Here is a 131976-nt window from a genome sequence, read left to right on the forward strand (position 1 = left end):
TTTAGACAAATTCCTGGAGGAAAAGTCCATAGTCTGTTATTGAGACAGACATGAGGGAAGCCACTGCTTGCCCTGGATCGGTAGCATGGAATGTTGCTATTTGAAATTTCAGCTCGAAATGTTGAGTTGTGAATGTTGTGGTCTATACTATGGGGTCCTTTTATCAAGCTGCGCTAGCGGGGTTAGCGCGTCGGACATTTCATCACGCGCTAACCCCCATGGCCGGCTAAACAATTAATGTCTGCTCAATGCAGGTGTTAGTGGCTAGCGCAGCAGGTGGTTTAACGCGTGGTTTAACGGTCTATACTATGGGGTCCTTTTATCAAGCTTGATAAAAGGACCCCTATATGGACCAGATTCTGTATAGGGTGCCTGCATTAGGTGCTGCTAGATGCCCAGCAATGCCTCACTTCAGAATCCATGTGCAACTTAAAAAAAAAAAAATTGCCACAGTAATTGACCATGACAGTTTTCAGCCAATCAAAAGTAAATGAATTACCAATTAAGAGTTCCATGTGGAACTCATAGGATGTATGTTGATGCCTAAGTTGAGGCTCCTAGTAGAGAATGACACGGGGACAAATTTTTCCTCGTCCCCACTGGAACTCATTTTCCTGTCCCCGTGAGTTATTTTCCTTTCCCTGCCCCATTCCTGCAAGCTCTGTCCTCATCTGCACAAGCCTCAAACCCTTTAAAATCATAAGTAGCAACATTCTAGAGCTCAGATTGTGATGTCATAATGCCTCATTCCACCAATGCCTAAGCTCCGTCCTCATCTGGCCAAGCCTCAGACACTTTAAAATCATAAGTAGCAACATTCTAGAGCTCAGATTGTGATGTCATAATGCCTCATTCCACCAATGCCTAAGCTCCGTCCTCATCTGGCCAAGCCTCAAACACTTTAAAATCATAAGTAGCAACATTCTAGACTCAGATTGTGATGTCATAATGCCTCATTCCACCAATGCCTAAGCTCCGTCCTCATCTGCACAAGCCTCAAACACTTTGAAATCATAAGTGTTCGAGGCTTGTGTGGTTAAGGCAGAACTTACAGGAATGGGACAGGGACAGGGACAAAACTCACGGGGACGGAGTGGGGAAATTGAGGTCCTGTGGGGATGGGGGACAAATTTGTCCCCGTGTCATTTTCTAGTTTCTAGCAATGCTTAACACACGTACCTGAAAAGTAGGGGTGGTTAGGGGTGGAGAATAGGCATGGTAAGTTTAGACGTCGTTAGCTGTGTGAGACAGGCGCCGGTATATTAGACCAGATAAAACCTGGCCTACTGTAACAGCACCTAGTGATGGTGCCGCTAGGTATGGTTCTATAAGTGGCACCTAGCAGTTGATTGAGAACCGCTCAGAGGCCGTAACTCTTCAAAATATTTGTGAACCAACCTTAATTTTCTTAATAAGCTAAAAGACTTTTTGCTAACTATCCTCCCCTTTTACGAAGCTGTTGTTTTTTTTTTTTATTGCCGGCCACAGTGGTATTAGCTCCAAGAGGCGTATATTAACCTGATATTCCATTGGTAGTAAGTTAAGAACATGAGAACAGCTTTACTGGGTCAGCCCAGTATCCCGCCTTCGCGGAGGCAATCCAAGTCACAAGTACCTGGCAAAAACTCCAATAGTAGCAGCATTCCATGCTACCATCCCATGTCTGTCTCAGCAGCAGACTATGGACTTTTCCTCCAGGAACTTGTCCAAATCTTTTTTAAAACTAGCTACATTAACTGTTCTTACCAAATCCTCTGGCAACGTGTTTCAGAGCTTAACATTGCCCCAGGTACACTAGATAGAGTTTGAGCCCACCGGGACAGATAGAGAAATATGATAAAGGACCTGAATGTAAACCACTTAGGATATAAGTGGTATATAAATAAATAAATAAAAATCACTATTCTCTGAGTGAAAAAAAATATTTCCTTCTATTGGTTTTAAAAGTATTACTCTGTAACTTCACCAACTGTCCCCTAGTCTTTGTAAATCCTGATGCAGTAAAAAAAAAAAAATCGATTCATTGTACCCGTTCTACACGGTTCACATTCACAGTCATTCGCGTGCGGGACAAAGCCGCGCTGACATTTGAGCCCAGACAATTGGGCGCAAGACTCCAGCACACAGCCGGAAAAGTTAATTTTAAAGAGCTCCGATGGGGGAGGTGAGGGGGGAACCCCCCAGTTTACTTAATAGTGTTCGCACTGCCATTGGGGACTTCGGGGGGTTGGAACCCCCCATTATAAAGGAAACTTAACTTTTTCCTGATTTTTTGGGAAAAAGTTAAGTTTTTTGTATAATGTGGGGGATTGCACCCCCTACGCCCCCCCAACGGCAGCATGAACAGTATTAAATAAAGTGTGGGGGGGGGTTTCCTCCCCACTCCCCCCATTGGAGCTCTTTAAAATTAACTTTTACAGCTGCGCTCTGGAGTCTTGTGCGCTATTGTCTGTGTCGCAATGCCAGCGCTGCTTTGTCCGGTGCGCTTTTGTCCCGTCACTGTTCTGCACTACTCAGGTGTTTGCAAATCAAAGCTCTAATTGCTGTTTCCTACTGACAATAACAGATCCTTCCTCATCTTGTTTTGTGAACCTATCCATAAAATTTTGGTTTTACCTTTATGAATTTTCAAATATTTTTTTTAGAAATTACCCACGAACTTAATTCGTTCCAGGAGCAAGTTTGTTATGCGAAAAGTTCGTTATGTGAAATGCGTTTTCCCATAACAATACATGTTAAAAAAAATAATTCGTTCTGCAGCATAAAATATGCTAAGATGACATAAAAAAAGATAAATTTGTCAAAATGGTGGTCTTGCTGAGGCCAAACTCTTTGACGAGGTCACACTGTTTTATCCCACATTCACTCCTTCTAATTATTTCCCGTTTCATTTCAACAGAAATCACCTTCCTGCTTTTTTTAGAAGCCATGATCTATAAAAAATATTGAGTTGATCTTAAAAGGACGACTGTATACAGTGAGAGAGGGCAGAGTCTCAGCGGCAAAAACTGGGACTTAACTTTTCTTTTCTTTTTTTTTTTTTTCTAGCATCGGGGAAGCGGCGAGAGTAGCTCCGCCCCCCCCCCCAACGCATCAGCAGTAGGCGCCGGGCCCTTCCATAAAAGGAGGCGAGCCGACGGTCTGCCACTGCACAGGGAGCCAGGCGAAGGGCTGTGAGAGAGGGCAGTTAAGCGCAGTGACTAACGACTGCCTGCAGTGCCTGCGCGGAAGGATGCAATACATCGGCAGCTCGGGCGACTTCGTTGTGTGAAACGAAGTTCGTTGTGTGAAACGAAGTTCGTTGTGTGAATCAAGACATGAAGTTCGTTGTGTGCAGCGTTCGTTGTGCGAGGCGTTCATTATGCGAGGCACCACTGTATTCTACTATATCAAGAACTAACTTCAAATCATTATCATTGTCAGAAAGTGGAAGAAGAATGCTGATATCGTCTGCATTAAATATAGCTATATATGCTTTACATGTCTTCAGTTCTCTACCCAAAGATTGCATTATAATATTAAATAATTCAGGAAAAAGAGGCAATCCAATTAAAGGACAGTGAACCATTCATCTTGACCCTATATGAACATTGTAATAAAAACTCTGGTGACAAGTCAAAACTGCGCGAGACAATCGCACGCGGACAATGGCGGGCAGACAATCACACGCAGGATGTCAGCGCGCTGGATTGAAACACTATTTTAAAGCGCTTTGAAGGGGGTCTGTGGGGGGGGAACCCCCCACTTTACTTAGAACTGTTGGCACTCTCGTTGGGGGTGGGGTGGGGAGGGTGGAACCGGGGAAACCCCCCCCCCCCAATGCGCTGATGTCCTGCGTGTTATTGTCTGCCCGGCATTGTCCGCATGCGATTGTCTAGCGCGGTTTAGTCTATGTACCAAGAACCCATCTATCCACATCAGCACCTCACATGATATGCCCCAGTCTTATAAAATTTGTTTAAGTAAACCAGTAAAAATTTTGTCATCTTTGGATTCCATTTCTGACTCTTTTTCTCTCCTCACCGTCTCAAGTGCTTTTTGCCCCTCCTACACGCGCATTCTCTTTCTCACCCCTCACCTTCACCACCTTATCTCTCATTCTCATCTCTTCTTCACTTCCTGTTGCTCACCATTTCCTCCTGCGATCGCTCTGATTTCCCCTCCCTCCTCCTGCATTACTATAAACCATGAATTGTGGGCAAGTGTGCATTATGAAACTTTGCTATGTGCACACTTTCAGGTGAGAGTGTGGTGCAGTGGTTAAAGCTACAGCCTCACCACCCTGAGGCTGTGGGTTCAAAGCCATGCTGTTCCTTGTGACCCTGGGCAAGTCACTTAATCTCTCCATTGCCCCAGCCCATTGGGACAGACAGGGAAAAGCATTTGAGTATCCCTTAAAAGGGAGGAAAAGGCTGAGCCTGGGAAGCTTCGTTTCTTCATTTTTCTTTTCTGTAGCTAGCTGGTGCGGGTGGTTGTAGGCACCGGGAGGCGAGCGGAGAGGAGAGAGGAGCAACGTGGGCGAGGGCAGGCAAGTCGGAAGGCAGGCGGACAGCGTGGGGTAGCAGCGAGAGGAAGCTCCGCCCACCCCCCAACGTCATAGCAGCGTCGGCAAGCCCAGACTCCCCCTTAAAAGGGAGGAAAAGGCTGAGCCTGGGAAGCTTCGTTTCTTCATTTTTCTTTTCTGTAGCTAGCTGGTGCGGGTGGTTGTAGGCACCGGGAGGTGAGCGGAGAGGAGAGAGGAGCAGCGTGGGCGAGGGCAGGCAAGTCGGAAGGCAGGCGGACAGCGTGGGGTAGCGGCGAGAGGAAGCTCCGCCCACCCCCCAGCGTCACAGCAGCGTCGGCAAGCCCAGACTCCCCCTTAAAAGGGAGGAAAAGGCTGAGCCTGGGAAGCTTTGTTTCTTCATTTTTCTTTTCTGTAGCTAGCTGGTGCGGGTGGTTGTAGGCACCGGGAGGCGAGCGGAGAGGAGAGAGGAGCAGCGTGGGCGAGGGCAGGCAAGTCGGAAGGCAGGCGGACAGCGTGGGGTAGCGGCGAGAGGAAGCTCCGCCCACCCCCCAGCGTCACAGCAGCGTCGGCAAGCCCAGACTCCCCCTTAAAAGGGAGGAAAAGGCTGAGCCTGGGAAGCTTCGTTTCATTTTTCTTTTCTGTAGCTAGCTGGTGCGGGTGGTTGTAGGCACCGGGAGGCGAGCGGAGAGGAGAGAGGAGCAGCGTGGGTGAGGGCAGGCAAGTCGGAAGGCAGGCGGACAGCGTGGGGTAGCAGCGAGAAGAAGCTCCGCCCACCTCTCAGCGTCACAGCAGCGTCGGCAAGCCCAGACTCCCCCTTAAAAGGGGGCGAGCCAACGGCGCGTGGCCGTTCGGCACGCGGCGAAGGCGAGCGGCAAAGGTGCTCGCCTTAGCGAGGGCACCTTTGCGAAGGAGCCGAGAGAAGGAGCCAGGAGTCCAGGCTGCTCAGCAGCAAATTCAATTCAATCTTCAATCTTCTTCAACCTTCTTCAATAAAAAAAAAAACAAAAAACAAATTTATATATATATATATACACCCTTTCTCTATACTCTATACTCATTTTTGTTTCTCTCTTTACTTCTCCACCTAAAGACACATCGGGCACACTCCTGCGCACCAACTTCAAGTCACAGGGAAGGAAAAATGGAGGCAGCAGAAGGCCAGCGAAGCTTTCCAGTATACTGTATTGATTGTCACATGTATGACTACCTCCCTTCCGGGAGTCGATGTCAGGAACTGGCTAGCCTAAAAAAGGAGGTCGGAAGACTGCAGATCAAAGTACAGGAGCTAGAGGGACTCCGCTCCATAGAGGAACCAAGGGATTTTGAACCAGCTGAGGACACCACCAGAGAAAACCACATCCATGAACAGGTCAGAGAGCTCGAAAGATTCATCGAGGAGGCCTGCAAGATGGTAGAAACACAGGATCACCCGCTCTTCAGAAGGGAACAAACGGAAGGAGGACAGGACCCGCCAGGAGCCACCAGGACCCACCAGGACCCACCAGGAGCCAAGGGAGAGGAACCTTGCGGAGGAACCAACCAGGAGAAGGAAGGATTGGAGGATCCAATCATCGACACAGACCTGAGGCCCAGGAGGAAGCTGAGGAGAGGAAAATCTGCTATCGTGGTGGGAGATTCAATCCTGAGAGAGGTGGACAGTCACATAGCAGGAGGCAGAGCGGATCGCCTAGTGACATGTCTCCCAGGGGCGAGGACAAAGGACATCTCCGACAGAATCGAGAGTATCATGGAGGGAGCTGAGACAGAGGATACAGCAGTGATAATCCACGTCGGAACAAATGACGTCAGCAGAAGGAATTTCAACATGACTACACTGACCGAGCAGTTTAAGATCCTGGGGAGGAAGCTGAAGCTGAGAACAAGGAGGATAGCCTTTTCAGAGATCCTGCCAGTACCAAGAGCAGATGCGAAGAGGCAGACCGAGCTACAAGCAACAAATGGATGGCTGAGGCGATGGTGTGACAAGGAAGGTTTCCTCTTTGTACGGAACTGGTCAACCTTCCTGGGGAAAAACAAGCTCTACAGGAGAGTCGGACTGCATTTGAGCACGGCTGGGACGAGGATGCTGGCACGTAACATCCAGACCTGCATAGACATGACTTTAAACTGATAACAAGGGGAAAGCCGATAGTCGATCTGACCTCGACACATCGGACCACAGTATCAAGCAAGGATACTGAAACAGGAAATGGCGATAGTGGACTAGAGACAAAATGGACACTTTATGGACATAAACCCAAAGATGCAGCACAGGGACCCGAGAGGCAACTAGAAATAAAGAGCAAGACAAGGAGGAAACAGCAGGACCCAGAGGGCTATCAAAGAACAAAAAAGCGGGCAGAGGACGGGATAGACACACCACAGGAGGCAACACGTGAGGAGACCAGCAGGAGCAACAAATCAAGAGTAGATCCAAAAGAAAAGATAACAAACTGGGACTTAAATTGCCTATATACAAATGCTAGGAGCCTAAGGACTAAAATGGGGGAGCCAGAAGTTATAGCCGGAAATAAGGACATAGACATAATAGGAATCACAGAGACATGGTGGACAGAGGACAACAAATGGGATGTGGCCCTTCCAGGGTATAAACTCTACAGGAAGGACAGAGCACACAAAAAGGGGGGAGGAATAGCACTGTATATAAAGGACTCCATTCCTTCATCCAGAACAGAAACAACAATAAGGGCAGACAGTCTGGAGTCACTATGGGTTAAGTTAACAGGAGGGGAAGGAGCTGACATCAAATTGGGATTGTACTATCGCCCACCAGGACAGTCAGAAGCAAACGACCTGGAACTGGAGGCCGAACTGAGGCAGGTATGCAAAAGTGGAAGGGTGGTAGTTATGGGGGATTTCAACTATCCGGGAATAGACTGGGACATTGGGCACTCAAACTGCACGAGAGAAACTAAATTCCTAGAGGCGATAAGGGACTGTTTCATGGAGCAGCTGGTCACAGAACCAACGCGAGGGGATGCCACTCTAGACCTAATCCTCAACGGGCTAGAAGGACCCGCAAAGGAAGTGGTGGTAATAGCACCATTAGGGAACAGTGATCACAACATGATCCAGTACAAATTAAACATGGGAACATCAAAGGTGAAAAGAACCAAAACGACAGCACTCAACTTCAGAAAGGGAAACTACAAGGACATGAGGAAAATGGTAGGAAAAAAGCTCAGCAGCAACTCAGGGAAGGTGAAGACCGTAAAGGAAGCCTGGATACTGCTTAAAGGCATAGTGCTCGAGGCACAAGACCTGTGCGTCCCAAGGTTTAGGAAAGGGTGCAAAAAAAATCGAACTAGAAACCCAGCATGGATAACATCTGCGGTTAAAAAGGCGATAAGCGACAAGAAATCATCCTTCAAGAAATGGAAAAAGGATCCAACAAAGGAAAACCAGGAAGAGCACAAAAGACACCAGAAAGAATGTCATCGAGAGGTCAGGAAGGCAAAGAGAGAATATGAGGAAAGACTGGCAGGAGAAGCAAGAAACTTCAAACCCTTCTTCAGGTATGTGAAAGGGAAACAACCAGCCAGAGAGGAAGTGGGACCACTGGACGACGGAGACAGGAAAGGAGCGATAAAGGAGGAAAAAGAGATAGCTGAAAGGTTAAACAAATTCTTCTCGTCGGTCTTCACCAGAGAGGACACATCCAATATCCCAGAACCCGAGGTGATTATAAACGGAGAACACGACGAAAGGCTGGTATAACTAGAGGTAAGCAAAGAGGATGTCCTCAGACAGATAGACAGACTAAAGAGCGACAAATCACCAGGCCCGGACGGCATCCACCCAAGGGTACTAAAAGAACTGAGAAATGAAATAGCAGAGACACTTTGCCAAATATGTAACCTCTCCCTAAAAACTGGGGAGATCCCAGAGGACTGGAAAATAGCAAATGTCACGCCCATCTTTAAGAAGGGATCAAGGGGTGACCCGGGAAACTACAGGCCTGTGAGCTTGACCTCGGTTCCTGGAAAGATGATGGAAGCAATGGTAAAGGACACAATCTGCGAACACATAGAAAACAATGGACAACTGAAGGCGAGCCAGCATGGCTTCTGCAAGGGAAGGTCGTGCCTCACGAACTTGCTGTACTTCTTTGAGGGAATAAACAGTCAGATGGATAAGGGTGAATCCATAGACATCATTTATCTTGACTTCCAAAAAGCCTTCGACAAGGTACCTCACGAACGGCTACTTAAAAAACTGTGGAACCATGGGGTGCAAGGGGATATCTACCGATGGATCAAACACTGGCTAGCGGGCAGGAAACAGAGGGTTGGAGTCAAGGGCCAATACTCAGATTGGCAATGGGTCACGAGCGGAGTTCCGCAGGGGTCGGTGCTGGGACCTCTACTATTCAATATATTTATTAACGATCTGGAGACGGGGACAAAATGTGAGGTTATCAAATTTGCTGGGATGACACCAAACTCTGCAGCAGGGTTAGAAACACGGAAGACTGCGAAGACCTACAAAGGGACCTAACGAGACTGGAAGACTAGGCAAAAAAGTGGCAAATGAGTTTTAACGTAGAGAAATGCAAGGTCATGCATGTAGGGAAAAAGAACCCGATGTTCAACTACAAAATGGGGGGAACACTGCTAGGGGTGAGTAACCTGGAAAGGGACCTGGGGGTGATGGTCGACTCATCACTGAAACCATCGGCGCAATGTGCGACAGCCTCAAAGAAAGCAAACAGAATGCTGGGCATCATCAAAAAGGGTATCACAACCCGGACGAAGGAAGTCATCATGCCGCTGTATCGCGCAATGGTGCGCCCGCACCTGGAGTACTGTGTTCAATACTGGTCGCCGTACCTCAAGAAGGACATGGCGGTACTCGAGGGAGTGCAGAGGAGGGCGACTAAGCTGATAAAAGGTATGGAAAATTTTCCATACGCTGACAGGTTAAAAATGCTGGGGCTGTTCTCCCAGGAGAAGAGGAGACTTAGAGGGGACATGATAGAAACCTTCAAAATCCTTAAGGGCATAGAGAGAGTAAATAAGGACAGATTCTTCAAACTGAGAGGAGCCACAAGCATTAGGGGTCACTCGGAGAAATTGAAAGGGGACAGGTTTAGAACAAATGCTAGAAAATTCTTTTTTACGCAGAGGGTGGTAGACACATGGAACGCGCTTCCGGAGGAAGTGATAGGCCAGAACTCTGTACAGGGATTCAAGAAGGGTTTGGATAGGTTCCTGGAAGATAAAGGGATAGAGGGGTATAGATAGAACTTGAGGTAGGCGTTTCGCTTAACTTTATCAAGGCTGGGGAGTCATAGTTTTAACTTTCATACTAACACGCCGGTAATAACCGGTAGAAAGTATGTTTTGGTTATTACCGGTAGAAAGTATGTTTTGGTTATTACCGGCGTGTTAGTATGAAAGTTAAAACTATGACTCCCCAGCCTTGATAAAGTTAAGCGAAACGCGTTGGCATGGGGGAACATTTAATCTAATGCTGGGACAGCACTGGTGAACCAGTAGATCACAGAATGCATATCCGCAAAAGAAGCTAAGTGATCTAAACATTATTCTATTGATAATACTATTTTATTGACAACACAAGTGATAGAATATAAAACAAAAAGATTATAAAAAGTATATAAAATATGAGAATATCAGCAGGGATTAATGACAAATGACAGACCAGACTTTAAACTCTGAGGTCAAAATCTGAATTCCCGTTGCTAAAATTCTCTTGGTGTATTGGTAATAATAAGGACAAACATTCTAATTGGCATATACAATAGGATGCCGGTTATCTGAACTAACCTTGGCAGAGAGACTATTTGCGATGTTATAACACTTTTTACTGTGAGGCATGGACGGGCATTTTCAATAGGATGTCTAAGTATGACTTTGGACATTTCCTGCAAAATGGCCACAATTGGACTTCCAAAAGTGTCCATTTTCAAAAATGCTGGACATCCAAAATTTTTTCTGAAAATTGTCTAGTTGGACATCTTGGTCACAGCGGAGGATGCACCAGGGAGGGGCCTAAGGCCATGATTGGCTCAGGCATCTAAGGCCCCTCCCATAGGAGGGACTTTAGGCACCTGGGCCAACCAGAGTCTTAGGTCTGTAGTAATTTGGTTTGTTCAGTTTTCACAATAGTGGAGGAGATATTTGTGAAAGGGAGGGAAGACAGGGGTTTTGTTGATCCTTGCTCTCTATTATTTGTGTTTATAAAATGACAATTGTACAGAATAGTCTCTTTTTTTATACTTTAATAAAATAAGTTCAGTATAAAATCATAACTATTTGAGGCTTGTGTGGGTGGGATCTGACAGTTTGCAGGGTGGAGATGGGGACTGAGCTCGCGGGATGGGGACGGAGACTAAGCTCGTGGGGATGGGGCAGGGATGGGAACTGAGCTTATGGGGTTGGGGCGGGAACAGTGATAAATTTTTTCCCTGTGTCATTCTCTAAGTTAGAAGTCTTATTTTTGTTTTTGTGTGTTTTGCCATTGGGAATGATACCTGGGCGTGGCACAGAGGACTATGAATTGAACTGTTGAAGTGGTGTATTTTTGTGTGCTAAGTTTTGCCTTGAAGCATTGTTCAGAGGCAGTAAAAGACGGGTAAACTGTTCCATTCAAGTCTGGAGGATTATAACGGGGCAGCGTTATTGTTTTGCCCAATCGTAGCGATGCAGTTGGGAGGGAGGTGACCATCTGTGGGAATAGCTCTCCCTATCCCAGGCTGATTAAGGCTTGCTATCAGGAGAGCACAAGCTAAAGCCGAACAAGCAATGCCAAAAGGAAAGAAAAGTTTGTTTGGGAGGTTTTTTTTTTCCTTGTGCTAATTGAGCCGTTTCTGGTTGGGGGCTGGGACTGATCAGACAGTTCTAACCAGGACTGTATGGACGACAAAATGAAAAACTTTTTTGTAGTGGATTGGGTTTTTTTTTCCCCGTTTTGCTTTGGTCAGCTGACTTACTTGAAGACTGAACTATGAGAAAGTATGCTGACATTTGGAGATATTATGTCTGATGTTTTGCACTGACTGTGAATCTGCTAAAAATAAACGCCTCAGGGTTTCTATACCAGTGTGCATGGGAGATACTAGTGTGCATGGGAGACCTCACGGCAGGGCACCTTGGCTGGGTATCCCATGACCTGCTGAGCGTCCCTGCCACAATATGTATATCTACTGTATATACACACATACACATGCTGTGTATAAAGATAGAAAATATAAGAAAATTAAAATTTTTCCTGAGGCGTGGTGTTATGAGATGTCTTCTAATGTCTGTGGATTATGTGGATCCTTCAGTGGGAGGAGCTGCCATATTGCTTTCTTGGCTCATCTGATTCTCTTCTGTTAACTTCTCTTTGTACTGCCGTTTGAAGAATCCAACCTGTCAAAAGACAACATAGCACAGGATCAGACCCCCAGCATCGTATCTGAGCACAGTGGTTAGAGCAGCAGTTTTGAGAACAAGAAAAGGAAGGGGGGGGCTTAGATCCCATCAGTGCTCCTTGCCATCTTGAGCCTGTCACATCACCCCAGTGGCATAGCGAGAGTGAGAGGTGCCCGGGGGGGCGGGGGCGCCCCTCCCCCCGCCCTCATCTCAGCCCCCTGTTCCCCCGCCACACGCGCACTCCTCTTCCCTTCCCCCGTACCGAGAAACAAGAACTTCAATGTGCTTCTCCCGCTGATGCCCTTTCTAGGTGTGGCATCTGGAAGTGATGTTGGCGGGAGAGACCGCGCGGTCGCGAGGAGCGCATTAAAATTGCAGCGGTGAACAGCTAGAGGTACGGGGGAAGGAAAAGCACATGCATGGCAAGGGGAGGAGCGGGAAGAGGCAGAGAGGGGGAGGGGTGATGGCCCCTCCCGCCTTACTCTGCCACTACTTCACACTTTATTGTCTTGAAGTACAAGCTTAGATTGTAAGTCCTCTGGAGACAGGCAAATGCCTACTGTGCCTGAATATAACTGAGCGACCACAGAGAAGGTGTGAGCTAAATCAATCAATCAATCAATCAATAGCGTAGGATCATCGCACAAAGCAGCCAGCACAGGATTAGAGTCCAGCACAGGCATACAACACATTGCCCACAGTCAAAGTACAACAGTGTCTCGGTATAGTACAATATCAAAATACGACACTGCACGGGCATTAGGCAGAGACTGCAGTGCGGAGTTTGAACCGTACAGCAGGGCACAATACGGAAGATATCGACTGAGGGAAGGAGGAGGAAACCATAGTGAGGAGGGCAGGTACAGGGTGTATCAGGCGAGCTCTGGAAGGAAACAATATTGAAAAGATAGTACAGGGTGTTTTAGGGGAACAATGTGAGAAAAAGGGAAGGATATTAAGGACAGTGAGAGGAACAGGGTACAGGGTGTATTTTAAAAACCAAAACAAAACTATCTACCAGTAAGTCAGCTCCTTTGGCAATACAGGTAAAATTGCTTTGTCAATAAAGTTATTTGAATCTGTATTAGAGGAATCTGGCAGGGGATGATACTGGGAAATATAGAGTTTATGGCTTTGTATAAACATAAAGCAATGGTACACACTCACTATAAATGAAAAATGTGCACAGTAATAGTGACCCACTATAATATCCAAAGACAATCTTAAGGCTGGCTGAATATGATCTAGAAATGGACTCCAGACAGCCCTGTTCATACGATGGTATCCCACAAATTTTTAATGTTTTTTTTTTTTCTCTTATAAAGCAAACTGTGCAAATATGACCAAGGTCAGCATTGCCGAGGACTTTTATCTGAAAGTAGGGTTAACAGATATCCGAGAAAACCCGGACATGTCCTCTTTTCAGAGGACTGTCTGGGCGCCCGGAAGGATTTCCAAAACCCGGTAGTTTGGCCGGGAACTTGGAAGTCCTGAGCTCTGACGCTGCATCTGGAAGCCTTTGCGCATGCGCGGCCTTCACCGTAATGGTGCCATATGCACGCACGCATGCGCGTGATTTCATTGCTTCAACATCCACGCATGCGCGAAGGCTTCCAAATGCGGCCTCCGAGCTCGGGGAGGTTCATGTGGGGGGGGCGGGGCTGGGGGGGCGGAGCCTGGCGTCCTCTTTCTTCAAAGAGGAAATCTGACAACCCTATTTGAAAGCAGTCACCTGGATCACCGCCGCTATCTCACCTTATATAGCACTGCAGTGATGACCGCCAGCAACACCAGACCACCCACGCTGCTTCCAATCACAATGGGCAGGTAATTATATTCCTCATACACCTCAACAGACGTTACCACCTGTGAAGCAGAAAGAAAGAGCACCATATACTGTAACTTCCTTCATTTTAAGCCCCAAGTCTCAGTTAGGGGTGGACAAACATTTTGGCCCAAGGGTCACAGTGGTGGTCCTAAATGGTGGGAAAGGGGACTGACATCATGACTGGGCTTACAGTGGTCCAATCCAATCCTTAGTTTTATATACCGGGACACTCCCAAAAGGGACTCGATCCGGTTCACAAAGTTAACCCAAAGGGTAGGAGAAAACAGTAATTAAACAGAAAGCACAACTATTTCGAACCCTTTTTCATCCGTTAAAAATTTCACAGGCCAGATGAAGTTATGTCACCAGTGATGGGAAAAGGTGACTAAAGTTGCACGTCCAAAATGTTGAGAATGGCTGATTTTCATGTCATGGGTCCATAAGCAATCAGTAAAAGTTAACATGTTTGAACTTCTATAACTTTTTAATTTTTTATTTACAAAAAAAGATGGGTTTTGAACTGTTGTATTTCAAACTGCTTTTCTAATAGAATTCAGTAAAACCTCATTTATAGCCTGAATATCAGACAAACTTGAGGACTGATGCAGAAAGCTTCCTGCATGGCAGTTGGGTAGCCAGACAGCCAGTATTGGGCAGGCATCTCTCTCTCTTTTCCTCCCTCTCTCCCTCCCCTCCCCAGCCTGTGCATCCTCTCTCTTACTCTCCCTTCCCACCCCAGGCCCATGCAGCCTCTCTCACTCCCTCATTTCCCACCCCCAGCCCATATAACATGTTTTTCTTCAGGTTACCGGTAGCGGTTCCTACATGTTGCCAGCAGCTGACCCAGAAGCCTTCCCTCTTGACACAAAACACAAATGTTTCAGAGGGATGGCTTCTGGCTCAGCCCCCAGCAGCGTGTAGGAAATGCTGCCAGCGAGCTGTGGCTGCTGGGTGGGTAGGCCTGGCTCACCCTGCGACTGGCACCCCATCTATCTCTCCAATCTGACCACCCTGACCAGAATACCTGCCTCCCTGGTAGACTAGCAGCACCCCTTCCTCCCTGAGCCTTACGTGGTAGACAGGTCCCGCACAGTGCATCCCCAGGATGCACCACGCAGGGCAAGGCACTGCCATTCTTCAAGATGGTGGTGCTTGAGGCTGGAGTGAGTGGGTATCACTCCTGCCTCTCCTGTTTAGGTACAGCACACAAGATCCCTGTACAGCTTAATGCTGGTACTAGTCCAGGCAATAGTTGACTCTAGCGTTAATGATAGGTTCAGAGCATCAGCTCATTAGTGCTCTCTGTCCTGGCAATGAGCCCCTGTCCTGGTCACCTTGTCCTTCTCCCCTGAACAATCCCTTCTTCCCTAGACTCACATCCCCTATTTCATCTCTCATCTTCCCCTTCCTTGTGTCAATCCCCCTCTGCTGTGATTCCCCCCACCCATCTCCCTAACCCATGAGATCTATTAGCATATTTATTTATTTATTTATTTATTTAGATTTTTATCCCGTCCTCCCAATAGCTCAGAACGGTTTACAAATGAACATACACAGTGCGGAGTAACTAGACATATAAGTAGTACAACAGGTTTAGTGGTTGGATTTATAGTTTTTAGAGAGAATTGAATACAGGGAGATTAAGCAGAGAGAGAGAAGGGGGAAATACCGTAGTTTAATTTACGGAAAGTTATAAGCATATAGATGCAAATTTTTAGTGGATAGAGTAAGAGAGGGTCATACTGGAATTTCGGGAAGGAGATAGGAGAGTGGAGGGTGGGGCTTAAGGGGAGGAGAGACAGAGAAGATCTTTAATTGAAGAGGAGGGTCTTTACCGATTTACGGAATGCTAATAATGAGTTCTGTTGTTTAAGTTGGGGGGGAAGTTGGTTCCAGAGGTGTGGAATGAAGTGGCTGTAGGACCGTTTGTGGGCAGTTTCTGTGAGCAGGGATCTTCCGGGAGAGAGATGAAAGCAGCGCATGCAAACAGATCTCATGCATATTCATTGGGGAAATCCTGAAAACCCAACTGGATTGCGGCCCTCGAGGAGGGACTTTGACACCCCTGCCCTAACCAGTCCTTTCCTTCTCAGCCAATGCCCCCCTCTCCTCTCCCTTCCACATAGAGTGCAAGCTGCTACTGTTCGCCCTTTACTCTTCAGCTCCTCTCTTATCTTTCTCCACACCCCTCCTTCTGGCCTCTGTTCACAGAGCGAGTTCTCTTATCTGTGCCTTTTTGCTCCATCACCAACAGCTGACCTGTCTGCCTTCCTGTGCTGTAGGTCTGGAATTACCTTCCTGAGTTGGTGCATCTTTCTTGGGCCATATTCACATCCTGCTTAAAATGCATCCTTAAATCTTAAACCCTGGCTCTTTCTCATCTCTGTTTTTTTTTTATTATCACAAATACATTTCTTGAAACCTTTTATTTGTTTTCTCTATCGAGCCTAGCCTCTAAGCTCCATGAAGCAGGCACTGTCTTAAGAGTAATCTCTATTGTGCTGGGCAGTGTTCCCACTAAACCAGTGTATCACAAACTCTGTGCTATGGGGAGAGGCATGTCCTATAGTCAGCCGGCACCTGTGCCTCTGCTCCTTCTCCTCACCTCTCCTTCTGCAGACCCCCCCCCCAATTGGTATTAGGAGGTTCAGGGCCGTGGCTAGAGGACGTCTAAGCATGTGTAGACGCCCATTGTCATCACATCAACGTCCACACATTTCTGGGTGCCCTCCAGCCGGAGCCCTGAGATTAGTGTGCCACAGCTTAAAAGGTTTGCAACGCACCTCTCTAAACCACACACATATGCATGAGCATACAGGTCAGAGAGAAAGTGCACATGCCTAGCAAAAGTTTTGCTGGCTTTCTTTATCGTGAACATAGGCTGGACTGCACTCATTGAGTTGAGGCAGTAAACTTGCACACCAAATGTTTTTCATTTGCACTTGGGCATGTACAAATTAGAGTGAACACTGATACGGCGCATAGCTGGCACCTTCTTTTAGGTGCCCCAAGGATGCAGAGTACAGAATGACACGGTGACAAAATTCATCACCGTTCCCGTCCTCACGGATAACCACGGGAAATAATCCCATGTCATTTTCTAGTGTCTATTTCAACCTCAGTCCTTCTACACCAGCATTCCTCAAAGCAAAGCTTGCGGGTCAGTGGTTGTGGCCATTCATACTCTGATTCTTATGTGAGCCAAGGATAATGAAGCCATTGTGACATCACTGATGTGATTGGCTCTTAGGCACTGGTGGAATGAGGCATTATGACATCACAATATCTGCTCTGGATACCAGAGACTGTCATTCTTCAGTGTCTATCTCAACCTCAGTCCTTCTACACCAGCATTCTTCAAAGCAAAGCTTGTTGGTCAGTGGTTGTGCCCAATTATACTCTGATCCTTTCCTCTCTCCTTAAAGAATGACATGAAGATGATTTCCCACGATTATCCACAGGGACGGGAACTGTGATGAATTTTGTCATCGTGTCATTCTCTAATGCAAAGTTCTATTACAGCCTCTGATGCCCAGGTGGAATCCAGTGGAGGCTCGATTATCCAACTTGAACAGGAATGACACAATTGAAAATTCTGATACTACAGATACATTAAAATGTTGTATGTGACTTCCTCCACCATAAAACTCAGCATATCCCTCCCTTCCCCTGAGCAGCAGCAGCAGCCCTCTTCCCAGACATCCCTCCCCCACCAACCACTAGAGGTCATGGCAGCCATTTTGAAAGCATTGCCTCCATAGACAAGAGCCAACAGGGCTTATGAAAAAGGTTCAGGGGAGCCTATGTGTAGATGGAGAGGCTTACAGGGGAGGGGGCAGGAGGATGGTTGCTTCTGTTTTGGCCACATGTTTACAGCTAGCAATATGCACTGTGTGTGGCAAGGGAAGGGAATGGAATGGAAGGGAAGGGGCACAGCCTAATTATTGACCGTCAGTTATCCAGAATGTTGGATAACTGAAGGTTGGGTTATTGGGACTCTACTGTACTAACATAACTTGGCATCAGCATGCCTAACATTTACACACCAGGTGTAAGAGTGTGCAACTAAATATGGCAGGAATGGGCCTGTCTTTAAACCTGATGCGGGGAGCATGAGCTGGAATATTTGAGGGGGATTCCTTGATACAGCCCGGAAGGGTGAAACGTAGTCTACGTCGGAGTGCGTACCCCCACCCGCGTAGCTAAAGATAAGTAATATGCTTTCTAATATAAATCTAAAACAAAATTATCTTAAAAATGACTAAATTTACAAGGGACCAATGACGATCAGGGGTGCCAATGATTCTGCATGCTTTAAAGTATAATGGCATGTAGTTGGTACTACTGAGGTCCGTGAGATATAAGCTAATGTCTAGTTGAAAAAGCTTATCTTGAAAAGTTTTGAGACCTTCTGTATTTGTTGCTTGCTGTATGAGATATTAGAAGGTTCTAAGAATATTATAGCCACAGCAAATTTGTATTGACAAAGGAATGGGCATAACACATGTTACTGAAAGCCCCCCCCCATGATCTGCCCATGTCTCACCCAAGCTCCTCCCACACGTACATCCCCTTCCAAATACACCCTATGTAAGTTAAATGTTTATTTGCAGAAAAGCTCCCAGACATCCTGATGCCACTTTCACAGATAAGTGTACACGTAAGCACGAAAGGGCTAGTATTCTAGACACTTACATGTGCAAGGTGATTATAGAATTGCACTTTTAATAGTGCTGGCATGGTAATATATGTCAGCATGAGTAACAGATAAGCAGATTGTCATTATCCATATCATTCTGTAAAAATAAATCAGTGGAGTGTATTTATGTTTGACACATAAATCCAAGCAGAAAGGGATGTGTTTGGAAATGAAGTAGTGTTCTCTACACCAGTGTTTCTCAACACGCGGCACGTGTACCCCTAGGGGTACGCGACCCACTTGTGGGGGGTACACAACACGGATCTCCCACCCCCTTTCCTCCAGTGGCATGCCCCCTCCACCAAAGCTTCCCTATGCCCCGTGTAGAGCCGTCATCAGAATGTCTGCCGTGAGTTCCGTTGTAGAGAATACAACGGGAACTCACGGCAGCCATTCTGATGACAGCTGTGCACAGGGAAGAAGCATAGGAAGATTGCTCCCGCCCCGCTTCACCACTAGACCACCAGGTAATGTTCCGGGGAGGCTTGGACGGCTTAAAAATAGCCGAAGAATGAAAACAATTTCTTTGTTAAAAAATTGCGAATAACCAAATCCGCGGATACTGAAACTGCAGATTCGGAGGGAGAAGTGTAGTGCTATTATTATGGGGATGGGGTCGGGGGCGGAGTTTGGGTGGGTCAGGGGCGGAGCTTGGGCAGAAGTACTCGGTTGATATTTGTTAGACTTAGAGGGTACTTGGCTTGAAGAAGTTGAGAAACACTGCTCTACCCAACACACATCTGTCTGTGTACTTACACTGGTCTTTAGGAACCTCTCACTCTGTGGAAAAATGTGGCTATACATGGAGCTGCTGTAGCTGATCGTGGCAGAGCTGAGGAGAGAAAGCTTCTTCTGCTTTGTCTGTAACATAAACAGATGGTGACAGATTGTTCTAGAGGCATGAAACGGCAGACTTCTGCTGTAACTCTCCTCCAAAGTATTCAGGAATTCCCCACAACAAACAGTATTCCTCCCCAAAACAACCTATCTCATATAAATGCATTTTTATTAAACACTAGGAGGTCAAATTTATTTATTTTTAGCATTTATATACCACTAATAGCTTAAGTGGTTTCCATGCAGGCACTCAAGCATTTTTTCTCTATCTGTCTTCATACTCTATCTAATGAACCTGGGGCAATGGGGATTAAGTAATCTGCCCAGAGTCACAAAGAGCATTGTGGGATTTGAACCCACAAACTCAGGGTGCTGAAGCGGTAGCTTTAACCGCTGTGCCACACAATCCTTACAAGCAAACGTCTCATGAGTCATATGTTCTCTTAGGCTTCCGCGGCTGGCATCATAATTATTGCTGTTTTCTGGGTCTCGTCGCGTCCGGGTAGGGGGAACCGACGTTTCAGCCATCTTGCTGTGGTTTTCTTCAGGGCATGCTGTGAGGCCTGCAGTTTGTCTTTATATATAGTGGATCCACTGACCTGATTGAGAACAGGGAGGACCATTGGTCATGGATTTGGCGGTTCTACCTACCTAGCTGCGGCGAGACACGGAAAACAGCACTAATCATTTCTTGAGTCATTTGAATCCAATAAAATGATAAAGTGCTCTTCCTTCACCATCCCTTTAAATCCATTAGTCTCTATGATTCATGAGAGGTCTTTGCTTTTATAACCCCCCATTGCTCTCTTTCTTTTTTCTATCCCCACCCTGTCTCACTTATTTAAAAAATGCACAGCTGGAAACAGGGGTAAGGAGGTGGGGGGGGGGGCGGTCTGCCCTGGGCACAGTCTTCCTAAGGGTGAGGCACCCCCTCCTCCTTTCCACGTGCCCCTTGCCTTCCCCCGTAGCTTTTTTACTTCCTTGGCATGAGGTTGCTGCCCACGTTGGTATTGGTGCTCTCTCTATCCCGTTGTCCCCAAAGAGCTCAGAACCGGTTACAGGTTAAACATACATAATTTCAGTATAAGTTTGCAATACAAGTTTTTATCCTAACTTGACACAGACTAGGGGGGGGGTCTAATATTAATATACATAATACAGTCGAACCTCGGTTTGCAAGTAACGCAGTTTGCGAGTGTTTTTCAGGATGAGAAAAACATTCTCGCAAATCTTGTCTCGGAACTTTGGAGAGAGCGAGAACCAGAAGGCCTTGAGCATGCGCAAGAGGCAGGAACTTCTTTCACCGGCACCGGCACGTCCTGTGGGCTGCGTGCCGGTGCCAGATGGGGTAAGGCTGATTGCTGTTCGGGCGGGCGGTGCCGGTTCACGTGGGGGGGGGGGCGTTTGCAAGCGGGGGGGGGGGGGCGATGCCGGTTCTCGGGGGGGGCGGGTGGAGCAGCACCGCTGGCCTCGGGGGGGGGGGTGGGAGGTGGGTGGGAACGTATCAAGCGAGTTTCCCTTACTTCCTTTGAGGAAACTTGCTTTGATATACGAGCAATTTGGTTTACGAGCATGCTTCTGGAACGAATTATGCTCGTAAACCAAGGTTCCACTGTATACAGTTTACCGGTTACAATTTGCCACAGTTATCCTTATAGTGCAGGGTTTTCAGTACAAGTTTTATCCTAATTTGACCCACAGACAGATTACACGTTAGATTTGCCATAGTTACAGTGCAAGATTTTACAATACAAGTTTTCCTGACATGACACATACTGGTTCTGGTACCAATATATATTTCTTTGTAGTCCATCAGTCAGGGGCAGGGGGTTAGGTGAAGAGGTCTGTTTTTATTGCTTTTCCAAAGCTGAGGAGTCCTTCAAGGGATCTGATCTGTGGGAGCACTTGATTCCAGTGGCTCGGTATGAAGTGGGAGTAGGACCGTTGTGTGGCAGTTTGCAGTCGAAGGGCACATCTAGGGGACGTTTCGAGGTGCATTTCATCCTGGGAGCAGAGGGACTGGTTCAGCCATCACATAGCCCAACACCATTTCATCCAAGGCTCTTGAAGACACAACATTTGGCTACGGGCAGCCAGTAAGCCGACGCTAGAGTCTGGGAGAAAGGTTGCGGCCACAGAGGTTTTTTAGAAGCCTAATCACAGCGTTTTGGACACGCTGGAGACGTTGACCATTCTTCACTCTGAGACTGTAATCCATGGGGGAGAGGACTAAGGCATAGAGTAGTTGGGCGAAGTCAGACTCTGGAAAGTAGTTCCTTTTTTTTTTTTCGGAGTTGTCGCAGGTAGAAAAATGAGGAAGATACCACCTGAGAGATATGGTCAGGAAGCGACAGGTGGCAATCAGGGTTGCGCACTTGGGGCTCCTTTTACTAAGGTATGCTAGCATTTTGAGTGCACGCACTTGGAGTACTGTGTTCAGTTTTGGAGACCACACTACCGAAAGGACGTGCTGAGGATCGAGTCGGTTCAGCGGACGGCCACCAGGATGGTCTTGGGGCTCAAGGATCTCACGTATGAAGAAAAATTTAAAAAATTGCGGCTGTACTCACTTGAGGAAAGAAGAGAACGGGGAGATATGATTGAAACATATAAGTGCATCACGGGCGCATTGAGTCAGAAGATGATATCTTCTGGCTCATGGGACCCTCGACCACCAGAGGGCATCCGCTGAAAATCAGGGGAGGGAAGTTTCATGGCGACTCCAGGAAGTACTTCTTCACCGAAAGAGTAGTGGATCATTGGAACAGACTCCCACTCCAGGTGATAAAGGCCAGCAGCGTGACGGATTTTAAGAGAAAATGGGATACTCACGTGGGATCTTTAAGGGAGTAAATTCAGGGGAGGGGATACTTGGAATGGGCAGACTTGGTGGGCTATAGCCCTTTTCTGCTGCTTTTTTCTATATTTCTATGCTTCCAGAATAACGCCAGCTCAATGCTGGCGTTAAGGTCTAGCGCGGGGGGCAATATCGCGTGCGCTTTTCCGCGTGTTATGGCTCTAATGCGCCTTCGTAAAAGGAGCCCTTGGTCTTTTGCAGTTATAGTTGTCGAGTCCCAGCGCAGGAAGGGACGGGCTCAGCCGCAGCATTCTTTGCGGATCCAAAGTGTCACATATTCTTTCTCTGGGCGTCTAAATAGACACACTGTTATAAAAAAATACTCCTAACGGAACTAACGCCAGGACCAGTTTCACCTTCCTCTTCTCATAGGGCTAAACGGTTACTTTACATCTGATACTGTTCAGGGAGTCATCACATACTTGCTCTTTCTGATTTCATCTGGCTCTCATCATGGAGCTATTATTCACATGTCTCCATGTCATGCCATGGTCTCACATCCTATGAAAATGTTGTTTTTTTATTTTTATAACTAACTAATTATTTCCCTTATGTTTATTAGTTTATGAGGTAGGGAGGGGGTATTTTATTATTACATATATCATACAATAATGGAGTATATGGTTGGGGGGATGGGCGAGGGATAGGGAGGGATAGGGATAAGAATATATGTAATATACCAATGATTGTTTATAAGTGATGTATTTATTGTTACTGTGAATGAAAATATTAACACTTAATGTAATTTGTGAAAATTGAATAAAGAATTATAAAAAAAAACAAAAATTAACTAGTAAATTATCTTGTGATCAGAATAGAACCTTGTGATGGGCGGGTGGAGAGGGGGGTTGGGATGCAGGTTGACGAATTGGAAAACTGCTGGAGATCAGGAAATAGTCTAATGATCTTAAATACATTACTGTGGTATTGCAAAATATAGATTGGCATTCAGTTGTGTGGCACTGCTATGTATTTCATGGATATAATAAAAAGCTTTAAATTACAAAAAAAAGAAGGGAACATTTCACGGTTCTGTCTGATAAAGCTAAATCTCACCTCTGGAATCCAACCGTAGACAAGTTCTCCTTCCACTACAAACTGCAGCATGGTGTTATTTTGGAGAGGCTGAAAGTAACACTGAATCTTCTTACAGGTGGCTACGGTGCAGTCCTGGAGCAGAGAGAAGAGATACAAATCTTAAATGAGGACAATGAAAATAAAATGGTGTGGGTGAATATACCAGTCCATGATACCTTATTTCCCTATTTCATTCAAAAATCACGACTCCTATGTGCTGTGTTAGTTTCAAGTGTGCCTCAAGAGGTATGTTATACTAATGTATTTAAGATCACTCGGGGGTTGGAGGGGGTGGCCTCAGCTTGACACTCTCAGGGCTGAAATAAACAGCATGGTCACAAGGTGGCACCATTGAGCTGCAAATCACTAAATTGTGCTTCTGGCAAGACTTCTCCAGGAAAATTCAAAGTGCAGAGGGTTTTGTCAGTTCCTCTTCTAAACCTCCAGAATTTTGTTGGAATCTTTGGCTTTCTTTGCATTTCCATTTTATTATTTGATAAACTGCACTCCCGCCTTTGTATCAGAGCAGTTTACAGGCTGCAGATACAAATCATTCCTGGATAGAACCTTTAAGTTCCAAGCAAGCAGACAGCAAGTTTGGCTGAAAAACTACATAAACGAACCCAATCTGTCTTACAGTGCATTCCGTAAATTGATCAAAACCGCCATATTCGCAAAATTCGTTGACTAAAACTGTCCCCTTCCTCACTAGAACCCTCCCTCACTAGGACTCCCCTCCCCGTAAACGCCTTTTCTTCCTCTCAAGAAGCTCCTCATCTATTCAGATATCCTCTACTCATAGAACTCCTACTCATATGTAAGCTCTAAAGTATTCAGGTATTCATTACCCATAGAACTCCAATTAGCACGTTAGTTTCCCATTAGACTATTATATTGTATTAGACACATTGTATGGTATTGTATCTAGTCTTATTGTATTGTATTGTATTTAGACTCACTGTATTGTACTGTACTGTATTGTATTGTATTGTATGTAGACTTATTGTTTTGTATTAAGACCTTTTGTTATTCACTGAATGTCCAGCCTTCTTACAATGTAAACCGCCTAGAAGTCGCCTGACTATGGCGGTATAGAAAAATAAAGTTATTATTATTATTATTATTATTATTAGAATTAACATTACTGTATATTGTTACAAGAAATCCTAAACCTAAAACAAAAATTCTTCCTAAAATATTAATAAAAAGCTTACAAGCATCAACTAATCCAGTCTCATGCTGTTCCTTCTCCAGACCCTCTCGCAAAGACAAGTCCAACAGGAAAATACCCACGAGAAAGACAAAAGTCACAAAAAGAAGAAACCATAAGGATCAGCAGAGGGACAGAATGAAGTGGTCGCTTATAAGGAGAAAAGGACAAGAAACTTCTTTACCAGAGTTGGCTGTTGGTTCGTTGTCTCCGTGATACGGCCTGATCCTGTGGTCTCCTCAGTCTCTTTACACTGTACATTCTGAGGCTAAAGAAAAAAACACAGGATGATCTGACAGGAAGTCCAAAATGCCTCCCAAAATTCAGAGAGCTGCAAGTTTTACCTACAGGACACTGCTTGGGCAAAAGCCAACATGTCTGTTTTAATTAGATTATAAGCTCTGTTAAGCAGGAATAGTCTCTTATATATTTAATGTACAGCATTTTGTACGTCAGTAGAAGTAGGGTTATACCAGACATCTGGAAAAACCAGGGCATGTCCTCTTTTTAGAGGATGGACCAGGTTCCTGGATGGACTTTGCAAAAGCTAGCAGTTTGTCTAGGTTTTGGAAAGCCCTGAGCTCCAGCTGTGCCTGGAGGGCCTTCAACAAGCATGCGAGGATGATGTTGCATTATCCACGCATGCTGGAGGTCCTCCAGATGTGGCTTGGAAAGTCAGGAAAAAATAGGGTTATTATGTGGCTCCAGAAAAAGGAGGCCAGATTGAGACATTGAAAGCAATGGAAGTAAAACCGGGATGTCTCAATCCGTCCCCCTTTTTCTGGAGCCTAGGAAAAAAAAGAGACATACATTATTTGGGGTTTTTTTAGGGGGGCTGGAGGCAGAACAAGGTGGGGCTGGGGGTAGGGTGGAGTGGGCAATGTGTCTGGGTTTTTCTATTGGCAAATATGGTAACCCTAAGTCAGGGGTAGGCAATTCCGGTCCTCGAGAGCCGGAGCCAGGTCAGGTTTTCAGTATCTCCACAATTAATATGTATGAGATGGATTTGCATGCTTTGCCTCCTTGAGATGCAAATCTATCTCATGCCACGAAGAGACAGGGAGGAACTGGGAAGAAGGAAGAGGAAGAGGGAAAGGGGCCTGCTTTGGGGTAAGGGTGTGCTTGGAGGCACACAGCTTTGCTTGGGGGGGAGACAGAAGGGGGGCCACGGAGAGACAGGGAGGAACTGGAGCTGGAGAGGGAAAGGGGCCTGCTTTGGGGAAGGGCTGTGCTTGGAGGCAGACAGCTTTGCTTGGGGGGGGGGGAGACAGAAGGGGGGGCCATGGAGACACAGTCAGGGAGGAACTGGAGGGCCAGAGGGAAAGGGGTCTGCTTTGGGGGAGGGGTGTGCTGGGAGGTAGATCATTTTGCTTAGGGGGGGAAGACAGAAGGGGGGCTACGGAGAGACAGTTAGGGAGGAACTGGAGGGGGAGAGGGAAAGGGGGCTGCTTTCTAGCACCCGTTAATGTAACGGGCTTAAAGACTCGTTAACTATATTTTGCCATTTTTGTCAGACAATGTCCTGCCAAGCCATGTTTGGCATCATCGTGTATAAATACACTTTAATATGTGTGTAAGCAGAAATTGAAGGTACAGTATAATACCGTTATAACGGACTTCAAGGGACCTGGAAAAACAGTCTGTTATATCCAGAGTTGCATTTTAAAAAAACTTTATTTAGGGCAACTTGAAACAACATAAATCGATGAACAACAGTCACTGTACAAGCATATCGGCAACATCAATAACAAAACTCAGCAAAACATTGGTATGGCACGAAATGGTTGCAAACCAGAACACTGTCCTAGAAAGAAAAATACTCTCATTTTTTTTCTGGGCTGCATTTTGATACTATATCACCGGCATGCCATGTGCCTTGTAGGCGGAGCCTGCATGTCTTTTATAGCCGAATAAAACTACAGCTAAAAGCGGCTCTGGGGACCAAAATAGTTGGCCGGTATATCTGAAAGTCCGTTATATGCGAATCACCTATATCCGATGATTTTCTGTATGTTTATAATGGCGCTCGGCCGGGACCAGCGGACCTCGTCTGCTATATGCGAGGTTCCATTATAAGCGAGTCCGGTATAACGGGATTATACTGTAGTAAAGGGAGCCCTGTCTAATGACACACTGCAGGCACTGCTGACTGTTGCAGCCACTTTCATACTTGTGGCTGAATGTGACCTATATTTCCTGGGTCCATATCACAGCTTGTTCCAGAATGGAGTCAATAATTCACACTGCAGCACGTCTGAAACCACTGATGCTTCTTTCAGTCAAACTCACTACGCAGCTCTGCTCCTACCTTCTCTTGAGTCAGTTCAGTTACCCTCCACACAGGAGCTGTGCCAAGTCGAACTGGGATTAAAAATGTGGCTATAGCTTCCAGACTCCGCCGGCCAAGGTTTTCCACCTAGCAAAAAAAAAAAAAAAAAAAATTAATTTGTAGATTAATAAATAATCTAGGACAAGATTCATTCCAAGCACTCTGGTCACTGAACACTATTGTGCTTCGTAATGTGACATCTCCCTCTTGTGGCCACTCTTCATAATGTAGGTTTCATTTTTACGGAACATTTTCTTTTCGTTGAAACGTCTACTACAAGCAGCAGTAAGAGAAAAATTTCTCAGCACACCAAGCTGCCTGGATTTTGGTGGATTGGTACTTCCATTGCTCTTTTCCCAATATATTAGTTCTACTTTTTCATACTATTTGAGAAATAAACATCTCTACTTCAACAGGAGTTTATACAGGAGACTTTACAACAAATTGCTTATAGATGCAAGGGGCCGGACATGGCACCTACATCATCCGGCATCTTCAAAAATGGCGCCATCCACATGTCAATCATGCACAGGCATTATTACCAGAATCGTGGCTACTGTTACACATAGGTAGGGTTACCAGGTTTTAATTGGGTTTAAATGACACGGACAATGACAATGCCGGTTAAAGCCAATTATGTTCAAACATTTTATTGAAAGAATAAAGCAAAAATACATATATACTATATAGAAAGATTTTCTTTACAAATGATTTTACAAATTTTAAAATTCTAATCCATATATTCTATAAAATTCTATCATTCCTCCAAACATTTTATATTAAATCCTTTACGTTAGGTGGCCTAGCACCACCTAATTTGCAGCACCATTAGGAGTCCCTTTCCCAGAGAGCAACAATCGAAGGGCTAGATTCACTAAGCAAACCGATCATGTGCCGATCGGTTTGCGAGCCCTTTGCGACCTGATTTCCCTCTGACCCGATTCACTAACCTGTGTACCAATATGATCCCGATCCATGTATGCAAATGAGGGGAATCGGCATGAAAAACAGGACGGACGCGATTCACTAAACTTTCTTCTGGCACACCGACTGGCTGGCCGATCCAAAACCTAGCGATTGGGGAGGACCAGCTGCTTGTGCTAAAACCCTGCTCTCTGCCCCAATGCTCCAACCCTGCTCAGCCCCGACTCGCCTGCCCTTCCAGGCAGTACAAGCCCGTGGTTTTAACCCACGGGTTTAAATTGGGTTAAAACAATGGGCTCGCAAAGTCAAAAAGCAAAACAGTAAAGTGAAGGAAAAAAACTCTGACGGGCACGAAGGACCAGCACATGCACAGACCATCTACAGTCAAGGAAGATGGTCTGTGCATGCTCAAGGATCGCTGTCCAGCGATCCGTACGGTCGGTGAGGGTCTGGCCCCAAAACTGCCCCCATTTGCATTCAGGCCTGTTGTGAATTTGTCAGCCTGCCTGCAATCGGACACGGATCTCAAGTAAGTTAAACTAGCCCAAAGACAAGGAATGTGAGCTAGTGAGAAATAAAAGGGACATATTTTCTGGTCATCTGACAGAGTTAGATAGATTGCTGAGTAGCTAATTACACACATTCTCCAAATGAAATCGTGCAATGTGTCACCTGCCAATGCGCCTTCTCTGGAGTAGCCCTCACACTCACATAAAGACTTAACACTTTACTTCAGGAATCAGGAAAAACTTGACTCTTTTCCAATGCCTTTAATGAAAGAACCAACTAACTAGCTAGTCGCTTACACAAGGACTAACATCAGCTGCAAATAATGTAGCAGGACTTCTGCCCTAGCTATGATCATATGAGTGTTCAAAAAGTTCCAGGACAGTATGAATTGCGCGTCAATGGGAAGTTCTTTTGAGATGCACTAGGTGGCGTTGAATAGCTTGAACTTCACGAGTAACCTCCTTTTTTCCCATTTGTTGATATCTGTTTTTGTCTCCGAGCTCATGTATTTTCATGATCGGCTATTTTTCATCATGTGCAACCTCACTACAGCGTGAAGTTCTGTTTTAAATTGGGTAAGACTGCTACAGAAACTTATGAAATGTTGAAAGTGGCTTATGGTGAACATGTCATAAATCATGGAAGGTGTTTTGAATGGTATTCACACTTCAAAAGTGGTTGTGGATCAGTGAAAGATGAGTCGCAAACTGGAAGACCATCAACGTCAACTGATGATGATCATGTTGATCAAGTGAGGGTTCTTGTGCACGCTAATCGGTGATGAACTGTTAGAGAATTGACATAGGAATGCGACATCTCCATTGGTTCATGCCACAACATTCTAACAGAGAAGTTGGGGATGTCTCGTGTTGCAGCAAAGGTTGATGACCGACAACCAGAAGAACAACTGTGAATTTTGCGCAAAAAACATGATGACAGTTCTTCCCCAGCCATTTACTCTCCTGACTTCTTGGTTCCTAAACTTAAATCCATGCTGAAAGGAAAGCATCAGCGAGCAGCAGAGTGGCAAAGGCAGGCACAAGCTTTTTGCATGCCTGCCTGGTCCCGCGCCGCTGCCTGAATGGCTGCTGGCAATTCTCATGAGTCCCACGAGATCTGACGGCAGCCATTCAGGCAGCAGCGCGGGACCAGGCAGACATGCGAAAAGCTCGCACCTGCCTTTGCACCGCTCTGCTGCAAAGATCAGGACTCAGGCAGCTGTCCAGTGAGGGAAGGACAGGAGCGCCTGCTGATATAGCGCTGAATTGCCGGGATTACAAAAAGGTATGGGGGGAGAGGGGGGACCCTGCCAGAATTTTTAAAAAGGTACGGGAGGGGGGCCCTGCCTGCCAGCCTGCCACTAAGCCTACCTGCATACCTGCCACTAGGCCTGTCCTATACCCTGTCACGGCCTACCACTAGACCACCAGAGGGGGGACCGGGTATACCATTTGGTTCAGATTTTTTTTTTCTTGGTTTTTCCTCCTCTGTAAGTAGGTGCATCTTATGGTCAGGTGCATCTTATAGAGCGAAAAATACGGTATATTAATTTGATATTGTAGATAGCATGCTATGTCATAATGTGTACTGTTATTTGAATATGTTTACTGCTGTAACTGCCTATTGCCTACCTTCAGCTTGTTCTTGTTGTATATCACTTTGGGTGAATTTCTCAAAAAAAAAAAAAAAAGTGGTAGATAGATTGAAACAAACAAATAAGCAAATCACATACTTAAGAAAGATGATTTTATCTCATTACCTGATACACGTGCCTCACAAGCTTTTTTTGCTCCTGGGTCTTGTCTGAAAAATTCACATAACGAACAGACTCTTCCTCAATTCTTTTTGAAAACAAAGGAAATAGAAGTCAGAATATAAGTCCTGAGTGATCAGTCACACAGCTTCATTTACTCCAAAAGATTAAGGATGTGACTGCATTTCCCACTAACCCTCCTCTCCCTCACCGCAGGGTAGAAAGTCTGATCTCTGATGTTATGGCCTGCAGTTTGCGAAGCAGCCACCTGAAGGTGCCATCATACCAACAGTCATAAACATTCCCCCCTCCCCTAGTCCCACACATATGGTTTCTAAAAGAACTATTGCTGGCTTCTGGGTTGTTTGTTTTTTGTTTTTTCAAACCTCCAGCAACATATAAGAGTATGTGGCGCAGTGGTTAGAGCTACAGCCTCAGCACCCTGAGGTTATGGGTTCAAATCCCTTGCTGCTTCTTGTGACCCTGGGCAAGTCACTTAATCTCACCATTACTCCAGGTACACCAGGTAGAGTTTGAGGCCACGGGGACAGATAGGGAAATATGATAATGTACCTGAATGTAAAACCACTTAGGATATAAGTGGTATAGAAATAAATACTGTCGCTCTAAAACTTATGGCCAATTTGAATTCCAGCTAATGTAAACTAAAGTGATAATGCCTGAGTGGCCTAAGAGCTCTTTTTACTCCAAGATGTTTCCTGAAATTGCTGCAGAATCAGTATCTTCCTTGATCTCATCCATTTACCCTGTTTCCTGTCTTACCCCTTTTCTGTTCCAGGCAAGATCATAAATTGCATGTCCAAAGAATGTCAATCACGGCTTCAAGGGAACAAGTCAGCTTTCTTTGGCCTGGCACTTGGTGGTTTTCTTCAGACTCTGTGGAACTGTGAGCTATTTTCTTCCATACCACATTTCAAATGTGTCAGGTCGCTTCAATTTGTCCTTTCATAATATCTAGCTTTCATATCTCCACATCTGTATTGCTTATTCATCTCAAACTGTATTCCTCCTGAGATTCCAAGTATGCCATGGCACACTGAGGAGGAAGAGAGGCGTCTACCAGCTGACTTCCCTATGCGGTTCAGCACCAGTGCTGCCCCATTCGCCGAAGGCCTGCATGTTTCCTCCCTTCTCTCTAGCATCCTCCGGCTTCCCCCCTTGGCCTCACCTTTAAAGCTAATTACAGCAGCCTGCAGAGGATCGCCGGTAGGTAAAATGATTTTATTTTCAATATAGTGATTGAAATGTGCCAGTTTTGAAAATTTATATTTGCTGTGCATGTTGTGTGTATATGAAAAATGAATGGAAAAAAATTGCATTACAATTAGTAAAGGGGATGGGATCTGGGGCAGAGCTTGGGTGGGCCTAGGGAGGTCTGTGGTTGGGGGTAAGACTTAGGGGGTACTTAGCTTGAAGTAGTTGAGAAACGCTGCTGTAGGCAAACAGCTGGCGCCAGTGCCTCTCCTTCTCTCCAGCCCTCTTCCCTGCTGGCACCCCCTACTGGCATCTCAGGGCCCATCTGTAGGGCCTCTGCACATGCCCGGTTGTCGACATATGCGTGATGTCATCACGGCGACATCCACGCACTTCTGGATGCCTCAAGCCATGGCCACTACCTTTCGTGTGCCCCAGCTCGAGAAAGTTTGAGAGACACTGATCTAGACCAATGGTTCTTAAACCCGTCCAGTCGAGTTTTCAAGATATCCTTAATGAATATGTATGAGGCAGACTTTATAGTCTTGAATGCTTCATTTCCTGCCATTAACCCCTGTCTTATGGATTCAACTGAGTTTCAGCAAATCACGTTCAGCTTTTTCATTCTATTCTATTCATTTTACTGTCTAAAGTAGGGAGAAAATATTGCAAAAAGCTGTACAATTCATGAAAATAAGTTTGAAAACCCCAAAGCCGTTTCCTGTAGTTTTCAACGTGAATTGTTAATATCGTGACATTTGGCTCCACATCCCAGTAGGGCTTTGTTTGCTCTTGCATGTTTTAGATCTTTTTTATGGCTGTTTCACCACATAGTGGTCCAGAACCACTCTGTGCTGAAACTCATTGCTGACTGCGTCCTTTTCTTGGCCTTGCTCGTTGCTCATTTTGGGCTTGCAGTGTCCTGGCCTCCTCTCTTTCTGGCACATACCCTTTTATGAGGACATTCACTCCAAACTTGATGGGAAGCGCCGCACTGTAAACACTTTCTGGACTCTGCTGGTCTTGATTGTCACTGAAAAAGAACGAAGTCAAGTGAGAAAACCGATAAATGTGTTGAAAGCCAGATGTTCAAAGACTACAGAAAACAGAAGCAGCAGACAGAATTGTTAACAGCCTGTTTTTTATTTTTGTTTTTTTTTGGGGGGGGGGAGGTTTATAAGTCTTTATTGATTTTCCATTACTAAGAAAAAGTGCAACCCAATATTCATATCAGTAACAATAACAACTAAGCACTTAAATTTGATCAATAGCATCAATATCATCCCTCCCCCACCCCACAATTACATCAAGGAATCACACTAAAGATATATCCCTCCCCTCCCATCCCCCTGGATGTGTTTTAATTATACCAGCAAAAAGAAGGATAAAAGAACTATAACAATTGGACAAAAGACATCAATGGACCCCAAACTAAGTTAAAAATCTTAGAACAGTGGTTCCCAACACTGTCCTGAAGGACCACCAGGCCAATCGGGTTTTCAGGCTAGCCCTAATAAATATGCATGCGAGAGATTTGCATATAATGGAAGTGGCAGGCATGCAAATCTGCTCCATGCATATTCATTAGGGCTAGCCTGAAAACCCGATTGGCCTGATGGTCTTCCAGGACAGGGCTGGGAACCACTGTCTTAGAATGGCCCAGTATGTCGGCCTTCATTTTCTCATACCTATAGCTTAAGCATAAGCTCGCCCACCAAAAAGAAAAATTAAGTCGATCACAATTTTTCCAATTGCGAATTATCATCTGCATGGCTACCCCAGTCATAATCAGAGAAAGCCTGTTAACTTGTATGCCGCTCATAAGAAAAGACCAGGTTCATAAGGTTCCCAAGTATCTTTAGGCTACCTGTAAATTAAGGAAATCCTGACTGCATCCATCTTCCAACTCTCTCCAGTAGAGGAGAAAGTTGCAGACGCTTTCTCGGATACTTTGAATGCGGAGAGTCTGTGTTTCTGACACTCTGCAGATAGTGCAAAAAAACAAAACCTGCCATAGGAAACTTTTGTCCTGAAAGTTGAGGAAACAAATGCAGATGGGGGTCTTAATACTCACCTGGTAACGTTGGCGGACATGTTCAACTTCTGGCCCCAGGGTGCCTCAGCAGAGACATCAAAAGTGGCCAAGAACACAGCCTGAAATGAAATCCACCACAAGAGGAAAGAAGGTGACTTATGTACTGTTTAATATGCTCTTTTATTTCTTCTGTTTATGTTTTTTGGAAATTGATATAAAGCTCTATCTTGGAGAAGTTCAGGGCTCTTATTCCCTGTTTCTCCCTTTCACTTCCTTTCTCTCATCCCTTCTTATTACCTGTTTCTCATAAGAACATAAGAATAGGCAAACTGAGTCAGAACAATGGTCCATCAAGTCCAGTAGCCTGTCCTCATGGTGGCCAATCCAGTACCTGGCCAAAACCCAAGGAGTAGCAACATTCCAGCATCTCAAAGAATAGCCAGATTCTGGAACCCCAATGAGAGCAACATTCCAGAGCTGAGATTGTGATGTCATAGTGCCTCAGAGCCAACCTCATCAGTGATGTTACAGTGGCTTAATTGTCCTATACTTGGCTCATGTAAGAACATAAGAATAGCCTTACTGGGTCAGACCAATGGTCCATCAAGCCCAGTAGCCCATTCTCATGGTGGCCAATCTAGGTCACTAGAATCTGACAAAAACCTAAAGAGTAGCAATATTCCGTGCTACCGATCCAGGGCAAGCAGTGGCTTCCTCTATGTCTTTCTCAATAACAGACTATGGACTTTCTTAAAACCAGTTACACTATCCGCTCTTACCACAACCTCTGGTAATGCATTCCAGAGCTTTCACTTTCTTTCTCGCTCATTCCTGATTTTCTCTTCTCTTTCTCTTCTTCTTTTCCTCTCATCTTCTCTCATTCTGTTTCTCTGTTTCCCTCTTTCACTTCCTTTCTTGTGCCTCTGTTTTTCTCTTTGCTCTTCTTCTTTCTCTCTCACTACCTTTCATCCTTTGTTTGTTTTCTTCTTTTCTCTCTTTCCTTTATTTTTCTCATCGTTCTTTCTTTCTTTTCTCTCACTTCCTCTCATTCCCTATTTCTTCCTTTCTCTCTTTCCTCTGTTATTCTATGCTCTCTTTTCTTCATTCTCTCTCACCCCCTCTTTTCTGATTCCTTCTTTCACCCTTCCTCTCTCATTCCTTTGATTTTCTATTTCCTCTCTTCTCTTCCCTTTCTCATTCCCTGTTCTTTTCCTTTTTCCTATTTTACTTCCTTTTCCCTCTCATTCCTGTTTTCTCTCTTTCTTTCTCCCTCAGCCCCTCTTATTCCCTATTTCTCTGTCCTTATTTCACTTCCTTCCTCTCTAAATTATGCATGTTTTTTTTTTTACCTCCCTCAGCCTAGACCTGTCCCTAAGAATGTCTGTGTACAATTTGGGTAAGGAGACAAACGTTGTGTAACAAGGCATAAACTACACTGCACAACAATTTTTTGGTTAAGTCTTGATTCCTGAAAAGTTTTTGGTGATTATGACAGGTACCAACTTGGTATGCTCAAATATGGTTTTGGTTTTACTGCATCACGTAAGAACTATGAGAAATAGACATTTTTATGTTTACTGACAATAAAATATATAGTCAAGTTTACGTTTCGCACAAGCGACTAAATGAAACAGAATTAAAAGTGTTTTGCTCCCGAGTTTCTTTTATATTCAGTGTCTGGTGCATCACGTTGTAGCATCCAACAATAGTCGGCAAGCATTGACGGATTCCAATTGCCCTGGTATCGTTTCTCCATCGTAGCTATGTCTTGATGAAACCTTTCACCGTGCTCGTCACTCACAGCACCGAGATTTGCGGGGAAGAAGTCCAAGTGTGAATGGAGGAAATGAATCTTGAGTGACATATTGCACTTCATTCTCTTGTATGCTTTGAGAAGTTTGTCTACCAGCTGAATGTAGTTTGGGGCTCTGTAATTGCCCAGAAAATTGTCAACAACGTCTTTCAAGGCTTTCCAGCCAATTTTTTCCGGCCCAACTAACAGATCTTCAAATCGCTTGTCACTCATAACATGTCTGATCTGGGGGCCAACAAAAATACCCTCTTTGATCTTGGCATCAGTTATTCTTGGGAACATCTGTCTTAAATAACGAAAACCTTCCCCTTCCTTGTTCATTGCTTTCACAAAATTCTTCATGAGTCCCAGTTTAATGTGAAGAGGAGGCAAAAATATCTTTGTCGGGTCAACAAGCGATTCATGTGCTACATTTTTCTGTCCTGGAACTAACTTTTTACGGAGTGGCCAGTTCTTTCTAGAATAGTGCGACTCTCTGTCTCGGCTATCCCATTCGCAGATGAAACAGCAGTACTTTGTATAGCCAAGCTGCAGTCCTAGTAACAGAGCAACGACTTTGAGGTCTCCACAGATATTCCAGTTATACCTGGTATACTGGACATACTTTAGTAACATTTCCATATTCTCATATGTTTCTTTCATATGTGCTGCATAGCCAACAGGTACTGAAGGATAAACGTTGCCATTGTGCAACAGAACAGCTTTCAGGCTTAACATTGACGAATCAATGAAAAGACGCCACTCTTCCGGGTTGTGATCACAACCAAAGACCGAGAACAATCCTTCAATGTCACAACAGAAACAGAGACTGTCGACTTGTGCAAAAAATTTGGTTATATCATGATGCCGGTCTCGAAACACAGAAATTTTCGTACCTGGTGATAGCAAACACCATTCCTGCAGTCTCGAACCTAGCAGCTCAGCTTTTGCTTTTGACAGACCCAAATCTCTGACCAAATCGTTCAATTCGGACTGTGTTATCAGATGTGGATCGCCTGATGAGGATGGTTCAAAATCCGGGTCAATGTCACTGTTAGAACCCTGCACTGCAGTTTCTTCATCTGGTTCGTCTAAGGTCCAATCCTCTGGTGGTTTCGGAACTGGAAGACTGTCATCATGTGGCATGGGTCTCATTGCTGAAGGCAGATTAGGATATTCAATTGACTTCTTGTTTTTGGCAGAGAAACCAGACACATTAGTCAAACAGAAATAACAGTCCGTCACATGGTCTTTCTGTTCTCGCCATATCATCGGAACAGCAAATGGCATCGTCTTTCGAGTACCTCTGAGCCAGGCTCTCAGACTAACAGCACATGTCGCACAGCAAATGTGAGGCGCCCATTGCTTGTCTTGATCACCTATTTTGCAGCCAAAATACAGATGATAGGCTTTCTTTACAAGGGCAGTCATCGAACGTCTCTGAGGCGTAAGTGTATATTCCCCACAGATATAGCAGAATGTGTCGCGGCTGTTACGACACCGACGAGACATATTGCCCGACACCAAAACGTCTATAGCATCAAGCTTACTTACTGTTATATTGCTACAGCTACTATACTACTATACTTTACTATACTGATACTATATACACACACGGACTATCTATATTAACCAAATGAGCAGGATCGGTGTATGGAAGCCACCATTATAGCATGGTGAGACAGCGCAAGCTCGTTCAGACCTGCCCAGACATGCCCAGGATGTCATCTTCCATAAAACAGCTTCCAACCTGGCTAGATTTTATGCATGGACATACCCAGGCGGCACAAACCGTTGTTGATAAGACACTTATGGGAGAAAAAATTGTTTGCATCCAAATATAAGAAAAAATCACGACAAAATTGAAGATTTCTCTGAAATGGTACGTGATGGGTAATTTTTGATGTAATATTCATGATCAGCACCCAAAATTCTATAAGAAACACCCAGCAGTGTTCAGGAAGCAAAAACTTTGTTGTGCAGTGCTATCAGCCACGTAGAGGTTTGACAAGTTTCAAAGATCCCTCTTTACCTGAATAAATTGTTCCTCACCCAAGTTAATGACTATTTGAAAACTGCCTTCTATGTTGGTTTCTCAGGCACATAAGTGGGTGGTGTGGAGTGGGACAGAGAGGGCCAGGCTCTTCGGTGCTACGTCCTTGAGTGATACTGCACACAGATATCTTACCCTGGATCCTGCCTTGAAGATAGGGTGATTAATTCGGCAGGTGCTGTTCCTCATCACATCTTCCTCCGAGCCCACCGTGGCATCACAGTTGATAAACATTCGCTTCTCTGGCTAAACACCCAAAAAAATAGAAAGAGTTAATCGCATTTATCCTTTTTCTGAAACAAACCATTTTAGCTGAATCCATGCACAGATTTCCTCCTGCCGAGAGCAGGCAGCAGGGGGCGGGAATGGGGGTAGGACTGGGGTATAAAGGGGCGGGGATGGGTAGAACTAGGCAGGCTTGGGGGCGGGTCTAAGGCTCTGGATTTTACTATAGTAAATTCTGGCAATCCTAAATACACCTCTCACTGCCCCTCCTTCTTTTTCTCATAAGGACAGATATTAAACATGTAATGAAGGTGTACAAAGCAACCTCTCCCTCTCCTGTGAACAGATTGGGATATGTTTAATGTTGCTGGATGAGGAAGGAGGGGGTCAGCCTTGAGACAGAACATGGCGAGATGGAGACGGCAGTGCAGAGCTGTCATCATGCATGAAACTGCGATGTAAAACACATAAAAAATGTCCGGCAGATTTTCTTTAAAACCTACGGCAGGGGTGTCCAACCTTTTGGCTTCCCTGGGCCGCATTGGCCGAAAAAAAAATTTTCTGGGGCCGCACAAATGCGTAAACGCTGCAGCAAAATAGAGGAGGGAGCCGGCAAGACGATAAACACCCAGGGGCAACAGGGGGAAACACTGCATCGCCTTCGACCAGGGCCGCACAAAATATTTCATGGGGCCGCAGGTTGGACAACCCTGACCTACGGGGTCCATCAAAAATATACTACAACTATCTATTAGACTGGCTGAATGACTTGCTAGAAAAGGGAATGTTCCCCAAACACCTAGGAAAAACCATTCTGACACCCAACCTAACAGATCAAAATGGAGAAATGAACAATGCCAAAAATTACAGACCAGTAGCTTCAATCCTACTTCATGTCAGGAAACACGACCACATCACAGAGGCCTACCTCAACTCACACTGGCTTCCAATTCCGGCAAGAATACTATTCAAATTCTTTTTTTTTTCTTTAATTCTTTATTCATTTTATAACTTACATCAAGTACATCAATATTGATATTAAGATTGTAACATAGATAATTCACTTGAAATTTTGCAATTGATCTTTATCAAATTAAATTTATCCCTCTCCCTCCCTTCATTTTATATTTCATAAAATCATTTTCTTCAATAATAAAATCCCCCCTCCCTCCAGCCTATTTTTCATTTGTACTAAACAGGGAAGAAAAATATATATTTATTCTTTACAAAATTCTGATAAAGGCCTCCACACATCCTGAAATTTGTTAAAATTCCCTTTTTGAATGGCTAACGATCTTCCCATTTTATAAATATGGCATACTGAATTCTGAAGTCAACTGGCAACCAGTGTAATTGTTGGAGATAGACACCACATTCAACGAATTAATTAAATTAAAATAAACTGAATACTCCATGAATACTATTCAAATTCTATTGTCTACTATTTAAAACCATAAATGGCGACAGCCCAACCTACCTGAACAACCGCCTCATCCAAACTACATCAACTAGACATAGGAAAACCCACACTCCATTCACGCACCCCCCAATCAAAGAATTCAAATGGAAAAAAACTATATGATAGCCTCCTAGCCACACAAGCAGCAAAACTAGACAACCAAATCTCCAATCTACTAATTATGACCCCAGACGTCAAAACATTCAGAAAAGAAGTAAAATCGCTACTTTTCAAGAAATTCCTGAAAACGACTTACTACCGCTAGCTCCTTCCCACTTCCCAATAACTTCCCGATTCCCCAAAGCAACCTCAACTACTCTTTATCTCCTCTAGAAATTACCAGATATCTTCCTGTAAAACGTTTTTTGTAATTCTTTTGTAATCCGCCTTGAACCGCAAGGCAATGGCGGAACAGAAATCTCTAATGTCAAGCTATTTGAAAGCAGGGTAACAAATCAAGTCTGGTAACACCATAAACTATGAAAAAGGCAAAAACCCCAAATGAATGTTATAATATCAAAAAAGCTTCAAATACATTCAAATAATGGTGGCGAGAGGGACAATCTAGCACATGGCCTACGTGGAGAAAAATAAGCATAATAAGCTAATCCTAAGGACAAACCTCCTTCAAAAGACAATTTGAGAAGACACATCCTCGGTCCAAAAACTCCACGAACTGACAAAAGGCTTAAAATCGTGAAAAGCTTACACCAGTGCTAATCGGCTACAGTTACATTTTCAAAAGCAGCACTTATCTTAGGTAAGCTCCGTTGTGGAAGTCTCCTAGGCGCACGACTCCTTGTTGAAGAAAGAAATAGATGCTTTAAACTAACTGAAGTACTGTTGAGATAATCCAGTTCACTATTGTCATATCACATCAGCGATTTTCCGACAAGACCCCTGTTTCGCTAAGAGCGCTGCTTCAGGGGTAACCGCTTCTATTCGAGCCTAACGCTTCAAATCTTCAGAAAGATGTATTTGAAAGTATTTGAAGCTTTTTTGACACCATAAACTATTACATGCCACACAATTGGGTTTCAGAAAGCACTATTATAGCACTGAAACAGTGCCCTGACATCTGAGATTAGACTATGCATGAGCACTGGACAAGTTTATTGATTTATTCATTATTTCTAAAAATTCTAAATTGCCTATACCTAGACCAGTGTTGTAAACGAATATGTTAACTAGGCAAATTGAACCACATAATTAACGGTTCATAGACAACGGCGCGAAAGACAAAAGCGCGCGCCGACAATTGAGCGCAGCGCGCGCCACCGCACCGCTCTAAATTAGTTTTTAGGGGCTCCGACGGGGGTTTTTGTTGGGGAACCCCCCCAGTTTACTTAATAGACATCGCGCCAGTGTTATGGGGGGTTTGGGGGGTTGTAACCCTCCACATTTTACTGTAAACTGAACTTTTTCCCTATAAACAGGGAAAAAGTAAAGTTTTAAGTAAAATGTGGGGGGTTACAACCCTCCACACCCTCCACAACGCCCCCACAACGCGGCGCGATGTCTATAGTAAAGTGGGGGGGTTCCCCCCCACGCCCCCCTGTTGGAGCGCTAAAAACAGTAATTTAGAGCGGCGCGGAGGCGCGCGCTGCGCTCAATTGTCTGGGTGCGCCTTTATCCCGGCGCGCTTTTGACCTGACACCTAAATAACAGTCCTTCCTTTGTCTGATTTAATTTATCCAGTTAATGGCTGAGTATTGTCACGTATTCAATTAAGTGCTGGCCAGCTGCACATACCTGGCCATTTAATGCTACAACCCAGACATGACCTGGCATTATATATAACCAAAACACTGAATGCTACCAGTTGAATATTACCCCGTATAGATGCGACCCTCCCTGATAAATGCCTCTGCTGTAAAAGTAAGTGATGGTCACTGAACTTTGATTATGGCTAGAAGAGACTTGTGGAAGGAGTAGGAGGTCCCTTGTTCCCAGGAGGGAGGGAGGAGTGTATAAAAGGGGAGTGCAGTGCATAATCCTGGCTTTTTGGTTGTTCTTTTCTCACGCCAAAGCCTTGAGACCGAGGTGACTCACGGAGAGATTTAGGAGGGAACTGGAGAATAAACCAGAGTAGTCAAATCCAGGGAGAATTGGAAGTGACGGGGAAATCTGTTGATGGAACCAAAGTGTCTGCTGTTGTTTCATCAGAAAGGAAAGTGAGGAGTTCGAGTGGGGTGAGTGAAAGCCCTGGAATCGTCTATCCTCCAGTCTACTGGAGTTGTCCGGCCCTAGCCTGCGCTCAAACTCGAGTGTGATCAATGAGTCTGTAAGTGACTGTAACCATTTGTGTTTTTCATTCTTTCTGTGATCTCTGGTGTGGGGCGGGTGAAACCCCCCCCCCCCCTCCAATTCCGAAGAGCTGGTTGGAGACCACAGAGCAAGCTGTGAAACAGAAAGACAAGACTACATAGATTTATGCATAGAGCAGTGTTTAAAATTGAATAAGGAGCCCTGTGCCAAAATCTGCTACAGATTTGTGGATATAACTTCCCATCCAATGAATCAATACAGATTACCATAGATCCACTGAAATGTATGAATTAGATAGGATTTGCTCACTTACACTCAAGAGTGTCACTTTGCGATAGGACAAGCCTGATGGGTAGAAGAAATTCACCAGGCTCTCATATGAATCTTCCCCATCATTTTGGACAGAGATGGTCAAATTAATGATGGAATTGACGCCCACAGTGAGAAAAGAGAGCCTGCAGTAGATCAGAAAAAAGTGCTTAGTAATGATTTGAGGTTAACAATAAAATTCCTCAATATACTTTCTCTCCACAAGATGGCACCATTACACCACTAATTGCAAATTCAATGCTTCCTTGCCTACAGATCTTATCATGGCAGTAAATTATCATTGGCATATGAATAGCACCTACTAGGTGCACTTTACAGACACATTTACAGACAATTTGCAGTTTTCCCCTCCCTCTCATAACTTCCCTTCTCCCTTCTTTATTTTAATACATTGTAGTTCTTCATCCCTGGAGTTCCTTTCTCATTACAATCCCTGTAAACCGTGCCGAGCTCCACAACCATGGAGATGGCGCGGTATAAAAACCTAAGGTTTAGTTTAGTTTATTCCTTTTGTTTTCCTATGTTCTCCTTCCTTGTTGTTTGTTTCTGTATTAATTTGTATAAATTAATGCTTTGTTTTTAAGTTTTTTTCTATTATACCATGAATTATATTATACCCTTTCGTTGTTTTTTAATATATTTATTAAATGTACACCGCCTTGAAACCTGATTTGGCATTATAACAAACTTTTAAAAAACTTGATCCCCTGCTCCAGGGAACTGCACTTTCATTATATGCAAAATGAATGCATTAAAATGTCTGCATTATAATAAAGAGGCACTATTTGAAAGCAATTGACCCATGTAAATGTCTATTTATACAGTAAAAGGGCTATTTGAAACTTGCCCATCCTGTACATGGGTAGAAATATGTATGTTTCTCCACAGCACATATAACTTTACCCACGTTCTTGTGGAGCTGTTGCCAGAGCAGCTGAAATGGAGGAGGCAACACAGACAATTTTGCAGTTTCAGAACCACATGTTAAGTTTCTGGGGAAAAAGTACCTGCAGAAAATACAAATGTAAATCTTTGCAGATACGTTTTTCATCCTTTTATTTTCATGAGATTAGCTACACGAAGGTTGTCCTAAAACAGGGATCTCAAAGCCCCTCCTTGAGGGCCGCGATCCATTCGGGTTTTCAGGATTTCCCCAATGAATATGCATTGAAAGCAATGCATGCACATAGATCTCATGCATATTCATTGGGGAAATCCTGAAAACCCGACTGGATCGCGGCCCTCAAGGAGGGACTTTGAGATCCCTGACCTAAAATATATGAAAGATCAAATTTGGACCTGTAAGATTTAGAGCAGTGGTTCCCAACCCTGTCCTGGAGGAACACCAGGCCAATTGGGTTTTCAGGCTAGCCCTAATGAATATGCATGAAGCAAATTTGCATGCCTATCACTTCCATCATATGCAAATCTCTCTCATGCATATTCATTAGGGCTAGCCTGAAAACCCGATTGGCCTGGTGTTCCTCCAGGACAGGGTTGGGAATCACTGATTTAGAGGACGTTTTTTGCTGCTATAAATGTAGCCAACTAAGTTGATCTTCAGCTCTGGCCAGTTAAGTTTTTAGTGGCTAAAGACAGACCAGCTATTTAAGCTAAACATTGCCAGATAATGCATTAAATTTTGTAGATAGTCATAGTTGCTAAGTGCTAATATTCAGTGGCCATCTCAGGCAGAATATTAGCGCATAGCCAGCTTAGTGCTGTTTAACTGGGCAGGAGCTATGCCTCTCCTGTTAAATATTGCTGAATATCGAGCAAAGAGAGTTTATGTTCTGAGTTCTATTTATAAAATTAGTCACATAAGTATGGGCCGGATTCTGTATAGGATGCCTGGTCTCAGCAGCCACCTAAACGGCTCTTGAGAATTGCAAATGGGCAATCGATACAAAATTGCACCACCGGCGTCCATGTCACAGGCGCCATTTAGAGAATCGCGTTGCCACTGAACTGACTGTGGCAATGAAATCTCCCTGCTCCGGTCAGCTGAGTGGCCATGGCAGGGAATCCCCAAACCTCACCGTAAGTCGGCCGGCAGGAGGCCTGCCTGAAATAATCCTGGGCAGGAGGAATGCCCACTCTCTCCTGCCAGCACCCTCCTAAACACATGACCCCCCTCCCCCCAAATCCCACCTGGAACTGCCCCTCCCCCCATACCCTTATCAGCAAGGCCGGCTAGAGGGATGCCTACCTCTGGCCAACAGGCCCGCCTCTTCAAAATGGTGGGCCTTCCCCTTCCCAGTACATCCTGGAATGCACTAGGGAGGGGCCTAAGGCGCTGATTGGTCCAGGTGCTTAAGGCCCTTCACATAGGAGGAGCTTTAGGCACCTGGGCCAACTGAAGTCTTAGGCCTTCTTCTCAGTGCATTCTGCGATGTACTGGGAGTGGCCTAAGAATCCGATTGGTCAGATACCTAAAGCCATTGCCACAGACAGGGGGGAGGGGTGGGGGTTCAGCGGTGACAGCGGGAGGGAATGGGCATCCCTCCTGTTGGTCGACTTGCAGTGGAGTTTGGGTGGTTCCCTGCCACAGCACTCAGGGAGATTTCCTTGCCACGATCAGTTTAGCAGCTGTGTCTATTTGAAATGTAGACCTACATTTCAGGCACTTATCGCAGCCCTAGGGAGGCACCTAGGGCCACTTAGCTCGCCTAAGGCCACTTCCGAGCAAAACCACGTCCACACCTAGCCTTGGGCAAGTTTAAGCCTCCCTGCACCTACAGTGTAGGCAGCCTGCCTCAGGGTGGTTTTGTTTTGGGTTTTTTTAGAAAACGTGCATCCCGATTGGCTAATTAGACATTGGTAGGACGCCTTCCACTGCCACTGGAATGCCATTTATAGAATTTGCCCCATGTGTATAACGTGGCATCCACTATGCAGGCAAACTGGGAAAATCCCTTCTCTTCAAAATCACAGGTCTTTGGAACGACCTCACCACCCCGCTGCGGAACCTGGGCTCCCTTCAGTTATTCCGCAAACAACTGAAAACTTGGCTTTTCATCAAATTGTAACTCTATCCTCCCCCCCCCTTTTTCTCCTCCCTTCTACACATAAGTTCATGTAAGCCTTTTTCTTCTTCTCCACCTATTATTTTAAGTTCTTGTAAACCGTGTCGAGCTCCATATCTCATGGAGATGATGCGGTATATAAACTTAAGGTTTAGATTAGATTAGATTAGTTCTCCCTACTTCCCTTATGTTTTGGTACGTCATGTCCGTCTGTGTTGGTTTTAGTTAATAATTAAGACCCTGTTTTAATTGTAAATCGCTTTGAATTAATGATATTGCGATACATCAAAATTTTAATAAAACTTGAAACTTGAAAATGTTTGGCTGACGAGAACGATGCAAACTAAGTGCACTCTTACTCCGAGAAGTTGAAGGACACTTTTAGCTCATCTTTGCACACCTTATCTTCGCCACAGTTTCTCATAAATGGCAACTAGAAAAAAAAAGAGAGAAAAAGCAAGAGGTCAGTGGAAATGAACCTATCCCAGCAGACAGAAATCATAAATTGTTTGAGCTGCTCCTCAGCAGGAGTAGCAAAAGCTAAGAAGCCTTCCAGAATGTGGCAACATAACACTGTAGTTGAACTGAAAGAGACCGAGGGCCCTGTCCAATAAAAAATGAGGGAGAGAGTCCTTTTCAAAACAAGGCCCAATGAATTTCAGCCAACTACCTGCAGGTTCCGCAGTGGACACAAGATGGCAGCATTGTTCTGGAATGGCAAAATTTGATGGTGGTGGTGGTGGTGGGGGCATTGGCAAGGGTGAGAGATGCCCAGGGCTGTGGCTCCCCTCCCTCCGTCCTCTTCTCCACCTCCCTACCAGCCCCTCTCCTGCGGTGCACATGCCCCTTCCCTTCCCCCGCACTTCTTTAACTTCATCGACGCAAGCAGCATCTCCAATTTGTTACCCGCACTGGCACTCTCTCGCTCTGATGTCACTTCCTGGGCATGAAGTCAAGCATGAAGGAGACAGACCTTAAGGGACCCTAGTTGGAGGGGGTTGGAGAACACCACAGGTTGAATAAGATCTGTGGCCGATAAAAATGGGCAGACTGCTCAAACCAAGCTGTCTTTATCTGCCAGTCTATTTCTATCGGGGCTTAATTTGTGGGGGAACATAAGAACATAAGAAGTGCCACTGCTGGGTCAGACCAGTGGTCCATCATGCCCAGCAGTCCGCTCATGCGGCGGCCCTTTTGATCAAAGACCAGCGCCCTAACTGAGACTAGCCCTACCAGCATACGTCCTTGTTCAGTAGGAACATGTCTAACTTTGTCTTGAATCCCTGGAGGGTGTTTTCCCCTATGATAGCCTCCGGGAGAGGCCTGTAATGCAGTCCCACCACATATTTTCAGACAGGGTATTGTGCTGCATCCTCCCCCTTCCAAGCAGCCCGTAGAGATGAGGGAGATGGTAAGCCTGAAGCAGAACAGAGAACAATCACTGCTACCTTCTCCAACTGCTCCTGAACCACCCAAGCCTCTCCTGGCTCCAGTTCCACTTCCTTTTTATCTACAAATTAAGCACTGGGGCAGCCTCAGAATGCACATCTGCTCCAGATGCAGCAAGTCAGAGCCACACTGCAAAAAGGAAGCAGCAGACTACAGCCACAGAGAACCAGAAAACAACAGTCATGGCAACAAACTAGGCAGAGTGTTAATATTGGCACTTTCTCTGATGAAGCTCTTCTAAAATTAGTAAGAGCGAAACGGAGATCTTCCGTCGTCATCAAGTCATCAAGTTAAGTACTCTATGACTTATATAGTTGAATCTAGGAGTACTGGCTGCTAATCGAAAGTCAGAATATCTAACAAGTTTAAAATATCTAAAATAACAAAAAAAGAAAAAAAGAATGTTTTTGATAAATAATAAAGTAAATTGGAGAATTTAAAAGGACTGATGATAGCTCACCCTATGGTTATCAGCTTGTAAGATACATCGGGCTTTTAGATGTGAGCGCTTGAGATCCTTAAAGAATTTCTCCACTAGATCCAGTTTGGATTTTTGTCTTGTGCTTTAGCCTTCTTTTAAGGATTTAGTGTGTTTCACAAAAAATTAGAGGTTTCTTATAATGATAAAAATGACATTATATGTTCCTCACAAAGACCGATAAAAAGTTAAAGGCCAAAGGTGACATATATCAATCAGAAGTGATATATATAATTTTATATGACTAGAGACAGTATCAATCCAGATCCATGACTTCATATGCCATGCACTATACCCATAGGTTCATTCCAGGGAACACAGAAATCCAGTTTCAAGTCTCCCATTATTAGATCTTTGCTTAACCTGAGAGCCACACGCAGGTTGCAGCTTATCTAACGTTTGCAAACATCCAGTCCAATTCTTTCCTCTTCTCTGAATGCAAAGCTACTGAGTCTTGTCGCAAACACATGAAAACCAGTTCTGGATATACTTCATCACCAAGCTGCCTAAAGGAATGGAGTGGCCCCACCAATATTTTACCCAACACTGCATCAGCACATAGACAGCTTAGGAATGTGGCCAAAGATTGGTAGGTTTGGGCCCTCCAACTAGAAAGATTTTCTGTTGCACCAGCAGGCTGCACTCAAATGGGAGTGTGTGGTGCAGGGGTTAGAGCCACAGCCTTAGCATTGATGATGGAATCCAATTAAAGAGTTCAGCTTTAAAGGGAAAAGGAGCTGATTTCATAATAATCGGTGGACAATTGCCCAGTAAACAATGTTTGTCCAGACTTATCCATGATCCATGACTTCGAGGTGGAAGCACATAGCTTGCAAATGTTTTTAATATTATATAACACTATAGCTAATTTAATCATGGATCAGGATTCAAATTTAATTAATTTAGGCCAGGATTGATGACAGCAATGTCAGCGATAGTGGTAATAATGGCAATCGCTGATATGTTGCTGATAGGATAACGATGACAGTGAAGATGGTAATTACAATTCTAGAGATGATAATGTTGATAACAATAATAGTGATAAGGCTGGTGATGGTCATGAACATGTTGTTCGTGGGGGTAATGACGTTAACGGTGATTAAAATGACAGTGATGATAAAGGTGACAATGATGAGAAGGATAACAGTAAAGGTGATGATGCCAGTAGGGAATACAGTTCTGCCACTCACCTCTGCGGTGTAATGTGTTGGCACGTCGTTCCTCAGGACTGGGCTGAGGCCATTAGTTGAAGGCAGTGCCTCACTTATTAGGGAATACTCCAATTTCAATTCGATGGGAGCCAGTGTATCCTTAACGCAGTCCTGTGAAAGACAGCAGGGGTGAGAAAACACAGGTACTGTTAAAATGGAGGCAGTTCCAAAACTGCACCCATAATTGGAACTTCCATTTTTAGAGACTCGTATGGTCACTATGGGGTAAGTTTATAACAGATTGCCTAGGCTGAGAGGACAAGAAGGTGCCTATTTTATGCCTGCTTTATAAACACATATAGGGCAGTTATCAATGTGGGCTCCTCAGTCAATATGGCTTTTGAGACTTCTCGTAGCAGCCTTGCGAGATTGCTGCAGGATGGCTTGGCGGCCACTTCAGGATTGAAACCAGCATAAGCAGGAGTAGCTGGAGATCGCTCCTGTTTATGCTGGTTCCAATTCCAAAATGGCCACCTGGATGTCCTTCAGGAATTCCCGGCAGCCATTTTTGGCTGAAGAAGTAATGGGGGCAAAAACAGCTGGGGATCACTCTTATCTGGAAAAGGCCACCAGACTAACAGAAGATTTAATAGGTAAGCCCGGGCACTCAGGGGAAGGGAACAGTTACTAGACTACCAGAGCATTTAAAAGTATGCCTGGGTAGGGCCTTTAGGTGGCGGGAGGGCACAGAAACTATGGTGGTATGAGGAGGAGGTGATGGCAGTGGATGGCTTGAGAAGTGGTCTGGTGACCCAAAGAGCAATCACTGGGGGTGGGGGATGGGGTGGGAAGAGAGTTTTGTTTCCAGACACAGCTGAAAATGCACTGGCATTGTTGGCTGAAACCTAAACATGGATTTTGGATTGCCAAATCTAAAACTGGATGCCAAATCCCAAACTAATATTTGGTCAGCCTCTACATATTATATTATATTGCCTTATTCAGTTTTTCTATTCAACCCACAATAAAACTATTTCAGGGTGGATTACATGATAAACCAACCGAAATCTTAGGTTGGCCCTGGGCCAATCAGGCTTTAGGCCCCTCCCCGGTGCATCCCACAATGCACCGGGAAGGGGCAGGCCCACCTCATTTTGATGGAGGCAGGTCTGCTGGCTGGATGGTGAGAAGACCTGTCCAGCCAGCCATCATTAAAGGTTGGCAGGTGGGGGGTCCGAGGAGAGTGGAGGGAGGTTAGGAGGGATTGGGCACCCTCCTGCTGGTGATTTTCAGGGGTGGGGGTGTTCCAGCAAGAGGTATTGGGCACCTTCCTGCCAGCAATCTTTAGAAGGTGGGTGGGGGGTGTTCTTGCAGGAACGATTGGGCACTCTCCTGCCGGTGATCTTCAGGGGGCGGGTGGGGTGATCTGGGCAGGAGGGATTGGGCATCACTCCTGCCACGTTCATTTGGGGAGACTGGCAGTTGTAGCCGCTAAACTTATTGCAACAGGAGATCCCTTGCCGTGATAAGCTTAGCAGTCGTGTCTACAATAATTTGATTCTCTAACCGGCGTCTGTAACATGGACATCAATTAGAGAATCAGGTTTACTTTACACGGCCTTAGGCCTAATTCTAAAGGCTTCTGAGACCGGGCGTCCTATACAGAATCCGGGCCTAGATATCCATCCGATTCTCCACGTTTTATAGTGTTGTGAATCAAAACCTCATGTAGGGGGCGCTAAAGGTCTGAAAGTTGATTGAGGAGGTCACAAAGCTTCTACCATTACAGGATTATAACAAAGGCTCACCAGTAACTTGATGTCAAAGTTTTCGCATAAAGGATTTTGGACTTCCACCTTCATGGTTCTGGTCTTAGAATTCTTATTCGTGTCAAACACAGCTCTACGGTTCTGCCTCAGTGGATCCAGGAGGATGCTGTAGTTGAGTTTAACTGAAAAAGGGTCTGTAATACACCAGAGAAATTGAGCGGGATAAGACTGATGAAAAATAATATGCAGAGATCAAGCTGATGCAGGGGTTGGGGTGAAAGGAAGTTAAGAAAACGTGGGACAAGCACCACAGATCCCCAACCGTGACATATATAGATTGTATTTCTACCCCTACTCCTGCTGTATCATGTCAGTTTTTGTTATTTGTCCTTTTTTGTAATGCCATTTACTTAAGTTGTATCTTTTTAATTGTACTGTCACAGGCATTTTTTTAATTTTTTGATTTGTTTCCCCGTTTTTTAATCTGTAAATCGCTTAGAATGTGTATAAGTGATAGCATCAAATTTTAATAAAAACTTGAAACTTGTGATACTACCACTACTACTTCTAGGTATTATTTCTATAGCGTTACCAGACGCACCCAGCGCTGCATATTAAACACACAAGAGATGGTCCCTGCTCGAAAGTTCTTACAATCTAATTATGAAAGACACACTAGACAACAATCGTGACTCAATATATGCTGTTCACGTATTCTGGCTTCAGGAAAGGTAGGCGCCAGAAATATATGTGAGGGTTTTCAAGGTCTACATTTACAGTGCCTACCTTTTTCATGAATCGTACCTATGGAGCTACGGCATTAGACATCATAAAGCGTCTCCGTAGGCCAGTAGGTGCCTACATTTTCCCTTTAAAATGATTTTTTTTTTAAATTTGAAATAGCATTTTCCACTTAAGTTGGGTGAGTAACTTAAGGCGCCACTTAAGAGAATATGGGCCAATGTGTATAACAATACAAATGGGCTGGCACATTTTCCTGATGTGCAGTGATTGGTACAGATGCCAGCCCAATTCATATACACATTGGGCCAGATTCTAAAAAGTCCGCCTAAAGTTAGGCCCTTAATGTGCGTAGGTGCCTAACTTAAGTGGTACTGATAATTGACAATTCGAACCTCCTAATTGATGTTGATTGGACTTAATTGGATGTTAGGCGCCTAGACAAAGCACCTACCAGAAAGTGGGTGTGGTTAGGCATGTTTTACAGATAGGCACCTGTTTGTTTGTTTTTTTTTTTACTTAGGCACAGGTATTTAGACAAAGAAAACCCTGTGATAAATAGGGTACACTTATAGTTAGGATGCCTAGGGATGCCTAAGGCTGTTTAAGTGACACAATGCTGGTGCCTGTTAGTGCTGCAGTAGTCGGTGACTATGTTCAAGGCGTCATCGGATATTATGTTTTAACGAGCACATGCATTTTATTCTGAGCACATCATATCTATTTTTATGTGATGTAAACGTCTTGTAAAAAATTATGCAGGGCCTTTTTTGATTGATTAACGTGTATTAGGTTATTGATTAATGTTTGATCTCCCAGTTTTCGGGTTACATCTGATGGTCTTGCTCCAATGAAAAGTGACTGCACGGGTCCAAATTATTCCTGTGGTTATGAATTTCCACATCAACTCCCTTTCCAACTACTTGAAAACATTCCTTCCGGTGAACAACAGTTCTCAAAAGACCACCCTTCTAATACATACCTAGATTGTCTGCGGTGACTTTGGTCGCTTCGAAGCACACCGAGGCACTGAGTTTGAATTTGTTGTACGACTCCAGGACTGAGCAGTCAAAATCTATCAGCGGGATCTGAGGTGGGATAAATGTTATCCTTGTTGTCACACCGAGAATGGGCTGTGACCTATATTGAAGGAACAGAAGTTAGGCCTTTTGCAATTCTTGCACAGAACTTTTATCTTTATAGTGTACAATGTGGGGCTGGTGAAACTTCAGCCTTGAACCCTTCCCCCAAATTAACTTCCAGGTCTACAGATCACTTGAGACTTTGATCATTAAATTCAACCATGGTCCATGCCATAACAATATCACACCTAGACTACTGCAATGCGCTGTTTATTGGTCAAAGAGTTTGCACCAGGTCCAGTTTAATTCGGATTGCTGCAGAATGGGCTGATGGAGGATCGCAAACAGTGTCACCCTCTTGCACCCTTCCTGCAAAAACTACCCTGTCTCTATTGAATGCAAATCTAACTCATGGATATTCATGACAGATATTCTGAAAATCTGACTGGCTGGGGTTCTCCGAGGACAGGGTTTGGGAAACATTGCTCTAGGAAAAGGAGTGGTCTGGTGGCAGAGTTGAGAGTCATGGAAATCACTTCCCTCACCGACACTCCTTGTGACCTTAAGCGAGCAACTCATTTCCCTTTGTCTCAAATACCCACTTAGACTGTAAGCTATTGGGAGCCGAGACTTATTCTGGCTGTCTCCCATGGTCCATGGCAAAACTAGAAATTCAAATGCCAGCACCATATCTGGCAACCGGCATTGAATTTCCAGGTTTTTTTTGGCCAGCCGAGACATAGCCAGCAAAGTTGACATTCATTGACTGGCTGGCTAAGTCCCGGCAGCCAATCGATAGACCTGTTTTTAGGTGGGTCTGTGTGGCTGCTGAACTTAGCAAGTGAGCCACTGAATATTGGCAGTGACTGGCTATGGCAGGCAACATATGCCGGTCACTGGGCTACTACTTCTGCTAGACAAATGCAGTGCTGTACATTAAACATGTAAGAGACAATTCCTGTTCAATAGAGCTTACAATCTACGTGAAACAGAGAAACGTGACAAATAGGAATTGAGAAAGATTGACTTTGAGTTCATTTAGAAAACTTTTAAAAGCACGTTTTTTTTCAGGCATTTATATGAATTGAAATAGAAATTTTAGACATTGTTCATGTTTTTAATCCAAGTTTCCAAGTTTATTAGGTATTTTTGATTTATCGCCTATTCAAAATTCAAGGCGATGTACAAATAAAATAGTTGGTAACACACTTGCAATTATTAAATTAAACAAACAATTATCTAAAATACAAATAACACATATAACATTACATTTAAAGGTAATTTAAATAGGTTATAGTGAAACATAAGGAAAAATTATTTAATGGTTACATTCGATAATACAATCACTAATTCGAATTTAAAATATTTAATTAAATTCAGGGAAAAAACAATAGGAAGGGGGACAAAGACAATTGACCTTTTAAGTTATGGATGCGGAAAGAAAAAAGGAAGAATTAGTTATTAAAGGCGTCAATATATAGAAAACTTTTAAGTTCTGACTTAAATTTTGTTAAGTTTTTTTCCTGTCTTAGGTACAATGTATGGGGCTCATAAAAACGGGTGTTGGACGTATTTCTAAATGACCTAGGCCTCCATAGTGCCGCTGAACGACCATCGCTAAATGGGGCGGTTCAGGAGGAGTGTCGAGGGTGGGAGTTGGGCGGGATGTGGGCCGGCGTAGACTTAGTCGTACAGCATGTATAACCGAAAGTTATACAGGCCAGGATCGACAGAACTTGGACGTTGTGACTTAGACCATGTAAACATGGTCTAAGTCACAAAAACACACATAAAGTCACCAGATAAGCACTGCAAACACATAAAACAGACCCCCACACACTACCCCAGTGATCACCGACCCCCTCACCCCCCCCACACACACACCCATAAAAATATTTAATCACAACTTGACAATTCAGCCTCCAGACCATCATCACCTGGCAGCCTGGCATAGGAAAGCCTAGTCGTCCAGCACAGAGGCAGCTTAAGCCATCTTGGGGGTGGGTGAGGGACTCATGCAGAGGAGGACCCATGCCTATAAGCCCCTGTAATCACTGCATTGATACTTAAACATGTGCACTCCCCTATACACCCCCAAAACTCTTTTCTACTGGCATATAAGTGGCTCCTGCAGCCATAAGGGCTATTAGGGTGATAGATAAGTGGGTCTAGGGGATTCTGGAGGTGTTTTGGGGGGCTCACCATGACCTATAACGGAGCTGTAGTGAGGAGAAGACATGGCACCCTTTTTGTGAAGTTCACAGCAGTGCCCTGTAAGGTACCGCACTATTTAGGTGGCATGTCTGGATGTCCAGTCCATCACTTTGCAGACCCCCTCCCATGTCCAACAGGGCTCGTTCTAGGCGTTTTTGACTTAGACGAAAAGTTGGACGAAAATGTGGTATAAAGATGGACAATTTAGCGACTTGGACGATCAGATCGGCAGGACGTATAAGATGATTTTCGAAACAAAAAAAATTTTGGACGTATTTTTCAAAAATATGTCATAGGCTGTTTTTTACTTTGGACGACTTGCGACTTAGATGAAAAGGGACTTAGACGTCCCTTTCGATTATGCCCCTCCACGCCTTGAATAATATGTTTTAAAATTATATTTATTCTATGTATGTATGTTGTAAACTGCTTAGATTTGTAGATTTATGGTGTCTAAGAAATCTTTAATTAAATAAATAGGGGTTAGGGAATTTTTCAAAGAGGGAATGATAAAACAGACATAGGTACTTTAACAAGTGAGTGGGAGTTAAGAGTTATAAACAGCCTTGAAAAAGTGGACTTTTAGCCTGGGTTTGAATACTTCCAGAATATCACGAGCTAACTTTGTGCTATGTAGCCAGTCGGGAGCTTTTCCCTGCAAGCTAAATAGTGCTGAATATCAGAACCATTGCGCCTATATTCTAAAATATGTAAGTTGCCTTGAGTATGATTTGGAAAGCCACTGTGCACTCGGGACCTGATTTTCAAAACGCGTATCCCGGTATCTTACTGCCGTCTGAGCCGTGCCTTTTTTTTACTTTACTTACTAGCTCAGGGAGCCCATGGTTTTAACCTGCTTTAAATCTGTGGGTTAAAACCATGGGCTCGCAGTGCAGGAAAGGGCAGGAGAGATTCGGGGCAGAGCAGGGTGGTGATTTGGGGCGGCAGGCAGGAGAGATTCGGGAGAGAGCAGGGTGGCGATTTGGGGCGGCAGGCAGGAGAGATTCAGGGCAGAGAGATATTGTCGGGGCAGCAGAGAGCAGGGCGGCAATGGAGCTGGAGAGTCGGAAAGGATGTTTGCGGCTGGTCCCAAGCAGTTCGCTTCTTGGGTTGATCGACCAGCCCAGTCGGTTTGCAAGATTTCATTAGTGAATCGGTTCCCTGCCTACTTTGCATGCCGTTCCCCTCATTTGCATGCACAGATCGGAATCGGATCGGTAGAGAGGTAAGTGAATAGGGCTGGAGTAAAATCGAGTCGCAAAGGGGGTCGCAAACTGATCAGTGCACGATCGTTTTGCTTAGTGAATCTAGTCCGTTGACTGAATTCTCAGAATCTGATTTGACCTCCACTGTCTCACTGCAGGCACTGATGGAAACTTGTAACAGGAAAAGGCGCTGAAGACGGCACCTGCTTGAATGAAGAATACTTACCTCAAGATGAAGGCTTTTCCTTGTGCGCCTACAGCGATGTCTGGTAGGCCATCCTGACTGAGATCCATTCCCCCGCTGAGGGCACGTCCAAAGTACATCAAACCGGAAGACATCCGTTTCCCTTCTATCCACTGCCAAGGAAAAGTGAAGGAGAATGTCAGCCACCTCAAGAGACGAGGGCTTTCTCCAAGAGAAGAGATGTTCAAATTCCTTATACAGTAAACAGCAGGGGGCGCTGAAAGGAGGAAGTAGTGCAAAATACCACCATAAAGCTTATATCAAGATCACAAAGGTTTGACCAGGTCACACCTCTTCTCAAGGCTACCAATCCCGCAGTGCATCAATTACACAACCATTCTCTTAGGGTGAAATTCTGTAAACGGTGCTTAGAAAGATAGGCCTGTCGCTTGTCACCTATAAATTTATAAGGCAATAAAGATCTGTTTTTCTAAGGTTAATTTCAAAAATCAAATATAGACAACCTTAGATATAGATACAATTTATCCCGTTTAGGACCTCAGCGGTGCTAACTGTGAGAGAGTTTCATTCACAGATATATAAGCGCAGAAGTCATCATCGTTCACAATTTTTTATGTATTTTTTCATATAAGTTTAAATTGTAGTACTTCATTTGATAAATAGATTTTTGAAAAAAGTACTCATCTCTTTTAAAGAAGCATAGCAGGGGCTCTTCACCAACATAGGCTATGTTTTGCCTTGATAAAGCCCCCTGGGCGAAACATAGCCTATGTTGGTGAAGAGCCCCTGCTATGCTTCTTTAAAAGAGATGAGTACTTTTTTCAAAAATCTATTTATCAAATGAAGTACTACAATTTAAACTTATATGAAAAAAATACATAAAAAATTGTGACCGATGAAGACTTCTGTGCTTATATATCTGTGAATGAAACTCTCTCACAGTTAGCACCGCTGAGGTCCTAAACGGGATAAATTGTATCTATATCTAAGGTTGTCTATATTTGATGCTTGTCACTTGAAACTTAGGCGCCTGTAATGTAGGCCATGGTTTTAAAGGCCTATGTTATAGCCACCTATGTCCTTTAGACTTGAGAATCGCACTTAGCAGCACCTAAGTCCTTCTCCACCCCTATGCACGCTTACTTTGAAGTTAGGTGCTGCTAGGCACCATGCGATAGGCACTTATCTTTTGTGGAGTCACGCCTGTTGCCCAATTACTTTTTTTCCCCAATTAAAAGCTTGTTAAAGCTCATAATTGAAGCCAGTTTACTAATTACTAACCCTCCTCCCCTTTTACATAATTTAGCGCGGCCAATGCTCATAGAATTCCTTTGAGCGTCATCGCTGCTGCCACTATGGCCGGTGCTACAAAAAAACACACTACGGTTTTGTAAAAGGTGGACAAGATAGGTGCCTCTTAGTATACAAGACACACGCTTGAAGACACTCCTTACCTTTCTCAGATCTTGACACCTTATCTTACTCATAGATATCGAAGATCCACATCTCAAAGTTTATTTATCTGTTTCTTCTTTCCGAGAAATAGTTCATGAGCATACAAGGAAAGCAAACTTTTCGGTTCAAGGCCCAGAACTTTAGAACCGCTTACCACAATCAATCCAACAACAGCCATCCCTACAAAACTTCAACACCGAGTTAAAAAAACCTTTTATTCACAGGTGCCTATACCGAACTATTTTGTTTGTTGGGATATGCCTTGCCATCTTTGCCAGACAATGTTTGCCACCCCATGCCAAGAGGTTGGCACAGTGGTTACAGCTACAGCCTCAGCACCCTGGGTTATTTATTTATTAAAAAATGTCTATACTGCATACAACTATGTGGTTTCCATATCACATACATAAAACCTTATTTCTCTGCGATTTCCACATATAACGTAGACATGTCTGGACAACATCATAAACATCCCTCCAATATGAAATATCAGTAAATCAAGACAAAACAACATTCACCAATAACAAAAGACCGTTCTAGGATTTAAAAGCAAACTAGATGCACATCTCCTTACGAGAGGCATAGAGGGATATGGGTGACTAAAATTACGCCAGGTGTATACCTTGCTGGGCCTCCGCGTGTGCGGATCGCCAGACTTGATGGACCAAAGGTCTGATCCGGAGACGGCAGTTCTTATGTACATCAGATCAATTGATTGATTCTAAAGTAAATAGCCAAACCAATTCATATTTGCATACACAGCAAGTCTAATTCCAGCAGTTCATAAATACAAACATGCTCTAAATCAGGGATCTCAAAGTCCCTCCTTGAGGGTCGCAATCCAGTCGGGTTTTCAGGATTTCCCCAATGAATATGCATTGAAAGCAGTGCATGCACATAGATCTCAAGTATATTCATTGGGGAAATCCTGAAAACCCGACTGGATTGCGGCCCTCAAGGAGGGACTTTGAGACCTCTGCTTTAAATCATACGTTACTATCAAGGAAATCTAAAGAGGATATTATCAGATGAAATAAGCATTAGCATAGGAAGGCACTGGCAAATAATTGCGTTTTCAGCATTTTCTTAAAATTCATCCTCCCAATGCAGAATCGCAGGACACCAGGCAGGGTATTCCATAATTCTACACTAGCCATAGATATCATTGATGCTCCAATCCTAACATGCGTAATCAACATCCTTCCCTCCAAACTTAATTTCATCCCATTTACAGATCTAAGCTGTTTCTTGTGACTGGGCAGATCACTTGATTCCCCCCATTGCCTTGGGTATGTTAGATAGATTGAGAGCCCACTGGAACAGACAGGAAAAAATACTGAAGTATCTGAATAAATCATGTAAACTGTTTCAAGTTTCAAGTTTATTTAGCTCTTGATAAATCGCCTATTTCGAATTTTCTAGGCGATGTACATAATATAATAAAATAAAGCAACTTTAAACATAATAACATAAAATTCCAATAATAACTAACATGAAAAAAAGGAAAGGAGGTAAAGTTACAATAAGGGCACAGAAAAAAGGGAAAAACAAAAGGTAGGGTAAATAATTTCAAGGCACACTTTGTGGGTATTAATTAAAACAAAATAGATAATTTTAGAATTTTTAAAGGTCATAAGCATCCTTAAACAAATAAGTTTTTAAGAAATTTTTAAAAGCTGAAATATCTTGTTCTATTCTAATGTACTGGGGAAGGGAGTTCCACCATTGTGGACCTGCGACAGTGAACATATCTGCTCTTCTTGAGCTCCCCTGGGAGAAAGGTATAGAAAACCGAATAAATAAATGTGTCTAAAAGACATTTATTCTCCTCCTTATGTACTACCCCTTACTTTCCTATTCAAATTGTAGTTCTGACCCTCCCGTGCTTTATTTCATATCTTGGACTTACCTCCCCCTCCCCCCTGCTTTCTTGGCCTTCGAATATAAGCGGCCCAGATAGTTCTATAGCATGGACAGGATAGCAAATCCCCAATAAACATGAAACTTGAAAGGCTGCTTTGCATGGCTATATGTTTGTTGCTGATGCAGCTTCCACAGAAACTTTTACCAAATGGAGAGTATTTTACCCCTTGTAGCCCAGAGCAAACGGAGAGAATTTCCTTGAGGTTATAGTCTGAGCCCTTCACAATTTCAACCTACTTGGCTAGCAGCAGCAGACATAATGCATTTCATTCTTCTTAGAGGCATTTCTACGGCTTGGCTGGAATTCTCCCGGTTTTTCGGGAGAAGATATGTCCCCAAAATATCACCAACAAGCTAATGCTCACTGGATTCCCTCAATTCATAACTAGTTATGATCTTAAAATTATATCAGTATGTACCATTTGAACAATTAGATCCTACGTTATAAGCGGGAATATTGTATCAAACAAATTATCTTGCAAGTAAAAAACAAAATGTAAAGAAATGTTAAATAATACAGTATTCCCCCGAAATTCACAGGGGTTCTGTTCCAGGAACCCCCGCGAATTTTGGAAAAACCACAAATGCGGTTTTTCGCCTGTCAAAAGGCAGGGGAGGCAGGAGAGGGCAGCTGGAGCGCCGGCGGGTGAAGAAAATCACTTGCGGTCTGCTCCGACTGCCTCTTCCTGTAGTAAAGTTGGGCTACACCAATCAGGAGCTGTTTTGACATGCAGCTCCTGATTGGTATAGCCCGACTTTACTACAGGATGAGGCAGTTGGAGCACACTGCAAATGAGCGAGTCCGCGATTCATGAACCACGAATTTGCGGGGGGAACACTGTATTCATATCTAGCCAGTTTAATTTTTAGGTTTCCTACAATGAATATGCATCTCTGATGACAACATCAGAGACGCCGGCAGAGGAAATCAGAGCATGGGAAGGCCGCAAAGCAGCGTCTTTAGTGAGATGCGGCCACTGCTGGAGCCAAGAGGTTTGATGGTCGTCTCACAGTGGGAGGATCAGTGGGGTGGCTGCAAGGCGGAGATAGTGGCAGGGAGGGGGAGAGGGTTCTACTGCACAGGGAGATGGCAGGCAGGTAGGCTGGCTTCAGAGGGTGGGGGTGGGACAAAGTATGGAAGGCAGTGAGGGGGAGCAGAGAAGAGGTGCTGCTGGACCAGGGGAGCAGGGAAGAGGTGCTGCTGGACAGGGGGAGCAGGGAAGAGGTACTGCTGGATCGGTGGAGCATGGAAGAAGTGCTGCTGGACCGGGGAAGCAAGGAAGAGGGACAGGGGGAGCAGGAAAGAGATGCTGCTGGACCGGGGGAGCAGGGAAGAGGTGCTTCTGGACAGGGAGAGGTGCTGCTGCACAGGGAAGTGGGGTGGGGGAGGGAAATGCTGTTGCACAGGGAAATGGAGGTGGAGGGTATGCTTCTGCTGCTACTGCACAGGGAAGTGGAGTGGGGAGGGAAAAGCTGCTGGTGAGAAAAGGGGGCTGGGGCTGAAAGGCAAAAGATGGGAGAAGGGGGCTGGGGGGGTAAAAATGGGTTTGGAGCTGGGGCTGAAAATAGGGGACATGTGAGGGAAGGAGGCTTTACTAACACCCGTTAATGTAACAGGCTTAAACACTAGTATATATATATATATATATATATATACTGCCTTTGGTGTATGCAAATCTATCTCATGCATATTGATGGCGGATATCCTGAGAACCTGACTGGCTGGGGTGTACCCTGAGGACTAGTTTGAGAACCCCTAATCTAGGCAGTATACATTTTGCAACAATATCTGTTGTTCCCAACTCAAGCCCACATTTCTGTTACTTTTACTTAAGTATTATTTTTGGCGTAAGTCCCCTTGTGTGCATCATGGGAATTTTCCTGGGCTCAGCTATGGGCAGGGCTCTACTAACCTAATAATAAGCAAACTTAATGCAAGGTCATTTTTCTGCATGTATTACCAGTCTAAAAGGCTGACTTTCTGCTGAATGTATCGCTAAAGGTTACCTCATTATCTTTAGTCACTTAGGGGCAAGGTTTTGAATAGCTGTCCGGACCCCCGGACATGTCCTCAAAAGGAGGGCATTTCGGGGAAATCTGGACTTCTGGTAACCCTATGAATTCAGGACTTGTCCTCTTCTTTTCTGCTTAAACTCTATAACCTAGCCCTGCCCCAGGGCTCTGCACTAAGGCCTTTACCTCTGCACCCCAAGTTCATATCCCGTACTCACATCTAGTTTAAGAGCGGTGGAACTAACTAACCTGGCTGTATGTAGACTTGATCCCGGACCGCTCTCCGTGGAATATATAGACTCTACCCTGCTGGTTATCTTCCAGGGGGGCTCCAATTGCAACATCATGTATTTTGTCTCCATTGATGTCTCCAAGTTCTGCAATAGAGGAACCAAACTGGCCAAACATCTGCCCTGGCAAACCCTGAAGCTTCTTTAGCTCCCTTACTGACCCCTGCAAAAGAAGACATGATTAATTAAAGGGGGCAGGCAACAGTTACTGTCCAGTATTCAGGGAGAGAAATTGCTAATTCTTAGCAAAAGCATCATATTTTGCACATAGAATGCAGCACAAACTTTAAAATAATCTGTACGTTCCTGCTAGTCTGAAAGTATGAAGTCTAATAATTACACATTCAAGTCTGGCAACCGCAGCTCTGGAACAGTGCAAAAGCTCTAAGTGCTACATCTATTCTCCGTAAAGCAAGGCCTAACAGCATGAAACGGATAATGATTGTGGCACGGGATGAACCGAGCAGAGACTATTATTACTGGTTTGAATATCATCGCGTTTGATCTAAATGAAGAGATCTGCTGATCGATGAGCTAGGTTTAATAGTGGAAGAGATGAGTCTAATAACTGCACAGTTTTTGGTTTACAAAACCTTTAACAGATTTACAGCTGCAAGAAATTTTTAAAAAGAGAGAGTTCCAACCATTATAAATATACAGTCTTAAAATCACTCAGATAGAAATGTGGAAGGCAGAGATAAATTAATACAATGACAAAAAAGAATAAGTGGGGAAAGCATGCAGAGCAAGGCTCATGATATTCTCTCCAATCCCTATGCATGAGTGTCTATATGTGAGTATGTGAATAGAAACATAGAACCATGATGGCAGATAAAGGCCAAATGGCCCATCTAGTCGGCCCATCCACAGTAACCATTATCTCTTTCTCTCTCTGAGAGATCCCACGTGCCTATCCCAGGCCCTTTTGAATTCAGACACAGTCTCTGTCTCCACCACCTCTTCCGGGAGACTGTTCCATGCATCTACCACCCTTCTGTATGTAGGTATTTAAACATCTCTACCATATCTCCTCTCTCCCGCCTATCCTCCAAAGTATACAGATTGAGATCTTTAAGTCTGTCCCCATATGCCTTATGATGAAGACCACATACCATTTTAGTAGCTTTCCTCTGGACCGACTCCAGCCTTTTTATATCTTTTTGAAGGTGCGGCCTCCAGAATTGTACACAATATTCTAAATCAGTGTTTTTCAACCTTTTTACACCCGTGGACCGGCAGAAATAAAATAATTATTTTGTGGACCGGCAAACTACTTAGACTAAAATTTAAAAACCCCGTTTCCACAACCATCTCCGCGAGCTCGGTCACCTCAGTAACTATAGAAAAATAGACAAATATAGTGCAAAATATAAACAGCAGATATAAATTCTCAAAACTGACACGTTTTGATCACTAAATTGAAAATAAAATCATTTTTCCTACCTTTGCTGTCTGGTGATTTCATGAGTCTCTGGTTGCGTTTCCTTCTGTCTGTGTATCCTTTCTTTCATTTCTTTCTTTCTGTACTCATGCCCAAGAATTGTCCCTTTCTATTCCCTCCCTCTTTCCTTCCTATGTCCTTAGTGCCCCCGGTGCCTCCTTCCCATGTCCTTAGTGCCCCCAGTGCCTCATTCCCATGTCCTTAGTGCCCCCAGTGCCTTCTTCCCATGTCCTTAGTGCCCGTTCCTGTCTTTAGTGCCCCCAGTGCCTCCTTCCCATGTCCCTCTCATTGCCTTCCACACTTTGTCCCACCCCCGAAGCCAGCCTGCCTGCCTGTCTACCTTTCTCCCTCCCACCCTGGCCAAAGCCAGCCTGCTTGCCTGCCTACCACCTTCCCTCCCTGCCCCGCAAAAAAAAAAAAAAAAGCCTCCCTCCTTCCTTTCCTCTGCTCTTACCGCCCTGCCGCTGCTGCTAAAGCCGACAGGAAGTCTTCTTTCCAACGTCAATTCTGACGTCGGAGAGGACGTTCTGGGCCAGCCAGGCAGCGATTGGCTGGCCCAGAACGTTCTCTCCAACGTCAGAATTGACATCAGAAAGAAGACTTCCTGTCGGCTTTAGCAGCAGCGGCAGGGCGGTAAGAGAAGGGGACACGGGGGAAGGAAGGAGGGAGGGACAGGAAATGATCGCCTGCCCCGTTGTCCCTGAGCACAGCTTCGGGACGCTGTCCCAAAGCTGTGTGTGGGGACAATGGGATAGGAGGTCTGAAAATGGACCTATGGTCATTTTAATCTTGCCGACCCTGCGCGGACCGGCAGAAATTTCCTGCAGACCGGCGGTTGAAGAACAGTGTTCTAAATGAGGTCTCACCAAAGTTTTATACAGGGTCATCAATACCTCCTTTTTCCTACTAGCCATACCTCTCCCTATGCAACCTAGCATCCTTCTACTTTCGCCATCATCTTTTCAACCTGTTTGGCCACCTTAACATCATCATATACAATCACCCCCAAGTCCCGCTCTTCTGTTGTGCACATAAGCTCTTCACTCCCTAATCTGTACCATCTTGCATTTCTTAGCATTAAATTTTAGATACCGGCTATGTGTTCTGTGTGTATAGGGGCAGTAAACTGAACTTAAAGGAAATGACTTAGAGTTGCAAGAAATAAAAAGAGAAGAAAACCCCCAGTCACTATAAACCTATAGTCTTAAAGCGGCTGAAGTAGAAATATGGAAGGAATATTTACATATAACAACAAAAAGGAAAAAAGCATGATATCTGCATAGTCAGGCTGAAATTCATGTAGGCCCATATTCTCTAAATGGCGCCGATGTTGGCGGCCGCTGACCACGTACCAGTCATGTGACAGCGCTGATTAGAGAATCGCACCTCCAGCAAAAATAGGCACCAGAAATGTAGGCCAGGGTTTTTCAAGGCCTACATTTCTGGCACCTACCTTTGACGTGAATTGTGCTTCTGGAGGCATCTACCGGCATCTAATGCCACTTCTGGCATTAACCGTGCCTGCAGTGGCATTAAGCACTTGTAGTTGCCTCTGGAGGTGCAATTCCAGCGCCATTTTTTTAGGCACTGTTAAACACCTTGAAATTTTTTAAAGTAGCGTTTTAAATGGTGTTTATGCACTTAACTTAGGCACCTACCGATAAATAAGTTAAGGCACCATTTGTAGAATATGGGCCATAACGCCTCCCAAACATTCGCAGTAATAGAACCTCACTACTCCTTCATAAAGATTGTGCTCTATTTTAGTACCAACACAAAGAAAGGGAACTAGAAATACACAAAATGCCAATTACACCATAAAAATGTATACAAGCTTGCAGAACTGGGACTTAATATTCTTTATTCATCAATGACCCAACATTATCAGTGTTTCGGCCAATGGCCTGCATCAGGGAGGTCTTTTAAATTCTGCAGACTAAGTTGTCCCAAAAAATGCCACCGCTCTCAAAATACGATTCTGTTAAAAGGCTTTCTTTTAGAAAAAGAAAAGCCTTTTAACAGAAAAAGGAAGCCTTTTGATAGAATCGGATTTTGATAGCGGTGGCATTTTTTGGGACAACTTAGTCTGTAGAAGAATTGTGTGACAGATAATTTAAAAGACCATTAGGTTAGACGTGCATACGGCTATCTAAAGACATTTACTCAATGTGTCCATCTATGAAACAATATTTGAAGATGATGCTCTGTTGTGTGTTTTTACAGGATTCTTCTGTGAAGGGCTCGGTAGCAACGATCATCGCTGTTATGTTTAATTCAGAATCTCAGTGGGAAGCCTAGGACACGAAAAGTTGTGGGGGGAGGGGAGAGGGAAGGAAGTAATAATCTATGAGTCTCTTCTTTACATCCAGTATCTAGAATTAAAATTTAACCAACAATAGAGGTGACCATTTCTGCCCCAGGAAGTATTCATTGCAGAATTCAATAATGTATCAAATAGTATCTATCAGTGAGTCAGAAAGTCATATACTATAGCATAAGCGCCAACACTAGCAATGCCTGTTTACTTACAAGAAATAGGTGCACTTGGACCATACCCCCAGTTGTGGGACCCTGGTACATTGGGGCACCAATGAGCAGGAGGTCAGTGTTCTTATCACCATTCAGATCCACAGAGCATACCTCTGCCCCAAAATAAGAACCAATCTGAAAGGAAAACAAGCAGTTAAGGCAGTCTTATTCTGTGTTACAGTAGCAGCCATGATGCCATCATATGCAACCTTTAAGCTAACAAGCAATGGAATTATGACATCATAATATAGACTGCAACCAAAGCTGAAGTGAAATTCTGACCTCATTCTTAGCAGTCTTTACCCTAACAAGAATTGAAACTGTAATCTCATTCTAGAGCAGGGGTGTTAAAGTCCCTCCTTGAGGGCCGCAATCCAGTCGGGTTTTCAGGATTTCCCTAATGAATATGCACGAGATCTATTAGCATGCAATGACAGCAGTGCATGCAAATAGATCTCATGCATATTCATTGGGGAAATCCTGAAAACCCGACTGGATTGCGGCCCTCGAGGAGGGACTTTGGCACCCCTGTTCTAGAGCATCCCTTCTGTAAGAGATTCTTTGCCAATAGATAATGCTGCTGTAACATTATTAAATTTCAGCACATGACTAAGGTTACCAGATTTTCCTTCGGGAAAATACGGACCCATGGCCACACCCACAGGACCACTCAGTTCCGCCTCTGTCTCACCCTGTTCCGCCCCCAGCCCCGCCCCAGATGTCATCCGCACATGCGTGGACATGACACAATGACGTCGCTTGCACGCACGTGATGTTACCACAATGCGTCCTGTGCATGCACGGACGCCCCTTCTCGACGCGATTATGGCGGGAAGCTTTTCAAAACCCGGACAAAGTACCGGTTTTTGAAAAGCCATCCAAACCCCTGGTCATGTCCTCAAAAGGAGGACATGTCCGGCGAAATCTGAACATCTGGTAACCCTTCGCACGACAACTCCTGTATCCTCCACTACTGCCCTGTGGCCTAAAGATCACATCCGATCTGACAGGAAGAGATAGACAGAATAAGGCAATAACCCCATCCCCCCCCCCCTTTTACAAAAGTGTAATGTGGTTTTTAGCACCAGTCATGGTGGTAACAGCTCCGAGGCTCATAGAATTCCTATGAGCGTAGAAGCTGTTAACGCCATAGCCGGCGCTAAAAACCACACTACACTTTTGTAAAAGGGAGGAGGGGGGAGGAAGTTAGTGATATCCTTTAGGGGAGCTGCAGCTCTGGCATCATAAATCCCATTTCCAATGACAATATTCCCTCCATCCTTCACACAGACCTTCCAGCAGTCTCATAGAGCAACACTGGACAGCCACAGCGCAAGTCTCCCGGAACTTATAGGGGTGTCAGGTCAAAAGCGCGCTGGGACAAAGGCGTGCGCAGACAATTGAGTGCAGCGTGGGGGTGCGCGCCGCAGAAAATTACTGTTTTTAGGGCTATGACCGGGGGGGGCGTGTGGGGGGAACCCCCCCCACACTTTACTTAATAGAGGTCGCGCCGCATTGTGGGGGCGTTGTGGGGGGTTTGAGGGGTTGTAACCCCCCACATTTTACTAAAACTGTTTCGGGAAAAAGTTAAGTTTCCAGTAAAATGCGGACGGTTACAACCCCCCAAACCCCCCACAACGCCAGTGTGATCTCTATTAAGTAAACTGGGGGGGCTCCCCAACAAAACCCCCGTCGGATCCCCTAAAAACTGTAATTTTCTTTGGCGCACGCCTCCGTCTTGCGCTCAGTTGTCGTCGCGCGCCTTTGTCTTTCGCGGGGTCGTCTATGAACCCTTATGGGAGACCTCCAGTCTATCTCAGAGATGCCCAAGTTACCCAATTCCAGGCTGGAGATCTTTGGACTGTCCTGGATTTCTGACCAACTGATCCTGGTGCATGATGGGACTCGGAACACTGATTTCCATGGGCAGGTTCAGGCACTACAAATTCCACATTGCTTTGAGATGTACATCCAAAACCAGGACTAGCCATAATCTCCAGCCTGGAATTGGGTAACTTGGCTTCTCTGCTATCTGCTGCCTGGTCGGGGACACTTTTTGCTTCAGAGCTTCTAGAAGGACTAATTTTGACTAAGAGCGTACTGTTCTTACCTGCTCCCCATAGATTCTTATCGTTGTGGAGACTGCCGTGGAGAAGATTGCAACCATCCCTTTGTGCTGGTACCTGGGAGCCCCAGCCACATAGGAAAACCTATTGCTTTGCTGGATAATTGCCACAGAGTAACCTGCGGAGAAACAATCAGGATCAGCTACAACTGTATTGTGTGTCTGATTCCACGTGAAATCTCCATAATTCAGATCTGAAAATAAGGAAAGTCACATCTGGTCTGGAAAACGTTGCGCTGCAGGCAATCGTATTGATAGCCAAAGAGTGGACTATTTTTGCTCATCACCAGTATTCTGTACCTGTTAGGAGGCCTTCCTCCCTTGAAGGCGGAGCATTCTCCCTTATAAGCCAGTAAATTGATGCTAATGCAAAACACTTTTATTTTTTTGCCAGAAATGACCCCATGCGTTTGGGGGTGGGGCCAGGGTAATTTCTCTGGAATCTTTATGCAACAGCCATGGCAGCTTCCTCTTACCCAAATAAGAGTCTCTCATATCAGCAGCTCCAGATCTCCCTGTGTCTGAGGAAGAGATGTTGACGAAAGCTGTCTCTGTTCCCTGTCTATATTCGTAAAACCCGCCGGACCAGTCATAGGCTCCAACCGCTCCCAGGAGCAGGGAATCCTGCAGGCAGAAAGCAGAAGTGAAATTGAGAGGGACAAACTAAGCTAATTTTAGAAGGGGGTAAGCAAAATCAAGCATCAGAGGAAAGAAGACAGGAAAGGCAAAGAGAAACAAAAGATCGTTGCATGACCCAAGACCTTGCATGCACTGGCACACGGATGACCAGAGCACAATTCCCGGGTCAGGTGCTCCATTCACTGGGCCAGCTAAGACTGAGGATGCTGCAGAGGGAGATCTTAGACTTAATCTCAGCAAATTCAAATCACTACTCTTCACCAGAAGCCATACTACAGCACTAGCCACTCCCATCTTACTCTCCTCGATACCTGGCCCTTTAGCTACTTCTACTGGGGTACTGGGTGTAGTCCTTGACTCCTCCTTGTCCTTTACACCCCAGATTACTGCAGTTGTTCAATGATCTTTTCACAAACCGTGACTTCTTCGCTCTATAGGTACCCTTCTACATAGGGATACCAGATTTTCCATTTGGAAAATCTGGACACCCTAGACCCGCCCCCAGGCCACAATTGCACAGAAATTCAAAATGCTGGTAACAGAGATATGAATGACTGGAGTTCTCAGAATGTGTAAGGCGGGAGCCGAAAAAGGTATCCTTGGCGTTCAATAATAATGTAATGAATTTCTGTGCAATTGTGGACACATCATTTTGTATTACCATTGAGACTCTTAAGACTCCTGAAGCAGGCCATCTTGGCCGAAACATGTACATGAGTCATTGAGTTTGTTTGTAGGACATTTCCACTTCTTTCTTTGTGTTATTTTTTTATCATGCCAGATTAAGTCATCCAACTTCCATCCATCAATCTTCCCTCCACCCTTCCCCCTAGCTTCTATGTGAAATTCTTACAGTTGTAGGATTTGAATCATTCAATAATGAAAGGGAACTTTTCCTTTAACACCCACACACACTGATCCAAGCCTAAAGAAATCACAGTTCTCCTTCAAGGCTGGTAAAATCGTCATGTATTTCACTCAGAAGATTAACAGCGCCAGGAATGCCCAAGCCACTGCCAGCCACTCACCTGTGAAAATGCAGCGCTGAACCCAGTTTGGGCCATTTCAAATTGGAAGGAGCTCTCACTCTGAGATGAGAGGCCTGTAGGAGAAAAAAAAATAAGTAGAAAGAGAAAACTGGTTCAGGACATTCATTCAAAATCATTTCCATTACTCTTATAGCAATTAAAATCAGCCTTAGGCAGATGACTGCTGCATTGTCACGGGCACAATATTTTTTAAGGCACTTCCAGGGCTGCTCTGGGGGGAGAGAAGGGACACCACACTGCTGCATTTTCAGCAGTGGTGTCCGTGAGGATTTGCAATCGTTAGTTCTGGCACCGAGTATCAACCAGAATAACGGAGAAGGCCACTCGTTCAAGATTTCTCAATATCTACTTCAAACAACAAGTAATGCTCACATAGTTCTTGTTGGGACAGTCTGCGGATACCTTTTACCTATGAACCTATGTACCAAGTTTCTAAAAGCTAGTATGTCTGTTATTTCAAATTGAAATTTGTTGTTGGTACAAAATACACATGGACTTTTGCACCTGCTTTTTGTGCACAGAAAATAGCAGACCTAGAGTTGAAAATGTAATCTGCGCAATGTTTTATACACTATTCACCTCCACTGTCTTTGCTTTCTTTCAAGTCATTTTAAGAACATAAGAATAGCCTTACTGGTTCAGACCAATGGTCCATCAAGCCCAGTAGCTCGTTCTCATGGTGGCCAATCCAAGTCCCTAGTACCTGGCCTAAGCCCATAGAGTAACAATATTCCATGCTACCAATCCAGGGGAAGCAGTGGCTTCCCCTATGTCTTTCTCAATAACAGACTATTGACTTTTCCTCCAGGAACTTGTCCAAACCTTTCTTAAAACCGGCTATCCGCTCTTACCACAACCTCCGGCAATGCATTCCAGAGCTTAACTATTCTCTGAGTGGAAAAATATTTCCTCCTATTGGTTTTAAAAGTATTTCCCTGTAAACTTCATCCAGTGTCCCCCTAGTCTTTGTAATTTTTGACGGAGTGAAAAATCGATCCACTTATACGCATTCTACTTCACTCAGGATTTTGTAGACTTCAATCCTATCTCCCCCTCAGTCGTCTCTTTTCCAAGCTGAAGAGCCCTAACCCTAGATTCATTCCAGTCTGGCTTTTGCCTTCTCTGTTCCACAGAAATCTCTCTTGCCAGTTTCCAAATGCTTTTACTTTATCCTCATCCCCCTTGATCCATCTGCTGTTTTTGACGCTGTTCATCATCCTCTACTCCCTAACTCATTGCATTCAATTGGATTTTAGGACACTCTTCCATCTTCCTACCTCTCCCACTGTACTTTTAGTTTCTCTCTCTGGTGGTTCTTCACTTGCCGCCATTCTGCTATCAATTCTTGACGCCTGTGCTTGATGCTCTGATCTCCTCCCGTGGCTTTCGGTACCATTTTTATGATGCCAATTAGAGAATGACACGGTGACAAAATTCATCACCGTTCCCGTCCCCGCGGATAACCGTGGGAAACTATCTTCATGTCATTCTTTAAAGAGAGAGGGAAGAATCAGAGTATGAATGGCCACAACCACTGACCCGCAAGCTTTTCTTTGAAGAATGCTGGTGTAGAAGTGGGTGGGTCAGTAGAGTGGGCAGACTTGATGGGCTATAGCCCTTTTCTGCCGTCATCTTTCTATGTTTCTATGACTGAGATTGAAATAGACACTAGAAAATGACATGGGATTATTTCCCGCGATTATCCATGGGGACGGGAACGGTGATGAATTTTGTCACCGTGTCATTCTCTACTGGCAATTCCCAGATCTACTTCTGTACTTTCCTTAGAACTTGTCAGAAAACCTTTTTTATATCCCTCCCCCCCAAATCCTCACAAGGCAGAGTTCAAGGAGGGTTACAAACAGTATTATTCACTGCGGGGCACCCTAGGGGGGTACTGCTCTGAACTTTACATTAAGGGTGCCAGGGGCACATCTTACCATAAACCCATATGTTATATGGTGAGCCTTCCAAAACTCCCCAAAAACCTACTGTACCCACCTATCCACCACCCTGATAGCCCTTATGCCTGCAGGTGTCACCTATATGGCAGCATAGTGGGCACACACTTTCCAACACACGTGTACTAGTTAGTATGGCATATGGGCCTGGATCCCCTTCTCTGCAGTCCATAGTATCTGCAACTGTCATAGAGAGAGATATGAACTGTTTCATGCAAATATTTGAGTGTGTGTGGGCTAGGGTTACCATATTTTGGGCTGAAAACCACGGACACTTGACCCCCACCCTGTTCCGCCTCTGCCCACAAAGCCTTCTTTCTTCTTTCCTGATGAGCTCCAGCCACACCTGGAGGGCCTGAAGCACACGCAGATGTGAGAGACGTCATCCGCACATGCTCAGAGGCCCTCCAGATGCGGCCGTGCTGGACAAACTGCCAGGTTTTGGAAAGTCTGTCCGGGCACCTGGACAGTCCTCTAAAAAGAGGACCTGTCTGGGTTTCCCTGGACATCTAGTGTGGGCCATATTTTCATCCCTCCAATGGTTATGTGGTCAGTTTGGGTAACATTTTGGCCCTTATTTGGGGTTAAAAAAAAAAAAAAAAAAGGATAAGCTCAAAATGTTCAAATTGTGCCCTGGATGTTTTGTAAAATGTTTAATTATTGCTGTAAAATGTCCAAGTGCTAAGCCCACCCAAAACTTGCCTCTAAGTTTTAAGATTTAGATGCACTGGAGACAAAATGACCAGAAAAACATCTAGAAAGTCAGTTTCGAAAATGCCCACTTGGACTTTTTGACTAATAAATCATCCAAGTGCTAGTTTATGACGTCTTTTGAATGTCTACCTTTTCTGAAAATAGGCCCCAAAGTGATTTGCAAACTGTCAAAAGGAAGACATGGAATTAGGTCCTCTACAGCCAAGCCCAAACCCAAGTCCCCCAACTATCAGTTTTAATAGGGATGGCTGCCGAAATATAACGATGGTCAAAATACCTTCAATAGCAAAGATTTTATCCTGCAGTGAGTTCTGGATGTTGTCCAGGGCGTTAAAGTTCTCCACTCGGAAGACGTGTTGATCGGACGGTTTCGAGGCAATAGTTCTCAGCTCCTGCTGAGCTGAGTCACGCGAAAAGGCACTTCCAACCTGTTCAACAAAATGTCTGATTTTAGCTTACAACTGAAGTGGATACTCAAGACGATGGAAAGTGTGCTTTGGAAGGCAATTTTCAGATATATCTATTCTCGCCTGGATTTAGACATAGACAATATAGGTAGTGCAAATTTAAACAGGTGCTAGACCATTGCTATGCTTCAATCTATGTCTGTCCCACAGCATCTGGCAAAGCTTCTCCTTTCAATAATTCTTCAGCATGTAGCCTTCTTTGGTGACAGATAGCCCATGTCCGGGGGGGGGGGGGGGGAGGGAAGGGAATGATGCATTACTTACGTAATAAGTACAACCCCCCTGAGTGGCGTAGCAAGGGGGAGAGGCGGTGCCCCACCCCCTGCTTTCTTTGGTTTGTTTTAAATCTACTACCTTTTAGTTTCATGACATGTCCCCTAATCCTAGTACAATTTGAGGGCATAAATAATTGTTCTATATTAATCTGGTCCAACTCACTTATGATTTGATGACCCTCTATCATATCCATGGTCAGAGAAATATCATTCGATCTGGGTGTATTCTAAAACTATGTACAGTAAATACAGAGAACATTTTTATTTCAGAGAATACTTTACCTGGTGGAGCTGCTGGTCTTCACCTTACATCTGTACATCCTGATAAAATTAGCATAATTCCTAGAACAAACTGAAGGAACATATCCTTGAAATCATACCCCAATAGCATAACGGATAATTTTGCTTCGATCTGCTTCAGCTGCCACTTCGGATAAAGGAAGATTATCACCATATGTCTCCCCATCGGTTATCACAACGAGAATACGGTTAGCATTCTGCCGAGACCCCATTCCTGATGTAAACACTTCACGTCTGTATAAAAAAAATAGAAAAAAATGTAAAACTATAAGGTATTTCCAGTCCCGTACAGAAGCAAATAATCACTTAGGGCTCTTTTTACGAAGCCGCGTTAATGTGCCATCCGCGCTAGCTGCTACCGCCTCCTCTTGAGCAGGCAGTAGTTTTCCGGCTAGTACGGGGGGGAGGGGGGGTGTTAGCGCACGCTAAAAAGTCAGATGCGATAAAGATGCTAACACAGCTTCGTGAAAGGAGCCCTTAGACAACACAATTAGTGGACTCCCACATTTCAGTGTCTCCTTGGGCAACGTTGAGGCTGGTTCTGATAGTACTGATAACAGAAAAAAATGGCTCTTGTGGAACAGACATTCCAAGCAGCATGTTTTCTCTCATAATTTTATTATCTTGCTTGTAATTTCTATTCTATTAATTATGTTTTTTCATACTGTATGGAAAAAAAAAAAGATTGCAGAAAAACCTTTAGCATGAGCTTCTGCCTACTCCCCCACACAGCCACATATACCTTCATCCCTCCCACACATAAACCTCACATATGCTGAAAATAGAGACAAGTATGCACACCGACCACTCACTGAGGAGCTCCACAGCCTAACCTACCCTAAAAAGACATACTTTAGACACACAAGAATGGTCTAATGTTTGTCAGTTAACATTTAATGCAAAGAAGTGCAGAATGGTCTCCATATCTCAAGAAAGATATAGTGGTGCTAGAAGAGGTTCAAAGAAGAGCGACCAAGATGGTAGAGGGGATGGAACTCCTCTCGTAGGAGAAAAGACTAAAACGGTTAGGGCTCTTCAGCTTAGAAAAGAGACGGCTGAGGGGAGATATGATTGAAGTCTACAAAATCCTGAGTGGAATAGAATGGGTATAAGTGGATCAATTTTTCACTCCGTCAAAAATTACAAAGACTAGGGGACACTCAAAGTTACAGGGAAATACTCTTAAAACCAATAGGAGGAAATTTTTTTCCACCCGGAGAATAATTAAGCTCTGGAACGCGTTGCCAGAGGATGTGGTAAGAGTGGATAGCGTAGATGGCTTTAAGAAAGGTTTGGACAAGTTCCTGGAGGAAAAGTCCATAGTCTGTTATTGAGATAGACATGGAGGAAGCCACTGCTTGCCCTGGATTGGTAGCATGGAATATTGCTACACCTTGGGTTTTGGCCAGGTATTAGTGACCTGGATTGGCCACTGTGAGAATGGACTACTGGGCTTGATGGACCCTTGGTCTGACCCAGTTAGGTTATTCTTATGCTCTTATGTTCACTTAAGAACAGAAGAATGTAACCCCTGGACTCTTATTGTACCTTTTGACTAGTTATGTGCACAGGAGGCAGGCCAGAAGAACACTATCAGGTAAAAACAGGGTGGATCTGTAGCATGAAATGTTGCTACTCTTTGGGTTTTGGCCAGGTACTAGTGACCTGGATTGGCCACCGCGAGAACAGGCTACTGGACTTATCTCATATCTATTTAATATCTTACATTGTTATCATTATATCACCCACATTTATTTCACCCAATTAATTTATTTCACCCAATTAATATTTCACGTCATCATCATACATTTTCCCTCAGGACCCCTGAAGAAGGAGGGGTTTCCGAAACACAGATCGTGTTGGGTCCAGTGTACTCATACCAGAGAATCATTTGTTTGGAATGCTACATTGAATCTTCTGCAATAAAGATAAGACTTTTATACCTTGCACATCATTTCTGCAGTATTCTCCTTTATTTTGGTTACTTGACCCCAAAATATACATCCACAGGTAGTCTAGCTTATTGGCCAAACATAACATAATAAAGGGAATACCCCGTGGCATCATTCTTTGTACCATTGTACGTATGTACAATGGTACAAAGAATGTTACCAGCGGAGTCCCGCAGGGCTCAGTGCTGGGTCCACTCCTTTTTAACATATTCATAGGGGACTTGACACGAGGGCTTCAGGGTAAAGTAACATTATTCGCCGATGATGCCAAAATATGCAATATAGTAAGGGAAAATGATTTGCAGGATTGTATGACGCAGGACCTGCTTACATTCTAGAACTGGTCCTCAACATGGCAGCTGGGCTTCAACGCCAAGAAATGTAAGGTCATGCACCTCGGTAGCAGGAATCCATGCAAAACCTACACCTTAAATGGAGAAACGTTGACCAGGACGATTGTTGAGCGAGACTTGGGAGTGATCATCAGTGCAGACATGAAGGTTGCAAATCAGGTGGAAAAAGCATCATCCAAGGCAAGACAAATGACGGGATGTATCAATAGAAGTTTCGTAAGCAGGAAACCTGAGGTCATATTGCCACTGTACAGAACTATGGTAAGACCTCACCTGGAGTACTGTGTGCAGTTCTGGAGGCCACATTACCACAAAGATGTGCTTAGAGTCGAGTTGGTTCAGCGGATGGCCACTAGGAATATTTCGGGGCTCAATGGTCTCTCGTATGAGGAGAGACTGAACAAACTGCAGCTCTACACTCTGGAGGAACGCAGGGAGAGGGGAGACATGATTGAAACGTTTAAATACATCACGGGTCGTGTCAAGGTAGAAGATGACATCTTTCTACTCAGGGGACCCTCGGCCACAAGAGGGCATCCGCTCAAACTCAGAGGAGGGAAATTTAGGGGTGACATTAGGAAGTATTTCTTCACGGAAAGAGTGGTAGGGCACTGGAATAAGCTGCCAGAGCAGATGGCTAAGGCCAACAGCGTGCTTGACTTTAAGAATAAATGGGACATCTACGTGGGATCCCTACAGAGGCCTAGTAAGACACTCAGACTTGATAGGGCGGGTCAGTAGAGTGGGCAGACTTGATGGGCTATAGCCCTTTTCTGCCGTCACCTTTCTATGTACCAATCTGTTTACATGGTGGCTCCATTGTTGTTTCTGCTTTGGGTCTAGGGTACCCAACAAGTTTTACAAAGTTCTATTGAATTTTTGTAGTTGTGGGTGGTATGTTGCGGGGTGTGGCTTTGTGATGCCACAAACTTTGCACATTTAAGAACATAAGAGTTGCCTCCGCTGGATCAGACCAGCGGTCCATCGCGCCCAGCAGCCCGCACCAGTGGCGGCCCATCAGGTCCATGACCTGATTTGTGTCCCTGCCTTTCTTGTACCTATCTCTATGTCTATCTGTACCCCTCAATCCCCTTATCCTGTAGGTATTTATCCAAACCTTCTTTGAACCCCTGTAGCATGCCCTGCCCTACCACAGCCTCCGGGAGTGCGTTCCATGTGTCCACCACCCTCTGAGTAAAGAAGAACTTCCTAGCATTTCTTCTAAACCTGTCCCCTTTCAATTTCTCTGAGTGCCCCCTTGTACTCGTGGCTCCCCGCAGTCTGAAGAATCTGTCCCTGTCTACCTTCTCTATGCCTTTCAGGATTTTGAAGGTTTCTATCATGTCTCCTCTAAGTATCTGCTTTTCTAGTGAGAAGAGCCCCAGCTTTTCTAACCTGTCAGTGTATGAAAGGTTTTCCATACCTCTTACCAATTTAGTTGCTCTTCTCTGGACTCCCTCAAGTATTGCCATGTCTTTCTTGAGGTATGGTGACCAGTACTGGACACAGTACTCCAGATTCGGGCGCACCTTTGCACGATACAACGGCATGATGACTTCCTTCATCCTGGTCGTGATACCCTTTTTGATGATACCCAACATTCTGTTTGCTTTCTTTGAGGCTGTCGCACATTGTGCTGATGCTTTCAATGTTGTATCCACCAACTCTGATCAACTAGATTTCCAGAGCTAACACCTTTAATTTCTTTTGTTTATTGGAAGAGATTGTAGAAGCTTCACCTGGTATTAAACTGTCGGGTTCTGAACCTATTTCTTTAGCCCTTCCAATACTTACGTCACCTTTCGAATGGCTGTTGGTGTGTGCGTTAATTGACGCTCCTGCCTGATATTACGCATTAGTTCCTCAACATTTCTAGATGCAGCATATTTGTTGAAATCGAAGTGAACCTCAAAACCAGAGGAATATTGTGCCAGTGCAAACTGAAAGGAAATAAAGAAGAATCATTTAATACATAGACATAGGAAGGGACAGAGAGGACAGAAGCAAGAATTCAGATAACACCAGCAAAATGGGGCTGAAGTGGTCTTTGAGGAGCTGTGAGCAGATGGCAAGCACGACAGGCAATGATTTAATTTTTTTTTTTTTTAATGTATTTATAATTTTTCAGAAGTAATACAGCAAACAGAATAGACCAACACAGAAGCAAAGGTTAGAACAATCCCAGTCCAACAAAATCTACATGTTGTACATTGGTTCTTCACTTCAAGGCAAATTCCTGACATAAGGACCTCTAGAAATCCCCCTCCCCCTCTTCCACTGACCAGTGGTAGATAGATATGAAGCAATGACTGCAGGCCAGGCAGTGATTTTTAAACTAGATCCTGGGATTTATCTTGTCACTCTTTTTTCAGCATACACCTAATGAATGCATATAAGGGTCACCAAAGGTTACACAGAAACAGAGAAATGAAGGCAGATAAAGTCCATATGGCTTGAACCAGCCCACCCATCCATCTATCTACTCTCCCTTCCTCTCCCTTAGAGATCCGACCTATGCACTTGTCCCAAGCTTTCTTGAATTCAGAATACTGTGTACAATTCTGGAGGCCGCATTATCAAAAAGATGTGTGGAGAGTTGAGTCGGTTCAGCGAATGGCCACCAGGATGGTCTCAGATCTCAAGGATCTCCCGTATGAGGAACGGCTGGGTAAGTTGCAGCTGTACTCACGCGAGGAACGCAGAGAGAGGGGAGACATGATCGAGACGTTCAAATAGGTCATAGGCCGTATCGAGGTGGAAGAGGATCTCTTTTTCCTTAAAGGACCCACGGCAACAAGAGGGCATTCGTTACCCACGGCAACAAGAGGGCATCCGTTACCCATGGCAACAAGAGGGCATCCGTTGAAAATCAGGGGTGGGAAATTTCATGGCGACACCAGAAAATGTTTCTTCACCGAAAGGGTGGTTGATCGCTGGAATAATCTTCCACAACAGGTAATTGAGGCCAGCAGCGTGCCAGATTTTAAGAAAAGATGGGATTGGCATGTGGGATCTCTTCATGGAGGTAGTTAGGGGGTGGGCCATTAGGGTGGGCAGACTAGATGGGCCGTGGCCCTTTTCTGCCGTCATGTTCTATGTTTCTATACAGTTTTCATCTCACCTGTACCACCTGTACTCACCATTCCACAAATTCACCACTCTTTCCATGAAGTCTCACTAGAGTCTTATAAAGCGGCATCATCACTTCCTTTTCCTATTGGCCGTTTCTCTCCCTTTGCACCTAAGCGCTCTACCCTTCTAGCTTTCACCATCACCTTTTCTACCTGTTTAGCCACCTTGAGATCATCACATATTGTCACACCCAAGTCCCGTTTCTCTTTCATGCCAAAAAATACTTCACCCCCCCAAAACTGTATTATTCTCTTGGGGTTTTGCAGCCCAAGAACTGCTTTTCTGATACTAAAAATGTTTTTTGTCCGAGTTTTTTTGGAGATACATGGACCAGTCTTAGCTTTCAGAAACTGCAGCCCAAGGATTGCTAAAATTTATGTGTTCACTATACTAGCTCTGTATAACTGGATATTCAATGGAGGCCTGGACATAGCCTACCGGTGGCAGTCAGCAAAACATTGGCCTCAATTCTTAAATTTAGGCATCTAATTTTAGGTGACTATTTTCAGCCAAATTTAGAAGCCTATGGGCCCCGTTTACAATAAAATACAGTAAAACCTTGGATTGAAAGTAACTTGGGACTCCTTTTACAAAAGTGCGCTAGCGTTTTTAGTACACGCACAGGATTAGCGCGTGTTAGCCCAAAAAATACCACCTGCTTAAAAGGAGGCAGTAGCGGCTAGCGCATGCACCATTTAGCGTGCGCCAAGCACATGCTAAAACCGCTAGCACATCTTTGTAAAAGGAGCCCTTGGTTTGCAAGTGTTTTGCAAGCCAAGCAAAACATTTGATTAAATTTAACTTGAGATACAAGCAATGTCTTGCAATACAAGTACATACAGTATACACACGTCACAACTGAGCCGATGGTTCTTCTCTCTCTGACGCTGCAAAAGTGTAGTGACTGTTCTAAACCAGTGTTCTTCAACCGTTGGTCCGTGGAGCGGTGCCGGTCTGCAGAAATTTCCTGCCGGTCCACAGGGCCGGCACGTGCATCGGGCCCCAGACAGTGCTCTTCAGCCGCTGTCCACGGTGCGATCGATGCGGCGTTATCTTCAGGCCAGCTCCCTCTTCCTCAGTGCTGCAATGCACAAAGCCTTGGGCAGAGGCTCCTATGTGCTTCCTGCGCCTGAACCGGAAGCCTTCTCTCTGACGTCACAATGTCAGAGGGAAGGCTTCCAGATGAGTATACACAGTACATAGTATATACAGTATACAGTACAAACGCCACATCATCAGAACTGAGCCGATGGTTCTTTTCTCTCTGACGCTGCAGGAGTGTACTGACTGTTCTAAATGAGTGAGGTCTTGCAATACAAGTACGTATAGTATTTTGTATTAACGTTTTTGGGTTGTGGAACGAATCATATGAGCTTCCATTATTTCTTATGGGGAAATGTGCTTTGATATACGAGTGTTTTGAATTACAAGCATGTTTTCTGAACGAATTATGCTCATAAACCAAGGTTTTACTATACAACAATAAAAGAAAAAAGATCGCCATTAAAAATAGGATAGTACACTATTTTCATACAGAAAACTTAAAACCATTCATTGGCGTCAGAATGAGTGTTAGGATCCCAAAGACAGGTGCATCACATGCCTTCCACCATCTTGGATTTCCCTTGTAGAGCTGTTCAACTAAACCCATTTCACCCTCCACAAGGACCCTGATGGACTAACCTAGTGCAATCATATTGATCAAATCCACATTCAATATTTAACTGTCAAAATGCTAACAGATATTCAAAGTCTGGATTTGTGTGGGCTTCGGCTTTGAATATCTAGTTATTTTTTAAGCTGGTTAAGACATAGTCATCACTTAGGGCTCCTTTTATCAAGGTGCGGTAGGCGGTTAACACGCGGAATACCGCACGTTCAACCACCTGCCGTGCTAGTCGCTAATGCCTCCATGGACGAGGCGTTAGTTTTGTGATGTGCCACGGGGGTTAGCGCGTGATGAAATATCCGACGAGCTAACCCCCGTAGTGCACCTTGATAAAAGGAGCCCTTAATTAGCTGTGGATTACCACACACAAATAGAATTACTTTTCTGTGGTTCGATTTATGTGGTAAACTTGGCCGCTTAAAGGCAGCCAATTGCTGACTCCATCCCCAGAATGCCTCCAACATAGCTGGCTTTGAGTTTGGCGCTAATAGCGATATTTAGCAGCACTTAGCTGGTTAAGTGACACTGAATATTAACAGCTAACCCTGACCAAGCAATTTAACCAGTCAGCTAGCTAAATCACTTTGAGTATCAGGCCCAATGTTTCCAAAGAATGAGATGTGCCATCTTGTGAATCTTTATGTATAGAAATTTTTTGGCCTCAGAACCAGCCTTTGATGGCTATTATGTTCATTTCGTGGGACAAATTATCCTTGTATATGAAACATGTGCAGACCTTAACTATTGGATTCAAATATGTTGTTCTGCCTCTGCTTCACCTCTCTCACTTTTACAAATGGCATAACCCCCCCCCCCCTCAATCCACCACCAAATTATTCTCATGTCATCCTTTTCCTAAAGACCCAAAGAAAGTTTTAACATTTACCATAATATCATTGCTGGTGAAACGCTTCACCATTTCCTTCACAAATATCTTCATCCTCTCAAAGTCGCCTGACCCGACGCTTCCTGATCCATCAATTAAGAATACAATGTCGGTGCCTTTGGAACAGTCTAGAAAAGAAGCAAAAATGAGCAGTGAACCCCTCCTTATGTTCACGGTCTGCTGGATGAGTTATAACATTCACCCAAGTACAATGGTATCTATCACCCTGTGAGAGATTAAAGGGCTTTCCCTACTGGGCAGCAGAGGGCATTGAGCAATTGGAAAAAAAAACTATGTGTCCCAGAGTGCTCCATAGTGCTGCCCGATTCACCGATTTGAATCGATTCACCGATTCACATTGTTGAATCAATTTGCTTCCTAAAAATATCTGACTCACCGATTTAGTGAGTCCTGACACCTCCGGGTCTCCTATAGCAGCAGCAGTGGTGGCGGTGGCCAGCAGGAAGAGGCAGTGCTCGGAACAGGCTGCTATTGGCATGACTGGGGGGGGGGGCCCACATCACTTATGACATCACTGATGATGCGGCAGACGGAAGCCTTGGCAGGGCAAGCTAGAAGCAGCCTGTTCAAAGCGCTGCCTCTTTCCACTGGCCACCACCACCACTGCTGCTCTTTTGGGAGGTCAGTTGGAAGGTGCTGCACAGGGGGATAGGGGGGAGGGAAAGCTGCTGCACAGGGGAATGGGAGAAGGAGGGAAAGCTACTGCACAGGGGGATGGGAGAAGGAGGGAAAGCTACTGTACAGGGGATGGGAGGTAGGGAGGGACAGCTGCTACAAAAGGGGATAGGAGAGATAAAAAAGCTGCTGTGCTTAGGGGGGAAAGAGAGGAAGAATTGTTGGACATGGGGTGGAGGAGAGGAAGGGAGAGATGCAACAAAGAGGTTGAAAGGGATGAGAGAGAGAAATCCTGCATATGGTGGAGGGGAGAGAGACATGCTTGGAGAAGAGAGAAGGAGAAATGTTGGACATAGGGTGGAGGGCAGGGAGAGACGGTACACGAGGAGAGAGAAAGAAATGTTGCACATGATAATTGAGGGGAGGAAGAGAGAGATGCTTCATGGAGGGGAATACAGAAGTTTGACCCAGGGCACAAGGCAGAGAGAGATAGAGATGGTAGACAGTGGGAAAGAAATAGAAATCAGTGACTGGCTTCACATAAACAAACTTTCCCTCGACATCAATAAATCCAGTGGTATACTCTTCCCAATCAGAAACAACGAAACAAAATGAAAAATTGACAAATCTTTATTAAATCTGATCTGATAAAAATGGAATCAAAAATAAAATTACTCAGAGTTACTCTAGACAAAGATTTAACCTTTCATGACCAGATAAGCTCCGTTGTAAAAGCCTGTGTTCACAAACTTCGGCTCATTCATTCTTTAACCTCAATTCTTGAAACTGATGCTATTACAACCCTCGTTCACTCATTGGTTATTTCTCATTTAGATTACTATAACTCTCTATATAACGAAACTACTCAAAAAGAATTAAGTCGCCTGCAGCTCATTCAAAACACGGCAATCAAACTTATCTATAAGGTTGGGAAATATGATCCTGTCACTCCTCTTCTGTGAGAAGCCCTCTGGCTACCCATTACCCACCGTATCACCTATAAAACTTTAATGCTTGTCTACAAAATCAAACTTTCGCATCTCCCATCTTTTCTCGATAAACTCATCATCCCTTTTTGCCGTTCCCGGACTCTTAGATCGGCTGATCAGAATTTACCGACCAGACCTTCCATCAAAGAAATCTATTACACTAGAAAAACTAATTTTTCCGTTGTAGCTCCAACTTTATGGAACGCCATGCCACCTCAACTCCGCCTTGAAAATTCACTCGACAAATTCAAGATTAAACTAAAAACGTTTTTATTCCAAGATGCATATCATAGCATTTAAATATTTTTTCTCCAACAGTTAACAAACTAAATATGAACCACTTTTAAGAAGCGATCCCCTTTCCTGATGTTATATTCTCCTCCTCTCTTCCTCTTTTTTTTAAATTTGTTGTTTTTTGTTTTTTTTTTAAATGATGTAATTATTAACTTTCCCTTCCCCTTTCACCCTCAAGCTCATGTTCGTATTTGTAATTTGTCCATTTAATGTTCACATTTCCCCTCCCCTTATAATAATTTATTTTAACCTTTCATTTTTAACATTGTAAACCGGTCAGGTGCTCGGCGATGGTCGGTATATTAAAATTAATAAACTTGAAACTTGATGGGATATGGCAGTGGAAGGGAAGGTACAGAGATGGAAGATGGATGGTGAGCATGGAGAAAGAAGAAAATGTCAAATGGGCAGCAGACCCTGGCGAGCAAGTTAACAGAAGAAAAACAGAAACCAGAGCCTGGGACCAACATGATTTGAATAATAAAATGACCAGACAACAACAGATAGAAAAGTTAATTTTATTTTCTATTTTGTGATTAGAGTATGTCAGATTTGAAATGTATATCCTGCCAGAGCTGCTGTTAGACAGTGAGCATGAGCTAGGACCTAACAGAGAGAGGACAAGTCTTTTTTTGTTTGTTTGTTTGTTTACACCATAGTGCCGGCCTGGGGTTGGAGAGGGCAAAGGGGGAAGTGAAGAGGCTACAAAATAAACCTGCCAGGACGTTTGAAAAAACATGCCCGAATGGGCAGGAAAAGTGAATCGAATTGAAAAAATAAAATCAATGGGCCAAATCAAATCGAATTAAAAAAAAAAAAAATCCCTGAATCAGGCAGCACTAGTATTCTGTACTGTACAGCTCGGTGCTGAATCAGAGAAGTGGGACTCATACAGGGAGAAGTACTTCTACCCAGAACTGAATCAATGTGACGAGGAAGAGGTCCCAGGAAAAGAGGCCCATAGCAAGAGAGAGGTTCCTGAGGGAGAGAGATCCTCCCAGAAGAGACTTTCCAGAGAGAAGCCTCAGAGATAGGAAACTTCTGTAGCTGTGGATTGGACCAGAGTCCTGAGAAGAAAGAAAAGAGAAAGAGCTGACAGTGCCCTTATTATTCTGAGGTCTGTGAACTTTTATGTCAGGTCTGACTAGAGCTAGACCCCCGTGATAGGTGTGTGAGGCCATTGTGAATCAAGAAGGACAAATATGATGCCACGGAAGTGTGTTTTGTTTCTAAAGTATAACTTGTTCCTGGTCCTGTGAATTAACAGGATCAGGGTGAAAATAAACCTCTTTTTGTTCAGCTGAAAAGGTTTCCTAGGCCTCTCTTGGAAACCCTACCCAGCTTGTCACCCCCTCCCCCCCCCCCCAACACACACATCTAAGAGGCTACTGAAAATAACAAAGAATGGATTCTTGTATAGGATGATCCAAATAATTTACAGATCAATGAACCTGATTTTGATGCCTGGTAAGCATTATTGGTCATATGCTTAATGGACCAGAGCTAGCATGGATTTAGCAAAAGGAGGTTGAGTCTTACCAATCTCTTGGAATACTTTGAAGGTGTGAGTAAGCATATGCATAAAAGCAAATCAGTGGATTAAAGTGTATTTGGATTTTTAGAAGGAATTTGAATACAGTTCCACCTGAGAAATGCCTTGGGAAATTTAAAAAGCCATAATCTAGGAGGCAATATACCAGAAAGAGGTTAAATAATACAGCAGCGGCACCTCCACGAGTGGGCTCAGGCCCACCCAGAAATAGTGCACCCTTGACAGGGCCAGCATTAAAGGAGGGGGTAACTGGTACCCACAGCTACTTGCTGTTTGGGGTCCAACCCCAGAGCCTTCCCTCTGCCTCTTCCCACCCAACCTCCTGTTTCTGTATGGGTGGAATGTGGCAGAGAGAAAGCCTCACTTCGGTGCCGGGCAAAATGGTAGAAACGATTATAAAAAAATAAAATTGAGACGGAGTCAGCACGGATTCAGCCGAGGGAGGTCTTGCCTCACCAATTTGCTTGACTTCTTTGACGGTGTGAATAAACATGTGGATAAAGGTGAGCCGTTTGATGCACTTCATTCTCATCGTGTTTCGTTCCGAGGGTTACAGAGGCTCTCCTTGCACCACTTGTATTTGTGTCAGTGGTGCAAGGAGAGCCTCCATAACACTTGGAACGAAACACGATGAGAGTCAAGCACATCAGCCCCTGAGGAAACATACCAGTGAAACGGCTGGGTAGCCGTCGGGCCATAAGTTAAGTCAGGGGTAGGGAACTCCGGTCCTCGAGAGCCGTATTCCAGTCGGGTTTTCAGGATTTCCCCAATGAATATGCATTGAAAGCAGTGCATGCAAATAGATCTCATGCATATTCATTGGGGGAAATCCTGAAAACCCGACTCTCGAGGACCGGAGTTCCCTACCCCTGTTCTAATGTCTATGAAAATGTAGTCATAATACAAACCTTATCCCCTAAAGCAGGGGTGTCAAAGTCCCTTCTCGAGGGCCGGAATCCAGTCGGGTTTTCTGGATTTCCCCAATGAATATGCATTGAAAGCAGTGCATGCAAATAGATCTCATGCAGATTCATTGGGGAAATCCTGAAAACCCGACTGGATTCTGGCCCTCGAGGACCGACTTTGACACCTGTGCCCTAAAGTCATTCTAATATGACTAAGAAATCCTCAGCTGGCTCTCTTGAGTTCTTCATGTGCTCACCATATTAACCATTATCGTCATAGGATCAGTATGATTTTTATTTTTATTTTTTTCCTTTTCCTTTATAACTTATATCTTTATGTTTACAACAAAGTCACTTATCTCCTTTAAACCAGTGGTTCCCTACCCTGTCCTGGAGGACCACCAGGCCAGTCGGGTTTTCAGGGTCGCCCTAATGAATATGCATGGAGCAGATTTGCATGCCTGGCACCTCCATTATATGCAAATCTCTCTCATGCATATTCATTAGGGCTATCCTGAAAACCCGACTGGCCTGGTGGTCCTCCAGGACAGGGTTGGGAACCACTGCTTTAAACCATTTGAGGAATGCCTCTCCCAAGTCGATAACTCAGAAATATATGGTCTATCAAAATTTAGCAGCAGCCTACAATTCTGGGCTTAAATATACCTAGAGGTATTGCCAGCTCTACCTTTTCTTTCTGGGTGATTCCGTTGCGTTTGTGAGACATAACTTTGTGCTCACCTGGCTGCTTCTCTGGAATCTTTCCGTTGGGAATGCTGCGGAATCCGTTATCCAGGGTGTAACAAATCCCGCGATTGTACGTAAAAGATGAGCACTGCTGAGGCACAGTCCCACAGCCCTGCGACACACAGAAGGTGCAGTCAGTGAAGAAATATACAGTAAAGCGGGGCAGGCTGGGCCCCTTGCTGATGCTCAGTTGTCAATTAATCAGAGCTACAGGGCCAGGCATCCTAAACAAAATTTCAGCCGCGTAGCCCCTCCCCCCCACCCCGCTCCTTTCTCCTCCCAAAACAGCCCACAGAGCACCATTTGTGTGGGTAAAATACCAATTTACCACGGCCAAAATTCTGCGTAAGTGGTCACCCTAAAGCAGTGGTTCCCAACCCCGTCCTGGAGGAACACCAGGCCAATTGGGTTTTCAGGCTAGCCCTAATGAATATGCATGAAGCAAATTTGCATGCCTATCACTTCCATCATATGCAAATCTCTCTCATGCATATTCATTAGGGCTAGCCTGAAAACCCGATTGGCCTGGTGTTCCTCCAGGACAGGGTTGGGAATCACTGCCCTAAAGTACCTAAAAATACCTACACTCAGAGGGGAAAGTATGCAAAACCCAGAGGTAAAATTATGCACAGATTTGCCAAGAGATTGTGCAGTTATGAAAACTACCTCACAGTTTTAAATATTGAACTTTGTTTCCATATTGTTAGGCCACGTTTCAGTTTGACAGAGAATACTGTATCCCTGCTACAGGAGTAGGATATGCAAACTGTGTGCCGTGGTGAGATTCCAGGTGGGCCATGAGACACCAGCAAGGAGGAGTGGCGCCGGAGTCGGCTGATTGCCGACTGGACGTGCCTCTCATGGCGCCGGTGCCTCTCTCCCTCTCCGCACATATCCTCCTCCAGCGCACCCCCCCCCCCCCCCTTTCCACTTATACTGCTGACTCAAGTGAAAATTGTGTGATAAGGGAGTAAATAAAAGGTAAGACTTGACGCACCACTTTTGTGCGTGGTATCCTGATACTTATTGTATACCTGGGTTACAGTGAACAGGGCAGGATTAACCAATAGGCCAAGTAGGCACATGCCTAGGGCCCGAAATGGTCAGGGGGGCCCGATGAAGGAGGGCATCAACATTGTTTTTTCCAAACGGCAATGGGCCCCTCCAGCGTCAATCGGCAACGTGGGCCCCACCCCGATCAGCAACATACCCCCCCCCCCCCCCATCGACGAAAAGTAAGACAAGCAAGCAGCGCGGGTAAGAAAGGCAACAGGAACTGTAATTGTGCAAGCGGTGCTGCTTGCCCAAAGCTTCCCTCTGACGCAGCTTCCTGTTTCCGCCTGGGCGCATGCTGGGGTGGGGCGGGGCAGGGAGCCCAGTGTACTTGGGTGCCTAGGGGCCCTCGACAAATTAATCCTGCCCTGACAGTGAGGTGTTAAGTGACTTTGCCCAGAGTCACAAGGAACTGCAGCGGGGATTGAACCCACAACCTCAGGGTGTTAAGGCAGCTGCTCCATCCACTGGGCCATTCCTCCACTCTGTAAGCTAGAGAGAATGTGATTCGTTCAGCTCTTCCGGAGTCTGTTATAAGGGAAAACACCCTCCAGGGATTCAAGACAAGGTTGGACAAGTTCCTGCTGAACCAGAACGAAGGCGGGTAGGGCTGGTCTCGGTTAGGGTGCAGGTCTTTGACCTGGGGGGCCGCCGCGTGAGCGGACTGCTGGGCGCGATGGACCACTGGTCTGATCCAGCAGCGGCCATTCTTATGTTCTTATTTAAATCCCTGGTGTCCTGATCAATGTTCCCTCTAAGGATTGATGAGGTGTGTGCAAAAAAAAAATATGCATGAGGGACAAGTTACATTCTCCACAAATTTATGAGCAGGCGCGCATGCGCACTCCTATCTGCGTGTTCTGTAAGTGTAGGTCCGTGGCCGCAGGAGTGCGCATGCGCAAGTCCCCAGCCTTACTGGTATGTTCATGCTGTTTTTCAGTCTGCCCTGCCCCTTGCCTTGCCTTAGTGTATTTTTAAGCTGAAAGACGTGGCAGCGGCTCCTCTCACGATCCCCACCTGCGTCGGAAGTCTGATGCAGTCGGGGATCTTGAGAGGAGCCGCCGCTGCATCTTTCAACTTAAAATACACTAAGGCGAGCAGGGCAGACCGTAGCTTCAAAAAACATTTCAGGCAGCGGTGCGGAGCGGCGGATGGAAAAAAAAAGGCTCTGAGGAGGATGCGCAGGCACGGCGTCGCCCGAGGAGAACGACAAGTGCCGGACTCGCACCGCTTCCGTCCCCTTTCGCGGTGCCGCGCCGGCGCTTGGCCTGAGCTGCCGCCGCCACTTCCTCTCACCTCCGCCCGCACTCGATTCCAGTCGCCGCCCACTGCGTATTTTATTGAGCGACATGAGAAAAATTATGAGCGATGCCAATGAAAATAGTGAGCAATCGCTCATGCGCTCAGCTTAGAGGGAACATTGGTCCTGATACTTTCTTCTTTCATTTTTGATTATGTATTGTTTTCTGTTTGATGACTTATATTTTACTTGTGCTCTGCTGTTCAGCACTGGGAATTTTTTGCCCACCTCGGTGTCATTTTTTGACATGTTGGGCTAAATTCCGTAAATGGCACCATAGTCTATAAACGGTGAGTTGAGAATCATTTACAGACTAGTGTTCAACGCCAGGATCAGGTGCTCAATTTTGGGCATGAAACCTGGTGTAAATCCTCGAGCCTAAATTAGGCACTGGTCTGCTGTATTCTATAGCAGTGGTTCCCAACCCTGTCCTGGAGGACCACCAGGCCAATCGGGTTTTCAGGCTAGCCCTAATGAATTTGCATGGAGCGGATTTGCATGCCTGTCGCTTCCATTATATGCAAATCTATCTCATGCATATTCATTAGGGCTAGCCTGAAAACCCGATTGGCCTGGTGGTCCTCCAAGGGTTGGGAACCACTGGTCTAGAGCACTGTGCACAAATTCTAGAAATGCCCCTGATCTGGCCATACTCCCCCCCTCTCCCTTTTTGAATCTACACTTTAAAATGTACGCCCCTATCTTTATAGGATACCAACTAGGAAGATGCAAGCATAAATTCAGATTCTTGCCAATTACCACCAATAATTACTTGCTAACACCCAAACCACCAGTGCAAATTTGCATGCATAATTTTGAGCACCATTTAGAGAGTTTTGGGGATTGCAGGCAACAGGAAAATGTGAAACCTGCAGTCATTTTGGAGATGGTGGCCACAGATCTCAATGCTGTGTGCAACCGGCATAGTGACAGTAGCCATACTCACAATGAGGTTTTCCATATTGGCTGCCAGAGACAGGCCAAAGAAAGATCGGGGGAGGCCATCTCCTGAGCCTGTGGAGGGAGAAAGAAGACAGCATTAAAAGGCAACACCTGGGGAACTCATCCCTGGCACCCTCATGTATCAAAATTCTCTTTTGTCTATATCACAAATTCAGTCTCTCTTATACTCTGTCTCAGCTCAATATCCTTTATGAAGAGATTTATCCAAGGCGGTGTTCAGCACATATAATTCAACATCAAAGCTGCAGGGTGAGGCCGGGAAACAGGTGGTGGTGACTGATGGGGAGCCTGGGCCATGGGGGGGAGAAGCTGCTGCTGGGGCTTTCTCGTAGTACGGTTTGCTGCCTGAAGACCAGCCTCCCCGTAATGCAGACAGGTCAACCTCTGGCCTGCGGGGTACTGAAATTTGGCCCGCCAGACAATTTCCAATTTCCCCTAAAGCTGGCCTGCCGGTACAAGCGCCGCATCATTTGTAGAGTCATGCTGGTCAGCAGTAGCGATCCTAGCAGGCCACCGTAGCCTCAGCTGTACGTTCCCTCTGGCGCAGCCCCGCCCCTCCTCTGATGTACAGGACCATGCCAGAGGGAACGTGCAGCTGAGGGTATGGCGGCCTGCTAGGATCACTACTGCCGACCAGCGATTCTCTGCAGGCCGCGTGAACTTACAGATGATGTGGCGTGAACCTGCAGAGTCAGGTCCCAAGCAGACCTGCAGATGAGGAAAGATATTTTGGGGCTGGTATTCTTAGGAAGTTATAATTTAGTCAGGCAAAAATCAAAACAAAATTTTATATAAATGTTCAATATAAAAGCGTTAGAGGTATCATATTAAATAACCTTGACATATTTCATGTGCTCCCACCTTTAGTTAAATACAAGTTTTTTCATCATTTACCCCAAAGTAAGTGAATAATTATGCAATATTAAATAAAGTGCGCATTTAGTTTGCGCTAAATCGGTTAGCGTACCTTAATAAAAGGACCCCTAAGTATCTTTAAAAAAAATTTGGCCCGCGACTTAGCCTTTTTTTTTTCCCCCCCAGATTTCGGCCCCTTATGTGATTGAGTTTGACACCCCTGCCTTAACGGGAAAATTCATCGCAGTCGTTTCAACGCGGCCAATGCTGAAACATCCCATGACGAAATGTCCCATTCCGGCTGGTCACCAGCCTTCTTTAACAGAATCTGACCACTTTTCACATGACAGGTGCTTAACAACTCTGCTCTTCACCATGCACCTCACCGCGACCAGCTCATCTAGTTGGCCCCAAAATATGATTTATTCTTCCAGAAAAAAATTAATTCAACTACTTCATATACCACTGTTTCCCCCCCCTCCCCCATCAAAAAAAGGATGTATCCTCAGGCAGGTGAAAGAGAAACATACCTGGAATGCTGAGGTTAACACAGTTGGATCCCGAGTAAGTGCATTTATATAACTTGCCAGCCTCAGTGGAAGAATCCTTTTCTAAGGGAGCACTGATGACCACACTGGAAAACATGGACAGCCAATCATTAATTTCAATATCCTCCATACAGAGAGCACCGTACAGTCACAGGATAAGAACATAAGAAGTCGCCTCCGCTGGGTCAGACCAGAGGTCCATCGCGCCCAGCAGCCCGCTCCCGCGGCGGCTCATCAGGTCCATGACCCTGTAAAGTGATCCTTTGTCTGAATCCCTTCATTCCCCTTTTCCCTTCTATCTATTAACCTTTCATAGCCCTATCTCTACCCCTATCTGCATCCCTCAATCCCCGAATCCTTCAGGAATTTATCCAATCCCTCTTTGAAACCCCGTAATGTACTCTGTCCTATCACGACCTCCGGAAGCGTATTCCGGGTGTCCACCACCCTCTGAGTGAAAAAGAATTTCCTAGGATAAGGATTTATGAATCACCACCAGCACAGCCACGCACCACTGTACAGTGGCAGAGCAAGAAGTGGCATTTATAAATCATAGTCAGCGCATACATACACACGGTACGTTTCTCCTTCCATATTCGTGGAGGTTAGAGTCAAAGATGACCCGTGAATACCAAAAAAACCTCACAAATAACCTTTTGCTATCATCCTGCTGACCTTCAAAAAAACCTCTCTCATCAGCCTTCATATCTTGATAAGCTTCTCATTCCTCAATGTTCCTCGCGTACTCTAAGGTCAACAGATCAAAAACTCTTGCTAATTCCTTCCATAAAAGATTTCTATTACACCCGGAAAATAAATTTTCCAGTAGTCGCCCCAACGTTGTGGAATGCTCTGCCACAGACAGCAGCTCCGAGATGAACAACATCTAGATAAATTCAAGATAAGCCTGAAGACTTTTTTATTTCGTGACGCCTTCGCCTGTGTTTAGAGTTATCTTCTCTTCTTCTTGTCTTTTTTTTTTTTTTTCCTTCTATTTTTCTTTTCCTCTCTTATGCAACCAATCGCTTTAAAAAAAAAAGCGACCCTACCCAATATGTTTCACCCCACACCCACTTTCTCCTTCTCTTCTCAAAATATGTAACTTTTCCCCTCCTTTCCCTTTTACCTTCACTTTCAAGTCTGTCCAGTTAATGTCTTTGATGTTCACTCTAATTATTTTAAATATTTATTATTTTCTTTTCTTTTTTTCTCTCTCTTTTTAAAATTTTACTGTTAACCGGCCAGATACTTGTTGATGGTCGGTATATTAAAAAGTCAATAAACTTGAAACTTGATATTCACAAATACAGTGAAATCATGAATTAAACGTATCGTTGGTATTCGTGATTGCTTTTAAAAAAAAAAAAAAATTTGCAATTCTTGCTCATTTTCTCTCTGCACACTTTTTTTCGGCACTGCCGTTTGCCCGAGCACCCTAAAGCAAGTGCTGAACTTTTTCTCTGCACACGTTTCTCTGATACTGCCGTTTGTCCAACCACTCAGAAAAAAAAAAAAGCACTGAACTTTTTTCTCGGCCCTCCAGAATGACGTCATTCGGGGAGGAGGGGTGACGGAGCCAGCAAGCGAAAAACTGCAAATAATCAACGTTGCAAGTGCCAAACCCATGAATATGGAGGGAGAAGTGTACATATATTTTTAAACCACACACAATTCAACTGATTGCTTTTTCTAGGGTTATGGAATGAGGTTTGCTGTCCTGTGCTTTAGGCTCTTTCCTTGGGGACTCTTTGTTTCTTATCATGGTCCTCCCTGGGTTCCTAGTGATCTACAGCTTTAAAAAGTCTCCTCAGTTCTGTTTTGGTTCTTCCTTGCTCTGTTCTCGCCTCCAATTGCCTATTTATTTTCAGCCTTCTATTGGCAGGCTGAGAATTTTCCTTTTAGCTGGCAAATGATTCCTTAAACAGGTTGACGATACAGTATTGGTTACACTGTTTCTCTCTGTTCCTGTGTGAGTTAGTTTGGATACTTCTTTGTTTAACTCACAGGTAAACAGAAATACAGTGGTACCTTGGATTACGAGCATAATCTTTTCCAGGAGCATGCTCGTAATCCAAAATGCTCGTTTATCAAAGCGAGTGTCCCCATAGAAATAATGGAAACTCGCTTTGATGCGTTTCCCCCCCCCCCCCCCCCCGAGAACTGGCATTGCTCCCTTCGAAGGCCCCCCCTTGCGATCTGGCACCCCCCCAACGCGATTGGGCATCCACCCACCACGATCCGGCACCCCACCCCCCGATGCGATCTGGCACCCCCCCTGCCACGATCCGGCACCCCTCCCGAAACGATCCAGCACCCCCCCAACACGATTGGGCCCCCCCCCCGCCGCTTCTTACCCTCATCTGGGCACCCTGAAGATCGGCCTCCTCGTCTGCTGGGCATTGAGCATCTGAGCATGCTCAAGGCCTGCGAGTTCAGATGCTCAAGGCCCAGCAGACGAGGAGGCCGATCTTCGGGGTGCCCAGATGAGGGTAAGAAGTGGCGGGGGGGTGCCCAATCGTGGTGGGGGGGTGCCGGATCGTGGCGGGGGGGTGCCAAATCGCATCGGGGGGGGGGGGTGCTGGATCGTGGGGGGAGGGTACCGGATTGCAGGGGGGGGCACTCGTAAATCGAGCCATGCTCGGTTTCCGAGGCACCGATTTTGCAAATGTTTTGCTTGTCTTGCAAAACACTCGCAAACCGGTGCACTCATAAACTGAGGTACCACTGTAGTGGTCTTTAGGGCCAATGCAGTAAGCTACCATTAGAGGTGCACGCTAATAGGATCTGCTGAGAATTTGTGCACGAAGCCAAAAGAGCAAACTGGATGTAGGCCCGCATGGTTTTGCACTTGTGTGGTGTGTGTATCAGAGCAGATCGGCACAAGTGCTACAATGCTATCCTGCGTACAAAACAACAGCATTACAATACATGCACAGATGTGTGCCGATGCAATTTTTTTCTGCTCAGATATGTGCGCAGTGCTCTTCTGCCACACCTTCCCCACCCCTTCAATCTTTTTTTTTTTACACATGTAGCCGATATTTAGCGCTATTTAAAGGGCCACATATAGTGTTGACTGGTTAAATAGCGCTTATCCGGTTAAATCTGAGTATTCAGTGCAAGATAACCAGTTATCTCTACTGAATATTCATGTTTAGTGAATAAAATTTAGCTGGCTATATCACGCGATAAAAGCCAATTTTCAGCACTGACTGGCCCCGCAGCCAAATTGGGCCCCGCAAATAGCAGTCCTATCTTTGGCCACCATAACAACTGGCCAGTGCTGAAAATTGATTTAGCTGGTTAAATTTAAGCTGACCAACTCCACCCCCAACCCCCTGCCCCCCAGATATTCGGGACCAGATTCCACAAATGGTGCCTATCTCGCAGTTGTGTAGTGAGGGTAGGAGGTACCTGGAGCAGTGGCGTCTCCCTCCGTGCCCTCTTCTCCTTGCCCTCACTCCTTCCATGCCACACCCCTGCTCCTTCCCATCCCCCACTTCACACTGACTCTCTCCCTTCCCCCTCCTATACCTCTAAATCTTAACCAGCGCAAGTGGCTTCTCCAGCATACTCCTCATGCCATCATTTGATTTCTCTCTGACACCACTTCTTGGCCCCCATGACCCGGAAGTGATTCAGAGGGGAACCAGGCTGGCATGAGCAACAGGCAGGAGAAGTTGCTCGTGCCAGCGAAGACTTACAGAGGTATGGGGTGGGGAGAGGGATGGCATGAGCATGGCATGGCATGATGTGGCAGGGTGGAGAGGTGCCAGCACCCCCACCAACATAGCGCCCGGGGCGGTCCAAACCCGCCCCCTCACCCCCCCCCCCCTTACTATGCCACTACTAACTCAGTAGGTGCCTGGAAAAGCAGCGATCAAAATTAGGCGCCATTTGTAGAATCATGCCCAGTAGCGCCTAAATTGATTTAGACACCGGTATATTAAGCTAGGGTTTTCTTGGTCTAAAATGCCAGTGCATAACTTAATCCACACCTAAAATATGTCCCTAACCGTGCCTACTTGGTGGAAAGTGCTTTGGGTACACACCTGCATCAAAGTGGTAGGCACCTACCAAGTCAGGTGCCTAGCAGCAAATTAATTTTTAAATGGGTTTTTTAAATGGGTTTTTAATGGCACTTTCAATTATCAGTGCCAATTAAAAAAAAAATTAGACGATCTAGGCATATTTCATAGAATCAGGGCCTCAGTGCCAGTCACCGGAAACAGCCCAACATTGAATATTCACAGTCGCCACCGTCTGCAGGCCTCCTGTGATCTGAATATCAGCACCGTGCTGCTCATAGAGACCACAAAAATACATTGCTCATAGCAACCCCCCCCCCCCCCAAAAAAAAAACAAAAACCAGGCACTGAATACTCACAGACACTACCAGTTAACCTCTTCTATGCCGCCTTAGCGGTTTAGCATGCGTGTAATACCGCGCGCTAAACCGCCGGCCACACTAGCCGTTACCGCCTCCTCTTGAGCAGGCTGTAGTTTTTAGGCTAGCGCGGGGGTTAGCACTTGATGAAAAGTCACGCGTGCTGAAGCCGCTAACGTGGCTTCGTAAAATGAGCCCTTAAGCGTAAAACCCTGCCGTTGTGCTAAGCCTTTCTGGGTTCTCTGCAACTGTATGAAACAGTTCCTAGCCTCGTTACTATGTTTTAAATATGCTGTGTGCTGTCTCACCCAAACTTTGTGCAGGGTTAGCCGACATAAAAAACCTTTTCTTGCATCTGTGTGCCCACAAAATTGGGCACCAAAACCATGCGTAACCCGTGCTGGCCCTGTGTGGGCAGATTTAAATTCTTTGTTCCCTCCCTTACCACATTGTTCATCCCTTTCCCCAACCTTTTTATTTTTCTTGTATTACCCCGATTCCCTCTTTCCCCATCTTCTCAATTGTTTTCCTTTACGTTTTGTCTTCTTTCCGTTCATACCCTATTTAATTTTTGTGGGTTGTTTTTTTTTAATTATAAACCACTTAGATTTGCCTTCTGGTTTTATATTTCCATTATATTAAATAAATTGGACTTGAACTTTACTGCTTGCTACTGCATTAGGGTTTGGGGAGTGTCTCTGCCTCTTTGCCATATCCTCCTTCCCTCTCTCTCACTGTCTCTTCTTACCTCTCACTGTATCCAAGAGAGAGAGGCTTAGCCCTACCTTCCTTCTCAGATGTAAGTCTGCAGTGTTTGGGGAGACAGTCTCACCAGGGGCCGCTGTCACTACGAAACTGAAGTACGCTTTGCCCAAAGGAAGCGTCAGGATTCTGGAAGGTGACAGGACTCTGCACGTTGATATTAAAACTTCTGATTCTCTGCAACAGAACTAGAAGTAGACACAAAGAGAAAACAATAAATGTGAAAATAAAGATACCCTCCCAGCATCACATAAAGTAAACGCACAGAACACTTCTAAACTAATCTAAACCCAACCGTAGTAACTGCATGGTCTGAACCAAGGCAACCTGTAATTTCACAGCAACCGAGCCTATAAAAATAGAAACTGGGTAATGCTTGAATTCTCAAGAAATACTGTAACAACAACATAAAACCATTGGGGTCGATATTCAAAGCAAGTTAACAAGGCAAGAGAGGCTCCTGGCCGGTTAAGGCCCTGATGCTCAAAAGCTTGCCTTGCAAGTAAGACTGGTGGTAGCCAGCCTTACTTGTAAGGCAGCTCAGCCTCTGATGCACGATAGGGTTCTCGGAGGCTTCTATATCTCTTTTTTTTTTTAAATTCTTTATTCATTTTATAATTCACAACAAGTGTACAGTAAATATCAAACAATTAGAATACAATATCACTTGAAAATCTACCATATCATACAACAAAAAGATATAACCCCCACCCCCTCCCACTTCCATAGACAACAAAAAATATACTACATGAATATAATATCTTATCATTCATATATATTATTAATAGAAATCCAAACCCCCAATCCACATGTAAGAATTAAAATTGGGAAAAGTGTAAATTATTCATTATAATAATTTAAAAATGGCCCCCACACATCCTTAAATTTATTATAGTAACCTTATTGAACTGCCAACGCTCTTTCCATTTTAAACACATGACATGCTGAATTCCACAAGAATCCTAGGCAGGCAAATGCATTACAAGGCATTCATTAGTATTAAAATGAGCACTCCATGCAATACACAGCAGGGACCTCTCAACTTTCATTGGTCAAAACTTTCCAGCAGGTCTGTCCGTAGCTTGAATAGGAACTATTTGTGCATGTTCGATATGCACATATGTCCCGTGCCTAACAGCTGCATTCTGATAATAGGCAGAGGACACACACACACACAAAAAAAGCTGCACAACAGCTGCCCCCCCCCCCAAAAAAAAAAAAAAGAAAAAAAGAAAGAAACTAGTGGTCAAACTCTTGTGCACAGAACAGCCACCATGCAAAGTTCCTCCTCCTTTCATAGAAACATGACGGTAGATAAAGGCCAATGGCCCATCCAGTCTGCCCATCCGCAGTAAACAAGCAATTTACATCTACCTATTCCACTCTATTCAGTATATTATCAGTCTCTATCATGTCTCCCCTGAGTTGTCTCTTCTCCAGCCTCTTTAGTTTCAAGTTTTCAAGTTTTATTAGGATTTTATATACCGCCTATCAAGGTTATCTAAGCGGTTTTACAATCAGGTACTCAAGCATTTTCCCATAAGGAAGTCATCCCATCCCTTTTATCATTTTTGTCACCCTTCTCTGTACCTTTTCTAATTCTGCTCTATCTTTATTTCAGATGCATCAACCAGAATTGCACACAGTATTTGAGGTATGGCCACCCCATGGAATGATACAAGGGCATTATAACATTCTCATCTTTGTTTTCCATTCCTTTCCATTGTGTTTGCTTTCTTAACCACCCCTGCACACTGAGCTGAGGCTTTCAACATATCCTCAAAGATGACACCTTTGATTGGTGACTTCTAATGTGAAATCCTGCATCACGTAGCTATAGTTCGGGTTCCTCTTTCCCACATGCATCACTTTGCACTTGCTCGCATTAAACGTCATCTGCCATTTTGACACCCAGTCTTCCAGTCTCACAAGGTCTTCTTGCAATTTTTCACAATCCTCTTGCGGTTTAACAACTTTGTGTCATCAGCAAACTGAATTATCTCTCTAGATCATTGTTAAATATGTTAAAAAGCAGCGGTCCCAGCACAGACCCCTGGGGAACCCCACTGTTTATCCAGTAGCCTAATAGTTAGAACTGCTGCTTCAGTACCCTGAGGCCTGAGACTAGTAAGGGGAGGGAGGGACCGCTCCGGGCTCCATCTTGGTGGGGGTGCCAGCACTTCTCTGCCCCCCATTCCTTCTCTGCAGTGAGTGCACCTTCACTCCCTCCCCTCCCTCTCTCCCCCCCCCCCCGTACATTAAAGGGAGATGCTGCTCACACCAGGGAAGTTAAACAGGTATGGAGGAAGGGAAGAGGCATGTGTGCAGCAGGAGGAGTGGGGGTGGGTGTCATTGACCAGGGCACCTCCCACCCTCGCTAGGCCAGCGCCTGAGGCTGTGAGTTCAGTTCTCATTACTGCTTCCTGAGTCTCAGGGCAAGTCAGTTAACACTTCATTACCGCAGGTACAAAACAAGTACCTGTCTAAAATACGTAAACGCCTTTGATTGTAAAACCACACAGAAAGGCAGTATATTATCCCCTTTACCCATCTTCATTGAGAATATTGACCATTTAACCCTAGTTTCTACCTTTTAACCTTTTACCTCCTATCCCACAACTTTTTAGTTTCCTCAGAAGTCTTTCATGAGGTACTTTCTCAAATGCCTTTTGAAAATCCAAATACACAATATCGATTGGCTCACTTTTGTCTACATGTTTATACACTCCTTCAAAGAAATGTAGTAGATTGGTGAGGCAAGATTTCCCTTGTTGGCTTTATCTCATTAATCCATTCTCTGTGATTTTGTTCTTTATAATAGTCTCTACCGTTTTACCCAGCACTGACTTCAAACTCGCCAGTCTATAATTTCCCAGATCGCCTCTAGAAGCTTTTTAAAAAATCGGCGTTTCATTGTCCACCCTCCAGTCTTCTGGTACAATGCTGGATTTTAAATGTAAATTAAAAATTACTAATAGCTCTGCAAGTTAATTTTTTTAAATTCTATCAGTACTCTAGGATGTATACCATCTGTTCCCGGCGATGTGCTACTCTTCAGTTTGTCCGATTGCCCCATTACATCTTCCAGTGTTACAGAGATTTATTTGCTTCACTGACTTATTAGCATTAAATAACATTTCTGGCACCGGTATCTTCCCCACATCTTCCTCGGTGAAGACCGAAGCAAAGAATTCATTTAGGGATCCTTTTACGAAGGTGCCCTAGTGTTTATAGTGTGCGCACTAGCCGAAAAACTACCGCCTGCTTATAAGGAGGTGGTAGTAGCCAGCGCGTGTGGTGTTTTAGCACACGCTAAGGGCGTGCTAAAACTGCTTGAGCACACCTTTGTAAAAGGAGCCCTTAATCTCTCTGCAATGGCTTTGTCTTCCCTAAATGCCCCTTTTACCCCTCAGCCATCTAGTGGTCCAACTAATTCATTTGCCGGCTTCTTGCTTCTAATATACCTTAAAAAAAGTTTTTACTATATATTTTTGTCTCCGACACAATCTTTTTTTTCAAGGTCTCTCTTAGCCATTCTTATCAGTGCTTTGCATTTGACTTGCCATTCTTGATGGTGTTTCCTATTACTTTCAATTGGATCCTTCTTCCACTTTCTGAAGGATTTTCTTTTAGCTCTAAGCTTCCTTCACCTCACTTGTTAACTATGCCAGCTGTTTTTGGCCTTCCTTCCTCCTTTTTTTTTTAACACATGGAATATATCTGGTCTGGGCTTCCAGGATGGTATTTTTGAATAAGATCCAAGCCTGATGTAAATTTTTGACTTTTCCAGCTGTTCCTCTATGTTTCTTTTTTCCATTCTCCTTATGTTATCATAGTGTCCGCTTTAAAGTTAAATTGAATTTCCCATTCATACTTACTCCAGAGATTAAAGGAACTATGCAGACTATAAATAATAAGACAACAAATAATGCAAAACACTGCAATAAAACTAATCACTAAAAAGAAAAAAAATTGACCATGTTACTCCCCTTTTACATAAAATTCATTGGTTACCCATAAGCCATAGGATTTCTTATAAATTAGCATTACTGACGCATAAAGTATTAATGGACAAAACTCCCGCATTCTTAGAAAGACACCTGACTCCATATGCTCCAACCAGATCCTTAAGATCCGAGGATAAATCCCTTCTTTCAGTCCCCTCTTTAAGATCAATTTACACTCGAAGGGACATGAGCTTCTCTGTCACGGCACCGCAAACATGGAATTCATTGTCAATTTATATCAGGGAAGAAAAATCACTTAACAGGTTCACAGGACTCTTCAAAAGCTGACTCTTCAAAGTGGCTTTTGAGTCCTACAATTGAGTTTCTCAGATTCCTATAAAAGAAAATGAATGGGTAACAATTTCCCATCCAGGAGTAGGCAATTCCGGTCCTCGAGAGCCGGAGCCAGGTCAGGTTTTCAGGATATCCACAATGAATATGTATGAGATGGATTTGCATGCACTGCCTCCTTGAGATGCAAATCTATCTCATGCATATTTATTGTGGCTACCTGAAAACCTGACCTGGCTCTGGCTCTCGAGGACCGGAATTGCCTAACCCTGCTCCATCCTAATGTTCTCCTTTTCTTTTAAACATTGTAGTTCAAACTTTCTGCCTCGTGTTTACCCCCCTCTGCTATGAAACTGTGCTTGCAGTTTCTAGCGCAGAGAGCCGCGCTGCTCCCGATGCTCATAGAGTTCCTATGAGTGTTGGGAGCAATGCAGGCCACTCAGCGCGGCTCTCTGCGCTAGAAACTGCTAGCGCAGTTTTGTAGAAGAGGGGGTTAGTGTCCTGTATTGTCAGTGTCTTAAAGTGTCGGAATCCGAACGCCCCAGAACTCGAACAACTTGGAATCCAAACTATTTTTTAAAATTAAATTTTGCCCCGGAATCTGAACGCTGCTTTGGAATCTGAACGTACAGGAACGGCAAGTGTTGCTCAGCCCAAAGCTTACCCTCTGACTCAGAGTCCTGTTTACGCCTGGGCGGTTCGCGTCAGAGGGAAGCTTTGGGCTGAGCAACGCTTGCAGTTGCCGATCTTGCTGCCAATGCCGGTTGGGGTGCCCGATCTTTCTGTCTCTGCCAGGGAGGCCCGATCTGTGGGACCAAGGAATGGATTAATCCAGTTTCTATTATTTTCAATGGGAAAAACTGTCTTGGAACTCGAACGTATTGGAACTCGAACAGGGTTCTGGAACAGATTAAGTTCGGATTCCGAGGTACCACTGTACTCGTTTTTATACTTGTAAATCACTTTGAAATATGATAATGCGATTAATCAAATTTTAAATAAACTTGGAACTTGATGTCAAATCTGATCATGTCATGATCACTGTTATCACGTGGTCCCAGCACCATTTCCTCCTAAGATCAATGTCTAAAATTGTTTTGCCTCTTCTCAGCTCCTGAACCAGCTGCTCCATACAGCAGTCCTTGATTTCATCAAGGAATTTTACCTCCCTAGCATGCCCTGATGTTACATTTACCCATATCAGGGTAATTGAAATCACCCATTATTATTGTGTTAATCCAGTTTGTTAGCCTCCCTAATTTTTGATAACATTTCAGCATCTGAAAAGACCATGTGGTTGTGGTAAGGGAAATCATATTGCAGATAAAGGCCTAGAGAATGGCGACAAGGCGATCCCTTTAAGAACATCAGTGCCAAGTCTCGTCTGGATATGGTCCTCCAGATTAGACAGGCAGTACCTGGAAACACACAGGTTTATTAATAACATAAAATGATATAGCGAACAATAAAAGCGACTAAAAAAAACAACAAAATCAGTTCAGTTAAAAAAAAATGCCACCAAACTCCTATTGGCTCCAGTGAATGAGCACTTAAAGTCCTGGATTGCAACAGAGTTTAATCAACTTTTTTTCATGAAATCTTTGTAGATCCACATCATGCCAGAGAAGGATAAAGACCTCGATGAAGGCAACTTGTTTTATGGACTCCTGCTGCTTAAGGAGAAAAAAAACAGATCCACTAATGGACCATGCCATTAAGAACCCATTAAAAAACAATTTTTTTAAATTGCTAATTTAACCCCCACCCCTCCCCCTTTTTACAAAACTGTAGGATGGGTTTTAGTGCCGGCCTTGGTGGTAACAGCACAAAACTGTAACCACCACGGCGGGCGCTATAAATTGTGCGATAGTTTTGTTAAAGGAGGGGGAGGAGGTTAGGTTGCACAGGGATATCTGCGTGAAGCCTAGTGCTGCCTAAGTCGAGGCGTATTCCAACGCCTACAATGTCTACCTGAAAAGTAGGTGTGGTTAGGGGCGGAGAATAAGCGTGGTAGGTATTGATAGGCATTTGAGATAGGCGCTGGTAAATTAGGCCAGGTAAAACCTCTAGGATGCCTAGTGATGCCTAGGTCTGCTTAGGCACTGCTAGGCGTGATTCTATAAATGGCGCCATGAGGTTGATTGACAGCCGCACGGAGTGGCGCCTACAAGTTAGTCACCGCTGGGCGACATTTACAGAATCAGGCCCTAACTGCCTCTTTAACAAAGCCGTGCAGCAACAGCCCCGAAGCACGGCTTTGTAAAAGAGGCCGTAAGTTTCGATGTAAAGCTCCTGAGCTTCACGATCTGTGATTGAGTTGAAAAAAAAAAAAAAAAAAGTATCAGGAAGTGAAGGTGTCGATGAACTGTGGCAGCGAGAAAAACTGCCACAGAGAGGGAAGCTCGTAAAATCAAAATATGAAACATTTTAAAAGAATATTAGGGTTAAGAAAGTCCACCTGTTTTCATGCAGACAACTAAAGAAACAGAAAAAGCTGTAATAGAAACATAGAAAGTGACGGCAGAAAAGGGCCAAGGCCCATCGAGTCTGCCCACTGCAATGACCCACCCCCCTAGTTAGTTGCTCTCTGATGACCTTTCCCCCCGAAGAGATCCGACATGAGCATCCCAAATGATCTTAAAAATTTGCACGCTGCTGGCCTCAACCACCTGTACTGGGAGCCTATTCCAGCTGTCCACCACTCTTTCAGTGAAGAAGTACTTCCTGATGTCGCCATGAAACTTCCCGCCCTTTATTTTCAGCGGGTGTCCTCTTGTGGCTGAGGGTCCCCTAAGAAGGAAATATTGCGTAGTATAACAGGAAGCAAACCTTTTTATATAAGCAGGAGAAAGTCACCCAGTCAACAGAGGAAGAAAATGCACCATTGCTTAAATATACAAGCGGGGGAAAGTGTGCAGATCATGGTTCACGGGATTCTTTCCAACCGCTCTGAGTGAAAATGCATGTGGGGGAGGGGTTGGTAGGTGTATGCGTATACACGTCTGTGTGTGCCTGTGCATGTGTGAGAGAGGAAGGCAGTTTGAAAGGTGCAAATTCCTTAACTACTATGTTGCAATAAATGCATCGGTTAGACCTGCTTCCTCCACAGAAAAGTATTGGAGCATTTTTTTTTTTGGACGAGGTTCATTTCTCTTCTTCCTCTTACCCCATATTGAAACTTCACTTCTGCAGCACAGAAACATCCTCCGGATCACCCTTCCTGACTAGAGCCGTCTTCCCCCCTTCAGCCCCCACTGTCTTTCCTTTCACTGGATCCTGCAGACTCACTCAAAGAAGTGGGGATGGAACAGCAAAAATATTCAGAAATATTACCCATTGTTCTGCCTTTTGGACAGGGCAGGATTAACCAATAGGCCAAGTAGGCACGTGCCTAGGGCCCGAAATGGTCACGGGGGCTCGATGAAGGAAAGCATCAACATTGTTTTTTCCAAACAGCGATGGGCCCCTCCAGCATCGATTGGCAATGTGGGCCCCCCTCCCCCCCCGATTGGCAACGCGGGCCCCACCCCGATCCACAACGTGACCTACTTCCCCACATCGACGGAAAGTAAGACAAGCAAGCAACGTGTGTAAGAAAGGCAACGGGAACTGTAATTGTGCAAGCGGTGCTGCTTGCCCAAAGCTTCCCTCTGACGCAGCTTCCTGTTTCCACCTGGGCGTATGGTGGGGTGGAGCGGGGCAGGGGGCCCAGTGTACTTGTGTGCCTAGGGGCCCTCGATAAATTAATCCTGCCCTGCTTTTGGACATTCATGTAGAATCCTGGACAGAAAGCCAATTAGAAATCCTAACGCCTCTCACAGAGCAACTCAAGAAAAGATAGTTCTCCCCTGTTGATTTTAAGAATTTAGGGGTCCTTTTATTAAAGTGCAATAACCGATTTAGTGCACGCTAAAGATTAGTGTATGCTAAATGCTAAGCCATCCATTATATTCTATGGACACCTTAACATTTAGCATGTGCTAAATCAGTTAGTGCGCCTTAGTAAAAGGATTGCTTAGTTTCAGGTTTGTTACCAGGTTATCTTGTGTCTCATTTTCCTTTGAGTCACGCCAAAAAGACCACACGTCGAGTGCACTTGTTTTCATATCCCTCCAGAAAATCCTGTCATTATAAGAAGTTCCTTGAGAGAACCCTCTCATTCCCTGCCATGCCGGTATTTTCTGCATTATATTGTAAATGCTTTCTGTCTTTATCTGTTTTTAAATCCATTATTCTAATTTGTATTTTATCTGTATCCCATGTATTAGCTCACCTTGTTGTGAACCGCCTAGAACTTTTCCGGTATGGCGGTATATAAGAATAAAATTATTATTATCCTTTGAGATTCTGTATGGAATGTTGCTACTCTTTGGGATTCTAGAATATTGTTACTCTCTGGGATTCTGAAATCTTGATAGGCTGATATCTTAATGCATTCTGCTTCATTTTTTCTATCAAGTTCCTTATATTCAACTTGATGTATTTTATCTTATTACTTCTTTCCCTGCCATGCCGGTATTTTCTGCATTATATTGTAAATGCTTTCTATCTTTAGCTGTTTTTAAGTCCATTATTCTAATTTGTATTTTATCTGTATCCCATGTATTAGCTCACCTTGTTGTGAACCGCCTAGAACTTTTTCGGTATGGCGGTACATAAGAATAAAATTAATATTATTATTTCAGAACCCTGGTCCAATCTCTCATACTGAGTCTACTTGACTACTGTAACATCGCCTATTTGGCAATTTCCAAAAAAAATATGTGACGTTTACAAGTAATGCAAAATGCAGCGGTCAGACTGATCTTTGGGCTAAAAAAGTTCGATCACGTGTCACCCTACTACCAGCAGTTGCATTGGCTGCCGATGGAGGCACGCATAAAGTTTAAATTCACCTGCTTCTGCTTCAAAGCACTATATGGGCTTGCCCCTAAATACATAACCGACCTTTTCTCCTTCTCAGCCAACAGACACAAGAGGAGCTCACACTCCAACTTCGTTTTCCCCCCAGTTAGAGGTTGCAAACTGAAAAAACACCACGAAAACCTTCTCTCACATCAAGCAGCGCTGTGGGGTGGGGACCTAGATCAATTGCTTTCGCCCACCACTTATGAGGATTTCAGGAAGTACAAAAACACACCTGTTCTTAAAATATATAGACAACTGACCCCTCTTCTCCTTCCCCCTCGATATTGATCACCATATCCTATTAATCTCTCTATCCTCAAAAATGGATTTCCTGTCCCACCAACTCTCTTTCTTCCTCCCCTTTTAAGTTCAATCAATTTGTACCTTGCTTAATCTTTTGTAAACCGCATAGAACTTCACGGTATTGCGGTATATAAACTGTTATTATTATTATTATGAATATGTTTTAACTCATGTGAACTGTTTAGTTCTTAAGCGGTACAGAAAAATAATAAATAAATACTGCACCAACACAAAGTCTGAGCAAAGTTTGACAATGACTTAATAATCATCTCTATTTTGTGTATGTATTTTGCTGGACATGTGTTGTGTCTGTGGTGAACTGGAGCCAGTTTGGTGTGATAGAATAGTTGGGAGTACTGTAGTTTTTTTTTATTTTTGAGTGGTGCAGTTTGTAAAGGGTGTTTTACGGGTGTAGCAGTTCGGGGATGGGACAGGACAGATGCAGATGAGTTGTTTTGGGGAATGGGCAATTTGTGAGGTGGTGTGGCAGATGGGGGTAGGTTTTGGGTGTAGAGGTAGCATGTGGGGTGGTGAAGCAATTGGCAGGTGGACAGTTATGAGACTTGGAGGCAGTTTGGGAATGGGGTACTTGCAAAGGAAATAGTTTTGGGGAAGTAGGAGGAGCTTAGGGATTTGGGAAGGTTGGGAATTCCACCTTTTAAACTGCCTTGCCCTCGTCTCCAACTGCTACATTTTACTCTTAAGTTTCTATACACACAATCATAGATTTTGGAGCTGGAACTCTTTTTTCCATAGAAATACATTGGGCCACTTTTTTTTCAGGGGGAGGGGCTTATTTTTGTAGAAACCCCCCCCCCCCCAATCCAGCTTGGTCCATTTATGAACATGTGCCTTTTAATTGTTTTTCCTTCATGCCAAGTTTCATCATATCCTGTTAAATTTTCAGAGAGCTATTTTGCCCCCAGACAGATGGACGGAGAGATAGACGGAAAGCAAAAACAAAGAGAACAACTGTGGAACCGGTGATCTTGATGGTCCTTTTTTAAAATTTTGTATTCAACCAGTCTTAATGTAAATGGTGCAGTCAAAAAACGAAGCTACCATTTATCAGAACACAGTATTTCGTTTTGCAAAATTGCAATTCTTTACTTGTGGTTTATAGCAGTACCGGACCCCGATAGAAGGTCTCCATCGACCGAAACACGGCCCGTGTCGGGTCTATACCACAATCCATTTACTGTGTATTTCTTCGTTTTTTGACTGCACCATTTTCATTAAGACTGGTTGAATACAAAATTTAAATAAAGGACTTCATCAAGATCATCAGTTCCACAGTTGTTCTCTTTGTATTTGCTTTCCTGCTTTTTGTGTGGATCCTTTTGGTAGACTGTTTATTTGTTCTCCGGAGAGATAGATGAACATTCTCAACCCTTTTAATATAATTCTTTCCAACTTCCATTGGGCTGGAATGGGAAGGGGTAAAACACGGACCTCGCGGATCTAAAACCGCACGTCCTTAAAAATCTGAGATCCGTGCATTGACAAGTCCACCTTCGCTTTCCCTGCAGCTCAGCTCAGGCCCCCGGCTCCCTCACGGACCTCACGGATCTGAACTGCACGTCACATCCTTAAAAATCCGAGGTCCGCGCCACTTTTGAGGTCTGTGCCACTTTTAGTCACTGGCTCTGACAGAGCTCTATGACAATTTAACTCTGACGGATCCTAGCATAGGGAGGGAAAAGCATTAGGATCCATCAGAGTTAAATTGTCATAGAGCTCTGTTAGAGCCAGGGACTAAAAGTGGCACGGACCTCGTATTTTTAAGGACGTGCGGTTTTAGATCCGCGAGGTTCATGAGGTCCGCGTTTTACCCTTTCCCGGCTGGAATGAATATAAACAAAATAAGGAGAAAAATGAAGGCAAAAGATGAAAGAAGGGTTAGTCAGAAGTGAAACCAGCAGAAGATGACAATCGTACACAAGTTCTTTTGTCTAATGATATAGAGAAGTAAGGGCATGATTCAAAAGGCGTGAATAATTAGGAAGTTATTGCAATCCCCTTTACAAAGAAGTGCTTAAAGCAGTTACACAACTGAGAGCAGCAAGGCAGTGGAATCGGATGCAGTCCACCACAGAATATTGGAAGAGCTTCATCAGAAACTGCTGACCTTTACAACTCTCTAGTGTGTTTTAAATTTACAACATAGTAGCTTCATCGCATGCCCCCTTGTCCTAGTATTTTTGGAAAGAGTACACAAGCGATTCACATCTACCCATTCCACTCCACTCAGTATTTTATAGTCTATCATATTTCCCCTGAGCCACCCAGACTACAGCGCCCTAGCTGCTTTAGCCTTTCCTCATAAAGTCTTCACATCCCTTTTATTATTTATGTCACCCTTCTCTCTGTATTCACTATTAGAGAATGACACGGTGACAAAATTCGTCACCGTTCCCGTCCCCGCGGATAACCGCGGGAAATAATCCCATGTCATTTTCTAGTGTCTATTTCAACCTCGGTCCTTCTACACCAGCATTCTTCTGAGCAAAGCTTGCGGGTCAGTGGTTGTGACCATTCATACTCTGATTCTTATGTGAGCCAAGGATAATGAAGCCATTGTGACATCACTGATGTGATTGGCTCTTAGGCACTGGTGGAATGAGGCATTATGACATCACAATATCTGCTCTGGATACCAGAGACTGTCATTCTGTAGTGTCTGTTTCAACCTCGGTCCTTCTACACCAGCATTCTTCAAAGCAAAGCTTAAGGGTCAGTGGTTGAGGCCATTCATACTCTGATTCTTCCCTCTCTCCTTAAAGAATGACATGAAGATGGTTTCCTGCGATTATCCACGGGGATGGGAACGGTGATGAATTTTGTCACTGTGTCATTCTGTATTCACTATCACACCTTTTTGGGGACGAGTTTGTTGCTTTTATAAAATATACGTATTTCTGGACTTCTCACATACCCACCTTACTATAACATTAGGCTTCAAAAGTCTCTACTGAAACTGGGTGAGTTGGCAGCTACACACCCCACACAGTTATGTTGTCAAATTGTACATTTCAATGAATCCCTGAGTAACCACAAGTTGACACAACTTCTACACAGCTAAATTCAGCAGGCAGCTGAGGAAGGGTATTTTAGAGAGGTCTAGTCCAGCTGGTTTTGGATGTCTGGCATTGCTCCGAAGCACTAGTAAAAATGCTGGGATGGATTTGCTTCAGTCCTATTGCATGCTTCTTGGAAATATGTGTGGTCATTTGTCTGATGGCGAGTGGGCATTTTCCCTCAACTTTTCCACTGAGCATCCATTTTACCTTTATGTTTTGTAACTCAGGAGGAAGGAGATGAGGTCTAGTGGTCAAAGCCCTGAGCAAGAGAATGAATCCTAAGAAATGCAACTTACGAGCCCTAATCTCTATGGTGGGTTCAAATGGTTGAAAGTAGGGAGTGGTAGCCTTGGAAAAGCCCTCTGAAACACACGGACGAAACATGTTGGTGACTCTACCCCTGTATGAAGCGTCTTTATACAGCTAAGTACTTTTAGTACATATTTATTTAAGATTTAATATTAAATTCATAAACACTTAAAGTGTTTAAATAAATTATAAAATTGGATCCGATGATGAATGGGAGCATAAAGCCCGGCACTATGAAAGAAGCTTGAGTACCTGGTGGCCCGCTAAGGATCAATAAGACAGTCTGTAACTCCTGATGAATGAAATGCTGCATAAATGTGAGATTAGTTCTGACATTTTGACAATTATATTCATTTGATGGTTCTTCATTTAAGTGTGCTGAAATAGTGCCATTGGTTTACATTATATGTATCTAAAGAAACATTTTTTATTGGTTTGGGTAGAGGGTGTTTGGTTAGGTTTTCATTAGTTTGTTCGGTTCTTGTTTGCTATTGTCACAGTTTATACTCCTCCTGAGGAAGCCTATTTTGGCGAAACTTGGGTCTAAGTAGAGGAGCAATTTACATATTTTTGGAGCACGATTCACTTAAAGAAAAAAAAAATCCTGCTGGGCCGCTTCACAGTTTTACCCTTCAAAGAAGGTCGCATCATTTTCTAGAAAATAGAGATAAGCGCTATACAGTTTTATTGTTAATTACAGTAGTAATGACAACAAACCAAGATTTTAGCACTTTCAAGGTGTTCAGTTAGGGACAGAAAAGTGAAATGATGGCCCCGAAATTGTTCTTCAAGCGGCTCTGTTGCAGGAGACAAGGACATCGAGCATTGAAATGATTTAATACATTTGTTAATTAAAACTTATGCTTTCTTTTTGACTAGATATACAGTGAAAAAAGGCAGAGGTCAAAGTGGGTTTTTACTCCTTTATTGTACTGAGTTGGCATCTGATACCCCAGTTTAAAGCTGCTGCAGGAGTCTGCCTCGCTTCTGTCTAACTGATGTCACAGTTCCTCTTCTTAGGTTTATTTCCTAGTTTTGGCCCTTACTATAGTCTAATTAGCTGCTCCTTTTTTCCTTTTATTACCATTTTTTTTCTTTTTTTTTTTAAATAAATGCTGTATTTCATGCATTCATTTGCTTGTGAATATTATTTTAACATTTTTCTCCCCCCCCCCCCTTTTACAAAACCGTAGAACGGTTTTTGGTGCCAGCCACAGTGGTAACAACTCCAATGCTCAGAGTGTTGGAGCTGTTACCAGTACTAAAAAAAAGAATAAGAGAATTGAAAAGGCTTGGAGATCTGATTCATTTGTAGCCTGGAAGGATTCTGTGGTTGCTTAAGGACCCTTTGGCCTCCTGCTTCCTTCTGCTTACCTTTAACCTTTGATCCTGGCAGCCAGGAATGTCTCTGTAATGTTTCGTACTGGACATTGAGAAACATGTTTCGCTGATTTGAACATGATTCATAACCTTCCAGCAAATGATTCACTGAAACCCACAGCAGTCATGGGCCACAGACAGTGGGCTGAAATTTCTTCTCAGGCCTACACACATTTCTCATCTCTTCAGAAGAGAGAGCATGTGAGTCTAGTGACAGCCCTCCTTCCATGAGAGGGAGAAGCTGTGAGTCCCAACCATCCTAGCTAGGGTTACCAGAGGTCCGAATTTCCCCAGACATGTCCAATGGTCCGGACGGCTTTTCAAAACATGGCACTTTGTCCGGGTTTTGAAAAGCCTCCTCAAATCAGGGAGGAAGTCCGCGCATGCACGGATGTCACACGATGATGTCATGTGTATGCACACGTGTGCGTAATGTCATCATGTAGCATCCCTGCCTGAGAAAAGCAGGTAGCGGGGGCGGGGCTAGGGTGTTACAGGGCAGGGATGAGCGGAACTGGACAGGCCTGAGGGTGGGTCTAGGGGTCCGGATTTTCCGATTGGAAAATCTGGCAACCCTAATCCTAGGATTACATAAGAACATAAGAATTACCACTGCTGAGTCAGATCAGTGATCCATCGTGCCCAGCGGTCCGCTCACGCGGCAGCCCTCTGGTCAAAGACCAGCGCCCTGAGACTAGCCCTACCTGCGTACATTCCAGTTCAGCAGGAACTTGTTGAACTTGGTCTTGAATCCCTGGAGGGTGTTTTCCCCTATGACAGACTCCAGAGGAGCGATCCAGTTTTCTACCACTCTCTGGGTGAAGATGAACTTCCTTACGTTCGTACGGAATCTATCCCCTTTCAATTTTAGAGAGTGCCCTCTCGTTCTCCCTACCTTGGAGAGAGTGAATAACCTGTCCTTTTCGACCAAGTCTATTCCCTTCAGTACCTTGAAAGTTTCAATCATGTCCCCTTTCAATTTCCTCTGTTTGAGGGAGAAAAGGCCAAGTTTCTCTAATCTTTCGCTGTACGGCAACTCCTCCAACCATCTTAGTCGCTCTTCTCTGGACCCTTTCGAGTAGTCCCGTGTCCTTCTTCTTACAAGGCATCCTGGCATCCCATGGTAGCTTTCTGCTTGGCATGGTTACCAGATGTCCAGGAAAACCTAGACATGACCTCTTTTTGGAGGACTGTCTGGGTGCCCGGCGGGATTTCCAAAACCTGGCAGTTTGTCTGGGTTTTGAAAGGCCTCGAGCTCGGGGCCAAGTCTGGAGCGCCTGTACGCATGCAATGGCGTCGATGTGATGACATGACATGCATGCAGACATGCACATGATGTCATTGCACCAACATCCATGCATGCGCAGAGGCCCTCCAGATGCGGCCCAGAGCTCGGAGAAGGAGACATGAGGGGCTGGGGGTGCAACGGGGTGGGCCAGGTGTCCCCTTTTTTTCAAAGAGGAAATCTGGTAACCCGAAACTTATGCACTAAAAGATAGACAATTTTTTTAGAGCACTGGAGCATGTTTGGAGGCGGAGAGCAGGCGTGCCACGCTAATCAATTAACACAGCCGCTTTTCCATGCGTTAATTGATTGGTATATGGTTAGTACAGGAGCCCTTACTGTCTACTAAACAGTGGCGTAGCGAGGGTGAGAGGTGCCCACAACGGTGGTGCCCCTCCCCCACTCTCTTATCTGCCCCCACCCGCTCCTTCCCCGCCCCCTCCTGCCACACGCCTCTTTCCTTCCCCCGTATCTTTTTAACATTCACGGTGTGATCAGCAACCCCAACCTGCTGCTCACACCAGCATCGGCTCTTCCTCTGACGCCACTTCCTAGGCGCGGGTCTAGCAAGTGATGTCAAAAGAAAAGCCGACATTGGCGTGAGCAGCAGGTTGGGGTTGCTGCTCGCGCCGCAAACATTTAAAAGGTATGGGGGAAGGGAAGCAGCATGAATGCGTGGTGGGGGGGGGCCAGTAAGATAGGTGCTGGCGCCCCAACCAAGAGGGCTCTTGAAGTGCCCCCCCTCGCCCCCCTTCCTAAGCCACCGTTAGTACGGACTCTCATGCTAACAGCCATGTGCTAATTGGGTTTGCCGCAGACCACGGGCGCTAACCAGCTGTCTCCTCTGGTCTGAATATCAGGTCCACTGACCTTTTAGCCCTTATCTTGTAAGCCAGCTCCTTGGAAAACCCCGTTTTTTTTTTTTTTCTCTTTGCTGTTATTTACTTAACATAAAGATCTGTTGTCTGTTATTGCTCTTTTCAATTTGACCCGTTGAACTTCCGCTTCTCTTACTTCCTACCACCACCCTGCCAACTCCTCCTTCAGGTATTGCCCCATTTTTACCAAAGTCACCATGTTTGAAATCCAGTATTTTGAGCTTGAGGTGTCTAATTAGTTTTTAAATCAGAACACATGGTATGATACTTATGGTTGCTTATGGTTCCTTCCTTGAAAATTATTGGAACCAGACGTCATGACATATTTTCAGTTATGGCCCCTCTCACCTGGAATGCCCTCCCCTTATACATAAGAGAAGTTAAAGACCTTAATATATTTAAAACCAATTTAAAAACTTTTCTTTTTAAAGCTTCTTTTAATCTTTAAACTACTCTTTTTAACCATTTTTATCCCAGTCCTTATGTTTTTTCCCTTACTTGGCTTTTTCTTTCTCTTCATTTGAATAATAGTAATTTTGTAACTTTTTCCTCGCCTTTCCCCTTTCCCTTTGTATCTGGTCTGTCTGTATTGTCCGTTTGTTTTTTATCCCCTTTTAAAGCTGTACAATATATATTTTTAATGTCTCTCGCTTAGTATGTAATAAGCGATTTATCAAATTTGATTAAAACTTGAAACTTGAATACAATAAATACTGATCTTCCAACTCCCCATCCCCACCCCCTTTCACAAAACCGCAAAATCGTTTTTTAGCGCAGACCAGTGCACTGAATGCTCTGCGCTGTTGCTGACGCTCATAGAACTCTATGAGCATCGGGAGAAGCACAAAGCATTCAGCATGCCGGCCTGTGCTATAAAACGCTTTTGTGGTTTTGTAAAAAGGTGGGGGGGGGGGGAGCAAAAGTTAATAAAATATAAAAAAGTTAGCTTTGTCTAGCAAATTACAAACATAAGAATAGCCTTACTGGGTCAAACCAATGGTTCATCAAGCCCAGTAGCCCGTTCTCATGTTGGCCAATCCAGGTCATTAGTACCTGGCCAAAACTCAAGGAGTAGCAATATTTCATGCTACTGATCCAGGGCAAGCAGTGGCTTCCCCCGTGTCTTTCTCAATAACAGACTATGGACTTTTCCTCCAGGAACTTGTGCAAACCTTTCTTAAAACCAGCTACGCTATCCGCTCTTACCACATCCTTTGACAACGCGTTCCAGAGCTTAACTATTCTCTGACTGAAAAAAAATTTCCTCCTATTGGTTTTTAAAAAGTATTTCCCTGTAACTTCATCCAGTGTCCCCTAGTCTTTGTCATTTTTGACGGAGCGAAAAATCGATCCACTTGTACCCGTTCTACTCCACTCAGGATTTTGTAGGCTTCGATCCTATCTCCCCCTCAGCCGTCTCTTTTCCAAGCTGAAGAGCCCTAACTAATATTATAAAAATTGCATTACATTTTGTTGAAAAAGAAAAGCGTTCACAGAATTTCTAAACTTTAAATAAATAATATCAGATTTGATATTCATAGGCAGAACATTCCAACATCTAGCTGCTTGATAAGTAAATATAGCAACCTACTGCTGAACCGCTTGATTTGTAATCTTTCTATGATGATCATGGCTGCCCGAGTGTGCTCCCTCTAGTTCTATAACCTTAGCACCTAAAGATAAATGCATATGTGCAGGAGCTGGAAACTTTTCTGTTCCGAAACGCATTCATTATTTAAAGTATCTTTTCAGTCCATGATTAACTCTGTCAACAGGACTTTTGCTGTACCCCTTGCCTCTTCTAGTTCTTTTCATACCCTTTTGGTTTGTCCTTCCCCCTCCCATAATTTAAATGATGCATCCGTTCTTCCTTATGCATCCATCTTTACCCTTTAGTACAGGGGTGCACAACTCCGGTCCTCGAGGGCCGAATCCAGTCGGGTTTTCAGGATTTCCCCAGTGAGTTTGCATGAGATCTATTTGCCAGCACTGCTTCCATTGTATGCATATTGATCTCATGCATATTCATTTGGGAAATCCTGAAAACCTGGCCTGGCGAGGGCCAAAGTCGTGCTTTAGTATGTCCTTTTTATTTGTCTCCCTTTTGGTTTGATTTTTAAATTATGTTATTACCTTTGAAGCATTTGTACAAATGTTTTCATTTTATGTAAACCGCCTAGGTCAGGGGTAGGGAACTCCGGTCCTCGAGAGCCATATTCCAGTCGGGTTTTCAGGATTTCCCCCAATGAATATGCATTGAAAGCAGTGCATGCAAATAGATCTCATGCATATTCATTGGGGAAATCCTGAAAACCCGACTGGAATATGGCTCTCGAGGACAAGAGTTCCCTACCCCTGGCCTAGGTACTCAAGCGCTATATAAAATACAATAAGCTTGAACTTGAAAGCGGTAGGATGGTGAGGTGTCAAAGTTCACTATAAATAGGGTTGGCAGTGGGGACCACAAACCCTGTAGAGCAGAGAGTGCCAGCAGGGATCTAACATTGGTATCAGAAGAAGAGCTCACCGGACTACAGAAAAAACAGGCTTGGGAGGAGGGAAAGGGAGTGAGGACGCAAGGGAAGAGAGGGGGGGTGGAAATGTAAGAATAAGGGGGAAGGAGGAATAAAAGTGATAATCCACCACCTCCCACCCAAATAACTCAGTAGCCACCTTGCTGCTCTTAACGAAAGCAGGTATATCAAACCAAATAACAGAACCAAAAAGAGAAAGGTCCAACCTTGTCTGCAGTAAAAAAAACCAACCAGGAACAAACAAACCAAAACTGCAGATGTGTACAACGATGTAGGCAAATTTTATTGTGACAAACAAACTATATATAAAACCTTTTTACCAAACAGGGGACCCAACACGGTCTGTTTCGGACAACCTTCATCAGGGGTCCATGGTAAGTAAAGGTAAAAACATATGTCACAACAAGTATTGAAAAGGATAATATAAAACCAAACAGATGATGTGTCACGCCGAGAGTCTCTGCAAGCAGTAAAAATCGCTAGAGTGTTGGGTCCCCTGTTTGGTAAAAAGGTTTTATATATAGTTTGTTTGTCACAATAAAATTCGCCTACATCGTTGTACACATCTGCAGTTTTGGTTTGTTTTATCAAACCAAATAAATCATAATAAACTATAATCACAATCCCCTTCCCACCCATCAGTGCACCCAACCCCAGCTCTCCCCAACACCTCCAACATATCCACACATCCCCTAAGACTGCACTGTCCTCCTAGACACACATATGTATACACAGTTCACATACACCACCAGTCGCACCATACAGGCTCCATATACTTCTCCACCCTGACACTGAGAGCCTCTGTCACCTCACTGAGACATACTTTACCATGTCTCTCCCCACCGTACCCCTACATCGACATGCCTGATCTTGCATATCGAAGAAGGGGAAATGCACCTTTGTGCCAGACTTTAAGTGTGCTGAAGTGCACCAGCACCGCATTACTATTCCTCACCCAAAAGCAAAGAGTATTCTAATAGGGGCAGATTCTATATATAGTCCACCTAAAGTTAGATGGCTACGTCAATGCCGATAATTAGCACTCAGACACCTCATAATTGACATTAATTGGACTGAATTGAAAGTTAGGCGTTTAACTCCCAAAAATGTGATTGTCTAAAATGAAGGCACCTCGTCCAAAGCGCATATTTAAGAGAGGGCATGTTTTTGAGTTAGGCGTGATTGCCTGCCTAACTTAGGTGCAGGCATTTAAGCCAAGGAAACCCTGGCATAACTAGGGTGTGCCTAAAAGTTGTGATGACTAGCGATGCCTAAGGCACCTAACTTTTCTAGAATCGCGCTTAGTGCCGTATTAATCGGTGCTGATTTTGGGTTTTTTTTTAAGGTGGACTTCAATCTGCCCTATTGTGCAGTGGGTTTAGATTCCCACTGTGGCTCCTTGAGCAAGTCACTTTAACCCTCCATTGCCCCTGGTACAAAAACTTAGTCTGTGAAAACACTAGAAACAGAGACAATATCTGTATGTCATGCATAAACTGCCTTGGTTGAATCACAAAAAAGCGGTATATCAAGAATCTAGCATCTTGAAGTAAAAGCCACCATTGTTATAAGGGAGAACTAGTTTGTTTCTGACCTGTGATGAGGCAGGCAGTGATGAGAATTCTGTCCATAGCTGGTGCCTCGGATGCTCTTGTGCAGCCCAGCGCGATGAGGAAGAGAAAAGCAGTCCCGGTTGCATCCCTTGAGTAGTGAAACTCTTCTTCTTTAGTGCTCCGCAGTCTTTATTGCAACAGAGGAAGTCACCTGATGCGAGTCCAACGTTGCATTTACCATATCTGCCACAGTGAAACAGAAGCTGGGCAACGGTGTGTAGAGGAAAAGCACAGAAGAGCGTGCACAGAATAAAGTTATCCGTTTATTTTTCCAATAAGTAAATAATAAATCGTTTTTGGATTTTTTTTTGCCACGTTTTCAGACTTGCTTTGAATTCATTCAGAAACGAATGCATACAAAAAAGTGCTCAGTGCACAGAGAGCGTTTTTAATGCTTGTAAATGGCGCAGTGGTTAGAAAGCTACAGTCTCAGCACCCTGAGGTTGTGGGTTCAAACCCACACTGCTCCTTGTGACCCTGGGCAAGTCACTTAATTCCCCCCATTGCCCAGGTACATTAGATAGATTGTGAGCCCATCAGGACAAACAGGAAAAAATGCTTGAGTACCTGAATAAATTCATGTAAACTGTTCTGAGCTCCCCTGGGAGAACGGGAAAGAAAATTGAATAAGTAAATAGTGTGACAAGTTTCAGCCTCTGATAACCAGAGCTGGTATTGTGACATCATAATGCCTCATTCCACCCATGCCTAAGAGCCAACCTCAGCAGTGATGTCACAATGGCTTGATTGTTCTATACTTGGCTCATTTTTACTACATTTTGATTTCTAGAGTATCACAGTGGTTAAAGCTACAGCCTCAGCACCCTGAGGTTGTGGGTTCAAATCCCCGCTGCTCCTTGTGACCCTGGGCAAGTCACTTAATCTCCCCATTGCCCCAGGTACATTAGATAAAGCGTGAGCCTGCCAGGCAGACAAGGAAAAATGCTTGAGCACCCTTGGGAGAACGGGATAGAAAATTGAATAAATAAATAAATTACTTCAGACACTGTATTCACATAAAGTTAAATTTAGCAGATGTTCTAAACTAAACTAAAGATGTTCTTCATACACATGACATTTTCTGAACCAAAACCAAAAACCAAATACACGTCTCTAAAAGGACATGTCTTCTCTCTCTCTTTCATATATCTATATTTATATACATGTATCTCAGTATAAATATACACTAGACGGTTAGATGTGTAAGGAGGGAGACGAAAGGAAACTGAAGGAAGCTAAAAGGCTCATAATCAAATAACATAAACGTTTGACGTCCTAATCACCAGGACGTCCAAGTGCCGATAATCCAAAATGTTTTCCTGTACGCCTAACAAGGTGTTCCAGCCTCGGTACGTTCAGAGCACGAGATGGGCGTGGTGGAGGCGTGTTATGGGCGGGCTTTGGGCCGTCTCAAGGGCAGGACAGACGTGGACGTCTTGCAGCGATAATCAAACATTTTACAAGACCTCCTGGACGGAACTTATACGTTTGGACCTAGACCTGTTTTAGAAGGGTCTGAATGTCACAAAGGTGCCCAAACTGACCACATGACCACTGCATGCATCGAGGTAAGACACCCCCACACTCCCCCAGGACTCACTGACCCTATTCCACCACAAAAATGAGAATAAAAAGGTATTTTCTATTGGTGAGCATTGCTGAATAGGCATATTTGTCTAGTCCACATTTTTTGTATTGGGGTTTTTTTGGGAGATGCACCTTGTTAATCTAAACCTTCTGAATAAAGTTTGGATCAAGATCATAGGTTCCACAGTTTTGTTTTGTTTTTTCTTAATACCATTGCTTGGCATGAGTTATGCTATGCTATTTTTCACTCTCTGTGGGTGGACTAGACACGAGACTAGTAAATCAAGGAACTAAATCAGTCTGAGAGTTCTTTAAAAGATCTAAGCTGGCTTCCCCTTTTCACTTGCATGAGCTATAGATGTAGAAAATGCCTGAGAATCTGCAGTGGTTACATCAGGGGCCGACACTCAGAGGCTCGTGCAGAGTAGAGAATGACATGGGGACATATTTTTCCTCATCCCCGCAGGAACTCAATTTCCCCGTCCCATCCCCGTGAGTTTTGTCGCTGTCCCTGTCCTTGCCCTATTCCTGCATGCTCTGCCTTAACTGCACAAGCCTCAAACACTTATGATTTTAAAGTATTTGAGGCTTGTGCAGATGAGGACAGAGCTTAGGCATTGGTGGAATGAGGCATTATGACTTCACAATCTGAGCTCTAGAATGTTGCTACTTAGGATTTTAAAGTGTTTAAGGCTTGTGCAGATGAGGACAGAGCTTAGGCATTGGTGGAATGAGGCATTATGACATCACAGTCTGAGCTCTAGAATGTTGCTACTTATGATTTTAAAGGGTTTGAGGCTTGTGCAGATGAGGATAGAGCTTACAGGAATGGGGCAGGGACAGGAAAAGAATTCTCTGGGATGGGACAGGAAAATGAGTTTCACAGGGACTGGGGAAATTTGCCCCGTATAACCATATAATTCACCAAAAAGTGGATGCAGAGATCTGTATATGAATCATAACCCAAAATAGTCCAAGACTAATACAACTAACAGAGAGGAAAAAATCTCAGAAACCCCGCAAACAATCCATTTTAGGATAAACTTAGTCTGCATGTAATTGGGTTCCAGACTCTTTCATCGATCAAAAACCTCTCCGTTTTACCACGTCTTTCTATAAACTTGTAGTGGTGGGTTTTTGAAAATATCAATCTTAATTTTCAGATATTCAAAATGGTGCAAAAAAGATCTTAACAACGTCAGTTTACAACTCTTGCTGCTCAGTGAACTAGTTAGCTGTTCACTGAATCGCCATTCAGCAAGTCTTTTTCAAGGGTCTAAAACTCGTCACAGGAAGTATAGCTGACAGGACCTGTTCTGCCATTCATCAAGGCTTTTTCAAGGGTCTAAAACTCGTCACAGGAAGTATTGTTGACAGGACCTGTTCCGCCATTCAGCAAGGCTTTTTTAAGGGTCTAAAACTCGTCACAGGAAGTATTGTTGACAGGACCTGTTCCGCCATTCAGCAAGGCTTTTTCAAGGGTCTAAAACTCGTCACAGGAAGTATTGTTGACAGAACCTGTTCCGCCATTCAGCAAGGCTTTTTCAAGGGTCTAAAACTCGTCACAGGAAGTATCTATGAAACAACAATTTTAACAATCATCGTAAATAGGCAAAATAATCATACTTCTAAAAAGCACACTACCTATGCACTAGTCAAAAACGTACTGTTTGTGAAAATTTCATATACAGAACGCCAGTGGGCACACTCTAACCTCAAGAGCTCAGTGCTTAAATAGACACCAGCGCGTGCACTCAGTGGGTCAAACAGCCAGCGCCAGAATCACCCTGACAAGAGCGGGCTCGATTGTCTAAACAAGCGCATGTGCGTTGAAACTGCTCATAGAGTAAAACTAAGAGAGCGCTTCTCTTGAAATGAGTGCAATGCTGACTACATTGACAACCAGCACCAATATTCCTGGCACCCGTGCACTCATTGTTCATTCATTGTGAACATGTTCTGACCGAAAAAAAGCAATATGCATAACAACAATAAGAAAAACATATAGATGGAATGGCGAAGAACAGGATTAGAAAAACTGAGTTAGAGAAACACAAACCAATTTAAAGCATTGTTCAAGCCACTCGGATATACAGAACCCAGCCTTTGCTCCGTGTAGTTTCAACGCGCATGCGTTTGTTTAGACAATTGAGTCAGCTGTTATCTCAAAGTTGCGGCCTGGGGGGCCACCCGCGGCCCGCCAGGTACTATTTTGAGGCCCTCGGTATGTTTATCATAATCACAAAAGTAAAATAAAACAGTTTCTTGATCATATGTCTCTTTGGTGACAGGTCAAATGCGCGCAAGACAACAGCGCGCAGACAAAACCGCCAAGACAAATCAGCGCAAAGATAACAGCACGCCAGACAATTGAGCGCAGGGATAACTCAGCGCAACGACAATTCAGCGCACCTCAAAATGGCGTGTGGCGAAGGAAGGGCACGCGCACGTTCAGCACGTTAACATGTGATCACGGCGCACGTTCAACACGTTAACACGTATGATTCCCTTGCCTCTTTGTGCTTTGAATATAAGTCACGTGAATGCATTTTCGTTACTATGGTTACATTTCCTCTTTATATATGTGCTCAGAACAGCCCGCCTTCCTTTCGCTGCCTGACCGTGTCCGTTATAGGTAAAGCTCTGGTTTTGCTAGAACTTGCTCTATAACAGATATTTGTCTGGCGCGGATTTTACTCGCCTCTGGTGAGAGCAACACTACTTCCAGATTTCAGATTTCTTCATTTCCAGGTATGTTTATATTTTCGGTTCTTGCGCTCGGTTGTCTTCGCGCTCAGTTGTCTTAACGCTCAGTTGTCTTCGCGCTCATTTGCCTTCTGCTCACTTGTCCGCTCGCTGTTGTCTTGCACGTAATTGACTATGAACCGTCTTTTTAGCTATAAATGACAATATTATTATTAAGACTTAGCCAAAAGGAAAGATTTATAAACTATAAAGAATTTTACCTCATGCAAAATTGTCATTTCTTTAATAAGACATTAACTATTTTTTTCTGAGGCCCTCCAAGTATCTACAAATCCAAAATGTGGCCCTGCAAAGGTTTGAGTTTGAGACCACTGGCCTATAGGAAGAGGATATGCAAATGTTAAGAGCCTTAGCCAATAGGGAGAGGAGATAGTGGATGCTCTGGATGGGCCATTTGGCTTTTATCTGCCATCATGTTACAATGTTTCTATAATCATAAAGTTCTATGACATCACAATACAGGTGTAAAGAGCCTTAGCCTAGAGCAGTGAGATCAAACCTGCGGCCCGCCAGGCACTATTTTGAGGCCCTCGGTATGTTTATCATAATCACAAAAGTAAAATAAAACAGTTTCTTGATCATATGTCTCTTTAGCTATAAATGACAATATTATTATTAAGACTTAGCCAAAAGGAAAGATTTATAAACTAGAAAGAGTTTTACCTCATGCAAAATTGTCATTTCTTTAATAAGACATTAACTATTTTTTTCTGAGGCCCTCCAAGTACCTACAAATCCAAAATGTGGCCCTGCAAAGGTTTGAGTTTGAGACCACTGGCCTATAGGAAGAGGATATGCAAATGTTAAGAGCCTTAGCCAATAGGGAGAGGAGATAGTGGATGCTCTGGATGGGCCATTTGGCCTTTATCTGCCATCATGTTACAATGTTTCTATAATCATAAAGTTCTATGACATCACAATACAGGTGTAAAGAGCCTTAGCCTAGAGCAGTGAGATCAAACCTGCGGCCCGCCAGGCACTATTTTGAGGCCCTCGGTATGTTTATCATAATCACAAAAGTAAAATAAAACAGTTTCTTGATCATATGTCTCTTTAGCTATAAATGACAATATTATTATTAAGACTTAGCCAAAAGGAAAGATTTATAAACTATAAAGAGTTTTACCTCATGCAAAATTGTCATTTCTTTAATAAGACATTAACTATTTTTTTCTGAGGCCCTCCAAGTACCTACAAATCCAAAATGTGGCCCTGCAAAGGTTTGAGTTTGAGACCACTGGCCTATAGGAAGAGGATATGCAAATGTTAAGAGCCTTAGCCAATAGGGAGAGGAGATAGTGGATGCTCTGGATGGGCCATTTGGCCTTTATCTGCCATCATGTTACAATGTTTCTATAATCATAAAGTTCTATGACATCACAATGCAGGTGTAAAGAGCCTTAGCCTAGAGCAGTGGGTTCAAACCTGCGCCAGGCACTATTTTGAGGCCCTCGGTATGTTTATCATAATCACAAAAGTAAAATAAAACAGTTTCTTTATCATATGTTTCTTTAGCTATAAATGACAATATTATTATTAAGACTTAGCCAAAAGGAAAGATTTATAAACTAGAAAGAGTTTTACCTCATGCAAAATTGTCATTTCTTTAATAAGACATTAACTATTTTTTTCTGAGGCCCTCCAAGTACCTACAAATCCAAAATGTGGCCCTGCAAAGGTTTGAGTTTGAGACCACTGGGTTAGAATGTGGACACTGGCATGAAAGGAACATTAAGGGATCCTTTTATTAAGGTGTGTTAGGGCCTTAATACGCGGAATAGCGTGTGCTAAATTGCCCCGCGCGATAGACCTTAATGCCAGCACTGAGCTGGCGTTATTCTAAAAGTGTACCGCGCGGTATAGCGTGTGGTAATTTTGTGTATGCGCTAAAAACTTTAGCGCACATTAGTAAAAGGAGCCCATAGAATATGTGCTGACTTTAAATCTTTTAAGAAACTGTTAATGACCTGCCTATTGGTGAGTCTTCCTTACCTGATTGTTCTGAAATCAGTAGATACTAGAACACTCCTATGTGATTTGGATATAAGATGATGGATTTTAATACGTGTTTGTTTGATAATGTATTAATGGATTTGTAAAGTTTGTTATTTTTTTATGTATGTGCTAACTGTTACATTACATTACATTAGGGACTTCTATTCCGCCTATACCTTGCAGTTCAAGGCGGATTACAAAAGAGCTAACTGGACATTTCCAGTGAAGTTACAACAGTTTTGGGATTTTTTTGTTACTCATTTAGTTGACAGCGGGATAGAAATTTTTAAAACAAATACATTTCCTTCTATGCATTGCATAGGAATACTTACTGACCTCGTTAACATCTGGTATACAATAATGTGTGCGCACATCCGGTTATGCTTGTGGTTGCTTTGAGGTCCCTCTTGTTTCTTGAGGAGCTAAACACACACGGAGGAGGGAGGGCAACAACCTGAACCTTAATTCACACCTCCAGACCGTGTGAAACAGTCCCACTCCTTTCTGATCAGCACTAAAACACAATTTTGTAAATAATTTGCCCTATTTAGACATTTGTGAAGCTTGAATGAACATTCCCTGGATTCCAAACATGTCTTTAACTCTCTGAAGGAAACACCTTCATTATCTTGCCACTGTTCAAGGCTTTTTTGTTGAGCTTCAGTTTAACAATAAATAACATTAAAAAACACAACAAAAAATTGAAAAAAAAAAAAGAAAATTGAAAAAAAAAAAAAAAACCACAACAAAAAGAACTGCTACATTAGGTAAGACCAAAAGGCCATTTTGCCGCCTTCTTCCTAGATATGCCCTCCCTGTGTCTAAGCATTTGGAAGGACCTCATTAAAAGTATGCTAGTTACAAAAAAAAACAACAAAAACAAAACAACTTAGCTAGCAAACGAGGTATAGAAAGCCAGTTAATTCTGTGCCCAGACACAGGAGCAGCCTGTGATGTTATCACATACTGAATGGGTTAGATCAGTGTTCTTCAACCACCGGTCCATGGACCTGTGCCGGTCCACAGAAATTTCCTACTGGTCCACAGGGCCGGCATGTGCATCAGGCCCAAAACAGTGTTCTTCAACTGCTGGTTTGCGGTGTGACTGATGCGCCATTATCTTCGGGCTGGCTCCCTCTTCCTCGCTGACTCAGTGCACAAAGCCATGGGCAGCGGCTCCTAAGCATGTCCTGCGACCTGAACTGGAAGCCTTCTCTCTGATGTCGCAACATCAGAGGGAAGGCTTCCAGATGGCCCACAACTTAGGTCAGTGTTTTTCAACTGCCAGTCCGCAGACCAATGCCGGTCCACCAAATAATTATTTTATTTCTGCCGGTCCATAGGTGTAAATAGGTTGAAGAACACTGGGTTAGATAACACAATCACTCTTGGCTTTTTCACTTCAGGAAGTGTCTTTCTTGCACTTAGCAGCAGGAATGGCCTGTGATGTCATCTCATCCCTATTCCACAGAAGTGAACGGAAGAGACAACCTCAGTATTCCTGCTGTTCTGATCATCCACTGGTGATCTGACGGACAGGAGGACCGACATAGGGCTAGATTCACGAAAGTCCACAAATCGCTCTGATTCGTGTCCTATCCGTTTCCGAGTCATTCTGGCCAATCGATTCAGTAAAGCTTGTCCATGCAAATTATCAAATCGTAAGCACGCCTCCATTCGCGCACACGTCTCTCTGTAACATCGATCGACGCACATGTGCACTGTATCCTTGTTGGTTTTGAAGCACATAACGCATGCGATAGCTCTTTAGGACTTCGCTGCATAGAAATGGGGCGGGGTTTAATCGCGGACGTCATTGGCGGGCTCCGAAAGCGCCAACTGCAATGCATTGTTGTCATTAAAAAATGCAATATAAGAGCTGTAGTTTTTACCAACCTCTCCTCGGCATACTCGTGTTCCAAAAGAAGCAGATAGCGTAGCCGACGAGCACTGTCTATTTCTCTCAGGAAAAGAACTGTTAAGTTGCCAGAAGGCACAACAGTTAACAGCAGTTGAATGCGCTGGGATCACACGCTGTTATATACAGCCTACAAATCCCAGGAGGCTGTGTGGCTCTTTCTGCCGTGAAACATGAAGCAACAAAAGGCATCCCTGTGTCGTCAGATGCAAGCGACAATCTAGCTGGAAGGAAGGGGGGGAGGGATAGCTGGTCCTTAAAAGTTATTTTTGATTTTTAAAAAAAATTTGGCATTGATATATGAAATGTACAATGCGCAAGGAGAGCACGGGGTTAATCCGTGATTTTCTCGCCATGTGCATTACAAATCCGAGATTCACTCCTGCACTCGCTATGCGCATTCCCAAAAAAATAAAAAAAATATTTCTAACGCTTATGTACATGAAAGTTTACATATATTTAAAGTTTAGATATATTTTGGATTTTTTGCGGGGTAGATATATATTTTTAATGGGGTTCTTAACATGCAGACCCCACTTGGAATACTGCGTCCAACATTGGTCTCCCTACCTAAAGAAGGATATAAAACTGCTGGAGAGGGTGCAGAGACGAGCGACTAAACTGGTGAAGGGTATGGAGAAACTAGAATATGAGGATCGACTTAAAACACTGGGATTGTTCTCCCTTGAGAAGAGGAGACTGCGTGGGGATATGATCGAGACCTTCAAAATACTGAAAGGAATCGACAAAATAGAGCAGAGAAGATTATTTACATTGTCCAATTTGACACGGACTAGAGGACATGAAATGAAGCTAAGGGGGGGCAAGTTCAGGACTAATGTCAGGAAGTTCTGCTTCACTCAGAGAGTGGTTGACATCTGGAATGCCCTCCCAGAGGAGATTATTGCGGAATCGACCGTCCTAGGCTTCAAAAGCAAACTAGATGCATATCTCCTTGAGAGAGGCATATAAAGATATGGTTGGCTATAAAATAAGCCAGGTGTATACCTGGCAGGGCCTCCGCGTGTGCGGATCGCCGGACTTGATGGACCGAAGGTCTGATCCGGAGATGGCGCTTCTTATGTTCTTATGCACGCGGCAGTTGCTAGGCAGGAATAGTTGGCGACGATGTAAAGTGACTGGTCCTCAGCAGTCTAAACTTTTTGGATTGGAAAGGCCAGTCGGTTTGGACGAAATGGTTTCATGAATCGATGCCTTAAGAAATTTACATGCCTTTTTTACTCATTTGCATGCGCAGATCGGATCGGGTGCGGATGGGGTCTGGAGGAAGGTTAGTGAATCGAGCCGTAGTCGGAAAGTGAGCGCAAACCGATCGGTTTGCTTAGTGAATCTAGCCCATATATTTATCTTATTCAGCTATTTTGCAGTCACATTTGGAAAATCCATACTTAGGGGCATGATCTTAATGGGAATATTTATTTATTGAAATTTATTAACTGCCTTTATGAAGAGATTCACCCAAGGCAGTGTATAGCAAGGACAATTCAACATAATACTTACAATTTTGTTAACAGCATAACTAGGAAAAAGATTAAATATATACAGAAACACAATGAATGAGGTAAAGTCAGAATCAGAAAACGGAAAATAATAGAACTACCTTGAAACAGTTTCAAAACTATATTTAACAGCACTGAAGTTCAACTAGTAGATATGATACAATCTCAGCACAATACTTATGAAACATCTAATAAGCACACCGTAGAACATTCCAATAACATAGATATAGCGCTAATGCTTTTCTACAATAGAGCCTATCATATTGACGAAGGGACAAGTGCAGCTATTAGATGGGGACAAGATGGATGGAGCAGAGTCCATTGGGATAAACAGATGGAGTGCTATATTCAAGGCGAGGCAAGGTGAACTCAAGGCAGTTAAACAAGACATAGGGCTCCTTTTACAAAGGTGCGCTAGCGTTTTTAGCGCACGCAACGGATTAGCACGCGCTATAGCGGGCGCTACCCAAAAAACTACCGCCTGCTCAAGAGGAGGAGGTAGCGGCTAGCACGTGCGGCATTTTAGCGCATGCTATTCCACGCGTTAAGGCCCTAACGCACCTTGGTAAAAGGAGCCCTAAGTTTCAATGTTCCTTCTACTTTCTTCTCTCTAGATTTATAAGGTTACTTCTCTTCTGTTCTCTGATATTTTTTTTTTTTTTTTAAATTTACAAAGTACTTGTAAGCTGCTTTGAAACCCTCTGCTTTCGTTTCCCTCTAAATTGGTTGACTGAGATTTATTTGCCATCTTTATGACGAGATTCACCCAAGGCAGTGTACAGCAGCTTAACGTAAAAGCCCAAATTCTGTTAGGCACCTTTCTAAATGGATTAACAAGCTCAATTAAGCTTTTTAATCGGTTCATAGTCAGTGGCGCGCAAGACACCAGCGCGCCGACAATCCAGTGCTGACAATTCAGCGCAAGACAGAAGCGCACTGCCGAAAGCCGCCGAAAAACTTATTTTTTAAGAGCTCCGAGGGGGGTTGTGGGGGGGAACCCCCCCACACACACTTTAATGCATTGTGTTCGCGCTGCCGTGTGGGAGGTGCAACCCCCCACATTATAGAGAAAACAGAACAGTTTCTGATTTTTTTCAGGAAAAGTTCCGTCTTGTCTATAATGTGGGGGTTGCATCCCCCACACACACCCCCAACGGCAGCGCAAACACTATGCATTAAAGTGTGTGTGTGTGTGGGGGTTCCCCCCCACAACCCCCATCAGAGCTCTTAACAAATAAGTTTTTTGGCGGCTTTCGGCAGCGCGCTTCTGTCTTGAGCTGAATTGTCAGTGCTGGATTGTCGGCGCGCTGGTGTCTTGCGTGCCACTGACTATGAACCGATTAAAAAGCTTAATTGAGCTTGTTAATCCATTTAGAAAGGTGCCTAACAGAATTTGGGCTTTTATGTTAAGCTGCTGTACACTGCCTTGGGTGAATCTCGTCATAAAGATGGCAAATAAATCTCAGTCAACCAATTTAGATGAGCAGGATACAAGAAAAAGGTTTAAATAAATTTATAAAATATAATTCCTTTTCTGCGGATTTTTTTTTCTTCATATTTTTAAAGTACTTGTAAACCACTCTGAAGCCCTTTTACTTAGGGCGGTATAAGCAAAGCAAAAGTGGTGTAAGGAAATTTTTTTTTAAAAAAAGGAACCTGTTTTGAAAAAGAAACTTTGAAAAGTTTGCACATCTCGACACGAAGTCATGGGGACTATTTTCTCTTCTACTGATTAGTCATTGTGGTATTTATTCATAGCCTTTCATGGTCTGTGGTGTTGATTGCTATCATGGCTCTGAAGAAAGGTTTATAAACCACACAGCATTCGATAGAAGACATAGAGCAAGAAATAGGGAGGAAACGAGGGGGTGGATACAGTTTAAGATTTTGTTGCTAAAGTATAAGGCCAATTTTGCTGACCAACCCACCGATCTGTGCTACCAATTATGTCCCAGTCCGTTTCATGTGTTCAGGACCAGAATTATTACTTAAGGGTCCTTCATGTTGTAGTACACACGTAAGGGAGCATTTTTTTGCTCTGCCCCCTCTCTTTGGAACAGTTTACTGCAGTGGTCTTCATTGCAAGGCCCATGAGCCAATGGCGGCTAGTGAAAACCTTCTGGGCGGCCCAGGCTGAAGTCCAGGGTTCCATCCCTCCCCACAGGATCCAAAGCCTCTCCTTCCTGACAGCTACTCTTTCACTCTTCGGGCCGCCAGCAGCATGAATGAAGTAAACACACTGTCTTCAGCGACCTGGAATCTTTCCCTCTGCTACTGCTTCCTGACCCCGCAGAGGCGGGAAGCGGAAGCAGAGGGAAATCTTCTGGGCTGCCGAAGGCAGTGTATTTACTTCATTCACGCTACCGGCAGCCCAAAGAGTGAAAGAGCAGCTTCCGGGAAGGAAAAAGGTGAGCAGAATGAAAGGGCACAGGATGAAGTTAAGAGGCGATAGGCTCAGGAGTAATCTAAGGAAATGTTTTTTACAGAAAGGGTGGTAGATACATGGAATAGTCTCCCAGTAGAGGTGGTGGAGAAAGACTGCATCTGAATTCAAGAAAGCATGGGACAGGCATGTGGGATCTCTTAGGGAGAAGAGGCGAAGTAGATTCTGCTGAAGGGCAGACTGGATAGGCCATTTGGCCTTTATCTACCATCATGTTTCTAAGTAAGAGATAATGTGTTGTGCAGGCTTGAGGATTAAGGGAGAAAAATTGCTTTTTTGTGTGATGGAGTGGGTATTTTTAAGAGTCTGTCGTATTGAAAGGTCACTTTGGGCAGCCAAAAAACCTAGAGAGTTGAAGAAAGCACAGATGGTTTATTAGCATACGTATGCGACTCCCGAGCTCCAAGCTGGCTTCAGAAGTGCCGAAAACAGGACGTTACAGAGATATTTATACATTCTTCTGGCTATACAACTGAATTCTAGAAAAAACTTTTCACGTGTTACTTTTCTTAACAATCATTGGTCCTCAGCTCACACTAGCAGGTCACTAGCAAGTCACTTATCTAGGCCCTGCAGTCTTTCTGTTACATGTCGTTTATGCTGAGATAGCCATAAGAAGTTAGAATGTCCAAGCTAACACCCAGTACAGGCAGGCTAGAACATGAAATAAGTTAGGTCTGCAGCTAAACATAATTCAGCATTTTATTAGAGAGAAAACTTAGTTCAACACTTAGGAAAATCAGTCCCAGACTCCTTCAGTATCATTTTATGGAGTTATTTTTCTGGTTTGGTTTATCTCTTTTTCATTATTGTACACTGCTTAGATTGCTTTGGCTATCAAATTTAATAAACTACGGTGCACAGGGTTGCTTTCACCTAAACTTAGCAAGTGTCTCATACTTGTCCATGAGCATGAAGGGTTCTACCATATGACTCTAGCAGAGAACAGCCCCATGCTTTCTACCCCAATCTCTTCCTTCTTAGATAATGTGCAGGAAACAGGAAGGGGTAAAACGTGGACCTTATGGACCTCGCGGATCTAAAACCACATGTCCTTAAAAATCTGAGGTCCGTGCATTGACAAGTCCACCTTTTAGCTTATTCCACTGCTTTCCCTGCACGCTCAGCTCAGGCCCCCGGCTCTGCCTTCCCTAATGGCTAAGGAGGCGCACCGTGACTTTTGCTAATTAACCCGATCATCCCTTCCTCCAGATCTCTCGCTGATTCCGAGAGCCCCTGCAATATGACACAGGATGGCAAATAGCTGGGGTTTTTTGGGGGGGTTAAATAAATGTGTACAAAGGTCTGCAGTGCATCTGACCACCCAGAAATCACAGATCTGAACTGCACATCTTTAAAAATCTGAGGTCCACGCCACTTTTAGTCTCTGGTACTGACAGACCTCTATCTCTTTTAGTCCACAATTATTATGTCTGAGATGGATTTGCATGCACTGCCTCCTTGAGATGCAAATCTATCTCATGCATATTTATTGTGGCTATCCTGATAATCTGACCTGTCTCTGGCTCTGGCTGTCGAGGACTGGAATTGCCTACCCCTGCTCTAGGGTTAAAAAGTCCAAAGTTGTTCTTCAAATGCCAAGTTTAGTGCTGCTCTCTGTAGGTTCAAAATGGCACTGCTTAAAACTTGGCATTTGAAGAGCAACTTTGGACTTTTTAACCCCTGAGAGAGCTACTTTAATATTTGTATCTGTATAGGAATTGGCACCAGTGGCTGAGAATTGCCTCCTGAATGTTTTTCTACAATGATCTGTATATGGAGGGAAATATCTTTCTTCAGTCCAGTCAACCAGGATAAATCAACCATTTTAGAGCTTTACTTTAACCAAGACAGTACAGATATCTTTTAGTTTATAAATTTAAGCGTCAATATTCAGCCACAGTGGTCAGTGTCTTTTGAAACAATGACTGCTGAGGACATATTTTGGGACCGGATATTCAAAGTCAAGCCAAATCTGATACTGGCATTGAATATGTAGTACATTGGTGTGTGCTGGAAGTTATCTAGGTTTAGTTGATATTTAGGGAGGATTCATCAATAATAATTTTATTCTTATATACCGCCATATCAAAGAAAGTTCTACCAAGGGTGTCCAATCTGCGGCCCTGTGAAGTATTTTGTGCGGCCCATGTCGAAGGGGATGCAGTGTTTTCCTCTGCTGCCCCCGGGTGTTTACCGTCTTGCTGGCTCCCTCCTCTGTCTTGCTGCAGTGTTTGTGCGGCCCCAGAAACATTTTTTTCAGCCAATGCGGCCCAGGGAAGCCAAAAGGTTGGACACCCCTGTAAGCGGTTCACAACAAACTGGGCTAATACATAAAATATAGATGAAATACAACAGATTAGAATAATAGAAACTTAAGAATAGTGAGCAGAATGCATTTACAATATCATGCAGATAAAATACATTAAAAGAAATAACAAAAAAAAGAATGCTGATAAAATACCAGCTAACAAGCAAGAAAATGATGCATATAATACAGTTGAAATGTTAGCTGATTCTAAACTAGTTAACAGTTTAAAAAAAAAGAATGCAGTTAAAAAACTGACCTAACCGGCAAAGTTGATGCATATAGGGAAGGATTGTTTAAAATACATCGAAGTAAAATTAGTAAAAAAGGGATGGAAAATGGGGAGTGGTAAAAACATTAGGATGGGAATCACTTCAGAGGAAGCATTAGATGTTTCAAAGCTTCACTAAGATTAAGGGATTGAGAGATGAAAGCTGATATTAAAGAGTAAAGGCATCTTTAAAGAGGAAAGTTTTAAGTTTGGTTTTAAATTTTTCAAGCGAGTTCTCTAATCGAACGTCTAATGGGAGGGCATTCCACAGAGAGGGGGCGGTGACTGAAAAAATAGATTTGCGAGTAGTATCGTAAAACAGTTCCCGTATTGAAGGTATTGAGAGTAAATTTTGATTATTAGATCGGAGGGCCCTAGATGACGAGTAAGAGATCACAAGTTTATCTATGAAGGCCGTTTGGTTAGAGTTTTTTGTTTTAAAGGTGAGGAGGAGTATTTTATAGGAGAGGCGATGTGCTTTGTGAAGGAGAGGAGTGACATGGTCAAATTTTGTTGCATGATAGATTAATTTAACAGCAGTGTAATAATAATAATAATAATAACAGTTTATATACCGCAGTACCGTGAAGTTCTATCTTTGCTTACCCAAAGACTACAGGCTGCAGATACAAATCCTTCTTGGACAGAACCTTTAAGTTCCAAGCGAACAGACAGCAAATCTGGCTGAAAAACCACATAAACGAGCCCAATACGACTTATAATGCATTCCGCAAATCGATCAAAACCGCCCTATTCGCAAAATTCATTGACTAAAACAGTCCCCTCCCCCACTAGGACTCCCCTCCCCAACAAACGCCTTTCTCTCTCTCAAGAAGCCCCTCTTTTTTAGATCTCCTCTACCCTTAGAACTCCAACTTATGGATGTCCTAAATCTCTCAGATACTCTTTGCCCATAGATCTCCAATTTAACACGTAAGTTTCCCATTTAGACTATCGTACTGCATTAAGACTCCTTGTACGGTATTATATTTAGACTATTATATGTTATTGTATTTAGACTCACTGTATTGTATTGTAAGTGGATCTATGATATCGTATTGTATTAAGATTTTTGCTATTCGCTGAATGTCCAGCCTTCTTATAATGTAAACCGCCTAGAAGTCGCCTGACTATGGCGGTATAGAAAAATAAAGTTGTTATTATTATTATTATTATGCGGTTTACAAAAGATTAAAAGACATTACAAATTGAATGAACTTAAAAGAGGTGAAGGAAAGTGGTTAATAGGTCAAGAGAACCGTGTCACACACTTTTAAATGCATATATTAGATTTTCAGTGTTGCCACATTTTCGAGAGAGAAAAAAAAATAGCTGCCATGACTTATGAATCAATCCTTGGTTCATGAGCTCCAAGTAGCGAAAAACTTTTCAGATGTCAACAAGATGACAAACACTAAGGCAATTTTTCTTAGAGGAAAGTTGAGCAAAACTGAAAGCACACTTCTGACTGATAACTGTGAAATAAAGGACCTTAAACAGGAAGTCAGATATAAACATCTAGGAATGAAGGAGCGACAATCAAGCATAGATCATTAAAGAATATGATAAGTAACTGGTCCAATTCCTCTACGGGACTGTGCTTCCCCTTTTTATCTTTTGGCGGCGACACTAGTGATATTATTAGCAATCACACTTTGGAATGCTGACTGCCAAGTATTAAGATATACAGTAGAATGAAGTAATGGCATTGAGTCCTATCATTGAATCTGCTTTAAGTAAAGGTGTTCAGTTAATATGGGAAGAAATGTTATGCTTCCGTATATTGCACAGATA

General features: G+C 44.1%; 1 protein-coding gene across 1 annotated transcript; it reads right to left on the bottom strand.

Moving 5' to 3' along the window:
- Positions 1 to 11292: 11292 nt before the first annotated feature.
- Positions 11293 to 115502, bottom strand: LOC117347089 (integrin alpha-M-like). The gene is made up of 30 exons (XM_033917477.1): positions 115356 to 115502; positions 94857 to 94974; positions 89620 to 89723; positions 88218 to 88285; positions 84913 to 85030; positions 79796 to 79923; positions 75903 to 76048; positions 71884 to 72037; positions 71039 to 71189; positions 68066 to 68139; positions 66875 to 67022; positions 66384 to 66517; positions 64274 to 64408; positions 60263 to 60466; positions 54644 to 54774; positions 50899 to 51056; positions 49215 to 49369; positions 47446 to 47577; positions 44688 to 44761; positions 41286 to 41427; positions 37156 to 37266; positions 33215 to 33294; positions 32090 to 32173; positions 29932 to 30013; positions 26718 to 26825; positions 24594 to 24677; positions 23179 to 23292; positions 19185 to 19289; positions 13657 to 13767; positions 11293 to 11898 (listed from the first exon to the last, which is right to left on the bottom strand). Exons 1-30 carry the CDS (start codon positions 115390 to 115392, stop codon positions 11797 to 11799), a joined length of 3492 nt encoding a protein of 1163 aa, XP_033773368.1. The 5' UTR covers positions 115393 to 115502; the 3' UTR covers positions 11293 to 11796.
- Between the last annotated feature and the right edge of the window lie 16474 nt (positions 115503 to 131976).

The sequence above is a fragment of the Geotrypetes seraphini genome, chromosome 13 (genome assembly GCF_902459505.1).
Source record: "Geotrypetes seraphini chromosome 13, aGeoSer1.1, whole genome shotgun sequence".
Classification (NCBI taxonomy): domain Eukaryota; kingdom Metazoa; phylum Chordata; class Amphibia; order Gymnophiona; family Dermophiidae; genus Geotrypetes; species Geotrypetes seraphini.

Coding starts and splice junctions, on each gene's coding strand:
- LOC117347089 (XM_033917477.1), bottom strand. CDS start 115,392: ATGGACAGAATTCTCATCACTGCCTGCCTCATCACAG. Junction 89,724..94,856: donor CGTAGTGACAGCGGCCCCTG/GTGAGACTGTCT, acceptor CATGTTTTCCAG/TGTGGTCATCAGTGCTCCCT. Junction 51,057..54,643: donor GGAAAAGCCTTCATCTTGAG/GTAAGTATTCTT, acceptor CCTTCAATATAG/GTCACAGCCCATTCTCGGTG.